The 128,505-nt window shown below is 40.2% G+C and overlaps 1 protein-coding gene across 3 annotated transcripts; it reads left to right on the forward strand.

Annotated features, from left to right (window-relative positions):
* The first annotated feature begins 25,247 nt into the window (after nucleotides 1–25,247).
* ARHGAP29 (Rho GTPase activating protein 29) lies at nucleotides 25,248–121,442 on the forward strand. Of its 3 annotated transcripts, none has more exons than XM_075182346.1 (24): nucleotides 25,248–25,488; nucleotides 37,462–37,795; nucleotides 74,887–75,030; nucleotides 91,561–91,657; nucleotides 92,564–92,636; nucleotides 94,513–94,576; nucleotides 95,925–96,062; nucleotides 96,243–96,307; nucleotides 96,529–96,639; nucleotides 98,090–98,170; nucleotides 98,810–98,998; nucleotides 101,772–101,909; nucleotides 104,507–104,697; nucleotides 107,455–107,606; nucleotides 107,696–107,818; nucleotides 107,917–108,015; nucleotides 108,537–108,700; nucleotides 108,915–109,103; nucleotides 111,328–111,465; nucleotides 112,004–112,233; nucleotides 114,186–114,480; nucleotides 114,747–114,855; nucleotides 115,150–115,251; nucleotides 119,472–121,442. In XM_075182346.1, the coding sequence occupies exons 2-24, from the start codon at nucleotides 37,534–37,536 to the stop codon at nucleotides 120,362–120,364; spliced, it is 4,047 nt and encodes a 1,348-aa protein (XP_075038447.1). In that variant the 5' UTR covers nucleotides 25,248–25,488; nucleotides 37,462–37,533; the 3' UTR covers nucleotides 120,365–121,442. The 3 variants fall into 3 exon arrangements, with proteins under 3 accessions (XP_075038447.1, XP_075038446.1, XP_075038449.1); XM_075182345.1 differs by having other exon boundaries at nucleotides 25,250–25,488; nucleotides 107,693–107,818; XM_075182348.1 differs by lacking the exons at nucleotides 25,248–25,488; nucleotides 37,462–37,795; nucleotides 74,887–75,030 and adding an exon at nucleotides 79,259–79,350 and having other exon boundaries at nucleotides 107,693–107,818.
* The last annotated feature ends 7,063 nt before the right edge of the window (nucleotides 121,443–128,505 follow it).

The raw sequence follows: 128,505 nt of genomic DNA on the forward strand, positions 1-128,505 counted from the left end.
TGGGAAATATATATAGCAAATTCATGGAAACCATTTTGCATAGCAAGGTGTTTTGCTCTTTGTAAATGACATGCAAATCTTTTTTTTAACTAATGCCATTAATATGCTTAATAGGTAGACAGTAGTAATTTACAATAGTAGTAAAAAAAATAATATATTTTTAAATCTCAAAACATACTAGTAGGTTAATTGGCTGCTATGAAATTGACTGTGGTCTGTGTGTGTATAGGAAATTTAGACTGTAAGCTCCAATGAGACAGAGACTGATGTGAGTGAGATCTCTGTACAGCGCTGCGGAATTAGTGTGCTATATAAATAAATGATGATGATGAGGATGATGACGATGAAAGGCATTTTCCAGCTTACATTTTCAATCCCACATTAAATACTGACCGAGTGTCCCAAACCTTACTCATGTGATATCCTGTTACCCATAACTGAGGACTTGTGCTGGCTATGCATAAAGATATCTTCTTACAAGAGGAGCAAGGGATCCCATGCACCAGCTAAAATTGACGGCCAGCCCCTAATAGGATGGTCACATGCACTGCCAATCAGGAGCCAGCTGTAACTTGTAAATAATGCATCCAAACAATCCTTTGATGCTGGTGGATTTTTACATAATCTGACCAGTTCTGTACCAGACAAACAGTAAGTGCCAGGACCATTCTAATTTTAACAAAGGGTAGGGACCACCAACATATTAGGATAGGTGTGAGAGGGGTGGGGCTGGGGAAATTTTCCTTACTTTGACTTCTCTGTTCACAAATTACACATTCTAAAGCTATGGGCAGGCAATATTTTCTGCTTTCTGAAAATAAGCACATACTTAAGTTAACTTAACCCCTTGTGTGTTGGAGATCTCAGCTGACATATACTTATAAACATATAGGTGGATATTCAATTGTTAGCAAGTTTTTTATTCCCCGCAACGTAAAAAAAAAAAATTCCAGCGGGTTTTTGACGGCAATAACGACCATTTTGAGTTAGGAAAACTCACGCAATTCAATTGAAAAAGAGGGAACGCCGCCCCCGCTCATTAAAAATTGTGTTTGCGAGATTTTAGGGGAGTGAAGGGGAGTTTTAATGCGGTCATGTATAACACACAAAAAAAAGGTTTTGCATACATTTCCATACATTAGTTTGAATTACACATTGATAACATCTACATGACAGTACTTTCTTTAGCATTATTTTTTACCATACAATCATCTATACCATGTCAAAACACATTACTACATTATTTTAAATACTTTTCAGAGGTATCTTTTTTTTAACACACCCCAAAGAGGTGCGAGATAAAACAGCATATTTTCCTGTTTAACCCAACGCATTAAAAAACAATTGAATAGCTTTTAACGTGGATGCCACTCACAAATCCTATACCTTCAATAGACCTTCAATGGAATTGAATTGCAGGTAAAGTTAACTCGCTCTAAAATGATAAAAAAAAAAACAGCGTTCAAATGACTTAACGCAGTCAAAAAAAAACGACTAGCTGATAATTGAATACCCCCATAGTATCGTGAGCCCTCAAAACCATCTTCCCTTTTAATTTCAGCTGCACTACAGCCAACACTACTGCTAGTTATTTATTACTTTCTGCAACAATATTACGGCTATCTGGAAAACAGATAACAGTTTTGCTGGTGAAAAGCTGATAAATATAAATATTGGTCTTTCACCCATTCAACAGTAGGAAAAAAATGTTTTCAAATCATCCTACTTGGGAATCTACATTTAAATCTGGGTGGACATCTCCTTTGACAAGGAATTTTCTTTACCCTTATGAAATATAACACAGTACTGCCAATCTTGGAAGCTCCTTGTCAGCAAAAGCTTAGATTATAGAACTGACGAGTAGTATGAAATGCTTACTCATCAAGGTGGTATTTTAAAATGTGTTTTAAATGTTTGAGCTTAGTTGAGATTTACGAGCCCATAATACAGACGTATTTACATGTATACTAAAAATATTAATTCATGCAGGGGCAGACTGGGAACTTAGTCAGTAAGGTCTATGGCTAATACACCCCTCAATTCAGGTGACAACTCCACTTTAAAGAACAAGAAGTACCTGTGTCACGAACACGCTTCCAACTGAAGTGACTTTGGGGCGTTTGCTGTATGAGGTCACACACGATTCCAGCCTGCAGTCTCTCTCTACCTATCACACAGGTTATAGACCTACTGAATCGCCCCCACACAGCGCTCACACCCCACACACTTCCAGTTTGTCACCACCTATTGAATACGGGCAATAGGACCCCAATATACTGTCCCACGCTGGCACACAAGGCTTCTAGCTGCTCACAGACTACCAAGACCCACACCAGCGAACAAAGGGTTAACTCTTCACCCCTCCAGACTGTTACACAAATGTAAATGCAAGCACACACTAATGGGGGTATTCAATTGTTGCTTTTAACGCGCTAAAACAAAAAAAAACGAGCGCTCGAAAAATATTACGGTTTAAACGCTAATATGCGCGTAAATACCGTTAATACGGTAGTTTACTCGCTGAATTTCAGCTGCGAGATGAAATTTAGCGAGTAATTACCGTATTAACGCTAATATTTTTAGAGCGCTCGTTTTTTTTTGTTTTAGCGCGTTAAAAGCAACAATTGAAAACCCACTAAGCTTGTTAATCAAATGTATCAATAAATCACACACTGGCATTCAAAGGGTTAACTTGGTTGAGCTATTTCCTCTTAACAGGCTAATGGATTCGTTAGAGTATCAAGGGCACAACATATTAAATTATAGATTTAATATACAAAAGTAAAGGGTATTCAGATGTAAAAATAATTAATAAACAATTAATAGATTGACGTAACATAAACAAGCAAAACAATTTAAAATAAAAAGGATTAGATTCAGAGTATAACTTTCATCGAAGTGGTATATTCTGGCCAAGGGAAATTGGCTTGGAAGATGGACAGCTTATCAATGTGAATTGATTTCCCCAAAGTCTGACAATTTACTGTACCTGGTCTCAGCCTTTTAAAGACACTTCCACACCTCTTCCTACCCCTAGGGGGTTGTGGCCTGTGACACTTTTTTCAATCACCATTTGCATGTTGCCTGATTTACTAACCAATGCCACTATGTGACCTAACTTTTCTGTGGAGCGTCACACAGATCCAATTTTATCATTAATAAATCCCCTATGAACTTGTCCATCTTTTGATATCAAACACGCCCAGATACAGTGTAATCGCAGAGCTTATACTAATTTCCTTAACTTCTCTGTGGGGCAGAATTCTGAATTTGACATATGAGTTGCCCTTCATCATGCTATAGAGGAATGTGGTTGATCACTACTTTTAGTGATTTTAAGTGGCATCTTTTAAAACTGAATTATATTTGTCTATATAAAGTATAGCCAAGTTAGCAGATGGGCTCTGTGATCCAGACACCATGCTGAGCGGTTCCTAAAGGTCTATTCAGGTGTCAAACTTCATCCCAGGCCAGGCTATATCTCACAGCAGGGGCTCTTTGAAGCTGCCACAGGTGACACTTCTATCTTCTCACACTGGAGTGTGCAAACCATCAAATCAGACTTTCTGTCTTCACATTTTACACTTAAATAGCTCAATTTATCAATGGATTCATTTGATATAACATATTTACACTGCAGTTACGATTTTTCTCTTATTCCCTACAATTATGTGATGGATTAACCCTTATAAATAACTGTATGTTCTCTCTGTTCACGACAACCTGTATGAAACTCTTCACTTTATCCCATGCAGTAATTTGTAGCCTATGATGAAATAATACCCATGAGTCTACCAGAGTTTATAAAAGGAAGTTCTGGATCAGTTATCCAGAAGTAGCAAGGTATAAATCTAGTATTTTTTGATGCTGCTTCTATTTTTAGACTCAGAATTGAGTTTTTTAAACTATAAATTACTAAAAATGACTGTACCCATTTATAAATCACAGTATAATTAGATGAGAACATTAAATAAATGCATAATAATAATGGTTTATACACTTGACGAGTATGAACAACCTTATCAAAGGCATATTGAAAGAAAAAATAGTAACTGGAGAATGATCATTTAGACCATTAAAATTGTAAATATTTGCCAGGACATGTGATTTGAATGTGAAAAGGGAGATATTGCTTGTAAACAGCAACCAATCAGATTCTAGTTATCATTTATTTAGTACATTCTAAAAAATAACAGCTAGAATCTGATTGGTTGCTATAAGTACCATCTATCAAACCTGCAGTTTAGTAAATATACCCCTGAGTATTTAAATGAACAATAAATACATATATGATAGTATTAACCCTATGACTTTACTTAATTTGAAAAATAAAACAAAAAACAATAACATGGAATCTGCAGAAATTGTCCTACTTATATAATAACATTCAAAAAAGAAGTAGAAGTGGTGTAAGCTAGATATAAGAGTTTACCAATCTCAAGAATACAGCAAATTCAATGGTAGTTACAGCGCAAAAGTGCATAGTATGCAAAAAGAGAAAATAAGCATATAGTGCCTGATTCATTAAGGAATGTAAACGAAAATGCCGATACGTGCCGTATTTTGCGTAAAATTGTTCTGCGCAAGCTCAGAACTATATGCCAGCAAATACAAGAACATTCAATTCATATTCGAGCACAATTATTAATTATTAATTAATTTTTATTTATAGGGCGCCACTAGGTGTCCGTAGCGCCGTACAGGGACAAACGAGATTACAATACGAGCTCGGTGAGACAGCACAGTACAGTAAACAATAATCACAGTAACTCAGTGAGCTCAAAGCTACAACCTACGATTTTGTATCACTTGCACAGGTCGGGTGTAAGTGCAGACTGATAGTGATGACGGTCGCGGATGTATGCTTGAACATGTGTTTGCAACCAGGAACAACAGTAAAAATGCATTTTATGTAAAGTATTCATTGTTAACATCATGATAGGACAAAATGTCTATCATTGAAAAATATATATATTCTTTTTTTTTTTACATTTTATCATTAATGACTATTTTAAGTGATGATAATTTATGTATTTATTTTTTCCTGTACATTCTGTTGGGACTTTATATTCTACACATGTATTTAACGTATTCTGCAGTGTATTGTGTCTGTCAGAGCAGAGCGCACCTAGACCTGTTATCAACAAGAGACATTTCTTCAGATCCGCTTGTAGTTGACTACAGACATGCGTATACCCGAATTACGTGCATTTAAAAAATACGCAATTTACATTAGTTTAGTGTGCTTTAATGAATCCGGCCGCTTACTGTGTTACTCCATAAAAAATAGGTGTTAAATAATTGGAACTCTCATCTCCTCACTGGGGTGAGAAGGACACCAAGGTTTAGGGGTGGCATAATGTCACTCATCATCATCATCATTTATTTATATAGCGCCACTGATTCCGCAGCGCTGTACAGAGAACTCATTCACATCAGTCCCTGCCCCATTGGAGCTTACAGTCTATATTCCCTAATATAGACACACACTCACACACACAGACAGACAGAGAGGGAGAGACCAGGGTCAATTTTGATAGCAGCCAATTAACCTACTAGTATGTTTTTGGAGTGTGGGAGGAAAGCGGAGCACCCGGAGGAAACCCACGCAAACACAATACAGTGTCTTTAATTTGTAACCTCAGCTCCCCCTCGCTATGCATTAGCCACTGACATGGAGTAGTAGCAGACGGCAGCATATGGATGGGCACCTATGTGTGCCCAATTTCTGGGCAGAACAATTTCACACAAGATTCACAAACTGGCGTAGTACTCACTCTGCATCAGTCCCTTAGTTTCTTCTTTTGCAATTGTGTAAAGAGACAATACATTGACAGTGCTATTTGCAAGAATAATGTAACTTATTTATTTATTTTTGTTATTTGACACTAGTAGTGACACAAGAATATTCTAGTAGATAGCTTTGTTCTAACATGTTTATTTAGAAATGTGAAAAGTAATATTAGCCCACATTACTCAAAATCAGTGGAACTGTGATTGTTGTCAGAGTGTCTCCTACAGCATTACATCATGTGATTTATTACAATGGCCAGTAGTAGATAGCATTGTGATACCTGAGGCTACTAATCTATCACAGAGGAAATGTATCTATAGACTTCAAAAAAGATGAAAAAAAAATTACACAAACATATCATTGTGTAATTATCTTGCCATACGTAAACAACAAAGAAATAGATATCTTCGTATTTCTGTCTGTTGTAGAAGTACTAAGTGACTTTCAACTTTGTATGGGTTAAAGATACAGGATATGATTAATTATCTAACATACCTAATGTACTATGTAAACTTCTATACTTCCCCGTTCTAAATACAGGTGTCAAGAACTGAACCTGCTGGATCTTGACCCTTGGTTTCTGTGTTGCTAGTCCGTTGTTTTACTTGTGTGCCTCTGAGACAGATATTCATTTTACTTAGGTTCTTGGAAGACTATTCCCAGTAATTTCTAATCGTTCAGTGAGCTTAGCCGTGACTTAGGGGAGGTTTCCCAGAACCCTCCACTCCAATCATGTGATCTGTACAGCATTCTACCAATAAGAATTATGTACAATGCTCTGATGGTCCGTGTCTAGATAGTGATTTCAGCCACAGCTGGCAGTGGCCAATTAGCTCAATTCAGACAAACATCTCTGTCATACGTTTTCCCCCTGCATGTGAGTGGAGTCACAGTGTGGCTGACATGCTGCTTCTGTGTGGCTACTATTTGCCAAGTGAGTAGGCAATAATATTAATTACCATTCACCTGTGTTGCTTCTCATTTAGGGTGAACTAGGGAGGGAGCTGTTAGAGCTCTAAACTTTGTTGCGCGATTCCCTCCAGTCAACTTGGAGTCACTGCTGGCCTAGTGTACTGCTGCCACTGTAGAAAAAAAAAACTGAAAATTTAAAATACTGCAATATTCTATTTATTAGTATATATAATCATAAGAATGGGACATTACTTTGAGCAGTACTTTGGAGAAAGTATGATAAGTACCAAGACAAATTTAATATAGCATTATAACTGTGTACTGAACCATCTTGTCCTAGGATGATCACTCGTGTACTAACTACAGATAGTTTAACTATGCTCCTGTCAGGATAACAGGGCAGATAGAGATAGCTCTTTTGCTGCTCAGATTAGCTGGTTTGCTCACAGGGATACTTATGTTTTAACTGAGGACAATTAATCCATTATAAGTTTGGAATCCCTTAGGCAAACAGATGGAGGGACCCAACAGGGACATTATTGTATAATTTACACACACATGATAAGCACAAATACCACTAAATAAATGGCAGGGGGTTCACTGCACACACAGCCTACAGAACAACCCTACCCAAAAGGGCTATAATCACTCATTCTCATGGGCAATGTCCAAGTCACTTGGATCTGTTTACTCCTCTGTCAGCCAGACGGGGACCAAGTGTGATGATCTCCTGCATTTGGCAGATGTACAAAGTAACAAGGCTCACAGAGAAGTGGCGGTATGTCATACCACTGTATACCATCCCACATTGACCACTGGATTGCATATTACATAGGAATTATGCAACAGAAGAGAATAAGACCACTGGAACTTGTCACAGCGTATTGGAATTGGACAAGAAATACAGATGTTCACTATTCAGTTGACAAAATCTTTGGACATCAATGCAGTTTTCCACACTGCAAATTAGCATAAAATGTCTTGAACCAATGTTCTCTTCAGAAAATTTTGCCAACCGGGTGGAGACCTTCGCAATAATTAAATGTTGAAATCCTGAGCTTATCTTGATTTAACCTCAAGGGTAACATTTTATATATTAATTATTCTCTTCTTCTTAGAGGCAGAGTCGTCTGCAGCCTATTCATAATCAAAGTTTGTAGGATCTGGTCCCTCTAATGAAATCCGCATCAGATTATTTAGTGCGCTCTGCTTCATGCGATTCCTTTAACAGATTTTAATTTGTTTTAAGTAGAAAATCCTCTTTCACATTCAGCTGTGCTTACAGGTATGGTCAGTCCAATAGCAGCTAGATTTCGTAAATTTGGAAAAGATTCTTTGAGCTCAGTTGTTGTTGAAAATTTATGCATTATTTGTTTTGAATCTAGATTTTTGTCGGACTCTACTGCAAACAATTTTGACGCAACTGCCCATTCTAGATGACTATTTTCATAGTTTAAGATTACAGTAATTCCATTTTTATAATGAATGCTCAAAAAGAATCTCACAAGCGTAATTTTAATCATGGCTGTCTGAATTGAAAATTCCTGAAAAACAGGATATGATTGGCATATCTGTAAATCTTGCTTATAGGTGGTTAATAACTGTGTCTATGTATTTACCATAGATATTTTTCTTAAAAGCAGTAGCATTAGCAACAGAACAATTTATGTGAAGGTCTGACCATTCACCAGCAAGATGGAGATGGATATTTTTTTTTTAAAAAAAGAAACAGGTGTGTGTTTCAGTTCCATAATACACGGCGCTCATTTGGCTTCCACAACCGAAGACCGATACGCTCACCTGTTCCCCATTGATGCATACTTCAGCTGCTGGCGTCCTAGCTTTGGTTCTGCGCATGCGCATACCTTAAGCCTTTGTGTCTTCTGCATGTTTTCCATTGGCTATCATTTTGGCTCTAAACTTGAAAAGGCACTTCCCCTTTCTTCTCAGTGCCTGCTAAGTCCAAATCACCTTGCAGTGGTCACTGGTGAATACCATCCATCCGATAGACAGACTCCGCATCCTGCTGGGAGTAGCGTCAACTTGGGCAGACTCAAGAATCCAGCGTACCAAACCGTGACAATAGTTTTGTAGAATCTAAGATTCTAATTCTGTTAAAGCATCATAAGTGAAGCTGTGAAATTGTATGTTCTCATATATTTGCTTAAACCTTCAGCTGTGATGTCATTTCGTTCTGTGTCTGTTACGGACTTACCTTATCCCCGCCGCTCCGTCCAGCCGCACTTCCGCATTCAGGACCATGTGACCGCACCCGGAGGCGGTCACATGACCACAACCTAGAGGCGGGGATTTTGAATCCCCTTCTGTATAAAAACCTCACTCTGACACTCGCTGAGTGTCAGAGCAACACTTACCTGTTCCTGGCTCCTGCTCTTCGTGGATTGCAGTGTCTTCCTGTTTCCTGTGTCTCCTGTGTGCTGATCTCTGCCTGTTTGACTTCCCTGGCTCTCTATTCCCTGTGTACCGACCCGGCTTGCTGACCATTCTCCTATTCTTGTGACCCGTGTACCGAACCTGGCTTGTTGACTCCGAGTTGCCTTCTGATTCTGCCTGACTCCATTCCTGTGTACCGAACCGGCTCGTTGACTCCGCTACCACCGCTTCACTCCGCTGTACTACATCTTGAGGCGAACCTGGGGACCGCGACCTGCGACTCCTGGCAGCGAAGCCCACCCCGCCTTGCGGCGGTTCTTGGTGAACACCGGGGAGATCGTTAGACTCCGCACCTCAGGTAAGCCAGCGCTAATCAAGATTAGTAATATAGTATCCAGAATCTGTTACAGTTTGCTCTGACCATGGATACCACAGCTAAAGATCTGTTGGAGCATTTAGTAGGAAGGATGGATAAACAAGAAGCTAACCAAGAGCAACTTTTAAAATTCCTCAATAGTCTATCCACTCGCTTGGATGTTGTCCAGAACACCCTAGTGGCTGGTGGATCACCTGGGCCGGCAGTGGCCCCTGTACCTCAGGCCGCAGCAGCAGCTTCTTCCTCGCAGCTACGGTTGCCTAACCCACCTAAGTTCGATGGAGACCCTAAAAATTGCAGAGGTTTTTTAAATCAATGCTCCATACAATTCGAGCTTCTACCTGGGAACTTCCCCTCCGGAAAAACGAAAGTGGCCTATGTGATTTCGTTATTGTCCGGTCAAGCTTTAGCATGGGCTTCCCCCTTGTGGGAGAGGGACGACCCCATTCTACATAACTTCAACCTCTTCTTGTCCACCTTCAAGAAAATATTTGATGAGCCAGGAAGGGTGTCCAATGCCGTTTCCGGCTTACTACGTCTCCGCCAGGGAAACCAGTCTGTGGGGCAGTATGCGGTCCTCTTCAGAACCATGGCCTCTGAACTTCGCTGGAACGATGAGGCTCTAGTAGCTACATTCTGGCAGGGCCTTTCAGACCGAATCAAAGACGAGTTGGTATCCCAGGAACTCCCTACGTCTTTGGACGACATTATCTCCCTCTGTGTCAAAGTTGATTTGCGTTTCAAGGAACGTAATTCTGAGAAGGAACAGTCGCGGCGTAGCATGATTCGCTTGGCCCCCAACTTCCAAACCCCTGTTCTTCCCCCTGAAGAGCCCATGCAACTTGGGAGGACCCGCTTATCAGCCGAAGAGAGGGAGAGGAGATTTCGGAACAAGCTGTGTTTATATTGTGGAGAGAGTGGCCATCTTCTGAGTTCTTGTCCCAAACGCTCGGGAAACGACAGGGCCTAACGAATTCTGGAGCTGTGTCGTTGGGCCTCTTTTCTCAGTGTCAGTCAGTTCCCAATAGTAATGATTGCCTGTCTATTCCCATTTCCCTTCAGTTAGGACAAAAGACCTTCCCGCAGTCGGCTCTTCTAGATTCCGGAGCCGCAGGAAATTTCATTTCCGCCACAGTAGTTAAACAATTCGCTATTCCCACACAAGCCTTGGAACAACCCATCTCTCTGATGGCCATTGATGGGGGAAGAATCCCTGAGGGGTCCATCCTGGTACGCACTATTCCTCTTCTACTTCAGATAGGAGCACTTCATCGGGAGGAGATTTCTTTTTTAGTAATACAAAGATCTACCAACCCAGTCATCCTAGGACTTCCTTGGTTTCGTGCCCACTCTCCCACCTTGGACTGGAAATCTGGTCACATATTGTCCTGGGGACAGTCCTGCTTCTCTCGCTGCCTACAGAGAGTGGTTCCCCCGAATAGTCCCAGACGTACCCAAGAATTTCCTGTGACTCTCCTGCCTGAGCCATACCAAACCTTCTCTGATGTTTTCTGTCAACAAGAGGCCACTAGACTTCCCCCTCACAGAATCTGGGACTGTGGCATTGATCTGATACCTGGTAAACCCATTCCCAGGGGCCGTGTTTACCCCCTTTCCCTCCCGGAATCTAAGGCTATGGAGGAGTACATCCAAGAAAATCTAAACAGGGGCTTCATCCGCAAGTCTGCCTCCCCAGCTGGGGCTGGCTTCTTCTTCGTAAAAAAGAAAGATGGGGGCCTCCGCCCTTGCATTGATTACAGAGGCCTGAATGCCATTACCGTTAAAAATCGGTATCCACTGCCACTGATTTCTGAACTATTCGACCGGATCAAGGGTGCCACCATCTTTTCTAAACTTGACCTCAGAGGAGCGTATAACCTTATACGCATTAAGGAGGGGGATGAATGGAAGACGGCGTTTAACACCCGAGACGGCCACTTTGAATATCTGGTCATGCCTTTCGGGCTATGCAATGCCCCAGCCATATTTCAGAGCTTTATGAATGAGCTGTTTCAAGACCTCTTGTACCAATCTGTAGTCATCTACTTGGACGACATTCTCATCTTTTCTCAAGATCTAGCATCTCATCGTACTCATGTATTGGAGGTCCTCTCTCGTATCCGAAGAAATCAGTTATTTTGCAAATTGGAGAAATGCACCTTCGAGCAGAGACAAATTCCCTTCCTGGGATATATTATTTCGGGCACCGGTCTACAGATGGATCCCACAAAATTGAAAGCCATACTTGACTGGCCCCAACCTTCAGGCCTTAAAGCCACTCAACGCTTCCTAGGATTCTCCAACTATTATCGTCAATTTATCAAGGGGTACTCCTCTCTCGTGGCTCCCATCACAGCATTGACCCGCAAATCTGCTGATGCTGGTATTTGGTCCTCTGAGGCTATCCAAGCCTTTATATTATTAAAGTCTCTCTTTTCATCCGCACCCATTCTTCAACAGCCAGATTGTTCTCGTCCCTTTGTCCTGGAGGTAGATGCCTCTTCTGTTGGCACAGGAGCCGTACTATCACAGCGAGGTCCTTCTGGAAAACTTCATCCCTGCGGATTCTTTTCCCGTCGCTTTTTACCTGCTGAGAGGAATTATGGGATTGGCGACAAAGAGCTCCTGGCCATCAAATTGGCTCTCTCCGAATGGAGACATTTACTAGAAGGAGCGCAATTCCCTATCACCATATATACCGACCATAAGAATTTGCTTTACTTACGCACTGCCCGATGTCTAAATCCTCGTCAAGCAAGGTGGTCCTTATTCTTCTCACGCTTTGATTTCAACATCACTTTTCACTCAGGATCTAAGAACACGAAGGCAGACGCCTTATCTCGCTCTTTTGATCCAGCTGACATGGAATCCTCGGAAGATAAGAAATTCATTGTAAATCCATGCCAAGTATTGGCAGCTACACACCTGAAAAAGGGTTGTCCTCCAGGCAAAACATTCATCTTGCCACATCTACGCACCCGGCTCCTTCACTGGGCTCATCACTCACTCTTCTCTGGGCATGCTGGCATTCGCAAGACCTGGGACTTATTGTCCCGAAGCTACTGGTGGCCTTCCTTGCTGGAGAATGTGAAGAGATTTGTTGCTGCTTGTTCCAAATGTGCTCAACACAAGACCTCTAGGAAGAAGCCTTATGGATGCTTGCTCCCATTACCCATTCCTGATTACCCTTGGTCACAGATCTCCATGGATTTTATCACGGACCTTCCCCCTTCCAAATCCTGTACTGTAGTGCTTGTGGTCACGGATCGCTTCTCTAAAACAGCCCACTTTATTGCTCTCAAAGGCCTTCCTTCTTCCTCCTCCTTAGCCGATATTTTTATTAAAGAAATATTTCGCCTCCATGGCTGTCCTCAACATATTGTCTCCGATAGGGGATCACAATTCATATCAAAATTTTGGCGGTCTTTTTGCAATAAATCCGGGATCAAGCTTGACTTCTCTTCCGCATATCATCCCCAGTCCAATGGGGCTACTGAGAGAACCAACCAAGAATTAGAGAAGTTTCTCAGAATATTTATCTCTAGTAACCAAGACAACTGGGTGGACCTTCTCCCTTGGGCCGAGTTCGCCCATAACAACCATTTTCATGAGGCCATCTCTAACTCCCCCTTTTTTGTTCTGTATGGCTGCCATCCTAGACTACCCACCTTCTCTCAAGTCTCATCTTCTGAAGTTCCAGCAGTGGACTCTCTGGTTCGTAACTTCTCTGATATTTGGGAACAAACTAAGACAAACTTAAAACAAGCAACTACTCGTTCCAAAAAATTCTACGATAAAAGGAGAAGAATGACTCCAAGTTTTGCAGTTGGTGACAGGGTATGGCTATCCACCCAGAACATTCGTTTAAAGGTTCCCAGTAAAAAATTTGCTCCCAAGTTTATTGGCCCATTTGCTATATCTGAGATTATTAATCCCGTAGCCTTTAGATTGAGTCTGCCTCCCTCCTTACGCATACCCAATGTCTTCCATGTCTCCTTGTTAAAACCGATGGTAACCAACAGATTCTCCACCTCATCCAGAACTCCTCCTCCTGCTGTGGATCGGGATCAAGTGGAATACGAGATTAAAACTATCCTAGATTCTCGTAAAGTTCAAGGTGCCATACAGTTCTTGGTGGATTGGAAGGGTTACGGCCCTGAGGAGCGCTCATGGGTAAGAGCCATTGACCTACATGCTCCCCGTCTACTTAAATCCTTCCATAAAAAATTTCCTTTGAAACCCTATTAGGTGTTCGGAGTCCACCTTTATGGCAGGGGGTACTGTTACGGACTTACCTTATCCCCGCCGCTCCGTCCAGCCGCACTTCCGCATTCAGGACCATGTGACCGCACCCGGAGGCGGTCACATGACCACAACCTAGAGGCGGGGATTTTGAATCCCCTTCTGTATAAAAACCTCACTCTGACACTCGCTGAGTGTCAGAGCAACACTTACCTGTTCCTGGCTCCTGCTCTTCGTGGATTGCAGTGTCTTCCTGTTTCCTGTGTCTCCTGTGTGCTGATCTCTGCCTGTTTGACTTCCCTGGCTCTCTATTCCCTGTGTACCGACCCGGCTTGCTGACCATTCTCCTATTCTTGTGACCCGTGTACCGAACCTGGCTTGTTGACTCCGAGTTGCCTTCTGATTCTGCCTGACTCCATTCCTGTGTACCGAACCGGCTCGTTGACTCCGCTACCACCGCTTCACTCCGCTGTACTACATCTTGAGGCGAACCTGGGGACCGCGACCTGCGACTCCTGGCAGCGAAGCCCACCCCGCCTTGCGGCGGTTCTTGGTGAACACCGGGGAGATCGTTAGACTCCGCACCTCAGGTAAGCCAGCGCTAATCAAGATTAGTAATATAGTATCCAGAATCTGTTACAGTGTCTTCTATTTCCAGAGTAGCAATGACACTAACCAAGGATTCTCTTAAAGACTCTACAGCAAATTCAACATACAGCCACCTAGAGTCACTAGCTATTTTAAGTTTAATCTGAGGACTTTTCAGTACATTCTGGACATCAGTTAAACCAACCATTCTGTGGAATTTAGAAAAAAGAACAGTTGTCTTAGGATATCATTAAATTTTACTAAATAAGGCACCTCAGCAGCTGCTTGGGCACTAGCAAGAGCCAGGCGGTGGTTTATACAATGACAGATGACCATTACTCTGCCTGTTTCATCTTCTAATAGGTTTGCTACTTCTTTGTGCTTCCCAATAATGACAGCTGCTCCATCAGAGCTTAGACCCACCAAGTTAGATTTTTTTCTACCCTATTTTGGCAATATTTTAAATTATTTTATTAATTATAGTTTCAGCTTTGCCATCAATGATACTACATGTTGATATAAAACTAAAAGTAATCTCTTTTTTATAGTTGACAAACGTATTTAATGTATACAATAAGCTGCTTCAAAACTGAGATGTCTGTCGTTTTCATGAAACAGACACTTAAGTAATCTGCCAAATGTAAATGTTTAAGCAATTCACATCTTATTTGTGAAACTGAGATGCCAAGGCATACTTGTATCATTTGTGAAACTGAGATGCCAAGGCATACTTGTATCATTCTTTCCAAAGTGTAAGTTGCATTCTTTCCAAAATCAAGATGCTTTAACTATGTACAACCTATAGCCTTGCACTGCTCAAGCAAATTTCCATATAATGTTGTATGTGGTAGTTTGTTTTTGGCCAACCAATACATAGTTCTTAAAGCTCACAAAAAAACATCTCTCTGCAAGTTACTCAAAACTGAAATTGATCGTTTAATTTCCCCTAACACAGTTTGTTAAAAAACATGTTTTTAGAGTATATTTGAACATGAATCAGTGTTTAATTTACTTTGCTTATGGTCAATTAAACTTTCTTTTCAAAGTCTTTTCCATGGAATAATCACCCAAGTCACGTCCTTGTTTGTTTCCGGTCTCTTTCCATATTTTATACACAAGGAACACATCATTCCATAATATTTTACCAACAACCACTGAAATGTCTTAAACCAGTCACTATTTACTCTCAATATGCAATGTTTAGAGAAACATTGTTCATGCGAAATAGACTGTGATTCCTAAGATGGACTTGCCTTGTCTGCAATTTCCTTGTTGGAAACTCCTGGCTCTGTTGTTGTGTACTTTTATTTTTTTTTAAAGAAACTTAAGATTGTTGTTTTCTGATTTAATTTCTTACTCATTATTAGAGATGCTCAGGCTCGGTTTCCCGAGAACCGAACACACCCGAACTTAGCAGATCTGAGTACCGAGCCGAGCCGGCTGGGTACTTTCACACGCCCTCGGAATTGAAACGAGGCAAAACGTCATTGTTACGTCGTTGGATCTCGGACAGTTGCCGGTGTAGCGGTAAAGAGAGTCAGACGATCCGGGTCAGAAGCCAATCGGGGATGCGAGGTACAAATAGGTAGATCCAAGCGGGTAGTCAAACAGGCCAAGGTCACGGAACAATACGGGCAGGCAGCAGGATAATGGTCGTCAAGCCGGGTCACAACAGGAGAGCACGAAACAGAAGAATGGTCAGGAGCGCCGGGTCAGAATCCAAAATATCACTGGGAAATAATGCTGGAGTCAGGAACCTGTTACTCTGGCACCCTAATGGCGCCAGAGCCAGGTTTAAACAGAAGAATTGGGCCAGGGATTAGAGGAGGCTGGGGAGAGGCATGCTGCGTGCTGCAACGGGACAGACCAGGGCGCATGCGCCCGACAGCGGAGGCCGCGGCGTGCCTGTTGCTAGGCAACAGGATGCCTCGGCCGGGAATCACCAGGCGTCCGTCCCCACATAGCAGAGGAACAGCGGGGACGGTACCTGACAGTACCAAGGCATCCAACAGTGTCTGTGCAATGGGGCAGTCCCAAAAAATACGCTGTGCTGTTTCCCTTCCTGTGATGCAGCAGGGGCAGTGGACATATTGGCACAGGTTCTGGTAATGCATGAATGTCCTGAGAGGCAGACACCCCTGGATAGCCATCCATGCAATGTCTTTGTGTCTATTAGTCAGCCTCTTAGAGGCCACATTCTGCCACACGTGTTTTGTTGTTGCAGCAAGGAGCCCTGGAACAGACTCCATAATGTCTTTAGCTCTGATGAGCTTGTGGACAGTTTTTGGCTTTCACAAGTCTGGTTTAAGTCCCTCCAGATGGTGCTACCTTACAAATTGTCCAACATCCAGGTAAAACCAAGGAGTAGTACAGTTGTAAGGGAAGGAGCTGTCCCACTTGTCCCAACCAAGGGTCCTCCAAAGAAGCAGGAGGAAAAAGAGAGATAAGGACTTCCCAGCAGAGCAAATGTTCTTTTCAATAAAAGTTATGCGGATGCAGTAACAGACAAAGAAGGCTTGCAGCATGGTGGGGATATCCGGGATCTCTTTCCCACCTTTGAGGGTCTCCTTGTACATGACCGCCCGCTTCACTCTGCCCATGTATTACCACAGTTATCCGAGAAACGGGTGGAGCGATCAAATAAACCATAACTGTTTTCATGATCCAAGGACAATTTTATCTTGCACCACTTTTCTTTTCTGCCACTGCTGTGTGCCAATGTTTCCTAGATGTGCTATGAACTGGTGTGTGTTTGAGTCATTGCTCTATCGCTTAGCATCCAGCCAGGTCGCTGCAGTATTTGTCCGAAAGTGTATAAAAATAATATTGGGACCTGTGAGGTGGTCAAAATTGTCTGCAAATGACTTAAAATTAGTGTTACTGAGGTTAATAATCATGTAGGAACAAAAAAAAGAGCACAATTTTGTGATTTTAGCATATTTTAGTAATTTTTCTAAAAAATACAGATCCAAAACCAAAACACACGAGGACGGTTTTGCCAAAACCAAAACCCAAAGTTAATCCAGATCCAAAACCAGAACACGGAGGTCAGTGAACATCTCTACTCATTATGGGTAACAGCTGGCTGTACACAGATAGAGTTTTTAACAGCAACCAGACAATGACCAAATGCTGTTTGAACGCCAATTATTTTTTAAACAGTGCCAGATATTGCACAAATTTTGTTTAAACAGTGCCCAGACACTGCACAAATGCTGATTGGACACAAATTATTTTTTTAAACAGTGCCCAGATACACTAATGTTGTTTAAACAGTGCCCAGATACTGCAGAAATGTTGTTCAAACAGTGCCCAGATACTGCACAAATGTTGTTTGGACACCATTATTTTTTAAATAGTGCTCAGATACTGCACACATGTTGTTTGGACACCATTATTTTTTAAATAGTGCTCAGATACTGCACACATGTTGTTTGGACACCATTATTTTTTAAACATATATTGCACAAATTCTGTTTGGACACCAATTATTAAAATGCTTAACGGTTGATAACATAACCATAGACCTTTAGCCTTAACCTTAATATTTATCTGTGTAATAAAAGACACAACACTGACTTATTGGCAATCAACTTTTCTTTATTGAAATAACCGGATATGGTGGCAGGAGAACACTGTACTCAGCCTTGTCTATTACCTGAGCGCACCCTTTGTAGTTTATCCTTAAATATGACATCAATCCCCCAGATATTCTAGAACCTGAACCCCAAAGGGGCTGTACTTGCACCAAACTTAAGCCGACTCTTCGAGGGGAATGAATTCCAAGCGCTTCACTACCATCAATGTGCGTTTCACCAACCTTGCTTATCCTGTAGTGTGCTCATGCCACTATAAAGGCTGCACCAACTGCAGGACTTAAGTCCAGCATCAAGCCTGTGCACCAGGTGGCCCAACATACCTCCGGGACTGAACCAGCAAACCCATACCACACCACGGCCTGCGCATCAGGTGGCCCAACATACCTCCGGGCCTGTACCAGTACCATACCAACAGCCTGCACACCAGGTGGCCCAACATACCTCCAAAGCGATACCTGTACTCCCGTACTCTACCACGAGCCCAGGCACCTAGTGGCTCATCATACCTCAGGGCCTGTACCAGTACCCGCACTTAGAGAACCAGTCCACGTACCAAGTGGCCCATCCAAAGACTCTTACCACAGGGCACATCAGCAAGAAGGTTCCACACTGCTATCAGCTGACGAATACAGGATCCAGGAGTCGGGAATGGGAGGGAGGGATGCCTTCCTGGAACCAAAAGAGCTGGTTGACTCCTCTCTGCTTTTTCATTACCTGCTCCCTTGCTCTTGCCCCCCCAATGACACTAACATTGCAACACCACACCTCCCTGCTCTGTTAACCCTTAATGAGCCAAATAGTTATGGCCACAAACCTCAGCTTTTCATTTCCCTCTGGTTTTTTCCATCCCTCGGTTCTAATTTTTAAAGTGCTCAGATACTGCACAAATGCTGGCTATACACAGAAGGCCCCCCAAGTAACAAATGCTGTCTTCACAGTTCACCAGCAAGTGAACCGCTAGCATACACACCCTGCCTTTAATACAGGGGCCCTTCCCCTCTCCTCTGAAGTTTGACACTCCCCCCCCTGTGATGCTACCAAAAGGCAGTGAGCCCTGTGACGCGGCTGAAAGGCAGTGAACCCTGCTGCCCCACACTGTGACACGGCACTGACATCAGCGCGACTTTCAGGCGTGTCACAGTGAGCGCTGGGCGGCAGGTGCCACTGCCTTTATGCCACGTCACAGTGAGCACTGGGTGGCAGGTGCCACTGCCTTTATGCCACGTCACAGTGAGCGCTGGGCGGCAGGTGCCACTGCCTTTATGCCACGTCACAGTGAGCGCTGGGCGGCAGGTGCCACTGCCTTTATACCACGTCACAGTAAGCTGTGGGCGGCAGGTGCCACTGCCTTTATGCCACGTCACAGTAAGCTGTGGGTGGAAGGGGATTTTTGCTGGGCGGAGCGTCCAACAAATAAAGACACTCATATCATGGTGCAGCCACACAGAACACATACGTTCCAACCATCACAATTTTGGCAGGACATCCCAATTTGCAGGCCGTAAAAGAGGCGGGTTTAACATGAAACTGAGTGGAGTCTTGCTGGAATATGCTCATTTGGGGGCGGAGTTTGGGCTGAACTTTTATTCCGCTTTCGGGATTCTAAATGTTGGGAGGTATAAGAATGTGTATGATGATGAATGCTATTATCATCACAATCATTCTTTATTTGTAAGACGATCCAAAACTGCAGTGCTTAACAATTGAATTAACAAATCATATATAAAAACAAGTAAATAGGAGGATGAGTAGGTGTGACAGAGGGTAGATGGGCTGATGTGTTATATGATGAATCTTTCTGCAGGATAATCATGGTTGTACCTATTTCCTCTTGTACTTTTTGTGTCAAAATCTGCTGTATGACTACAGGGCCAGTTAGTAATATATACAGAGGTGTGACCTTTGGTATTTCCTAGCAGGGGCTGGGGCTATTTTGATGCAATGGTGTCACCACGCCTCCTCCTACCTCCTGTCACATGACCTCTCCTCCCAGATCTCCCGAAGGTTTGAAAAGTGGGCAAGTATCATCATCATCATTTATTTATATAGCGCCACTAATTCCGCAGCGCTGTACAGAGAGCCCATTCACATCAGTCCCTGCTCCATTGGAGCTTACAGTCTAAATTCCCTAATATAGACACACACAGACAGACACTAGGGTCAATTTTTGATAGCAGCCAATTAACCTACCAGTATGTTTTTGGAGTGTGGGAGGAAACCGGAGCACCCGAAGGAAATCCACGCAAACACAGGGAGAACCTACAAACTCCACACAGGTAAGGCTATGGTTGGGAATTGAACTCATGACCCCAGCGCTGTGAGGCAGAAGTGCTAACCACTAGGCTACTGTGCTGCCCTGCTCTTAGATAGCCAATGGCAGTAAGGACAAGCACAGAAAAAGGCTGTGTTTTGCATCTGTTAGTATGTTGCAATAAGGGTAGAACGTGTAAGAAAAAAGGAAATGATTATTTAGGCAGGAAATGCTGCAGCACTGGTTACACAGCTTTGTGGCAAGTGCTGTTGCACTAAAGTATACAGTAGTTGGGCTGCTATTAGTTATATTAGTAGCCTAACTACTGTTTAACCCTAGTAAAATCAAGGCATAATGTGACTTTTTTCATGTTTTCTGTTCCACTCCTTTGTCTTTCATGCTTGTTATTGAAAATAAAAATGTACATTTTTGTCAAATTAGGACAGTTCGGCTAATTGCTTCGCACACTGTGAATCTTTGAAAATATGACTCATTTCAGAATTGGTCACATCAAAGTAGACGGCTGAACAGAGGACTGATGTAACATAAAAGTTGGGAAATTGAAACTCAGAACTCTTGAAAATAACATTTGACCTATAATACTGTTTACATATAACTTCATTTAGCAGTTTATCTGCCTTTCCACAGTAAAAGCTAATTTTTGAATAATAAACCCATTTGTGGTTTGTTTTTTTCCTTCCAGTTAGAGAGCAAAGAAAGCAGCATTAACAATAATATCATACCAGGCAACATTGCTGTTGGGAAAACCGGGACAAAACATTGCACCAAAGAATGCAACGTTTTGTCTAGGGATATCAAATATTTGCGACGTAACCCCAACTGTGGCCTGTAAAAATGTGCTCTGCTGCACTACACATACAGATCAAAATGCGGCGCAATTCAGAGTTTTCAGTAACTTGCACTTGCGGCCAGATATGCCTGCAGAGGTTGGATTGGGTGTTCTAGTTCAGTACACTGGGGTGTAGAAACGCAGTGATAGCACGCTCCCTGGAGGTGCAATACGTATTAGATTTGGCCACAGATCCACATACGCCTCTTAGACACTTTATGATGTATGCTGTCTTCAGTGGCAGATCCAAGGGGGATCCCCCTTCCCCCAACACTAACATATCCTTTAAACGGCAAGATGCTGATCAAAGTGGTGGGGCCAATCAGGACCAGAGTGCAGGGCCAATCAGGACAAGCCAATCAGAATAAATGGGGCGTGACTATGCAAAATTGCCCCACCCCCACAAAATATAGTCTAGGTCCACCCCTGGCGGTCTTATAATGTATGATCTAAGTACATTTCAATGTAGGAGATGTGAAGCACTCCCATCTATCGTAGTAGGACCTCAGATGGTGCACGCTACTCACTGTTGAATATAGGGGATGGAACACACAATTTAATTTCATGGGACAGCGTTTTAAATTCCTTATTATGCTCAGTACTTATATCCAAAGGAAATAAAAAGAGCTATCCCTACTTGGGGCACTCAGTGGGCAAATACTTTATTTGTTTAATCTTTTTTAGTATATATTAAAAAAATATATATCAAAATAATTACTAAAATCATCAAAAACATAAAAATATATATTTTGTGATGTAGTGAAAGTAACATTAATTAGGGTGTCTAGTTTAACACTAATGGCCAAAAACTATATAGTGTGCTAATAAATTTGACAAGTTTTATTAATATTGCAATCAGAAATCACTGATTTTACAACATTTACCCTGTCATTCATTAGAAGAGTAGGTGAATAAACTGTCCATCTCCATTCTATGTCCTTGACATGTCTTTTCCTACATTCTGTATGTGTTTCTGTTTTTTTCTCAGACATTTATGCTACTTAGATGTAACTAATCTCCAATGGGTAATAAAAGTTGTACCGTAATGTTTCTTGTAGTGGTCGATGTAGTTTGTCCGATACCATCACCTCTGTTCCATCTTCTGCTGAGAGTTAGAAGATATGAGTTGTCCGGAATAATGTTTAAAATAAGGGATATTGCCCGGATTCTGTAATAATAATAATCCTACATCGACCACTACAAGAAATATTATTACGGTACAACTTTTATTACCCATTGGAGATTGGTGCATGTGACAACATCCTCCGTTGAGGAAAAAAATGCACATTCCATCTATCATTGACAGTTGAATTGGAGTTTTATTCAATCCACGCTTTCAAATGCATGTACTTTTCATCCTATACTGAAATGATTAGCGTGGTATAAGTAATTGTATTAACTGCAGCTTACATATTAGTCTCCAGGTGTTTGTACGAGAGTTAAATTGCAATTGTACCTTATGGTACATACAAGTTTGTTTTTGTTGTTAATTGTTAATTAATATCATACATAGGAGAGCTGCTATATGATATGGGTTTGATATATATATCTGTCAAGTGATTTACTCAATAGGAACGAACATTTACTGAAAACTATACACTAACAGGATCCTGTTGTAATTGTGCAATATAAAAAAAATTTAATTCACGTTTCCAAATTCTTCTTCTCTTCACAATTTTTCACTATATTTTAATATTTCGCTTAAGGGATTTGTAGGAATAAAGTGGGAATTAAAATGTTTCTAAATAATGAAATAAAATATTGAGTGAACTTTAACAATCAGTAAATGAATCTTAGAGTGTTCCCATTACAAGAGACCTTTTTTTGTCCTTTATTGCGATTTATTCTCCTGGGAAACACCTCCCGCTATATATATATATATATATATATATATATATATATATATATATGATAAAATAGGGAATTATATTTACGAGGTATTGATGGATTGATGGAGTGGACTTTTCACAAAAGAATTAGAACACATAAGGAGTCCTGTGTGCCTGTTCATGCATACTTACTGTGAATGCAGCATAAATGCAGAATGCATTAAGGACCTATACATAACATGATCACAGAACACATGAGCATTACTACTAGATGGACATAAAATGCATCATGAACAATTTTCTTGATGCAGCTATGAATTCTTGTATACTTTTGGGTCCATTCTGCATTTTATACATAGGAACGAATGATCATTTTGAAAGTGCAGGGTACTACCGTTCTCTATGAAATGTACTCAGCTTGTGGGGAATGCAATGTGTTCCCAGGTTTACATTCAAAGGACTATTATTTTCTTCCATTTATGAGGCAGCGCCATACATGAAATGAATAATAGTGTACATTACACAGACAGCAACAATCTATAAAACATGACATAATACATTATTAAACTAAACACAATTATACAAAGAACAGACATTTACTAACAAACAGATTACACACAGATAACTTGGTAATGCAGATCCAGTTATTTAAGGGGCAGAGTAAGAGTGATGGTAATGGCCAATGTGAAGTAGGCCGGGGCTCAAGAAAACACGACAAGGAAATCAAGCCTAGAGGTACAGAGGGTGATGCAATAGTAAGAGGAGAACACAAGGAAAGAGGGAGCTGCTTGTCAGAGCTTACCGTACATCCTAAAAGGATGGAAAGGAAGTTAGTTTTGATTGACATTCAGGTATATTTATCCAAGTGTCTGACACCGGATAGGATTGGCGTAATTACATGCAAAAAATGTTGAACTTCTACTTCCTTTTGTCTGCGGTGACAAAGCAGAACTAACCATAGAGCTCTGTTTGAGTGTGGAGTACTATAGACCAAAATTATATTTTAACTTTTCTTACCACATATAAAGAGGAACTTGTGTGTTTATTCTATGTGAAACGCCTAGCCGAAAATGTGATTGTCCAGTGACTGCAAATGTTGTGTGAAAGCCTCTATCTGCAGTAATGGGACCCAAAGGGATTTGTCTATCCAGGGAAAATCTGTGGCTAAATCAACATAAAATTGGTAGATAGGTGACTCTATGTAACCAGTGAGGCCAGCTAAAGACTATTCATTCTTGCATAGTATCAAAATGGCTCTGCATCGCGTGCAGGGTTCTCTCTACCTATTGTCCCACATCTGCCTCCTGTCCGTCCCGTCACACTCTGTGTGAGTCCCCATAGCATTACTCACACTCATCTGTGCTGCTGACATGTATTACCTCATCTATTTGTTACTTGCTTCTGTATCCAGCGCTACGGAATCTGTGGTTCCTTATAAATAAATAATAATAATAATCTATTACCTGACATAATATAAGCTATGATAGTCTCACCTATATACCAGAGTGGCCCTGTGCCACTTTATTTTTCTATTTTACAAAATATATATAATATGAAGCGCAGCATTGAGCTCTGGTTGTGTCCCTGTGAAAGTCAGTAACCAAAGATCCCATCTCACTGGCCTGTTTGTCTAAGGAGTGCCAGATATTGGCATCATTTTAAAGTGACATCAAAGCTGGTGTTTATAGTTATGTAGTAAAATCTGCTATCAATAACTAACATTATAAAAAAATACTTTTCATAGATGGAAATCTCTAATATTCCTGATAACTCAGGATGTAAACTCAGAACTTCTGCCATCCCTCCCAAGGAAATAAATTCCTAATGTAACTCCAAGGACGCATCATTGAAACAGCGCGATTTCTCTCCGCTCCTTTTCAAGCTGTGTCTAATAAGAGCAAAACAATATGGCTGCAGTCACTTCCCTGCAGGAATGTCTTCCCCTCTTGACCTCAATAACATTACTCCCCACCACAATGCAGACACCATGAGAAGAGGCCACCTGTTCCTTTGCCTAACACTAGCGCTGGCCAGGGGTGGGCGTGGCGTCGCAGAAGGGGCGGGTCTAACTTCTCTGGTTTGGAAGGCACTTGTGGAATGAAGGCGGGGCGCTAAGATTTCAGCACGGGGCGGATACTGACTGCCTTCGAGCGTGGCCAGAGACATAACTGTGATGGGCGTGACTTGGCAGTTCTGTCTGTAGGCTGAGATGGAGGGAGGCGTGGCTGTGGAGTAGTGTGGGCGTGTCTCGGTCCGCTGTGTGGGCGTGTCTGGGTCCGCTGTGTGGAGTGGAGAACGGTTGCAGCAGCAGTCAGTCACAGGAGGCCCTGCACGGCGGGTGGAGGAAGGCGTGGCTGAGGCGGAGTGTGGGCGTGTCTCGGTCCGCTGTGTGGAGCGGAGAACGGTTGCAGCAGCAGTCAGTCACAGGAGGCGCAGCGCGGCGGGTGGAGGGAGGCGTGGCTGTGGCGGAGTGTGGGCGTGTCTGGGTCCGCTGTGTGGAGCGGAGAACGGTTGCAGCAGTCAGTCATAGGAGGCGCTGTACGGCGGGTGGAGGGTTTGTACTGTGTGTAGCTTTATATATTGAAACCGTTACGGGATCTCCGTGGGACTGAGAGTGACGGCGTTACTGGGATGCTGCAATTACTCTCTCCAGGTAATGCCGTGATTGCTGCGGGCAGCTTTCATTCTGTGTCTGGCTTTAGGTTATGTGGCCCTGTGTGATCAGATGAGTGAGGGACTTGGCTTCTTATTTTACTATTTAGTTGTCAGTAATGGACTCAGGAGTATGGTAGCGGCTGGTACCGCAGTGTAGAGTTAAGGCAGAATATTGTAGGTAGTCATGAATAGGGGGATATAAAGTTGCAGGTGCTCATGGGGCTGACAGTTAATGGGGTGTCAGAAGTATGAGAGTCTGTAAGGGGCAGGATTGTGTTGGTGGCACTGGCATGATGTAAGGGGCAGGACTGTGTTGGTGGCACTGGCATGATGTAAGGGGCAGGACTGTGTTGGTGGCACTGGCATGATGTAAGGAGCAGGATTGTGTTGGTGGCACTGGCATGATGTAAGGGGCAGGATTATGTTGGTGGCACTGGCATGATGTAAGGGGCAGGACTGTGTTGGTGGCACTGGCATGATGTAAGGGGCAGGATTGTGTTGGTGGCACTGGCATGATGTAAGGGGCAGGATTGTGTTGGTGGCACTGGCATGATGTAAGGGGCAGGATTGTGTTGGTGGCACTGGCATGATGTAAGGGGCAGGATTGTGTTGGTGGCACTGACATGATGTAAGGGGCAGGATTGTGTTGGTGGCACTGGCATGATGTAAGGGGCAGGATTGTGTTTGTGGCACTGGCATGATGTAAGGGACAGGATTGTGTTGGTGGCACTGGCATGATGTAAGGGACAGGATTGTGTTGGTGGCACTGGCATGATGTAAGGGGCAGGATTGTGTTGGTGGCACTGGCATGATGGAAGGGGCAGGCGTGTGTTGGTGGCACTGGCATGATGGAAGGGGCAGGATTGAGTTTTTTGCCACTGACGTGGTGGGGGGTATATACAGGTGGAGGCAGGATTGAGTTTGTGGCACTGATGTGCGGTGTACAGGGTCAGGAGTTTGAATCTGACAGCTAGTGTTGGCTATGTGTAGCCAGAAGTATGTGGTTCTGTGAGGGGAATGCAGAGTGAGTTAATTCGGCAGGGTCAGTTCTGTCATAGTAGGGCACTTTATGTTTAAGGTAGACTTTATAGCATATTGGAATCTGGTCTACCTCTGGTGACCTAGGATCTACAGGCCCGCTAAACATTTTGGACTCTTTAACTAGTTGAGTTCCAAGTATTGGGAAGATCAGTGTATGATACTGTACTGAAGAATGTCTGTTAGTGGTTAGTATTTCATTAGTGATGTACAGCAATCTCTGTTACTAATAAGTAATAATTTATTTAAATTTAATGCATGTTCTTGGATGAACATATCAAAACAAGTTAAATAGAAACTGGTCTGTAATGGTTTTCACATAAGACTGGCCTCTAAGTGACACCCTTGGACAATTGTTACTCACGATCCACAAAGTGTGTGTGTGTGTATATATGTGTATATATATATATATATATATATATATATTATTGCAGGGCTGCTCAACTTATTTTCATTGAGATAGAAACATTTACTAACAAGTACATTTTTACATTGTGTATATCTGGTAATTCATAATGTGTAAACTTACAGCAAGCCATTTTAATGTTTTCGAAATCCTTAATCCATGTTCTGATTCATTTTTGTATCTTTTATGCTTTACTAATCCATTCTTTACTAATATATTGTATGCTATATTTAGTATTTTTTTAATAGACTGAGCTATGCATGGGCTAACTATATCATAGCATTATGAGAACTTGGGTTCAATTAGGGAGGGAGTTATGTTTCAAACTTTATAGCATGTATTCTTACAGATTGATGTGATTTAAAATGTTTTGATTCTTTAATGTACCTGCTTTTGGACTCTCAGCAATGTGTGTTATAATGGTGATGATTACTTGCATAAAATTAAAGTTTAAACATTGTTATACTGGTGGCAAAGTGCTTTTTTTTAAATGGCAGTACCCTTTTATGTATTTTCTATTGGTTGATGTATAAGGGTTTTGAAATACTTTTAAAATTGTTTGATGTATCTGACTTGCTGTATTTTATTATTAGGATATTACTCACCATATATCATTCTTAATTTCTTCAAAGTTGCTAATGTACAGTAACTATATAATAATTAACCCTCTAAATCTAGCAATCATGTGTAAGCACTAACTTGGGGGAATTGAAACTTTGACAGGAAAACAAAATGAATATACCTTCTCAGCCCCTATAACGATTTTATTTTCTCTGCTTTTGGAAAATTCCCACACTCTTGCTATTTAGTTTTTGTTTTTGTCAGATGGAAACCCCAGCGATAGAAACAGAGGGTTGTGGGTATAAGACTACAATAGCATCATAATCCTTTCAGTCTATAGAATTTGTGATGATAGTATTATGTATGTAGTGAATGGAAATTCACATTGAACCAAAGTGGTTGTATAGCTTTCTAATTCAGATTTAATTTAATGCCTTGGCAAATAGTGACTCATGTTTTCATTGAACAAGATAGCAATACAATTTTAGCCTTAACACATTAACAGAATACTTTTTCAAATTTTTGTCTTCCTGGGATATTCTGAATTACCTTGTTGACTAAAAAGCAAAGTAAATACATTTTGAAGCTTTGATCTTTCGAGCTTTTAATTTGTGAATTTTAAAGAGCAACTTCTCAAATAGAATTCTCTTGAATTTGATACATTCCTTTGCAAGAGGGATAACCAAAATTGTGAAACAGTGTAGTTGACTTTCCTTCCATTTTTAGTGAAAATATTGCAAACTACTCCAAATTGAAGTTGTCTCTGATCACCAAACTGATCTGTATAGAAAAGTATGTACTGGTAGTGTTAATGTACACGCTTGTTTTTCAATCCCCCTCCCTAATTGCATTTTTGCAGAGCTGCTACACTAACACTACTTGTATGGTTAGTCTTATACATAGGAAAGAGACAAGTTAATTGAGGTGCAGTGAATAATGTCTTAACTCAAAATCCCAGACAATGTGCAATTTATCTTTGTTGATGTATGTCCCCTCTGGGCATTTGAAGGTGTAGTCTAATCTTGGCTAGAACTGCTACTGGCATGTCTGCTTTTCAGCAGGTCAAGATGTTTTTTTGTGGCTTTAATTTGGTAATTTATTTTTAACTTTGAATTTATTAAGTTCAGTGATGTATAGAGATGCCTGAGATTTATGATACATAGACAATAAGGTCTATAAGATAATATACTAGAATAATTGCATTTGTAACTGGGGACAGAAATAGCACAGAATATTCAGATATACATGAACAGATGAATTACAATATATTGTAAGGTTATGTGGCTTTGCATAGACAACTGTTATACAATCTGTTTTTCTGATTCTTAATATGAAAATGAATATATCATTTCCACACAGATGTGCATTTTGAAAGAGTCATACTTGTGTCAATTGTACAGCATCCCAGGATTATAATTCACACCAGTATGACATAATAACTGCTTTAAAGTGATCTTTAAAAAGTGTCCTTTTAAATAGTGTCTATTGTGGTATTGCAGCTAATTAATACATTTTTATCTGTCCCTGCTAGGGGGCATTCTAGGTCTTGCAGAACAGGTGTTACACAAATAAAGATGAGGTCATTTTTGCCTAGTTTCCACTATTTAAGTTTCAGTCTGGGGCTTAGGTTTTTTTCCGCGTGGTACTATTTACAAGTGTTCTGATTTGATTGGGAAAAAATGTGAACTTAGGGCTAGATTTACTAAGCTGCGGGTTTGAAAAAGTGGGGATGTTGCCTATAGCAACCAATCAGATTCTAGCTGTCATTTTGTTGAAGGTACTAAACAAATGAAAGCTAGAATCTGATTGGTTGCTATAGGCAACATCCCCACTTTTTCAAACCCGCAGCTTAGTAAATCTAGCCCTTAGAGTTTTGCAAAATCTAACCAAACGTTCTGCCCTTCTTTGAGTTCAGTTGTCTTGCAAAAATTTTAATTCTTCCTGTACTTCTACTAAGCAAATTTTAATACCTTTTTTTGTTTTTTTTCTATCCACATTTGCACACAATCAGAGTGGGGTATACCCGTGTTATCATTTTTGCAATTTCTCTTGTCCCTGCCAGAGCTCCTTTTGCTGAATGGAGGATGGTTATCAGCCTGTGCTCTCGTCCGTCTGCATTTGTGTTTTTCCTGTTAGTGCGTGCTATCGATTGTATTTAAATACTCCAGAGAGCGTGCGATTTGGCAGCTGAACATATTCAGGCTTTTCACTGTGGGCCCCCAGCTTCAAAGTCCGAGGAATCTAAACCATTCTAGGAAAGAGGCTGCACAGGGAGAGATATTGGCTTGTTCAATCGCAGAAAAGTCTGGGGTTTTTTTTTGGTTTTTTTTTTTCCTGCTACCACATGTTTTTGGGATTATGCTTATGGATAGGGTGATACAGAAATCAATGTTTTATATATTGAAGACTGGTAACTTTTTGTCACTTTATATTTCAAACAATAAACAAATTCAATCTTTTTCAGCTATAAACCTGACCACAATATGCAAAATGTTCTAAATAGAATGTTTAACTATTTCTTAAGTTATGACAATGAGGGTTAAAGCCAAGAGCCAGTCACTCAAAGTTAGAAGCCAGAAGGGCCTGTAAAATATTCTTTATTGGTTTGTGCCCATTGAGGTGTATAAGAACTACCCTTAAACGTTACTGTTCACAGTACACTCTTAGAGGCCTTTGAGTTTATTTTCGTCTGTGCTACTATATATACTTTAAAATAAGCTCTTTATCTATGTCTGTTTTTATATTTGCAAATTAAGAATATCACAGAAAACAGTAGCTGTTTGGATGACATTTGTAACCATATGAGATTGGTCATCAGCCAGGGCTCAATCAGGACTGCTGCCATATTTGTGTATTGGAATATGATTTGTAATAGAAGACTATATAATTTGCATATTGAGTGCATAACACCAGATAACACACACATCCTAATTAGTAGAGTAGTGTGTGTATTGAAATCCCCACTTTCCAATCTCTTCCTGTCTTCTGTACAAACATAGTCTCATGGGATTTAGCAAAAGGCAAAAAAAAGGGTGAACAAATTAATTGTTTACTTTATGGTTAATTTTATTATTTTGGCCACATTTAAGTGCCTTTGGTATGTTTCTCAGCAATAATCTCATATGTGACCTCTTTGTGTGATGCTCTTTCAATGTAAAATAAAAATTAATCGTTATTTAATGTCCGTTACCAATAGCGAATAAAAAATATAATATAAGATAAATGGCGCATTTTGTGTTTCTACAGAACTTTTATAGGTGGGAGTGAGAGCTGGTTGCAATAGAGGACAATAGCAGATACCATTGCTAGCATAAGATAGTAGAGGAGTGATAGATTTGGAAGGGGGAGGGGGGGTTGTAAGCGTCAAGGTGGTACTGGAAGCTGAATCCGTGAATTGGTTCACCAAGAAAAGAGGTGTAAATTGAAAAAAGCAGGTGGCAGAGAACCGAGCTTAGTGAGATCCAACAGACTGAAAGAGATGATGTACTAGATCAGCGTTTCCCAAACCCAGTCCTCAGGGACCCCTAACAGTGCAGGTTTTCCAGATCTCTTTGCTGGAGCACAGGTGTAGTCATTACTGACTGACACATTGTAACAGATCCACAGGCGGTACTAATTATTTCCCTTGCCACCTGGAAAACCTGCACTGTTAGGACCCCGAAGGACCGGGTTTGAGAAACCCTGTAGTAGAGGTAGAAACAGCAATTGGATAGGTAGGAAGTGAACCAGGAAAGAAGAGTCATGGAGGCCAGTGGAGTAGAGGGTGTGCAGAGAGCGTAATCAGCTGAATTGAAGCAGATTAGAAGTACAGGAGGATGAGTACAGTGAAGGGACTCTTGGGGGTATATTTACTAAACTGCTGGTTTGAAAAAGTGAAGATAGCAACCAATCAGATTCTAGCTGTCATTTTGTAGAAAGTATTAAATAAATGATAGTTAGAATCTGGTTGCTATAGGCAACCTCTCCACTTTTTCAAACTTGCAGTTTAGTAACTATACCCCTTAGACTGTGCATTGAGGCTTAGTGGAATGTTGAGAACTTTAGTAGATTTAGTTAGTGCTAGGTCAGGAGCATCATTGATGTATGTAGTTCGGCACTTAATGCTTTGACAAATTCTGCTGATTCTTAAACCAGTTTTAAGGCTTGATTTATCATGGCCATTGATAATTACCATAATAGTATTAGAGGCATTGAAACATAATTGTAAAGTACCTTTTAAAGACACACAGGGCAGAAATCCATCAGCTCTACTCCCAGACGTTCTGCTGAGTGAGCAAATACTTGCAGTATCTTGATATTCTCCATGTAATTTTTATGGCTGTCATTTAAGGGATGTTGCTACCAAAATAAACAGAAATGTGATTTTTCCATATCCACTACTGTTTAGCCGAATTATAGGTGCTGCTCATATGTTGTGTAGACTTTTTTATGTTATATTTTGCTAGTAGCATATAAAGGCTTGAAATCCCAGTTTCATGAAATGGAGTACCTTGCTTCTAATGAATGGCGGTATACTTGTATTCTGCTTGACAAATAGCTCTCTGACTGTTTAAAGAGTAGTAACGTTTCCCGTCCCCTCCTTTTATTATGATGCTAAATGACGTTAGCCAGGCTGTGTGTAATGTATGAAGATGGTCTATTCAACTTTGTGCCTTGTTCTCCTGAGAACTAGTTTTAGAAGTCGCTAGGTCTACATCAGATGTGACACTGCATCTTGACAGTACGCCTCCACCCAAACACACCTATCAGTGGAAATTATCATGTAATCATTGGTGGCTCCAACACCTATTGAGTCATTTTCACAGGGCTAGTTATTGTTGGAGACACAGTGCTTTATTTCAGGTTTACCAAATATCCGCATGATGTACAGCAGAGTTTGTTTTCCTATAGACTACATAAACTGACCTCGGTGAGCACCGTAAATAAGAGATTACTTATTGAGCATGTGCACATGTATGTTACATGTCTATATATGAATTCAGTGGTATGAAAATACTGCAGATTTGTAACTGGGTTGGAATTAACTTATACATGAATAGAATTGCAAAACTTAAACAAATATTGACTAAAAGACATCAACTCGTCTTGTTAGGGTGTTATAAGATGTCATTGTTATAATTGAATTTTAGTTGCAACATTCTGTTTGCTGCTGTATTCTCTTGTTAGCTTGACATTTGTTTTTTTTTTTTTTTTTTGTTTGTTTTTTTTGCTCATTTTGTCTGCCTATTACTAGTGAAGCAGATGTAACTTAGTGGAATCATTTCCCTATTTTACTTTATTTTCTTAACCTTCAGTGTTGGTGTAAAATGATACAATTAGAAGTATTTCAGGGGACTCATTGTCCTAATGATACTGTTTACAGCCATGGTACACAGTAATTCAGTAGACCATTCAACAGTATATTGACTTGTACAAGAATAACAATTGTTTGAATGGATGTAAAGAGATTAAAAGATCTAGGAAACAATTCATCAATACTAAAGCCTACATTATTCTCGGTGTCCTATTGGGCTACATTCAAAATTGCATTTCCTTTCTACACTTGAAAGCACTGAGCTTCAGGTTTTCTGTCCTGATTCTGGTAGCTGCACTACCATCATAAGTGGGTAGACAGATTTCAGTGGCTAAAGCTGGGTACACACTACACGGTTTTCGACCAATAATCGGCTCAATCAGCCGACATACGACCGCTCGTTCAAAAGTCGGGTCAGTGAGTGCAGTGACACGATGGTCGAAAGTCTGCCCAAATGGACGATTGTCGCCTCATTTGGTTGGTCGTACCGTTTAATATTTTCGTTCCAACCTAGTTTCCATTGTGTAGTATGTATAAACTTCCGACCGATCCACAACAGTGAGTACGAAATTACAGTCATTTCTCGCGACAACATGGCTGTAAAAAGTCGCTAAAGGGACGTCCGCTCTTCCCTTTATCGTCCTAAACAAGGCTAGTGTGTATGCAGTCCATGGACCGAGCGATCGGAACATTGATCGCATGTAAAATCGCTCGGCATAAAATGTTGGTGGAAAATTCTGTAGTGTGTACCCAGCTTAAGTTAGATCAATTTAATTTTACTTTATGTATGGTACCGAGATAAACATTTCAATACACCTGTTAGCATGCCCACTAGTAGGCTTGATTTATTATGCTGTTGGTGTAGAGAACAACCTTGCTAATATCCTACGTCTTCAGCTGGGTAGGTAAAGGGAAAAAAAATGTAGATTTGTAGGCTAAACATGTGACTATTTGTTTTGATTATATTAGCTCCATTGTTCTTTTATTGGCTCTAGGTTCTTACAATGTTCTTCACATATAATTGCGTAATGACCCCAGTGATGTCTTTATCAACTTGAGTATCATAGCAAAAAACAAAGGCTAAAGAAGTAAACTTCTTTCCAACATACAAGTTACTCCGTTGAGGAAGATGACTTTGTCACCTATGCATATCCATACAAAAATTACATTGACATGTACTTTTCAAGATTTTCTGTGTTTTAACTGGCGTGTGTCATTTCCGCTGTTACACGCTAGTGCACCGCATGTGAAACGCAATCATATTTGAAATGGAGTGGTAGTGAGCGCTTACGGTCAGGAGGAGGGACAATGGACGACACTCCATTGACCCCAATGCATTCACTTGTGGTGAATGTAAGTAAATGGAGCATGGGTAAGAGTCCTAGCTTCCTGTTCCAAAGAGCAGCTTCCTGCTGTGCCTTAATAGTTTTCTATTATAGGCCAGCAGGAGTCTTTTTCAAGAACTTGCAGCGTTATAAAACCTTTTGATTTCACTTATGTGATTAAAGTAATGTCCCATACTTATTTTGAGTGAGACCTATAAGGAAGTTATGACTTTGTAAATGTTACATAATATTTGCTCTAGTTAAAAATGTGCATCTGTTCTTTTTATAGCTTTTATTTAATGTCAAATGTAATGGTGCCTTTAAGCTATAGAAGAAGAATGCTTAAAAACGATGCACGCTGTCAGCCTTGATAAATGCCCTGGTTAGCTAAATGTTTGTTTGTTTTCCACTGAGATTTATTGGGTTTTCCAAATAATACAAGTAAATAAAAAAACAAAACAAACTTAAGCTGGGTACACACTACACTGTTTTCGTCCAATAATCGGCTCCATCAGCCGACATACGACCGTTCGTTCAAAAGTCAGGTCAGTGTGTGCAGTGACACGATGGTCGAAAGTCTGCCCAAATGGACGATTATCACCTCATTTGGTTGGTCGTAAGGTTTAATATTTTCGTTCCAATCTCGTTTCCGCTGTGTAGTGTGTATAAACTTCCGACCGATCCACAACAGTGAGTACGAAATTACAGTCATTGCTCACGACAACATGGCTGTAAAAAGTCGCTAAAGGGACGTCCGCTCTTCCCTTTATCGTCCTAAACAAGGCTAGTGTGTATGCAGTCCATGGACCGAGCGATCGGACCATCGATCGCATGTAAAATCGCTTGGCATAAAAAGTTGGTCGAAATTTCTGTAGTGTGTACCCAGCTTAAGTAAAAGATTGTTATGGTCTTCATTGGAATGATCGATAGTTCTAAAGATCTGCTATTTATTACCGGCACCCTGAAATAGTGTCTAAACACAAAAAAAACACAAATAATAAAATATTCTAACACCATATTGGGAATAATCTGGTACACTGCACATAACATCTTGGCATGGTAAATTATAGCCAATCTTATACAGTCTATCAAGGTCCTCTTGGCCTTCACTATTCCACAACATCTTCCTGACTTGTTTATCTCTCATCATAATGTTAGTAAGTCTGGCCGTGAGTAATTTATGATGTGCATCATTGATTCACATATCTAGTTGATGATCTAGTGCACTTACAATGGGGCGCTTTCAAACATATAGCTGCCATCAAGATATGAACCACTAGTTTATGATGTGAGTTAAGTATGGTCTTAACTGGCAAGCCTAATACATGAGTCATGTTTTATGTACACTATCTCCCAAATCTTTTACCAAACTTTTGTAGGTGGCTTTCTCTTCCTAAGGCAATCAATTTTGAACATACATTTTACTACTTGAGAAAAGATATGTTATGGTGTGTGATAAGACTATTACATTTCTCAGTAGCCTTCTGTTCAGATTAGCTTGATAGACCTAATCTGCAAACACTACAGTGATCGAGTAAGAGTCAATGCATATTGTCGAATCTGCAAGTAAGCAAATTTTGCATAGTCCAGCAATCCAACCATTTCCTTCATCCCAGAAAGACATTAGTGTTATGGTTATTACGTTTAGGAATTGACAATGTGCTCTTAGCTGCATGTGTGCCTTTTTTTCTATTGGTGTCAGTCTCTATGGAGTATCTGTGAAGCTGCATATGACCATTAGACAGACGTGAGTGCATAGCACATGTAATCTTGATTTTGACGTGTTTGCAGGCTTTGCCAGTGTGGATTCCAGGCCTGGTACTTAATCTGGCTCCCGTGACCCCGTCTGCAATACCTCTGTGCTGTTCATTTATTTAAATTCTCATTTTTTGAACTGGCCTGTTCCTGACCTTGTATGTCTGCAGCCTGCCCTGACCTCTGCATTACATACTTGTCTGTTGTCTAGATACTACACTTCTTTGGTAATCACCACTGTCTCCTGCAAAAGTCCTGATGGCAACTGAGTAGCGGTAACCACATTGAACTTTAAGGGATCGGGGGTAGCGAAAGGTGAAGTGCGGGCTAACTGTTCACTGACGCTTATAAAAAAGGTTGTGTATCTAGATGTGGCATCAGTGTTCTTAAATTAAAACTCTTTTAGGCTCCTCTATGATTGGATAGGTCTGGATTTTTTACTGTTAGGGATAAACAGAATTGGCCCAAAAAAAAACATGTAAACATAAATTCTGCTTCTATTACACAAGAGCTGTGTGTCTGGTGACCTGATGTCAAATTGTAAATCATATTTATTAAAGGGATTTGTTGACCAAAGAAATTAATTTAGATGTATGAGAGCCTCCCAAAACTTTCTACAACTGTCTACCTGTCGGCACTAAAAAAATGCCTATTATTGTTTGTTTTGTTTTTCTATAGTTTTCATCGGAACCCTATCCGGTAGAGACTTATAGAATACTTTGATTGGAGACTATTTTTTTTTCTTTTTTTTTTTTTTTTTTTTAAAATTTAGAAGTGACATGACTGACCAAGCAACAATAGATGCCTGTTTTTTAACCGTTGCCTAATTTCTTTATCTAGCCATGGAATGTTATGGGGGTGGAGTACTATAGTGTGGTGTGCACCTCTAAATAAGTCATTTAGTAATAGTCCACTTAGTAGCCACATTGTTAACAAAAACGGAGAATACCTTCTTTTCTTTACAAAGCGGTAACTTTAACAAAGTACCTATTAGACACAGCAGTTGTCTTGTTTTACGCAACAAGAATATCTTTGCAGAACATTTTATAATGAGCAAAATGTTCCTTTAAATCATCACTTAAAATCACCTAAAATTTAATTTGCTTTGCATAAAAGGTTTACTAAGAGCAGTGATTATACATTTTGGGCACTTACGGGTATATTTACTAAACTGCGGGTTAGAAAAAGTGAAGATGTTGCCTATGACAACCAATCGGATTCTAGCTGTCATTTTGTAGCATGTACTAAAAGATAACTAGTATCTGGTTGCTATAGGCAACAGTTCCACTTTTTCAAACCCGCAGTTTAGTAAATATACCCCCTAGAAGTAAAGACTTGAGATAAGGGTTTCTTCATGTGAAAGACATTTTTCCTAAACACACTAGACATTTTGATATAAGAATTGCATCATCTTCTAAGTTGTTTCCTTATAAAAATCTGCAGCTTATTCAGAATTGCACATACAATGTTTGCTGTAGCAAGAGTGTCTTTGACTTTTACACACCCGTCATTGTAGTTAATTAGCAGGTGACATAATATGCTTTATTTACATATCCACCGTTACCCAACAAATATGTTTTTTCCTCTTTGAAGGTCTGAATCTGTGGCCGATGGGTAAAGAGTGGCACTGAATGCTTGCTGAGGGGCTCTCGGAAGCACGCTGGGATGTTGCGTCAGAACGGAGGAGGTAACAGGCGTGGTTTAGGATTTGCACGGTTTTCTACCTCAAATTTCTTCACCATCTCAAATTCTGCCACCTGGGGAATGGGGAGAAGCACCAAAAGTAATTCGCTGAGCAGCATCAGCACCAATTCGGATTGCTATGACAGCTCTGTTGTGGATCCTGAGTACATCATGCAGCTGGTGAACGATGTCCGGAGGTTTGCTGATGTACTGCTGTATCTGAAAGAGGCCTTTGTATCTCAAGGTGAGTCCAGTAGCCCTCGGTTATTTACTATATTATTAGCCATGATCATGACCGCTTTTGTAACACTACATAGAGCAAAAGTCTTTGCCATAAAGAGCGCAATCTGGGGCTGCTGAACTACATATTAATAACACTTTGTAGTATAGTGTATCAGAGTGTATGGTGAGCTCCGTTCTTCAATTCTGTATACTGGAGAGGTTTAAATGGTTCAGACCATTATAAGGCCAGTATGGCTTATGTCTGTCTTGTTAGCGGTGTCTTTTTTTTTTTTTTTTTTTCCTAGAGGCAGCTGTTTTGTGGGCAGTGCCAGTGTTCATGGAAATGCAACCTCTCTGTTCACTGCTAGCCAGTGACATCACTGTGCCTCTCTAGCTCTAAGTGAAGTGCTAGGCTTCACTAAATCATCATCATCACCATTTATTTATATAGCGCCACTAATTCCGCAGCGCTGTACAGAGAACTCGCGCACATCAGTCCCTGCCCCATTGGGGCTTACAGTCTAAATTCCCTAACATACACACACACACAGACACAGAGACTAAAGTCAATTCATTGGTAGGCAATTAACCTACCAGTATGTTTTTGGCGTGTGGGAGGAAACCGGAGCACCCGGAGGAAAACACGGGGAGAACATACAAACTCCTTACAGATAAGGCCATGGTCGGGAATTGAACTTATGACCCCAGTTCTGTAAGGCAGAAGTGCTAACCACTTAGCCACCGTGGCTTCCTTCGCTTTATGTAAGCGGAGGGTGCGCTTTCTTAGTAAAACTTGTAGGAAAGGGTTGTTCTTTTGGTTGTATTAAAATGTAATCATTTGTCAAAGTAAATTTTAACTGTGTTTTAGTTTTTTAATTGCTGTGGTTAATGCAATAGATATAGAAGTAAATGTTCTTGTCCGATTGGCTTCACAAACAAACACAGTACACATTTGTAATCATCCTTTTCTTGCATTTTAAAGTGTGACAATCATTACACGCTGGAATATCTGCCAGAGATGGATTAATAAAACCACTCTTATAAAATGTATCTGACGTTGGTAAAAAAAATGTTTTTGTGTGTGTGCTGAAGCAATATTAATGAGAATGCTGTTTGGACATTCACCAAACATCAGTGAGGCATGAGGTACTTTGTGTCTCCATGAGGTCACAAGTTCATAATTAATAGTCTGAATAAAGTTTCAGCCCACAGTGGCAGCCTCCAAGGCACGTAGGAGATGGGTTCACCTCAAAATGTCAGCAATGTGTAAGATACATTAATTTGGATGTTTACGATTATGTTGCTGTAGATTGGACTGCTAAGTCAAACGCAGCATTTATCAGCTATTGATAGAGACTCTGTTGTGTTCCAAGCCTGGTATATGAAATACAGCAGCATACATAGAGCAATGAGCCTCCTGATAGTGTTTATTTAGTGGTTATCAAAGTGCTTGAGACTCTACTGGCAGTGCCAGACTACTGTTATCTGTGGTGTTATATTTACTAAACTGCGGGTTTAAAAAAGGGGAGACGTTGCTATAGTCAACCAATCAGATTCTAGTTATCACTTATTTAGTACATTCTGCAAAATGACAGCTATAATCTGATTGGTTGCTATAGGCAACATCTCCACTTTTTCAAACCCTGCAGTTTAATAAATATACCCATTGGACTTGGTTTGAAACGATTAATGCCTCAGACCTATTCACCCATCACTCTTTGTAATGGAAATGGCTAGACAAGGCGAAACTGCATGTCTATTGGAAATGGCTAGACAAGGCGAAACTGCATGTCTATGCTCTGTTTAGGTTGAGACATGGTCAAAGAGGGGTCTTTTATGTTCAAAGTTGCTTTTACCATAACCTCACCCCCCCCACCAACACCACTTGATTTTTAAATTGAGTCTTAACAGGAAGTTATTGCATGTAAAAACCTAAAGCACGCTGTCTTGTCTGTTACCTTTATAGAAACTGCATTTTACAGGTACTTGACAGGCCTCCAGTATAGATATACAGACATAAGTTTTGTAGAGTATATTAAAATGACATCATTTGTTTAGTCATTGTTTACATTTTCACAAACACAAATGACGTAAGTGTGGTTATGCGAGCAGATAAAACTTTTCCTTGTGTTATATTTAAATGATAGGAATATGTCTTGTGATTCCTGTCTCATGGAAATTTACAATAGCAGGTTTCTCCTAGTAAAGTCCAATCTTTTGTAATATGCCGTTATAACCATTGTATGGCAAGATGACTGTATAATCCTAATGAACAATACAGAGTCCATACATAATGTATCCTTTCCTTGTGTGGTCTGCGTATAGGAGACTAAACTAAAGCTCTGTTAAAGTGTTATCTCACCAATAGTGTGATGTTTATTTACAGACATTTTCTTATGGTACTCTCATTAAAATATAAAGTTTAATTGCAACTCTTTAAAATGTAAAAAGTTGTCCAATTAATCACATACCTGCCTACTCTCCTTAGCTCCCGAATTTCGGGGAGTCCTCATGGACTCCCGGAGGAGTAGGCAAAACTCCCGAAATTCACGGCAGTGAATAGAGGAGGCGGGGCTTAATCGGGTCATTAAGCGTCGCCCCCTCCATTCCATGCCGTGAATTTTGCCGGCTTTTTATAGTGGGGGCGGGGCTATGGTGATGCAATATGTCACCACACCCTCCTCCTACCCCAGTGTCACCTGACTTCTATTACCAGACCAGTTGTTGGATCTCTTCTTCCCTAGCCTTAGATGGGTGTGCTTTGCAGTCCATTCATGTATTATATTAGTGAACAACTTAAGTCTGAGTGATGTGCCACAAGTGGGCAGGGCTGACAACTGAGTGAATAGGGTAGACTGCAGTATTGACTGTGCAAAAGTTAATTCTAGAGTTTGACATTATACCTAAAAATACATGTTGCTGTCAGTATTTATGTGCTAGCAGTAATACTTGTGGCACAATCGGCTACCTTCTGAGATTTGTCTAGATGTATAGATGGTCTGCAGTTCACCTCCTACTTGGTAAACCAGGTGTTATATGAAGTCATGTGAAACGCAGCAGCTAAGCTGTTTGCAGTGCTTTGTCCGCTCCTTCTTACTGCACATTATAGGTGTTTTTCTAGACTTAAGACATCGTTCAAGGAAACTCTTTTTAACTTTCTGTTTTTGAAACAGATAATTAGTAATGTAATTAAATAAAAAAATACATTAAGAAAGATGGGTAGACAACCAGTTAAATTCCTGCTTTTGTAACTTTTTTTTGTTTTTCCTTGTGTATTTGTCTAATGTAAATGTTAATAGAGAAGTGTATAAACATATTGTTATAGTAATTGACATCATTTCTATAACCTTTCTCCATTTAGCAGTCATCTCTTGCACACAACCCTTTATCTTCCCAAAAAGCCATCCCCTCAGAATACAATAGGTTTGGGGTGAAGACTAGTGGCAGTGGATATGAATGACCTCATTCGGAGAGGTGTATGACGCCATTGGGGGAATGGAGAGAACTGACAATGTGGCAGCGATCAAATGGGGGCAGACAAAACTCCTTTAAGTTTGCTTCCAGTCTGCACAGATGGATAGCTAAGACGGTCTAGCATATACGTTCCCCTGTTAAGCAAATACATTTTTGTGAGGTTACAGTTTCTTTAAAAGTATTTTTACAATACTGCTTTCCATATTAAATAGATGAATATCTACTTTCATTAAAGAAAACTGAATGTAAAATGCAAGTTTCTTGTGCTGCAAACATTCTGTTTATATGGTCAGCTTAAAACAGGCAAAAACTGGTATTATAGCGAGGGTGTTATAAAGTGGAATGAATAAAATACACCTGGTATTAAGTGAGGGTGTAGTTGGTTATACAGGTTACAGGTGTGTGTGCTAGAGAGGTAGCACGGTATTCATAATGTTTTTAGGAATTTTGTCTATAAATCCAGAGAAGCATGCAATAGTCAACACATTTGATCCTAAGAAAAATTATCCTAAAAATGCAATGTAAAATATCTCAAGTTCTTCCATGGTATAGATTATTTTACATATGTTTACATGATGCATTTTTTTTTAGAATAAATATTATGGCTCAAGTTGTATGTTTTAGTTTACTGACCTTTTGGATAAAGTTGTCTGTTTTTGTAATAATGTCTTATTTAAGAGCTGGAGGCCTTGTGCACACAGTTAAAACACCCAAGTTTTCTGGTGCTATTTTTAGTGCATGTTATCATTGCTAACAGGGTGGTGGACTACTTCAATATTGTGAAAGGAAACGAGCTATGATAAATAATGCAAGGTGATTATATGTATGGTCACCAACTGACCCTCCCCAAAGGTTATCTGAATGCTTGTTCGTTTGTGTAAATCTACCAGGGTGTGCATAACGAGAGGACAGGACTGGTTCAACCTGTTCATATACCCTTGAAATGACTGGTAACCTAGACACGTATCATTTCTGCTTTTAGCACACATACAATTCTTAAAGACTTAAGCTATAAAATTGTATCCTCCCTCTTTGCCTGGTGCTTCCTGCAATAATGCAGCATGGTGGCTAAGTGGTTAGCACTTCTGCCTCACAGCGCTGGGGTCATGAGTTAATTTCCCATCCATGGCCTTATCTGTGTGGAGTTTGTATGTTCTCCCCGTGTTTGCGTGGGTTTCCTCCGGGTGCTCCAGTTTCCTCCCACACTCCAAAAACATACTGGTAGGTTAATTGGCTGCTAACAAATTGACCCTAGTCGCTCTGTGTGTGTGTGTGTGTGTTAGGGAATTTAGACTGTAAGCTCCAATGGGGCAGGGACTGATGTGAGCGAGTTCTCTGTACAGCGCTGTGGAATCAGTGGCGCTATATAAATGATGATAATGATGCCTTCATTATTTAAATTAACTGTTTGTGTCTGAGGATCCTATGACACTAATCTCATGTGAGCAGTCTGAGCCAATCAGAAGTTTCTCTTTAAAGCTGGATGGCCTAAAATAAAAAAAAAAATTATTGACAATCGGTGGGTCTCAATTGTTCTTCCCCCACATGTAACTGCAACGTTATGGTCAGAGCAAGAGACTCACTCTCCTGCTCATGTGGTCCTTGTTTGGGTTGTCAGAACCTTGCATGTAAACTTCCTATTTACATGAATGAGAAATTAACTGGGGAATGGCTTTGAAATCCAGATTTTTTTCCTGAAAGGGCACTATGAGTCGAGGTAAATCTTTATAGATTCGCTAGCAGTGAAGAAATGGAGATATACTGCAACCTACCGAAATATAGGCTTGTAGACTCCTTCCTGATTTATTTTATTAGTAAACAAACTTCAAAAACTTGAAAGCAAAAAAATAAATAAAATAAACCACAGCTGTCCTTTGAAACCTGTAGAGTTGTACTTCATAATATTACAAAGCCAATAGCCAGAGCAATGGTACAAACTATTGTGTGTGTTTACCACAGCATGAGGATGTTGATAGAATGCACTCTGAATTCTTTCCATTTAAATCTTTCATTTTCTGTGGATTGAGAGGCTTTAGTGTCCAAACTTAGGGATTTAGAAGGAATTCATGGTAAATAGGTTATGAAATGAACCAAAGTAAAATATGGCACATGAAAGAGCTGTGTTTTAGCAGAGCAGAATAAACAGTTTGTAGGTATATGCGAATCACGTACATCAAATGATTGACTCTATCAGATGAGGAATAGCAACATTACTATAGAACTCTGGAACATATTATAGATCCTAGAGTGTGACCAATCTGCACTACGTCCAAGGATTCCCAGCATCCTAAAGCTGGGTACACACTACAGAATTTTCCACTAACTTTTTATGCCGATCGATTTTACATGCGATCGATGTTCCGATCACTCGGTCCATGGACTGCATACACACTAGCCTTGTTTAGGACGATAAAGGGAAGACAGGACGTCCCTTTAGCGACTTTTTACAGCCATGTTGTCGTGAGCAATGATTGTAATTTCGTACTCCCTGTTGTGGATCGGTCGGAAATTTATACACACTGCACAGCGGCAACGAGATTGGAATGAAAATATTAAACGGTATGACCAACCAAATGAGGCGACAATCGTCCATTTGGACAGACTTTAGACCATCGTGTCACTGCAAACACTGACCCGACTTTTGAATGAGCGGTCGTATGTCGGCTGATTGAGACGATTATTGGACGAAACCGTGTAGTGTGTACCCAGCTTTACTGGTTATTAAAGGGCCACTAAAAAATCTCTCCAGACAAATGTAACTGGAGCTTACCTTTGTTAAAGTCAGGAGTGAGCTAATTGTATAGTAAAATTAATTGAAGAATTTAGACAGTCTGCATATCAACTTAACTATCTTGCGGTTTTGTTTTCTCCACCCTTCTCAGCATAGACCAACACAATTTTATTCATATTCTTATTAGATGGGAGCACTGTGTTTAATGTGCATTTAAAGGACAAGGATGATGTGAGTACAATGACCAGAGCCAAAATATAATGACAATGGAGGGGGAGAGAGAAACTCCTGCTTTTAATTATTTTCCCTAGACCTGGAGATGCATAAAGGAGATCTTTAAGCCAGTCTTTACTGGCAGTATTCAAATGAACCACTTTAGGTAATATGGCAGCCCTTTATGTAAATGCTTTTCACAATAGGTTTCTACAGCAAGGTATGAGCTTGTGCTGACATAAACTCCATCTACAGGCAGCCTGTTATGTCCTTGTTAGGACTCCTCAATTCAGAATAGGATTTTCTGCTACGTGTGTGAATTGCATTAGAGACAATCTGACTGAAACCAGGATGCAAGAGGTATCTTTAATCTTCACCCTAGGGACATATGCAAATAAGCAACTTTTTATTCAAGTGTAAAACTGGCTGTTTTTTGTATGTAGATATTGTGTCAATATTAAAGTCTAGCTGGCAAGTACTCTGAAACTAAACTTTTATTGTAGTCGCTGCTATCATTGCAATCTGCTGCATTGCTTTGTTTTTTTGCTACCGATAAGACACTCTCGTAAAAATAATAATAATAAAAAAAAATGCACTTCATGTTTATCGGTGACTAAACTTAAACCAAGGGACAGATTTTTCTATGCAAAATTATTTCCACATTGTTCTTTTCAGAGATTGGAATCGCAGTCTTTATTCACAGTGACAAAATACCCAAGTGACATGGTTTATTGTAGTAACTGAAATAAATGGATTAAACCAAAGACTGTCTACATTCAGCATGCCAAGCCTTACATTTTCCATGATGCAAGTAGAAATTCTGAAACTAGCAACTATTGAGTGCCAGGGATTACCAATCCCTACAATATAGCCCTCTAATTGGGTTTATTTTGTGGAGGTTACTTTACGTACACTCCTAAACTTCTTCTTTATAAGCTGAAATAACAAGATCGTTTAATTTCCTGTAGTCATGTTTTCCCTTCCCAGAAAACTACTTCTGCAGATAGTCTTTTGAAATGGAATTTTCTTTTATCACTTTACTTATTACGCACAGGATAATTTTGAGATAGTTCTAAAAGATGAAAGCCCACCAAAGGAATTTGTGGGTTAGTAGAGTGGCCTGTCGTTCTCAGCTGTACCCCCCCTCCCCCCCCCACTCGCATACCCTGCATTCCTCCTGAACAAACCTCTTCTTGTTGCTATAGTGTCTAAGATCAACAGTCATTAGGTGTGTCTGACTGTTTCACTATCGGGAGCATTATCAAATTAAATTATACAACATTTCAGAAGAAGCTTATACTATCAAATCATGGTTTGATGTGTTTTAATCTGTATATGGCAATATTTTAAAAAAATAAAGACTATGGCTAAAATGTAATGGTAGCTTACTTGGAATGTGAAAATAATCGAACACATCCTAAATTTATGTAGAATTTTTGCAAATTCATAAATTAATACCACTGTCCTCAGCGGTTTATTGGGATGGCGGTAACTGCTCACGTTTTACGCCGTTATTTTGTCTCTCCACCTCTTGTGGAATAGATCTCTAAATATTTTATCTACTGATGAACAATTTGTTTTGTCTGCGTTATGTGTGCACAGTCCTGCACCCATGATTTTCAACTGTGTTTAACTGAACATTAACCCCTCCTAGACTAGAACATGGAGCCCATATACATAGGCTTCATGGTGAACTCTGCATGGTACATGAACAGTAAGTAGAAAACATGTACTGTCCTATGTTCTCCAAAGTCCAATTGTATGGACAGCTCTCTCAATTGAAAAATTGGGTCCTGAATATATGGGTATTTTTCTGTTTATACTGTTTTTTTGCCAATATTTTAACAAGGGGATAAAGTAGCTGATTGAAATCTAAAAGATCTAATCCAGACGTCACTGGTATCCTTGTTTTCTTATCAATATTTGAAGATAAAATAACCTACATCGTGGGTACATTCACATAAGAATACAATTTAGCCTGACAGCACTTGTTTTTTGGGGGGGTTTCCACCTCCTTTTTCTGTCCTTTAAAACATGAGGTCTATTCTAATCCATTAATCGGCTTTAAAATGAGCACCGTAAACATTCACTTTTGAGTTAACTGTTGCCAGCTTTTGTTGGAATGCTTTATGAAAAAATGATTTTGTGATTCAGGAAACAATAGTTGTTTGCTTTTATTGATTTGAAGCGAATATATCTGATTTGTTCTTTCCCCACACACTCTGGTGCCATGTTGGTTATTTGACATTTGTGAGCACCTGCTTCAGACTGCTGAAATACATCTCAATAGGAATGAAAGCTGGTAATCTGCGAGATGATGGTCATGTCTTGCCAAAGTGCATGGGTATTGGAATAGGCTCTTAAGTCTTAATCTCCAGGCCCATGAAGCCTGGTACTACCTTAAAGTCTGGACAAGTGACAGTGTCCCTTTTGTATACGTAGCCATTGGCACTGTAATTGAATGGCTTTAATTAGCTGGGTATTATGAATGTTGATACCTATGATGATTGGACTATTGAGAAGGGGGGGTTCAATTCCTCGCGATGAGCCACCGGACATCACCTCGATGTCACTGCCCTCATTTCCGGTTACTACAGTACCCCAACATTACAGATCTCCCTGTACACCTCTATGGGGTGTGAGGAATCTGATGTTGCATTGCCCTGACGTTCTTTCTTGAGGCACTCCGGCACATTGTGGGGAATTGAATTCCCTTCCCAACACTCTCACATACTAATACATTGTGGCTTTCCCTTCTTTAATATACACATCCCATTTTGTGGCAAGAGCCATTTTTCATTCAGCTGCTTAACGTTTTGAATGCTGAGGGTGAATGGAATATCCTAATTAAATCATTCCTCAAAAGGTTACTTACCTGGGGTCTGGTGCTTACGCCATCTGAGAGCCAAGTCCAGCCCTGTATGACGCAGTCTCCTCACTCCTGCAATCCTGGATTTTTCCTAGTGAGGCATTGTGTTGTGTTGTCCACTGATGTCATGTAGCCAACAGATTCATGTAGGAGTGAGAGAAAAGTGTGGCGAACCTGTATAAGAGTAGACCCACCATCTAACCTGAAAGATGGGAACCAACTAAGTATCCCTTTAGATGTGAGTTGTGGAGTTATCCTTTTAATATCTTTCTGGTACAACTGGTTGACGTTCCACAACTCCACCATAGTTGTAGAACTATGAAGGCTCCATACATGAGACCATTGTGAGTAAGTAGATATTTACTGGCATCTCCAATTCCATAATCATGTTCTAATAAACCTATGAAGTGAAGCTTATTTGGACAAGCAGCAGGTTTGAGTTTCTCATGAACAATCAGAGGCTAGGGCATGGAATCCAGCATTTCTCTTTGAGCCGGGGATCTACATACTGCAAGTAATATACAGTGTTCTCCCCAGAAAATTCTGCCAGCTGGGTGGCATTAAGAAGCAGCCGGGTGGAGGCAGATGTAATACTTTGCAATAATAATGAAAAATGTTGGCGATTATTGTCCACACCTGTCAGACTGGCGGTCAAGGGTCTAACACACTGCTGGCTGTAGTGCTCACATAGTGCCTATTCTAATAGGAGAAACAATGTTTTATTCTATGATAACAGGACTCTGTTGGACTCAGAGAGCCAGGTGTCAAGTAAAAACAGCTGGGTGGAGCACCCAGAAATAAGTGCTGGGAAGAACACTGATATTAGTTATTACAGAGCACTGTTCATTCCTGTGTACAACTGCAGTGATATCTTTAAGACCGAAATGGAGACCCAGGAGATAAATACTTATTTTAACGTCTTCAAAGGCTACAGTGGTAGACCATTTTTGCATTGCTATCATTAGTATAGTTTGGAGGTAACTCTAACCTCATTTGGAAACCTGTCACTGGTGTTCAGTGAATGGCAGCATAAGAGAGGAGGTAAATATAAGAATGTATATGTATTCTGCACAGATAAATTATACTTTCATGGAAGAATTCAGCATTTCTGAACTGTTAACATTTTGAGTCGCCCAGTTGTTGCATAAATTGCTAATAATTGCTTGTGTCTGTAATTTCCAGCTCCCACTCCTGTCAAAGGTTAAAGGTCACCAGCTTGCCCTCAGGCCTCTTAAGTTTTTTTTTTCACTGTTATCCACACAGAAATGCCTTTCTTCAAATATTTAACATTTACTGCGTTATACAGTTACTCTTATTTACAAAAACACAAGCTCTGCTGTTTAAAATGTGAATAAATGTAATTGTTAGTGTAATACTGTCTAGAATAATAGGAAGTGGTTTTATTTCCCCCCCCCCAACTTGTAAAATAATTTTCACACTCGTAAGAGTTGTATTTTACAGTTTATATAACATCCAGATGTTAATATAGCATACGCTGCTGTATATTATGTGGTTGGATGCATACAGAGGTCCGCCAAGCTGAGGGAGAATTTGCTCCTCCAGTAAATCGCCTTGTATGTACGTGAATCAGCTTTTGGGATCTGTGGTTCAATTTTTGTATTTATTGTAATTTTGCAATTGCCCCCTTCAGCTTTAGTAAAAAATTAATAGGAATTTTGGAACTTGTATAGGATTGTAGAATTAAAATATTATTTATTTATTAGTTGGTAGGGCAACAGTTTGCAAAAAGAGGGTCATGAAAACCTCCTATATGTCAATGTCACCAGTGTTTTGGGTCCCAACCCTTCGTTTAAGAAGCTGTGCTATATTTTCTATTTCTTATTTCCTCTATTGAGCATTTTCATACCATTTCATCCTGTGTTCCTAGCTACATTGACTACAAAAAACCCCAAAAAAAACTAAAAAAGAAATATACCCAACTGGCATGCCGGTGAATGCAGCTTGCACAAACAGATTGTGATGAAAACTAAATAAAGCTACGAAGGCTCTTACTGTTAACTAGCACAAAGGTAAATGTCAAACTAAAGTTATGAGATATGAAAATAGTAATCTAAATCCTTAAGGAAGTCCAAACAAGTTTTTCAAATGAAATATAGTTTAAAGTCTGCCAGTGAGTACATTTCAGCTGTGTATACACGCACCCACTCTCCCTTTGTAGATGTGCTCAAGAAAAGTAAGGTGATAGTGGGCACTGCAACCAAAAGATTTCTACAAAAGATTTAACAAATGAAAAATTGGTTTCTGCTCAGACAAATGTTATCCTCTCTCCCTCCATTGAAGTACAGAAGAATCAGAGACTTAAAAAGAATATATAGCCTAATACTGTGTAAACATTTCCCAAAGATTAGAGGTGTGCAAAATTCCCTCTGTATAAACCAAGGACTTGCAACCACTTTCCCAGTGTGAAAATACTCACAAGAAATATGAAGGTAATGAGCACAGTAAGTGAAGTTAATTATTCCAGTTTTTAGGCAGGTATAGGTTCCTTTTTTTTTTTTATTTTTTTTTTGTTATATCCCTCTCTCTCTCTCGTAACTCCATTTTATTATACAAGACGTACGTGTGTATAAATTGCACTTGCGTAAAAAAAAGCGATAAACCATAAAGGTACCAATCTGACCAGTAGAGCTCTTCCCAGATGACAATTAGATCTGTGCACGTATTTGTGGAAAACATAGTAATAATCACCTGAGATATATATATATATATATATATATATATATATATATATATATATATTCGACCGCAATAATGCAAGTAGCTGAATTGTCAGTGGTCTAGAACGTCTGTTGGAGTGTCTCCCCTATCAACCTTCCAACGCGTTTTGACTATGCAGTATTTCTCAAGGTGGTGATGAAGGATCACCTTGAAAAAGACTGCTTAGTTGAAATGCGTTGGTGGATTGATAGAGAAGCAGCTCTGGTAAGGTGTACTAAATTGAGCAGGGCGCTTACATTTTGTTTATGATGCAATGGTGTCTTTGTAGGCTATGGCATGGGGAATTGTTTGAAAGGCTACTTTTATTTAATTGCCATAATGTTAAAGCCGCCTTCTGTTTCCCTCACTGCCTCATGGACCTTAGTACCAAGAATAATTGACAGAGCCATGCCTGGTGCCTAGACTACTGTTCATAGCTTTGTGGCCATGATAATTATACCTCTACTGGTTGTTGTTCATGCTCTCCTATCTACTTATTACTGTGTGGCATTGATACAACATATATCTGTATCTGGGGATATTGGACCACTTTTTCTTAGAACTGAAGCAGGCCTAATCACTCAAACTGTGTTAGGGACTCTTCTATATTACTGAATGATGTCTAATATTTTGTTTCCACATTACTTTTAATAAGTCCATAGTGACAAGATAACATACACAAACAGGAGCATCTTACACAGTGCCTTGAATAAACGTGTTCTATACATGCACAGTGGCCGTTGGTCATGCTTACCCCTAACTGAGTTGTCCTGATTTTCCAGTATTGTAGCTGGGTTCAATAAATGCCACGTTTTAATATACTGTATGTTTTTTCATACCTTTTTGTTAAAAGTTTTACTTGTTACTTTTACCTGGAGTCTCCAGTGTCCACTGCTTGTTTTTTGTGTTCTACGGCATTAGACGCTACAAGTATACCGATCTGTACATCTATACCGTGCTTTTGACATAATAGACTACTTGTACCTCTGAAACTTTCCAGGATTTTCCATGCTTTGTGCCTGGGGCTAGTTGTGGGGATTTGCTGTTTTTCACTGTTCATCATCTATTGATATAGCGCCACTAATTGCACAGTGCTGTACAAAGAACTCGCTCACATCAGTCCCTACCTCATTGGAGCTTACAGTCTAAATTCCCTAACACATAAACGGAAATTTTAATAAGAGCCAATTAACCTACCAGTATGTTTTTGGAGTGTGGGAGGAAACCGGAGCACCTGGAGGAAACCCACGCAAACATGGGGAAAACATACAAACTCCTCACAGATAAGGCCATGGTCAGGAACCGAACTCAGTGCTGTGAGGCAGAAGTGCTGACCACTAAGCCCCCATGCTGTTTAAAGTTTCCTGCATATGTACACTAATTGAACTATCTTTATGATGTTTCCACTGGTTTGATTCCTCCGAAGCCGCACTTGAGATCATCTAAACCTCCTCCAGGTAGCTGATAATGGACTAGTCTGGTTAAGGAACGTTTGTGGTGTCTGCACTGTAGTCCTAGACATCCTTACAGTAGGATATGTATAGTATTGCATTGCTCGAATTATAAGCAATGCACTAGATAAATCAATTGAAGATGACCTGTATGTGGGTTTTGTCCTGACATTCGTACTTTTAAAAATAATCTATTTTCCGAAGGGATCTCAAACAGTGTAAAATAAAGTATTAAACAGTTGCCCTAGGTCATTATGCTGTCATCAAGTTCCCACAAGACGGGTGTTCTAATTACTGCAAGTCACTCACACAGCCACTTGTGGATTAGATATGTCTGTTTCTTTGTGCTACATGTGAAGGGTCAGTGATGGCAGCACCAGAGGCAGGCATTAGGGCCCTCCCTTACTTAATGGAAACCTAATATGCAAACAGCTCCAGGCCTGGACTTTATTCAGTAAACCAAAACCTTTGAGCTGGTGGTTGTTGAATTTGTTTCTCCTTTTCCATCATATGACAAGAAAAATTTCTCTGTTGCAGTTAATGTTTGCTTGGAATAAAATGAATGGCAAAATCATCTAGTGTATTTTAGGTCTGGTTAATAGACTTTTGAACTTTGTTTAGTTAGTTCTAGTTGATGGATCTCTGCTGACTGTAGATTCCTTGGTTTTGGAGCAGTGTTTGTCTATTTTATGGAAATACACCATTTCATGTCATTTACTTTGCGTAGCATCTCCCAATTTTATCTCTGGTAGGACTAAGAAGGCATAAAAGCCTGGGGGTAATTAAATTCTGGTATAGTCCATTGCTTTCAGTACAACTAAAGATATTTAAACCCTTTTTTTTTTTTTTTTTTTAAAGGATGTCTGGGGGTCTGTTTTGGCTCTTTGGCTGATCTCTCACAAGTTTTCCATCTGCTAGTAGACCTGATTGAACATAGATCCTGTTATTCAGGTCATGTGTGGCTGGCAAATTTGTACACACAGGGATGTACGCGATTCTGCAAGGTGTCCTTATAGGTTCATTAAAGGCACGGCTTCTTTCCCCCAACCCCCTTTTTTACCTATCCCACTAAATGTATTTTCATGGACTTCTAAATAAATGTATAGAAGTATTCATACAGGAAGGCTGCACATGTTTCTGCTGGGGGTATTTATTGATCTATACAAGTACCTGTCCTCTCATGCCAGACTCTGATAGTATGGCTTTTAATTGATGGAAAATAAATAATTAATTTTAATACTAATGGCAGTAGATGGAAATTATTATAGTTCACTAGGGGAGAGAGCATTATTGCAGAGCTGTGTGGAAAAAGCTGGGAGAGAGCATAGCGCAGTTGTAAAACTTGTCTTGGGGAAACAAGTTGAGTAGTGAGACCCAGACGGCTTCCTCTGTGTGTGCGAGAGCTGGAGGAGGTGGAGAGCGTTATGTGCAATAAAGTCCTGTCTTTAAAGAGAATGATGTTAAAGTGCTAATCTAGATGATGTTTTGAAACTCATGTATATTATCTCCCATTACAGCAACTGATGTTTGAAGCTCATTGATTGTCATAGGTGGCCTCCCACAACCTTCTCTGATAAGGGTCCCCATTTGTACCACAACGAAGTTTGTGGGGACAGCCTGATGTAGAAAGTTGGGCTGTAGATTCATACCTCCACTTTTGTACAATGGACTGCTCTGCTCTCCAGTGGATGCCTAGTACAATGCTCTTGTCTCTTTTCCAAGCTTTGTGCCTCTCTATAATCTCTGACATACTTGGAATGCTCGTTCATAGTCTCTGAATTATATATATATATATATATATATATATATATATATATATATATATATATATATATATATATATATATATATAATATATTTTTCTTAAATACACATGCTGTAGGACCTCACAGAAAGGTATTTTATATATACAAAAGCGTTAATTTCTTACACAAGTGAATTCATTGAACAAATTGTGTGACTATTGAAGCCATGCGTTGCACCTCTGCAGGTTTTCAAATATCTGTATGAAGGGGTATGAATACTTTACATATTGAATCATTTCTATATTTCATTTTTAATTTGTTGAAAGGTTTTGAGATATCTGTAAGGATTAGATTTTAGTACCATGTCAAATCCAAATAGAGTCCTGAATTTTATAAATCTAATTTCATGGGACAAATAACCCAAAGTAATTTACAGCCTCGCTGCTTCCATATCATCATTATCAACATCATTTATTTATATAGCGCCAGCAAATTCCGTAGCACTTTACAATTGGGAACAAACCTTAATTAGACAATACTGGGTAATACATACAGACAGAGAGGTAAGAGGGTCCTGCTCGCAAGCTTACAATCTATGGGACAATGGGAGTTTGAAACACAAGGGCACGTGCTACATCATATTGCACACTGGATCAGCTAGAATGCAAAGGTAAAAGTATTGAGTGGGCTGTGTGTGGCAGTGTTGGTCAGAGGGTTGTTGTCTTATGTTAGCTGTGTAGAGGGTGGTAATAGGGTGATCCAGGGAGATTAAGATGGTAGTTGAGGAATATCATAACCTCGCCTGAAGAGGTGGGTTTTCAGAGAACGCTTGAAGGTTTGAAGACTAGAGGAAAGTCTTACTGTGCGAGGGAGGAAATTCCACGAAGTGGATGCAGCCCGGAAAAAGTCCTGTAACCGAGACTCCTCCTGGGAGGATGTGATGAGCGGAAGAGAGACGTAGATCTTGTGCAGAATGGAGGTGTCGAGTTGGGAGATATTTTGAGACTAGTGAGGAAATGTATATCAATACAGAATGTAATTTGGCCTGGTGATACTAATCGAGTAAACTCAATCATAAGGAAGTTCTATAAAAGCAGATTCGTTGGGAATCCCCAGCCTGGCGCATTCAGGTTTGTGTTATATTAAGTAGTAAAGACAACTTCATTGATCTCAGAGAAGCGATTATTGCTGCTCATTTGTCTGGAAAGTGTTGGAAGGCCATTTCCAAATCATAAGAAGTCCATCATTCTACAGTAAGAGATGTTTTGGGGTTTGTTTTTGTTTTTGTTTTTTTACAAATGGAGACCATTGAAGACCGCTCCCAAGCTTCTCAGGAGTCATTGTCCCTAAAAAGTCACCCTAAGATCAATAGGATGAACTGAAAAATGCAAAGTACTGAAAAGCTACATCCAGGGATATAAAGGCCTCAGACAACTCTACATTTTAGAGTTTTTGACCATTAGAAAAAGATTGGACAAATATGGTTTTCCTTGAAGAGTAGCCAAAAAAACTTTCAGTATGGCTTAGGATTGCAAAGGTTGCAACTGAACGAAACACAAGACTTCTAGAGCAATGTGCTATGTATAAGAGACCAAAGCAGAGTGCCCAAATGCCATGTTTATTGGAAAACAAACACTGCTTGTCACCACAAGAGCGCCTCATGCCAACAGTTGGGCATGGTGGTGGATGGGTGATGATTTGGGGTTGTTCTGCAGCCAGGGGACCTGGTTTCTTTGCAATCATTGAGTTCACCATGAACTCCTCTTTATTCCAAAGTATTCTAAAGGGAAATGTAAGACCATATTTCTGACAAATGAAGTTTGGCCGAAATTGGATCATACAACAGGACAACAATCTGCACACCAGCATATCTGAAACTAAATCGCTTCAAAAGAAAATAATTCCAGGTTTTGAATTGGCCCATTGAGATGCTGTGGTAGGACTTTAAGGGCACTGTGCTTAAATGTCCCCAAGGGGCAGTGACCTAATGCAATAATGTATTGAGGAGTGGGCCACAATTGCACAAACATTGTTAGAGACTGATAAACACATACATAGAAGGTGTTCAACGAGCTACTGGTCATGGGTGTTCATACGTTTTCACAGATGACGATCTTGCTGTGTGATGGAGAAGATTACTTGTAGTATAAGAAGATTAAAATATAACTGCATACAGTCTCTTCTGGCCATCACCTGATGCTGACCGTGCCACCAGTTGTGCAGGAGATTGCTCCTGGGTTGATAAATGGCTTTAGAGCTGCTAGTTGCAGCATCCTGGTCGGCTGATCCAAAGCCACCTTGATGTGTGATGCTGATCACAAGATTGTGCCTCTGAAAATGCAGTCAGGTGGGATAGACCAGTGTGAAATTACTTCTAAGCTGTGGATAATTTAAATAATGCATACGTAAATCATTGCTGATATAGATTGGTCTTTTGCACATTGGTTGATAACAATTTACTGCCTTTGTCTTGTCTGGATTTTTTTTTGACAAAGTAAGAGTTGTTTGGTAGTATTTTCCTGTAAAATGTGTGTGGTTTTTTTTTTTTTTTGTTTTGTTATTTTGTTTTTCTTGATAGGTCTTCAATTACTTGTTTATTAGAAGTGCTTGCATTTTTGTTTATTGCAGTTAATGAACAGTTGAAAAAATTTTTTTTTCATGCTTCTCTATTACGTTTTATTTTTAAGCTTTACTTCATTACTTTATTGCCCCGCTACATTGAGCAAATTTGTTTCCTGCCACTTCTCCATGCCAAAATCTCATTGTAAGGCCAGAGGCAGACAAGCAGCAGCTCTCCATAGCCACGGCTGCAGAACCATGGCTAGCCTAGAGCCACAGTTCTCACCCTCGCAATTAATAGGCAGAAGTAAAACCTACACATCCGCTTCTTTTTGACTCCAGTGACTTTCAATGGCATTGCTAACTTGTTAATCTATGTGGCACTTGTCCAAGAATTTCCATTTTTCTCTAATCATCTCACACAGAAAAAGAAAGAAAGAAAAGTACACTTGGATGTTCTCAGCATAATGACAGCGGTTTACATGATGACCAATATTTATACTATTTAAATTCCAGGTTTTTCTTTTCTTTTTTTTTTTTTTAATGCCATTTAAATACATGTGTTCTAGACGCCTTTGGTACGTTGGAGAAGACTGTCTCCATAGAATATAGTCTAAAGTTAAACCACATGCTGTGTCTGTGATTCTAAAGGTGCAATTACAAGGAAATTAGGGGTTAGAGTTCTTTGGGTAGGATCAGAGGTGCATAAACCTGTCAATACTACAGTCTGCTGAGGAGCCCTCAGTCACTAGATACAAAGGCCTTCCATTATAATTTATGGCTCACTTATATATTTTGGAAATGGCTTGATCCTCCATTCCTTGATAAACGTTTAGTCCTCTTTTTATATTCAATAGAAAGAGAAGGACCTTAAAAAGATCCCTTATAATTCTACCACATATAAGTAAATCTCTTACAGTGGCTGCATTCACCCCCTTTAGCATTTTTCACTAAAGTTAGTAATGGTTCTAGTTGAAGGAGCTTTATAGAAGAGCTTCTCTTCTTTTTAACCGGTCTAGAAGATGGTCTTCCTTCTCATAGAGGTGTCGGAGTGACTTTAGATGAATAGTCAAGTGTTGGGTACAGAAATTTTTCTGGGGGTTATAAAGAAGGGTGAAGATGTTTTTCTTACTTGATCATTATGTTTAAGTGCTGTCCTTGTATGCTGTCTGGATGGTGTCTCTCCTATATGTAGCTCTCCTTAACTATCGTTCTTATTTTATAGCTGTATTCCCAACAGAAATAGTTCAGCGCTGCTTGTCCAAACATGAGTTTCTCTGTTCCAGATTGTTGTGTGTGCGTTTCCCTGGCCTGGGATTTTATCATCTGGAGCATAATTTTGGCTGTGTTTTTTATTCATTTTATTATTATTATTATTATTATTATTATTATTATTATTAATAATAATTTATTATTATATATATATTTTTTTTTGTTGGTGTTGTGGATTATATTGTTTATTTGTTTTTGTTTTGTTTTTGTTCATTAAAGTGTTGGCACCTTCAAAGGCAATTTTGTTTTCAAAAGCAGTATGTGGTACATCTCACTATGGTGCATATTTATCGGTGATCACATATATTTTCTATCACCACTTATGGCAGCACCAGATAATCAATTATGACTCCAGCTGCGCGGAGATACTGTTTGGCTGCAGCTGTTAATTAAGCTACACCACAAAGGCTAAACACCTGTTTTCGTCTGAGATTGGCATAGTAAGTAATGTGGTACCTTCCACTGATTTTAATGAGTATTATTCATCTACTGGAAGGCGATATTTTGAGGCATCTGTGGACATGGTATTTCAGTCTATGAAATTCAACCAGATTCATCACTGAGAAAGTTCTGCATAGACATTACTGGTTCCTAGGGAATTGAGAAGCTGTATTCAAATATTGGATCACCCCACAAAATGTGATTAATACTGGAAAGAAGTCTTGTGTAATATGCAGCAGTGTTTTTTTATTTGTTTTACTTTTTATGTCTCTACCCAAAATGGCCCATTTATTTCCAAATGTGATCTCCCCCCGCTGCACTATGGAGGGTTGAGATGAATGATGTAGTGAGGACAATGTGAAACTAAAAGGACACATTACTTCTACGTTGGAGTATACGGTTGTTCATTGTGCCCTGATCGTGAAATCCAGATCGCAGGTTCCACCTACATTACATTAATAGAAATATGCAGAGCAATGCAGTTCATTGTGCCAATGGCGTGTTAATCATTTGCAGTAAAGCCTTTAAATAAAGTTGTCTACAGAGAGTAACATCCCCCCCCCCCCTTCCTTCAAATGGTATCTCCAGCAGAGAGATGAGCAGGGCACTGGGGAATAGATGGTTCAATAATGGACTCACGGTTAAGTTTCTGCTGTGAGACTAGCGATACGCTTTCTTTTCTTCACGCTATCTGATCGTAGAGCGCACAGATTATACAGCCTTGATCTATCTGAGAAAGCTTCACTTGTAATTGTACAGAGTTAGGGCCATTCAGATCAACAGAAGTTTGATTATTTTTTTTGTCCTTTTTTGTTTTTTTATTAGCATACTTCTTTTGATTGCAGGGTATATTGTTCATAAACACTGAAAGTAGGAGGGGCTGTAATTGTGTTGTGCACCACTGGCTGGTCCATTACCAGCTTAAATGGGTCCTACAAAAACTGTTCATTGCAAGAAAGAGGAATATGGGTCAAAACCGTTCCTATTGAGTAAAGCTAAACTGTATTCAGCATAATATTGATCTATATCTTGTCATCTCCCATGATCTCATAGCAGGTTTACTACTGGTCAGAAATGCTCCAGGTGTATATATAGAGATTATATAGTTGGCACACTGGAGCCACTGGAGTGGTAAAATCACAGCATATAGATTTCTGTACTCTGTTTAGAGAGGTTTCTGTAAGGATCAGGCAGACAATCCCAGTATTACAAAGCAATTTACAATAAAGTGCTTATTTCTAAAATTGCATTCCAATTAAACAATCTATAATAATAATCTGTGTATTGTTCTCTTGGTAAAAGTTTCAATTCATCCAATTGACACCGGCTCAGATCAGAGTTCAATGTTCTAATTATGACTTGTTGGCATGCTGATGCGGTCACTGAAAGTCCCTGATGTTGGGTGATGAACATGATTTGGTCCTGAGTATAAAGTCCACACTTGGTTGGCACAGCCGTATTTTTGATTATGCGGTATCTGAAGATGTGGAGTAATAGTTCACAATAGTTGCTTCAGTATTGTAATCGTAAAATATCTTTAAGTAACTAAGTATGCTTATGAATTACATACAGTATGAGCTGTTGTATAGTTTACACAATTTATAGAAGTATCATCCATGCAGGCTAAAAGATGTCAACAGTGATTATCATCATTTTATTTCATACTTGTTGGAGAATGAAGCTGAACACATCATGTTTTTCAGGAAAAATGGTGGTTCCACCTGTCACCTATGTACATTGGAGGCAGCCATATTGAATAGTCTGGACAATACTATTCACTGGGATTTAGTTTTGTCACTGAAATCACCCACAAAATGTCTGCTTCTTCTGTGTGTGTCAGGTACATATTAAGAAATCTGTCTTATTCATACTTACCCACTTTTGAAGGCAGCTGTCCGAGAGGGGGTCTGTCGTAGGGGCGTGGCCACGCGTGGTGCACCGTTAGGCTCCATCCCCTGTCAATCTTATGTAATTTCGGCCAATCGCAGCAGGGGGCGGGACCACAATGCCACGTTTAGCCCCGCCCCCACCCATCTATAACAATGGAGACAGCTGGATCCAGGATTTTTGCCTGCTCTCTCGGAGTCCGGGAGAACTCACAAAAATTCAGGAGTCTCCTGGACATTCCGGGAGAGTAGGCAACTATGGTCTTATTATGAAAACTTTTTTGTTCGTCAGGAAAGGGAAACTAAATGATGCTGCTGTATGATCATGTCATACACTCAGATGTGAGTACTGAGCTCCTGCACTTAGTCACTGTGAGGAGCACAGTTAAACAATTTAGTCTGGAAAAGTCCAGGCAGTGTGGAGACCCAATTGGTCATAATTAAATGTAATATGAAAACCCCAAGTTCAAGAGTTGTGGCTAATAGACCCAGTGCTTGTGCTGCCAAAACGAAAATGAAATCTTATAAACCTACAGTGAATGTTTTCATCTGCAATTCATTTTCTTAACTTATGACCAGCGGTTTCCCTCATTGCTTTGCTTAATGGCAGCTGAATAGCGAACATAACCCGCAAGGGATACATTTCATTCTTCTCCATACTGTATGCGGTATTGTTTTCAACGAAAAATGATATAAGATTCTAAGTTGTGATAATTTATTCCGGAGATTAAAATGCATGAGCGAGCACATCTAGGTTGGATGGGATCGGAATCTGAGGGCTAATACATACAAAAGATGGAGGAATGCGGCATACAACATATTGAAATGGAATGATGAAAAGCTGCATTGTGATGGTCTCCTTCATAGTGGGGGAGGGAGCTGATCTATGAATTTTAATGTAGGGCTGATGCGGGAGCAGCAATTAAACGGATAATATCATGTAACTAATCTTAGTTTAGTCAAATATTTGCTGCGTTTACCTTTTAATTAAAGGGAATAAAAGTTCAGTTTTATAATTATTATCATCTGGATTGTGGGACTTTGGAGCAGAGTATGAGTCAATATGCGTTTGAGTAATAGAATTAACTCTTTACGTACATACAATTATAAATCTCTTTGGCTTAGTCTATAAAGTACCATACCTTTGACTTTTATGTAACTTTCCTTAATGAACATGTAGAATTTCTGTGCAGCTTATGAGGGGAAAAAAATTATACCTATTTTTTATTTCTCAAATTGTACGTTTCCATATAAAAATTGTTTTGGTGTTAAAATACTAAGTTGAGTATTGCCATCCTCCAAACCATTAAGGAATTACTATAAAGGGTGATTTATTCGTTCTTTTTTTTTTTTTTCTTAATAGGGCTTACTTTCACTTTGATCTGTAAATGCTTAAGTAACCTAAGCCTATATGATTTATTATCATATTGTCTCCAATAAAATTAAAGGCCATCTGTTGACCACGCAATGTTGGCAGCCATTTTGTAGGCTGAGCTGATATTTGAGAATGCAGGCTAACCACTTACTATAACAAAAAGAAAGTGATATTACTAAACCTCTGACCAATGACTTGTTCATTTTCTCAGGTGACTTGGTGAATTTATATGCTCCATCCTTACTAATATTGGTTGGTTGATTCCACAAAATGGCTGTCGCTGGTGTGTAGGTAATGGTGCTCTAAAAAAAAAAAGCTACAGCAGAGTATCTAGCTTATCATGCACAAAGGTAAAAAGGTTGTTTGCTGGATATATAATGTGTGTGTTGCAGCATTCTTGAGGCTAAACATTTCCTGTCACAGACCACAAGTTTAGCTGCCCACATGCTGCAACATTAACAGGTTTTATCAAAAAACCTGCTTCATAAACAAGCATGTCATTGAATGACTTGTGCACTATTCACCAAGACACTCATGTGAAAGAATGTTTAAAATTTTGAGTGTACCGAAACTCAATTATAGTTCAGTCGGCCTACACAGTGGTCTCCCCCACCCCTCACCCCGTTTTTAAATAGATTTTTTTTTTTTTTTATTATTGCACTTAGCTTATGGAAACAATTATCTGCACAAGAAAATTAACATTCAAGTGCCACTTAAATTTACCCATAAGAACCATTAAGGTAAAACATATTGTTCTATGTTAACTTGACGCTACTTCCTAATCCTACACCATTACAGTTAGCTGAAGCTCCTCCCACACTTTTAGGATAGTGGCATAATGGGATCAGATAAAAGTCATGAGAATACAGTCATGAGCAGCACAGTGGCTTAGTGGTTAGCACTTCTGCCGTACAGCACTGGGGTCATGAGTTCAATTGCCGACCATGACCGTATCAAATTGACCTTAGTCTGTGTGTGTGTCTGTCTGTGTGCATGTTAGGGAGTTTAGACTGTAAGCCTGAATGGGGCAGGAACTGAGGTGAGCAAGTTCTCTGTACAGCGCTGCGGGATTAGTGGCGCTATATAAATAAATGGTGATGATGATGTGTTACTGTGACATAACTGACCCCTATGTATATGTTCAAAGCATGACTGCCAAGGCATCAGTCACTCTGTGTCTGCCGTGTTAAAGAATCACTTTCCTCCTAACATATCAACTTGCTGCAGAGTACTGACCACCTTTATACAATTCACATTGTCTTTACCAGCTATATACTGACTGGATAAATGCTAAGACTTGGCAATATGACATTTTAGATTGTGTGACACACAGTGATGATTCTATGGCTCACAAGAAATAAATTGTTTGCACATGTGGATAATTTTCATATTATATGTTCACTCAGTATTAAGTGATAATGCAAAAATGAGTTTAATATACTGTGACTTGTGGCTCTTGTGCTGCTATGGAATGAAATGTTCTATAGCAGTATGACTTGCCCACCAGAGGCTGTAAAAAAGGTTATTTAACTTTGATATAGAGCACAAGCGGTGAAGAGGAATTTTGGTGGTACCTTGGAAATTTACTCCAATCAGTCATTTCTGCAAAGGAACACACATTGGGGCATATTCAATTGTTGGCGTTTTCCGCCGCGGAAAAAGTATTACCGTTATTACGGTAATACTAAGCCGGATTTCCGCTCGCAGCTCCCTGAGCCGCGAGCTGATATCCAGCGTGAAATGTACCGTAATAACGGTATTTACGCGCACTTTTACCGTAATGACGGTAATAGTGCGCGCAATGCGTTACTTTAGGCAGTAACACCAACAATTGAATATGCCTCATTGTGTTTATACCTGTTTAGAACACATAAAATCAACTCAGCTGTGTCTAATATGTGCCCTCGGAGAGATCTTTCTGCAGTTTAATATGGCCATGTCCTGAGATGCCCCCAAGTGATGCTTTAATGGCTGGTGGATGTCCTGGTCCGAATGACAATTGTTTTTTTTGTTTGTTTTTCATGCTGAACTGGAAATTTCTCTAGTCAATCTACCATTCACAGTTGGGCTTTATAAATACTACCCCCACCCCATAGCCTAAATTAACTTATTTTAGCCGTAAAAATCCACTTAAGTTTTTTTAATGTTTAATCATTGACCTAGATCGCTCCAATACTTATCCTGAACATCTATGAGTCAGACCTTAGTAGATGTGCTGGCTTTTGTCTGCGCAGTGAACCTATTTTTTTCTTTAATCCCAATGTTGTAGATCGGCAGTGTAATCATACCTCCCCACTGTCCCGATTTAGGAGAGACAGTCCTGATGTCACTGGACCGTCCTCTGCGTCAGGGCTTGTCCAGATTCTGTATAACCCACTGAGCAACACTCTTCAATGTTGCACGTACCAGCAGCTGGTGCATGTGGCACTAAAGGGGTATTTATAGAGGAGGGGTAGGCAGCCAGGGCGTCTCTAGCCTCTGAAGCGCTGGGGGGGGGGGATGTAGCATGCCCACAATATAATGTGACTTTGCCCCATTCTTGTGCATGTGTGTATATAAATTGGTATGGGTTTGTTATGTTTTATTTTTAACATCATAAATAAAGCAATAAAAGAGGGATTTGGTACAGAGTGATTCTCCATGTGTATCAGGTTAATAATGTTACTATCCATCTAAATTTAATTTCTATTGAATCTCAAACTTTTGTTACAGGCCACGTGACGCTCAACATTAAAAAAAAAAAAAAATTAAAAATAATTCTTTGAGGGAGAGTTCTGAGAAAAGTATGTCGTCTTGTTCTGCCTACATAGCTAGAGGCAGGCCTGTCATGTATGTATGCTGACAAACTGAGCTCGTCACTGTAACTATTGTGTCTTTTGTAATGTTCGGCTTCCTGTGTTGGTATTTTTGCTTGAGCAAGTGATGTCACTACAACCTAGAGCGATGTGGGTTTAACTGATACCAAGAACAGAGGAGACTGTGAGAATCGCTGAGCAAAACCATATATCAGATTAAAGACCTCAAGCTAGGATTGGTGTTGGGTTTGCATTTCTACTGAATTTCTTCTTTCTTGTTAAGCGAGTTAAAGGACAAGAAAACAACAATAACTTTATTTTGTCTCCCTGAGAAAAGTCAGCTAGACCAACTTTCAGCTACAGACTGGCTAGCTCGCCGAAAGTGGAAATGGCTGTAGTGGGGCCCTTGATCTGGTACCTTGCCCACCTTTCCCAGTTTGGCATGTTCGCTCAGTGTTCGCTCAGTCTCTCTGCTGTCAAATACCCTGATAATGTATTCAATAGCCCTTTCCAGGGGAGCGGAAAGGGTTAATGAATGCATCTTTGGACATTGCTTAAACCAATATTTTTTATTTTTTTTTATGTCCTACAAAGTATAAGCAGGACTGGATTAACCGCAGGGCTTTCTGGGCTATAGCCCAAGGGCCTCGGGCAGTAGTGGGGGGGGGGGGGGAGATGTCAAAGATTAAATGTGGCAGCCTTGTTATTATTTTCATAATAAATGCCGGCAATCGGGGGCACCCCACCCCCAACTGTCACAATTTGCAGCCATTCCCTCCCGTTAGGCAGCTAACAGCAAATCTAATGCTGTTAGCTGTCAGGCTGCTGTCAGTGGGTGCGCAGTCTGCTGAGTGAGGAGGTCATGTAAGACTATGATCTCTGGTCTCACGTGACCTGACCACACTAAGCAGTGCACAGAGACGGCGCCCGTACTGACAGCAGACAAGAAGACAGAGGTGCCACCCAGAACCTGCATAGAAGAGCGGGAGAGGAAGAAAACAGGAAAAAAAAAAGAACTTGCCTATTTGCTGTCTGTCGGGGTGAAGAGGAGGAGCGGAGCCTGCAGAGGTGATACAATGGGGCTGAGGTGCGGGGTAGGACGTGCGTCTCATTATGAGGAATCGCTTGACAAATGGGGGGGCCTCACAGCCCTAGCCCAGGGCCTTACAATGTCTTAATCAGGCCCTTAGTATAAGTGAGTATAAGCTGTACTATAACTGCCCAAAGTGGTACAAGTCACAGCGTCTGCATTTTTATGTCTTTTTTTTGCTTATTCTATAACTATAAATATGTTGTGGTTCTTTTTGTTTGTAAATGACATTCCCAAGAAAACGCAAATAACCTTAATATTTTCCCTCTAGCGACAATGTTGTAAAGCGTGGGAGAAATGTGGTAACTTTAGGTCGGTGCCCTTGGGGAAAACGGATACAGTTATCTCTGGGGAAAGTATGAACCCGGCTCCATGTGAGGGAACCTTTAGAAACATCTTTGTCCTTCTGATCTGAAATGTTTTATTTTTTTTATTTTGTTGTCTGTCCCTAAATGTATCTTAACTTGCTGATTTGTTCATTCGGTAGACGTTTGACTAATTTCAACCTGTGACATTTTTACGTTTTTGGGGCAAAATATCTTGAATAGGGTATTGCCTGATTGCAAAGTGGAAGGGGTTAGCTCTTGTTCAGCAGATAAATGGTTCTCTATTTTTCATCCTGTTTAACTAAGTTTGAACTGAGGTGACTTTTTGAACCAGTTTATCTGGCCTGTTTTAAGGGATTATCAATTGCTCTTTCAACCTACAGGTGCAAATCTTTTTATCTGACCAATTGTGAAGAGCTATGCACTCAATGTGGAACTCTTCCCCTTTCATGTATTAAAGCAGCATTTCCACACAGGCTTTTTTTTTTCTTGAAAAATCAAGTTAAGAACCAGCATGCATCGGTCATCTTTTTCTTAGCTGTCCTTCTACTAATCATTATCTCCTCTTCAAAATCTATCTGGAAGTTGTAAAATATGCAGTTACACTTACACAGGCTCTAATCAGGTCAGAGGGGATTTTACAGTGCAGACAGATCTCAGACTGGTGTTTCAAAGCCTCTCTGCTCGCAACATCATGTGACACTGGTTGCCATGATAGTTCATGACTCTGCAGAATTACAAATCATTACTAGCAGCCGGAAGTAACAAACCAAGGAGAAATGGTAAACACAACATTCTTCTTTTCACCTGCTACAATTTTTTTTTAAAAAAACAAAAACACTGCTCAATTTTGCATGGGGTTACTGCTTTAAACTGATTGAAGTCTTTGAGGCCTTAGATTTGAGTCAGACCAGGATGATCTCTGTATGTGCTTCCCGTGTGGGATTCCTCACATGGTCATAGCTAAAAAGAATTAAAAAAAATAAAAATTAATAAATGTTTGTCTACCTGTGCAAGTGACATTACATTGTAAGCGCCACTTGGACTGGGACTGGTGTGAAAGAATAAACATTCTTTGTACAACACATAATATGTTGAATACTTGCTCTCTACTGTTTAGCACAAGCGTAAATATTTGCAGTATAGGTTAATGAGCGCATGCGGGCATCATGGTTCGTATGTAGCTCTGGCTCTACAGAAACCTTTCACTAAATGTGTAAAATTGTTGTGATAAATTTATATATTATAGTTATCCAAATGGCCATTATATTGACCAACTTCTTAAGTTATATTATAATTGTCTTTTATAGTGATCAAGGTAAATTTGGAGTTAGGACATTTTGTATGAGACTTTTTTTGGCTGAATGCTGGTAAATTATCGCTACTTCCTTGTTATGGGTATGTGACTTTTATCTAGCCGCTATAGCATTTTAATGCAGTTCCACTTGTCTATTGGGGAGTTCAAGAGGTTTGGGGTTATTTTTACTGCCGGTTTCCGTCTGTCTACACATTGCTGCCCTGGTGCTGGTTTTTGTATATGTTCCCATAGTGACTCCACGCCCTTCTTCCAGCATTACATATCAAGGCCTTCAAGTTGTTTTCTGATGCATCTTGTCCTATAAGACCATGCTGAAGATTAATGGCCCGTTTCTTTCTCCCAACTGTTGCTAGTATTGTCCTGGCTTTAAAAACCTTTTAGTGGTGTTTACAAAAAGGCAGCTGGTATAACATTAACCTTTCTCTACCAGTGCCACTGTCACAAAGCTTCTTCACAAACCTTCAAGGACATCTTGTGTGATCCACCAGGCTCTCTGGTGCTAGTCTCAGGCTTGCTCACATGTCCTGTGTATATATTTAAAATAAATTCTTCGAAGATTGTCTCTTGCTATAGAGTTGTTGGAAAATGTATCCGTATAGGAGTAAAATCCGTAAGTGGGATTTTTTTTAAACTGTTTTTAGACTCTGACTTAATAATCTGTATCGAAATGTTCTTATACCGCACAAAAAGTTACAATGTTTGACTTTTGTATCTTATCTGGGGAATCTGATTTGTATAGTAAACAAGCCAAACAGTCATCAAACACATATTTAATATATTCACTTGATTTTTGGGCACCTTTTAAGGGTGCTAGTAGACAATATTATCTTTCCCCAATATAGTACTAACAGGCATAATAGTTTAAGGGGCATATTCAATTGGCCGCGTTACTGGCAAAAGTAACGCGGCTTGCGCCCTATTACCGTTATTATGGTACCATTAACACCGGCTTTCTGCTGAAATCCAGGTTAGAACTACCGTAATAACGGTATTACTTTTAACGCCGCGTTACTTTTGCGAGTAATATGGCTAATTGAATATACCCCTAAGAGTTTTCAATTGAGCTACTTTTAAACAGCAGCCACTGTTTGTTTTTAGACCTGGACTACCGTAGCACTGAATTTTCCTTGCTGGTTTTAAACCACTTAAAGCACCATAAAATGTTGTAGATTTTGACGTGTTTAATAAAGACAGCATAGTGGCTTAGTGGTTAGCGCTTCTGCCTCACAGCACTGTGGTCATGAGTTCAATTCCCGACCATGGCCTTATCTGTGTGGAGTTTGTATGTTCTCCCTTTATTTGCATGGATTTCCTCCAGGTGCTCCGGTTTCCTCCCACACTCCAAAAACATACTAGTAGGTTAATTGACTGCTATCAAATTGACCGTTTTGTGTGTCTGTGTCTCTATCTGTGTGTGTGTGTGTATGTTAGGGAATTTAGATTATAAGCCCCAATGGGGCAGGGACTGATGTGAGTGAGTTCTCTATATAGCGCTGTGGAATTAGTAGCTCTATATAAATAACTGATGATGAAAAACCTGTTTGTATATAGATATGGTAACTGTCAGTTTATTGGGAATAATATCCATTTCCCAGTCTCTACAATGTAAGCTGCTTAACAAGCATACCTAAATTTCCCCTTTTCCAATTTTTTTTTTGTTTAGCATGGCACACACGACTGGTCCCCTCCTGGCTGGTCTCAGGATCAGGTTCTGCTTAGAGGTGGCTATCGATCCTGGCACAAACCAGACTTCCTCTGAGATCCTATAAAGCTGTCTACCCCAGTGGAGGGAGCCAGATTGTGTGTATCACTGAATAACTAGACTGGGGGTTTAGGTTATAGAAAGTTTAGCCTTTATCACTTTGAAACAAACATGATGCTTTGTGCATTGTTTCTTTGTTATCTGTGCTGTATATGGGTTCTCTACAAATGGAAGGGAACACAAGAGACATCCTGTACCAGCCAGATCAAATGTGCTGAGTTCAGTGCTACTGTCTATTGGAATTGGCTTATTTTCTCTTTAGCAGTGCTAACACCACAAAACTTTTGTTGCCTGTTTTTGTTTTTTATTTTTTAATTCCTTTTATTTGATAACAAATGACATTTCTTTAGATTTCCTTTTGTGAAGGGTAAATAAGCTTGGATTGGATCATATCTAGAATGTGGCCAAACTAGTTGTGCATTATCTTTTTCCTTTGGCACTAGGCACTTCAATACCTGATCCAGCTCTTGGCTCTAGTTAATCATAAATTCCTTGTCTTGCATTTGTTTGGTTTAATGTGTTCTTTATGTTTGCATTATTCATTTTAACCCCTCAATCCCTAAGCATTTGTCTACACGACTTGCTGGAACTTTTTTTTTTCTAGCTATAGCTGTTTAATAACTATGAAGGAACATTTTTATTTATTTTTTTGTCATAATTGTATGTGACATTGGAAGCCCAAGCTGTAAACCTACACGTAGACTTGTGTGGTTATAATGGCTAACAACTATGTCAAGCTAGTTACAACCACTCCACAATAGGTAGTGCTAGACTGAGAAAACATATTAAATGCATTAACTTGGTTTCATGTGAAGGTGCATTTAATACCAGAGTCTTCCGTGACTGTTCTGCAGGAGTCTGGCATCACTATTGTTAGATGCATGGATGGGCTACATGTTGGCCTAGCCCCTCCCACTTCTAACATGTCTACATGTGCAGAGGCGGAACTAACGAGCTGTGGGCCTCAGTGTGAGGAGGAGGGAACTGGGGCTCCCAACCTTCTGCAGCTGCCATGCAGCGGGCCCCATTATCGCCATGGGCCCCGGTGCACAGCACCGGCTGCACCAATGGTAATTCCACCACTGTACATAAGGACGAATAGCGGCACAGAGCTGAAATACTCAGCACTGGCTTTACTATCTGCATGCTCTGATTGGCTACAGGTTGTTCTCCCCACTTCATCTCCTGCTCGTATGTGTCCACTGTTTGGAAGAATGAATGCAATAGGTGCTCTAACCTACCAATGGAAAAAGTTTAAACCCCAGGAACAAATAAGTAATTCAGTATTGATGGTTTTCAGCATATTGGGCATATGCCTTATATGGAACATTAGCAATATAGAGTGCTGACACTATGGTGGTCTTCTATGAATGCAGTCATCTGCTCATACAGAAGCTCAGGACAAATACTAATTCTTCAACATTTGAGTTTTCCACATGTGCTTTGGTTACTTTTGTCAAGATTGTGGGGACCACAGAGGAGCACAATGTTTCTGGTAGGAGACGAGTTCCCTTCTTAATGTTGAGCTATCTGCAGTAATGCAGCTAAATGCAAAAATTAGATTTAATTTTCACTCCAAAAACATACTCATAGGTTAATTGGCTGCTATCAAAATTGACCCTAGTCTCTCTGTGTGTGTGTGTGTGTGTGTGTGTGTGTGTTAGGGAATTTAGACTGTAAGCTCCAATGGGGCAGGGACTGATGTGAGTGAGTTCTCTGTACAGCGCTGTGGAATCAAGTGCGCTATATAAGTAAATGGTGGTGATGATGATTTAGGCAGGACGAAATATAATCCTGACCTTCATGGGCTGTAGTCTGAGGATTTCTGGAGGTTTAGCAGGTGTCCGAATATTTTCCCTGCTCAAAATGGTCAGGTTTGCATGTCCTATTGGGTCTGCATTTATTGCAAATAGAAGCATATTTTATAAGGAAAAGCACATTGATATGCACGCACAAATATAATTAAAACATTAAAATGTAAATTAATAGGAGGCAGATGGTTGGAAAGTGACAATAGTCAGTGCTCTGAAACAACACGTATCTTTTTGCTTATTACAAACTCTGACCGCTATCACACTTATGGCTGCACAAAGTCTTTGCACAGGTGCACTTCAAAAAGTGTGAACATATGGAGGCATCTGCCCCCCCCCCAAAATACACTGCTTCTCTGCATATCATTTTGTTTCTGGATTGTGTGAAAGTACCCCATACCCTTTTCTGTTCTCAGTTAAAACTCCTATTGCTCGGTTGAAATATGAGAATATCTATTTATATATTCCTCAACAGTACTGGCGAAGAAATGTCCCAGGGCTGTGAATAGCACTTTAAGCAATGCACCTGAAACACGAGCAACATCACATAATTCCTAGAAGGTAGAAACGATCCTGTGTTTTTGTTACATTGTTGCTTTAAGTTTTTATGGTATGAGTGAGAAGTATGCATGTATAAAAGCAGTATTTGATCAGTCTCTTCCTGTGTTTGTGCGGTCTCTGAAATAGTGAGAAAGGTCTACTGATAGCTGTCTCGCTTGCTACACACCTCACACTTCATTGTGGCTCATATGTGAAAGCCGTCCTCACAAGGTGCTAAATAATCGGTATGGCTGGCTGGCATGATTTATTTTGTGTTTTTGGAACATTGCCAGAATGGTGTCTGGAAAGTGTACCTGTCTTACTTCTAAAGATATGGCCTATTGTGCAGCGGCACATTGCGTAGAACAAGTAATACCTTTTATGTCTGTATACATGTGCCGACATGGTTACGGGTCACTGGCCTATGTAATGACACAGCCCATTGTCAGGTGCTCATAACCTGGCTTGGAAACTTGGAATTCGGTGCACTTGGGCATTTTCAAGTGAATTATGTTTTCATAGCGTAGAGTTTATTCGGGTATCTGAGCAGTTTTTTTTTTTCTTTTAAAGCAATTTATTTTTCTCAATAATAGTAATAATGTTTTGATGTTTCCAGGATATTGAGTTATCTGTTGCCACACAAAAATTCATGTAACCACTTCTTCACTCATTTTCTGATTCTTTTCTATTCCTCTGACTGAATTCTTTTACAGTAATGCTCAACTTAGTCATTGGACGGAATTTCCATTTTGCCAGTCAAGCAAATATGTTTATTACTTCTATTGATTGTGCAGTCAGAAACTGGATTATGAATGTTTGTTTCTCAATAGTCATTCTTATCCAGAATGCTGCATGATGTTATATTGTATATACATAATATGTTTGGGCTTCTTTGTATCATGCAAACATTGCATTTGATGTTCTTGCTGCATGATGTGGTTTTGATATTAACCATCTGTGCAAACCGAAGGAGTAAGCTGCAGGCCCTTGAAATAACCACCTGTTTGCTGGGCCTTGAAGAAAGTGAAGACTGCACTGCACATTAGGCTGCTTGCAATTCTCTAGTCCTTAGCTAGTTCTTGGCCCATGTCCTCGTTCCTCGTTTCTCCCAGCACATGTTTTCTCTTCCTGTCCATATTCCATACCTGTTGCAATCACAGCATAAACGTTTGTCTGGATAAGAAGGAAGCGGTGATGTAGGTAGCACATCCTTCCCTTCCCCCTTCGTAATGTGGCTGCTACTTGAAGACGTGTAGTTTTTAACTACAGGCTTACAGGCAGGAAGGTCCTGTGGTTGTAACTGCAGAAGCTAAATTTTGACTCGCTTCCTAAATGTCTGTAAGTGTGAAGCTGTGTTTACTTTACAAGCAAACTGGACATAAGGCTGGGTACACACTCCAAAATGTTTTCCAACCAATCTTATCTACAATGTTTGTACCTACGACTCAAGGTCCGATTGGTCGGGTGATTCACAGTGCTTGAAGAAATTATCCTTACTACTCCTGTTAGTAACACACTGACAGTAGATGATGCTATGTGGGTGTGTTGTTTCATTGGCATATCTGGGTCCAGGTCTATGACCAGACTGCTACTAGTTATGTGATTATATTGCTATTCAGTGCTTATTCAACAGTGAAAAGCAGCTTTCTTTGTTGAATATCCACTGTTTCTTGCACATGGCTCCCCCTTCATAAGCACAGCAGCATGAAAGAAGTCATATCTCCTGCCTGTCCCTGTAATCAAGACACAGTCCTCCAAAATTGGAAATGTCCCACCAGAAACTGGGTAGATATCAGTGTTGCAGTCTCTACTTGTTCTTGCAGCTTGGACTGACTGCTGCTGGTGTCTTAAGCTCAGTTGCTGTTTGTCTGGATGCTGGAATATTGGGGCCCTGTTTTAATAACAGAGACGTACTATTTACCCTCTGTAAAGTCGAGCAGTGCGTGAACACTCTAGGCGTCCCTTTCACCAACCAGTCCTGACATTAAATTAATAGCACCCTTATTTATTAGGCTCCATCCCCACCAGTGAGCCTGATATTAAATGAATAGTGTTTATATTTAATAAACAGGCATTCTTCGCTCCCACCTAGCCCTGATATTAAATAGTTTTCATATTTAAAAAATTCCACCCCTCAACCAGCCCCAACATTAAATCAATCACATTCACGTTTAATAAATATGCATAATTCACCTCAACCAATCTCAACATAAAATTATTAGCATTCAAATTTGATTCAGACCCCACAATATGTTAATAGTCCCTAATATTAGTAGCCCACATTACATTAATATCCAAAACATAACCGTAACCCCCCACACACACACCAGTCATAACACTGATGATCCAGCAGGGAAGGCTCCACAGGTGGGTAGGGAGTGAATAGAGAATGCAGACCATTTAATGGGCTGGTCCTGAGGGAGGAGCCAGCCACCAGGAAGTGCTGCAATGTCCAAGCTGCCAATCCCGGCCTCCTGATTTATTTAAAGAAAAAAAGGGGGGGAGGGGCGAGAAGTCCCCCATGATTTCAAGGGCCGCCCATGCTTTAGTTCCATCCTACTAAGGACATCCCAGGGGGCATCCTAGAAATAGTCAAAATAAATAACTAAATAAAAGCTATCCACTTATAGCACATCTTAGCCTTGAGACATACAAATTAGCAGATGAGCAATAGAAATAAAATCAAATTTATTATATGCATGTGTGAAAATCCATGCAGTGTAAATTGTGAATGGCAGGTAAAGGGAGCACATAAACGTTGTATTGAGGCAGAAAGCAGCAATTGGGGGAGGGAAAAAAAGTGGTTGGAAGGCAAATATCAGAGACAAGTGGGTCTTGGAAGCTTTATTGTCCCCAAATCTGTCACTGCTAGTTAAATAAAAAGATGCTTAAAAGAAGTGCAATGAGAATTGACATAGTAGTGAAAGATTAAAGGGTGCAGAACACATCAATCCAATTCCTTTTTGGAAGCAGTTTACTGAGCGAATGAAAAATGTTGTTTTTTTTTTTTTCTTAAAATTTAAGCCCCGCTTGTATTACTCCAGTGTTGGGAGTATGTAATTAAAAAGTTATTAACTTCTGTAAATCCTCTTTCCTGAGATCTCAATTTGACTGTTTAACTCCTGGCCACAGTGCAAATTGTTTGCAAACTTTTTGCAGTTAAGAGCTTGATTTTGTAGCTCACAGATCGTGTGTCAAATGTCACAAGATTGTTTCAAAATATTTACCCACAAGGAATGTGTCCTGTAATAGACTCATGCCATGTTTAACCTATTTTTCTGTGTGGGTGTAATTGCTGGATACATTTCACTACAAACATAGTACAAACATAGTATCGCTTTTTAAACCTTTACAAAGCATCAGTTCAAAAGATATTGTAAAGCGTGCATTGTTTTTCTTTCTTGTTTTTGTATTTTATGCATTCTGTCTGTTGCATCTAATTGCATTCTCTGCTGGATAAACACATGTCATACCTCTGTGTAATGCAGGTGGTCAGTGGATCATTGAGCCTTTTGGCCATGTAGTGTTTTAATCACCTGATCAGATAGGGTTTTTCCTATAAATGTGCTGCTTTTCTGTTCTGTTACTCTTCTTGCTAGCCACAAAGTCTGATGCTGCTGCTGCTTTGCTTATTTATGACTTATTTATTTGATATGGAGCCACCATAATATACAGCGCTGTACAAAGGCTATTGAATCATTCACCTCAATCCCTGCCCATTGGAATGTAGGTTAAATCCACTACCACACAAACACTATTTGTGTACTTTGGGAGGACGTCGGAGAAGCCCACTTGTTCCTTTTTGGGGAAAACATTCAAATGGCACTGGTCAGAATCAAACCCATGGCAGCAGAGCTAACCACAGTGCTCCTGTGCCCACCCCTAAATGAACGCTAAACCATACTTGCCAACTTTGAGGTCATGATGTCCGGGAGGGGGCTCCGCCATGGGGGCGTGGCCACGCAGATGGCATCGTTAGGCCCTGTCGCCTGTCAATCGTTGCCAATATTGATCTATCACAGCATTGGGGGGGGGGGGGAGCCAGAATGCAGCATTTAAACCCATCCCCACCAACTTCACCAACAAAGAGGGCGGGTTGTGGGAGGTTGCCCTGCTCTCCTGGCAGTCCGGGAGAACTCCACAAAATTTAAGAGTATCCAGGAGACTACGCAACTATGCGCTAAACAGTATCACTCCCACACATGGGAGTCCATGCTTTTCACACTGTTTTTATTAGTCTCGTATAAGCTTTTGCCAACGCAAAATATCCACCTACAGATTTTTCTCTTTTGCGTCTCTTCAGGATTCCTCAGCACAGGATATGATTTTCTGGCTTTGGCTTATAGAACTGCAATGTAAGAAGTTTATTCTCCTGAATACATATTTATTTTAAGTATGAAGCTGTGGTTCTGTTCGAAAAAGCTGTTTACAGCAAAACACCTTACAATAATTCCATCTACCAAACAGATAACCCACACAATTATGTAGCACCTTGAAAGTTAAAGTGTTACCCGTAGTAACCAATCAGATTCTAGCTATCATTTTTTTTAGAATGTACTAGATAAATGATAAATAGAATTTGATTGATTGCTCTGGTTATCTTCTCCACTTTTTTTCTTTTTAGAAACTATAGTAAATCTACCCTCCAATGTCCTAAATAACTGTTCATTCAATACATCTCTTGTGGTTATAGATTGAACTGAATGTTATTCATATGGGTCTTGTATTATTTTACAGAGAATCAAGATAGCTTACACCATGTTGTCCATGAGCGTCTGGGAGAATTGCTGCGTGTCCTGAAAGGCGTCATAAGCAAACACCAAACTCTTAATTCTGTGGATATCCTTGGAGCAGCTGGAACAGTGATCGCTAAGGTCAAAGGTGAGTGGTGAGATATTGTTGTCTGGAACAGGTATTTCTGATATAACCAATGCATACATATCAGGTTTGTATTATACAGGCTATAGGTATTTACCAGCTGATCTCCTTTCATGTTCTTTGGACTCAGAATTCATAAAAGTTACTAAATTAGCAATGCATACACCATTTTTAATTGGAAGTTCAGGATCTTTGTATTCATTGCCAAGAATAACCAAAATAGTCTTGTTTTTGAAAATTTATAGAGAAGGGACCAACATGATTAAAGAGTATGTAGAAGTAAGAATATGAATGTCCATGTGGAATTAGGATTGAGCTGGCTAAGAGTTGCAAAGCATCTTAGTGCTGTTTGATTCAGACAACTGACATCATGGTAGCTGTATAACTCTAGCCATAGCATTCTATGTTGCTGACATTTGCTGCTGATCAGGTTACCAGATGTCCTCATACTGGAGGAGTCCATGGGGCATGGAGCCAGGTTTCCTATGTAAGGTGTAGCTTAATGTGCACATAAGCAATTGAATTGGTAAAAAGTATAACTTTACCAATAAAAGGCAGTGCCACTAATGCAGTAATGTTCCAGTATTGGGCAGATAGAGATTTTAGGGTAATAAATGCTATGATGAGTCTTGCCAGCAACTGCTGATCAATATAGTCGTTTCAGTTTCCAAATCCTCTGGAGTGAGCGTTAACACTTTATAGGACCCTATCTTTCATCTGTTCGTGGTTATGCACATCCTACTACATTGAAGAGTAAGCTTGCTATGAAAACGGTCTCTTCTTTTTGCTATGTAAGGGTCATGGTCACACACACATTTGGCCACTAACTGGGGATGACTGCGCCTGCTTTCAACTCTGCTGATATATAGACCATGCTTCACTATGAGAGCTTATCCCTGTATTATATGGCTTCCATCTTTGCCGGGATGGATGGGGAGGAGGGGGGGGGGGGGTAGTAATCCTCTTTACAATATGACTGGAATCGGGGTTTATCTCTCTGCAATATAGAATCGGCAGTGGTGAACATCTTTGTGTAGCTAATGGCAATTTGTCATGTTGGTTTTTTTGAGAGCAGATTTTCAAATTTAGCTGCGTGTCCCAACAAGTTGTAGTTACACCACTAGCTCTAAACCTCTACGTCTGTGCAAGTTCTATATAAATATATGGTTATGACCCTTGAGAGAAGTAACAACTCTAGACAAGTGGCATCAGTTTGGTTTAGCTGCCTTTCATCTTACAACTTACATAAACTACCTGTTAGTTAGACATTGCTCTTTTACTTAGCTGTGTCTTCTAAGTCCTTTCTGGTCACTGTCAAAGATACTACTCCTTGGTTTTAGTGTCCGTATCGGCCATCAGACTGGCTTCTGGTCATTGGCCTCATTAGTGAATTAGTAAACGGGCCTGTACATTGCACTATATGTTGATGGTGTCTTGGTCCTCTGGCCAGGGAGAGCCTGGTCGTCGTATTGTAAACTGCAGGTGTTTGCTTGTAATGTTCTGCACTACGGTAAAGATTTCTTGACCTATTAACTAGGGGTGGAAGTTACCACCCATTCATTTTGCCGAGTGCCCTGTAAACATGTGAATACCTCACTGATATGAAGAACAGCTTCAGTAAGTTACCATTCTAATTTTAATCACACTAGTTGAATACCATGAATTGTGCAATCCATTAACTAAATAACTAACTAAATCAGTCTACAAAAACTGTTGCCAGAGTACTATTTTCTTCTTCTTCCTTTTTCATTTCCTGAGCCTGTTTCAACATGAGGGACTAGATCCCCAGAACAGAATAACATCTACTAACCTTTCCATTCCATGGCACATTAGGAAACCATTGTGGTTTGTGTCTCAATAGCCTGTAGCCGCTGCCCTCTTAGGTCATGTTGCTTGCTTATTATCGACAAGCAAGCACTTGCAGCCAGGTCATCAGCTAAAAACAAAAACCCTCAATACTATAATTTTGTGATTGTTTTACAGAAAGGGTGTACTTTACACGGTTCTGAAGTGGACAACATAAGCACAGCGTTTTCAGCTTGTCACGTACCCAGAGACTGAGGGTGCATAGCTCACATTCCATTGTTCTGTGATCTCCTATCCAGTTATCAGGCATATAAGTTTAGGTGTTTTGTACTTCTTGACTTGACACCCTTGTATTATTGTAGCACAAATTGTTTGTATTGTGTTGTTGAAATAAAGATAAAGAGCTGTCTTTACATGTCATATTCTCATCGGACATGAGTGCGTTGGATTTGCTGTGCACTGTTTGCTTGCTATACCCAGTACTGTACCGCTGTACTCCCGATTCTGACAATATTAATGAATTCAGCATTTTTAAGTGACCACTAGTCCTCCAATCAAAGCTGTTATACAGTTTGCTGTTATATAAATAATAAGTATTCTGTTTGTGCTATTGATGCCATGACTATAGGAGACAACAGGAATGTTGTGCACACTCTTGGTGACTTGGTACTGAATCCATATTAACTTGGGAAGTTGAACACTATATTCTGCTTTTCTTTGTAATAAATTTGTACTTGTGTCTCCAGTACCCATCAGTCAGAGGTGACCTCACCAGTTGTGTATGACACCCCCAGTATGAACGCTTGACTTCCATATTTGGTAACACAGCATATTATTATTAAAACAAAAAGACAGTTGTTGTCAGCGCTTATCCTTAACACTGCATATATGTGTGTATCTAGCAAAATGAAAACATGAGGTATTAGTTCATGTTTTGATCAAAACATTTAAGCCTGCATCCCAGCGTCAAGGGCATTTCTTTATATGCAGATCCTACACTGACCTATATGCTTTAAACACTTAAAATGCAGTTAAAATCAGCTGCACTCACCTTCCAGGTACAGGGCTTAGGGCTTTACATCTAGTAAGGGTTGGCTTGTATGCCACACCCAGTTGAGCCATAAATAGGCCTCATAGATTGTTGCTTAGACAACATAAGGCAATATTTGAATCAAAACCAGAGAAGAAATTTCCTGGAGCTCAGTATATCCCATATTCTATATGGTACCAGCTGCATGGCAATATTAATGTCCTTATATGTATACAAAACATAGACAGTTATTGTCAGTGCTTATCTTTAATACTGCATATCTGTGTGTACCTAGCTAGATGCAAACCCCTGTACCTGGTAGGTGAGTGCATCTGATTGTAACTGCATTTTAATAATGTTTAAAGCATATAGGTCAGTGTAGGACCTGCACTCAATGAGGTGCCCTTGATGCTGGGATGCAGGCTTTGGTGTTCATAATAAATACTGTGTATAGGTTATCTGGTGCCAGAGGAGGTCGGTGTGAAGCCCCCTTTCAAATTAAGAGGTGAAACTAAGTTTGTTTCTTTCAAGATGCACTTATCTGTCCTACATTATGTAAAATTATAGAGCATGTTTGATCTCTTTGGCAATGACTATGTAATGTAAATGAAAAATTGGCATTGTGGATTATTCTTGTTTTTTCCCTTTTTATAGCAGTGTTCCACCATGTTTGGTATTCTATTTTGTTCCACATGGTTGAATTGAACTTGAATGACAGGTCTTTGTGTAGTTACGAAAACAGTGATCTTGCACAAGACATACACTTCTCAGTCTATACCCAAGCCCTGAACTGTGTCAAAAAAATTTTTTTAATTCAAAAACCTCATCTTCACAAAACAAATGCAGTACTGTTAGTAGGAAATGAAAGATACACAGACAACAAGAAACCTTTTCATATTGTGCATTGTGGCCCTAGCCATTGTTGTGTACAGTCAGGATGTCCTGGGGAAAGACTGCTCATAGCTGCTGTAGGAGCAGGCAGAAGGGGCAGTATTAGGCACATCTTAAAGGAAGGCGAGTGTCTTGTAATTGGGCTTTAACGCATGCATATTTTTACTTTGGATGCCTCCATTAGCTCTCCTTCCAACTGCAAATGTTTTCCCCAGCACTCAACAGTTCAAAGGCCCTAACACAACAGTGACGACACAGCCTTCCTGACACAGGAAAAGAATTCACTGCAAATACATTCTTGGTTTCAGAGGATTACACTGTAACAATCTCTATTCTTTCCAGCTTTCTTCAGGGAAGCTGTTGATGTTAATACACCGATTGAATTATTCGACTTTTACGTTAACCTTTCTGGGAGGTTTTTTTTTATTTTATTTCACCATCTTGAACTTTTGATTTTGGTGTAAAAACATTTTTTATTTTTTTTATATATCATTTTTTGGGGTAATGCTGGACCAAGGTTTTCTTTTTATTTAATCTGGAAAGAAACAGAGGTGTGTCAGACAACTGAAAAGGCTTTTCATTTGGATGATCTATAGGTAAGTTCCTCTAGTTTCATTTTAACACTATTATTGTTGTTTTCATGTTTAACTCTTGACACGTCTGTTTGACAGCTTTCATTTCTAGTATCCAGGTTTGGGAATGCCCTCTATTTGTACACTGGTTAGTAAGAGACTAGAGGAATGTGTGTCGGCACTGAATATATTTTTGAACCTGCAGTGATTTCTAGGCTTAGATCATACTTTAGAGATTGCGGGCAAAATCCAATCCACATTCTTCACTTGTGACTACATCCTTTTACAAAAGGCTCCGTGGGAACATGGGAGGACATTCTTTTTTTGTAATCTGAATGGACAGCTCTGTTGCAATGCTGTGTATAAACTTGAAAATAGTGTCTTGATGGGCCATGTCTGGAATTAAATGGCTGCTGTAGACATTCTGGTTATGTGCAATGAATACATTTTTGTATGTTGCGATTGAAGATGGAAAAGTATACACCAAACACACCCAGTCCAGACGCACCCTTCTGGCACATGGCATTTTCTAAGGGTCACCGTAGTAAATATAAAACGTGAGCGCTTCTATCCATACATCAGAATTTGGGGTTACATTTGTAAATTCATGTTGATGTTGAAAATATGATCATTGTGATTTGCATTTGTCCTGACGTTGGTGTTATTAACATGATGCCAGACTTGCGTTTGAATAGTTCTTCTTTACATTATAATTAGGAAAAGTTTTCTAGCTGTGGAATTGCAACAAACATCATATTGGTTTCATATCAATGAATGATACTGCAGGACACTACTATAAAAGATATCTACTTGTATTCTCATCTGTTAAGGTGTATTAATGGATGAGGTGGGGTGGGATATCTGGTGTCAGCATGTAAGTCGTTAGTGCTGCTGCAACCCCCCCACAAACACAACATTTCTGGTCTTAGACCTGTCTGACAATTCTCTTTTACAGTTGGATCAGAACACTGGTGTCCACCAAATGAAGATATTGTACTTTGAGTCATGACTTCCCTTGAGTATTCTATATTGTCAGGATTTTACAGTGTCTGGTATGTTAAATATAATTACTAATGCTGGTGGATAATATCCTATGGATTGGGGGATGCTTTACAACAGAGGAGGTACTAGGGTTGGTGGTGAAGGGGAGTCCAGGAAGCTTGTGAGACGTATGCTGGGACATTAGACCGTTCATTATCATGCTACCATTCTGAAGACTACATATGGGCTTAATGAGCAGGCAGACATTGATGTGCATTAATATGGATACATGATTGATTGGAAGGAACAAAAGGAGAACCCTGTACCAAAAACTATTTCTAAATCTGTAACTCCCTTTTAATACAATAGCTTGTTTAGTTTTGAAACTTCCTGCATTTTTGCTCTTCTATAGTTTAAACAAATTGCTGTCATCATTCGGTGTATTACCTGTGCTGATGAGACTATAGGAATAAGTTGTTTTGTGACACCTCTATGAACTCTTGTTTTTCCACATGTCCCAACTTGCTCAAGTTAATTGAAGCTGTGTCATTCTTGATTTTATATGCTTTGAAGCAGTCATTTCTGATTGGTTGCGGCATATTGTCAACACCGCACAAATACAACGTGTCCAGTTGGTTTTCAATGTCTTGTTTTTGTTTTCATTGTTCTCGCTAGACATTGGTGGTAGATGTGACTTCACTTATGCTAAGTAATTACTAAGCTGCGATACCCTGGATCACTCCTGTTTTGTAGTGGAAACATATTTGTTCTTCATACTAACATGTGGGGACAGTGTGACAGTAAGTGCTGAGTTATCTATCGCTCGCTGTTAACACTCCTCTCACTAAAGCTGGGTACACACCACAGAATTTTCCAGCAACTTTTTATGCCGATCGCTCGGTCCATGGACTGCATACACACTAGCCTTGTTTTAGAAGATAAAGGGAAGAGCGGACGTCCCTCTAGCGACTTTTAAAAGCCATGTTGTCCTGAGCAATGATTGCAATTTCGTACACATCGGTCGGAAGTTTATACACACTACACAACGGAAACGAGATTGGAACGAAAATATTTAACGGTACGACCAACCAAATGAGGCGACAATCGTCCATTTGGGCAGACTTTCGACCATCGTGTCACTACACACACTGACCCGACTTTTGAATGAGTGGTCGTATGTCGGCTGGTTGAGCCGATTATTGGACAAAAACCCTGTAGTGTGTACCTAGCTTAAGCTCCAAAGTGTCTATTGCTGAATGAAAGCTAAAAGGCGTCAAGCTTCACTAATGGCTATGATTCTAACATTGTAAGAAATTCATGAGGTGTTGGCCTGGAGATAAGTTTCTCTAAACTATTTTAAAATCATTAAAAATAGCCCACACCCTAGTGCAGGGTCACCTGGGATTGGTAGCATGGCAGCTCTCCTGGGGGCATGCTGTTGTGAAATGGCCCTCATCCTTTTGAGGCTCCTCCCGTCTGACCTGTAAGTGGTGTTGGAAGAGGAGAATGAATGGTCCATTGTCTACCCATCACCCCATAGAGATGGAGGCACTAACGGTCACAAGCCAGGTGCTCCAAATGTAATCTGAAATTAAATCCCCCCACTGGGCACCACAAAGTGCAAACACCTGAGGGGGCCATAGTATTCCACCTCAAGGGTCCACCCCATTACCTATGCCATTAAATAAGTAGTTTACTCATTATTTGAGTAGTCCTGGATATGTTGAGAAAAATACACATCCCCTAATGGCATGAACTGTCAAGTTGGGATAGGCAGAGTTCCTTACATTTCATCTCCCTCTTCCTTCAGGGATGGGGAGAAGCCTCACTCCCAAAAGGAATGATGAGGGGAGGGGGGGTGATCTTAATACATTGCCCCATAGCTCACCATCTTGGAGCTGCCAGCAATTGGCTGAGGGCTGTTTTAAAACACCATTGTATGAGGCTGGGGACTGATGTTTGTTGTTCTGCTGAAGCTGGACAATGGTAACATTGCAGCTTAGTAAGATACTGAGCTTCACTTGCCAGACATTGCTGAGCAGATACCCCTGTGATATCAGAAGAGCAGCGATATCATTAGTTATTGATTCTTAGTAAGAGGATATCTTCGTTTATAAATGTCCCTGGAATATACTTTTGCCTTAATGTAAGAGAAACTTATGAACCATAGAAGTGCCAACCTGAATGTTCCTTTGTGACCTCACACAACTGTATTTGAGGAAGTTTGTCTTGTTTTCTGGGAATGTGAGTAGATACGTGAGAAAAGAAGGTGGGCTTTCCTTGGGTGCAAAAGTTTGGGAGGTTGATGGGGTAAGTTGGGTGGATAAGGGGCATAGCTTGTGCTGCTTTACGGACATGATTGTGTCTTCTATTACACGGACGTGCAAGAACAAGACATTATTTTCAGGCCCAGAATTAATTAAATGACATAATGAAGTGACGAAGGCAAAGTCACTACAGCCTTCCCTACTTTGTGGAAGGACTTACATTGTTTTCTGCCCAGCACAGTGCTTTGAATTCCTAGTAATTCTCATCTCTATACTTGTAATGGAAAGCACCTTCCACTTGCAATTCCACAAGGTACACCTCAACTAATGTAATAACTTCAAACATACAAGTGACACATAATAAATACAGATGCTCCCTCACTCATCATTCATTTAGGCCATAAATGGGACCAAGCCAAGAGGTGGTCATAAAGAAGCAGGGGTTTGACCTTTGGGTTATTTTGACTGTAGTATTTATATTGAGTTTAAAATAAATTGAGATTTTACTGAATTTCGTTGCATATTTGAAGGGTTTGCTTAATTCACAAACTGCTATTCACAATTTAGGTAGCTGTTTCTTTTGTTTAGTTTATCTTGTATTACATGTTAGTAATTGTGCATCCTTTTGTTCAGCTTTATGAAAGTTTGTGTGTAATTCTACCATTATTACATGGCAGTGGTCATCACAACCATAGATGTTCAGATACCTTTATCTTGTACTATGATTTTGGACTGTCCCATGCCGATATAATACCATAAAACACAGAATTCATCATTTACCTCTCTCCCCTTTCGGTAATACAGAACTTTCAAATAAATTCTGTTTGAAACCTGTGCCCTCCATGGTGTTTGGGTAAATGTAGCATGTCGGTGGTAGTACAGCATTAAGCTCATCCGCCAAGCCTTGGTCTAAACATTTCTTTAAAAAAAAAAAAAAAATCACCAAACTTCAAGAAAAAAAAAAAAAAGTTTTTTGTCCTTCCCTTTATTTACTGTGTCTTCATAAATACTTCTGAGTAGAAGCATCCTAAAATAACTATTGTATGATACTTGTCTGCAGTGACTCCGTTTCCTGCTGAAAGCCACATTATAGCAGTAAGAAATATGCACAGTGGTAACGGCTTTGTGGGAATGAATGAAAAGCTGTTTTAGCACTGCCACTGTTGTCATTTCTGTTGTATGCTGAAATAAAAGAAAAAAGAATGGCGCTCAGGGATTACTGACTTTATTTTATTTTTCTCGTTTGCATGCCGTTACAGAAATAGAACGGAATGATGTGCCTGTTTCTTAAAATCCCCATTAACCCATTCAATGTTAGAATGGTTTGATGTAGTATTGCATTGCTGGCCATGACTCAGATATGACTGTACAATGTAATGTTCATGTAACTCCATGACCTACTGTACAGAGAGTAAAGTAGGGCAATGTGGGGGCAGCACATTTCTAATGATCAGTCTGCAGCGGTTCTGTGTGGTCACGGTACATAGCTCTAATGGTGTACAAGGGACAACTATAAACGTATCATAACAGGGGCAAACGCAGGATTTTTAAGGGGGGGGTTTCCAAATAGTTGAATTAAAAGTACCATTGATAACGCACATTAATATATATAATAATTCAGCTGTATTATGTACATACAGAGCAATAGGTCAACACATCTCTGTATACAAATGTTAGTCGATACATTTAGACTGTAAACATAGAGCTCATAATAGTCAATTAACTATATAAAACAATTATCCTCTCCATTGCTTTGTGAATTGTTATATGCAGGATTGTATTCGGTCAATGCTTTGCTCCTAATCTAGGAGCAATAATCAATACAATGTTACAATGGAAAATCATCTTATTACCTGTCAGATACTGCATGCAGAGCTTAGTATGAACATTTCCTGCATTAACTGAATTTTGACTGTGGCTGTGCCTGGGTGGAGGAGCTGCGGATGCGCATGCAGCAGCTTTATTTAATTAATGCTAGATTAGTCCGCAGCCGCGACGCTGTTGGAGAAGCATCCGCGCAGAGCTGAAGAAAGTGCCCCTGTTTAGCATGTTCATACATGTATTTGCTGCCTGTTCGTGGAGGGGAGGGGTTTTCAGAGAACTGGACCCCCCCTACCACCCAGCGTGTGCGCCTGCATAACACAGTGCCAATAAGAACAGAGTTTATTTTGGATCTAAACTTTGTATCAAATTCAGACTGGACAGCTATTGGCTGTTGATGCAGCCATGGTTTTATTATACACGTCTATGTAACATAGTTGATGAGGTTGAAAAAAGACACCAGTCCATCAAGTTCAACCTATTTTGGATCTCCTGCGATCCTGCACTTATATTTGAAATTGATCCAGAGTAAGCAACCGCCAATCTGTTTCAATTGTTAAAATACCCCCAGACTCAATATTGCAGTCCTATTTTTACCCTATATCCACTACTATCCTTCATTTTAATTAACGGTCGTATCCCTGGATACACTTTTCCGCTGAAAATTTGTCAAACCCTTTCTTAAACATATCTATTGAATCTGCCATCACAACCTTCCCTGGCAATAAATTCCATATCTTGACTGCCCTTACTGTAAAGAACCCCTTCCTTTGCTGGTTGTGACATTTCCTCTCCTCTAACCTTAGGGGGTGACCACGTGTCCTGTGTATAGTCCTTGGGGTAAAAAGTTCCCCTGAAAGCTCTCTGTATTGACCCTTAATGTATTTGTACATGGTAATCATATCTCCCCTTAGACGCCTCTTTTCTAAAGTAAACATGCCTAAACTGGCTAACCTTTCCTCATAACTTAATGACTCCATACCCTTTATCAATTTTGTCGCCCTTCTCTGAACCCTTTCTAGTTCCAAATTATCTTTTTTATAGAGTGGTGCCCAGAACTGTACTGCATATTCAAGATGAGGTCTTGCCAACGATTTATACAGTGGCAAAATTACACTGTCTTCCCTTGCATCTATGCCCCTTTTTATGCATGTCAATACTTTATTTGCCCTTGCAGCTGCTGCTTGACATTGAGCACTATTGCTTAGTCTACTGTCTACGAGCACTCCCAAATCCTTTTCCATTATAGATTCTCCTAAATTAATTCCATTTAATTTATAGATTGCGTTTTTGTTTTTGATCCCTAAATGCATAACCTTACTTTTATCTGTGTGAAACCTCATATTCCATTTGGCGCCCAATCCTCCAGTTTATTTAAGTCCCTTTGTAGAGAAGCTACATCTTGCTCTGATTTTATTACCTTAGAGAGTTTAGTGTCCTCTGCAAAACCATCACCGAGGTCATTAATAAATATATTAAAAAGAAGTGGCCCCAGCACAGAACCTTGAGGTACTCCACTTAAGACTTTTGACCAATTATAAAATGTTCCATTTATCACAACTCTCTGTTCCTATTCTCTAACCAGTTTTCGATCCAAGTACAAATGTTGATTCCTAGACCCAGTTCCCTTATTTTGTAAACCAACCTCTTGTGTGGCACTGTATCAAATGCCTTTGCAAAATCTAAGTAGACCACATCTACTGTGCTGCCCTGGTCTAAGTTCCCACTAACTTCTTAGTAGAAACTAATTAGATTAGTTTGACATGACCTATCCCTCACAAATCCATGTTGATTCACCACTAATAATTTTATTGCACACCAAGTAATCCTGAATACTATCCCTTTAAAATACCTTCAGTAGTTTCCCCACTATTGATGTGAGGCTTACAGGTCTATAATTCCCTGGTTGGGATCTCGTCTCCTTTTTAAACAACGGCACAACATCTGCTATTCGCCAATCCCTTGGTACTGAGCCTGATGAGATTGAGTCTCTGAAAATTAAGAATAACGGTCTAGCTATTTCCGAGTTTAACTCCATAACCCTTAGGTGTATGCCATCTGGATCTGGAGCTTTATTTATCTTAAAATTGCAAACATCTCCCCTAGAAAAGCTAAGTTTTTACAAAGTTAGCTTCTATCTCCACACACAGCTTTGCTCTTGTTCATGTCTCATTGAGCAGTATACTCTCTGCTGAAGACCAGCTGAGCTCATTCACTCAAAACTCATGATCTGTTCTGAAAGAGTATTATCATCATCATCATCATCATCATCATCGTTTGTTTATAAGACAACCCAGTTTTCACTGCGCTATAGTTGAAAAATTATCTTGTATTCAGCGTTCTACTTTAACAGCTGTAGTGTTGAGCTAAATGGATCGGTGTCCTACCTCCCGCTCCGGATTGTGTCGTTTTGCACTATTTCATCAGACCATTTTCCTCAATTTTTCTTTAAAAGGGAAAGGGATCAAAATATATAGAACATTTTCCCTGATTTTTGGTGCAAAATACTTCACTATTTAAGTTTTTGTTGAATTGTTTGGGGAAATAATGAAAATAGTTCACATGTTTATAGTAGTACTCGTTTCTGCTTGAATAGAAACTATACAAAATCCCTTTGTGGCAAGAAGGAATTGGGTTACTAAATCCAGTAAAATCACAGAAAATAGCGTGTGTGTGTGTATATTGATGGAGATCCATAGTACCAATGTGGACTTATGTAGGGATGATAGGTTTTCGTTGCGTACCTTCATCTGTGCCGCATGTAATAATGGAACTAGTTGTCAGTTAAGGATTAAGGGCTAGATTGACTAAGCTGCGGGTTTGAAAAAGTGGGGATGTGGCCTATAGCAACCAATCAGATTCTAGCTTTCATTTATTTAGTACTCTCTACAAAATGACAGCAAGAATGTAATTGGTTGCTATAGGCAACATCCCCACTTTTCAAACCCGCAGCTTAGTAAATCTAGCCCTAAGTCTCTTGTAACATTTCTACAGAAAGTCCAGATTTACAGCTTCAAAATAAACCAAAAGTCAATTTTTTTTTGCATAACTAAGTTGCTACTAGATTATAAGTTTGGCAGCGAGGCGACTACAATGTGTTATGTTTTGCAAAGAGAAAAAATGTTAAACTTGATAAACATCCCTTTCTTTCATTACCACTCCCGCCATTCTCTAAGAGTATATTTAGGTGCATCTGTCCTGTTTGTTCTGCGAAGGTCTGAGCACCACCCTGGTAAATGAAGCAAATGAATACAATGGGCACACTAAAACAGATGTGAGCACAGGAAAGGGGAGGCCTGTTTTCATGTCACTAAGTCAGTGTGTTTTGTGTAGGAAGATTCAATCAGTCTTGTGGGGACTTAACCGGTTTTCTTCAATCCCTTGGTCAATAGTGGTATAATAGGTTTTGTGATCATGCTCTTTCTGCTCCATCTTTCTCTCATTCACCACAGCAAAGCCTTTCACTCATCATGTAATAAGAAAACCCCAACTACAATCATTTGTAATTGTTTTATCAAATTTGGGGGGTGGGGTCGATTTTTGTATCGCTCTGTTGCAGGAATAGACCTTTGTTGCTTTATGACAATATACAAAGTAACGTGTGATTAGCGCAAATAAATGATTGTAATTATGCAAAGTTTCCATAAATAACACTGGTAAAATGTGTCTGCTGCTTCTAACCCTTTTACACAGGGGCATGGACCCGGGAATAACCCAGGTTGTGTGGTGGTGTGAATGGGGTGACCCTGGTCGCGACCAGGGTTTTTCCTGGGTTGGAGCCGGTTATGCTGCAGTCTGAAAGGTGTTCCTGGGTTATTTGACCCGGGTTCAGTTAAAAGTAAATCATTGGAGGAGCTCAACTTGAAAAGGCAGAACAGACATGGATTCAGTGTAAAAGGCAGCGACCCGGGATATGCCCAAGACCACAGTGCGGTGTGAAGGGTTGCAACACGTTTTGAAACATAATCCAGTGTCTGACCCAGGATTTTGGAAAGAAATGGGTATTAGGGCAGCATGGTGGCGTAGTGGTTAGCACTTCTGCCTCACAGCACTGTGGTCATGAGTTCAATTCCCGACCATGGCCTTATCTGTGTGGAGTTTGTATGTTCTCCCTGTGTTTGTGTGGGTTTTCTCCGGGTGCTCCGGTTTCCTCCCACACTCCAAAAACATACTGGTAGGTTAATTGGATGCCAACAAATTGACCCTAGTCTGTTTGTGTGTGTGTGTGTGTATGTTAGGGAATTTAGACTGTAAGCCCCAATGGGGCAGGGACTGATGTAAGTGAGTTCTCTGTACAGCACTGCAGAATTAGTGGCGCTATATAAATAAATGGTGATGATGATATTATTAAATTGCTTGATAAGGTCTGTATATATACTAAACACTGAACTTACCTGGAGGAGGTTTATTTTAAAGGGCATAATATGAGGATTGTCTGTAGGCTAAACAATGCTTTATCAGACCAGTAGGCTAGGTGCACATTACAGAAAATTTCCCCCGATGCAATATAGTTACCAATAACTGTTTTTTTTTTTTAAAGAATAAAGTTCAGATCAGCATGCCGATCCATGTCTCTTTGTAGGCTCCATAGAGATCTATGGACACTGCGGGTCCTTAGTGCATATACACTGCAGGATTGGAAAGACATCGTTCCATCGTTGAACAAGGTTTTTAGTCCGAATTAAAATCAAACGATACGATGTGCTTTGGAACGATAATCGTTCATCGTTGCAGCGTACACACTAAAGTGGTATCTGGCCAAAAGGTGGTTTATGGTGTGAGTGGTCCAGGAGTCTGCTGAAAACCCTGTAGTGCAGGGTTTCCCAAACTCAGGGCTCCCCAACCGTGCAGGTTTTCCATATCTCCTTGCTGGAGCACAGGTGTATTCATTACTGACTGACACATTGTAACAGATCCACAGGTGGTCCTAATTATGTCACGTGTGATCCGGAAAACCTGCACTGTTGGGGAGCCCTGAGGACTGGGTTTGGGGAAACCCTGCTGTAGTGTGTTCCCAGCCTTAGAGTGAGCCACAGCTTACAACAGGCTCCATTGAGAAGGGTTAATTTTGTCATTATTTGTGTAAATGTCTATTGATTTTGCCCTGTTATGTACAATGCTAGGGGAGATGTTGGTACTCTATAACAATAGCTGTAATAAGTAGATATATGCAGTCTTATGGGGTAATTTACTTGAGTGTTTCTGTACTCGTGTTACATTGAAAAAAAATGTAATATAACAGAGGTTATATTGTTCAGTGATCCTAACCAACAGAATAATATTGAGGCTGCATTTAATGTATTTTCTTTTCTGAAAGTGTTAAAGTTGTGTACACTTTGCTGGAGTACTTAGTAAACATTAGTAAACATTTTGTTCTAAAAAACAAAACAAAAAAAACAATGCAATTTTAATGTAAATCTAAAACAAGTTGATCCAATAAGCAAAGGCATATTTTATAAATGTATACGTAAAAGTTGCTATGCAAAGACAAAAGGTCTAATATGTGGTGGTGTTTACAGCGTTGTTACATCACTGCAAGCCATTGTCCCAAATCATGGTACATGGAGAATAGTTAGCGGTGTACTCCTGTGGTGTATCAGACAGCCTAGTGTGCCCGGGAATGTTTAAGAAGAAGTTTTTCCGTCTCGGTCCTACCTGAGAAAACTTTTGAATATTATAATTGCCTCATTGGGTGAGTTAGGTATAATAAGTTTCTGGTTAAAGTCTCATGAAGCGTTTGTTTTAATACCACTTACCCTTGTCCAGAATCACCCTTCATTAGTCCTGGGCAGGACATGTAACCATCAAACAGGACTAATGTTGTAGGCCTGAGTGGGTGGGGATGTCCACTCCTTTTCTCTAGGCTTCCTAAGGACACTCTGTGACCTGCGATCACTCACACAATGCTGCGTCCTCTGCCACTTTAAAGAGGAGTCTTTAGAGAATATGGTGGGGACTCTAACAACCTATTGTAACACTGCATGAGTCACTTTTACAGGATTAAAAGACACATTGAAAGGCCGTCCTTCAAGTGATACAAAGACTTTATTTTTCTTCTCTAACTTGATTAACAGGCTATTAACTCGCGTTGCCAAGGGAATGTATCATATTGCCGTGCACTACTGACAGAGGAGCAATTACGTTTAATTTTACTTTTAAGAGCACTTTTGATGTATGGGTATATTGTGTGCATGCACCATGTGTCAACTATTCAGAACAGTGTTGAGCTAAGGTCAGGTTATTTAGAACATATCTTTTTATACCCGACTACATTGAACGTTACAAAGATTTTGCATTGAGCATGTATATTTTATATAACTATATGTAAGCACTCCCAAAAAGAGCAATGTTTGCAGCTGATAGAAGCACAATATGGTTTTTTTAATTTCTCCCCTTGGCAGAAGTAAAACATCCGTTAACTAATGGGAAGTGGATGTGAAAAACTCTTTAAATACAGTTCCAATTTAATATGATTGAAGTCCCTTTTGATGGATGGACACTCTTCAGCAATCCAGCTGCAGAGAATGAAATCTCCCATGATGCTCAGTGAGCCAGTGGGATATGAGATCCTGCAGAGAGAGTACCCAAGGGCGCCTGTCCCTCAGATTCTGTTTCATTGTGTTGTTCTGAATATTAGTGGGTGAAATTAAGAGATTCAGTGTCAGGGGTCTCACTGGAGAAGAATTGAGAAATTGTCACTTGTTAATTTCTTGAGCTTGAAAAGTTGGATATTAATTTCGACCTTCAGTAAATGCTCAGAGGAACTTGTATGATAAGAACATATTTCACACCATTTACAATGAGAACTTGTTATTTAGCTACACTGTTTCTATCAGTAGTATGCTGCAACTATTATGTTCTGTTTTCTACAATACTGTTGTGTTTGGAATCTTCTTAGTTTTTGCTTTTCATGTGAAGTTATTTGACCGTTTTGTAAAATTCAACAATTTAGCACATTCTTATCCAGAAGCAAAGCATGTATCTTTACAACTAGCCGGCCCAGGAACACTGAATGTGAGCCATGAGTGTTCTAAGAAAGCCAATGTTTTTTGTTTTGTGCCATAGGTAATGCATGAAGTTTGATGCTTTCTGTGGTTTTGTGGTTTGTTTTGTTTTTTTCTTTTCATGTTAAAGTCTGATCTTCATTACCTGATATCTTTTTTAGCTGTGAACTTCAAAAACATTAATGAAGACAACAGGAGGGAGCATTTTGGTGAAATCTTTGCATCCATTGACACTTTAGCCTTCACCTTCGGTAACGTGTAAGTAAGTGTGAGAGGACTCTCACACATCAATGAAAGGTGCACAATTAAATTGTTTATTAATTTGTTGTCCTCTGGTGGCTTTTTCTATAAACTGGATGAGGCACTAAGAATATTACAAAATTGTAGACAGGTTAACAAGCTTCCGTGGATACAATATTAAGAAACAACCACGTTGTTATATTTACTATGGTTGTGTCTTCTTGCATATAAGATGAACAGTCTGTTTGCCAGTGGATCTGTCAAACAGCTACACATGGAACCAATGCCTGGTTAAAACCATGTTATGTCCATTGTGGGCTATAACTGTATAGTTTCATCTGAAACAATTATATCTGTATGAAGTTGACATCTATATGTACTAATGGGAACATGCACATTGCTCCTGAGACATTTATTGTGACATCATTAAACGGCCAGCTTTCAGCACATTGGCTCTGAATGATCACATGAGACTGTCACAGGACCCTAAGCATGCGCAAACAAGACACTATTGCAGGAAATACAAGCTACTATAGGAGATGGGCTGTTTTATCAAGGATGCCATATCTTAATGAGAGTATAATCAGAATTATAGCGTACAATGTCATACTAATGGTGTTAGATTAAAGTATAAATGTCATATAGTTTTGTAAAATATGTGTGCACTTCTCAAACATTTAAGGACCTGTAGTCTATTAAGTAGGTCAGACAATATATTTGAGTGCACTGGTGCTCATGATGTCCAAGCACCATAATAACATTAAATGAATGTGTTTAACTATATTACAATCGCTAGGCAGTGATAACTTGTGGGTACATAGCTTTATGTCCTGAGGGTGGCTTATAATTGTTGCTCACCACTACACTACATAATGATCACTAAGCCCTCAGTGTAATTAATAACCCCTCTCATTTATCCTGCAGGGTTTCAGATTTCCTTATGGGAGATGTAGATAATGGCTCATCATTTGGACTTCATACATCGCGTAGAAGTCAGGTAGGTGTTTTGTTTTTGTTTTGTTTTTTGGTTGTTATTTAAATTCTTATTGTAAAGGAGAACTCAAGTCATGGTAAAGTTTTGATTAAATCGCCTTCCCCAAAAACGAATACCACAGGGCTTCTCTTCTGGGACCACCATCAATCAGGAGTTACTTCCCTATCCAGGGCCAGGTTGGGCTGGGGGGAATCTGCCCCCTGTGCCAGTCTCATAGTGGGCTACCTTGGGCTGGGTCACTGGCCCACCTGCATTTTTTTTCCCTTTAAAATGTTCCTAATAGGCTGCTAAGTTGTGTCTTGGCCCCCTGGGATAAAATTTGCCAGCCCCCCACTGTCCCTATCCCACCACCTCTCACTGTAATTTGCAGGTCTAATGGCCTGGGGAAATTGAGTGTAAGCAGAGCTGAAGACTACAGCCATCCAAATGGCTGTGATTTATGGCCAGACGGTGACTGGGGCTGATTGCAGCAATAGAGGTGCACAAGAGGATTCTGTACCCCCTGTGGGAGGAACTGTGCTGTTAGTTAGGAATGAGGTCTTTTAAAATTAACTGGACTACAGTTCTCATGTTAGTATAGTACAAAACCAAAGTCTATAGCCTTGTAGTTTTGTAGTATTTGTGTCACGGGGTAGTCTGCAGGGCCAGTTTTGAAGTCTGTGTGCATATTATCCTTTGCTCCAGAGATTATACTCCAGAGACCTACAGTACAGGGGACTTTTTATTTGGGCCGCATTGCTTTATTTCGTTTGCTTATTAAATCAATTGACTTCCTGCTTAAATAACTGACTGCACAAAATGGAATGTTCCGAATTGATTTTTACCTCACAAAATGGAATGTTCCAGATTGATTTTTAACCCACGCACTAAAGTCAGGGACATTGCATTTCAGTGAAAAGGGAACTGCACTGTGTTCCAACAACTGCAGGAAATCACATGGTAGGTTGGGAAAATATCCATTTATACACAATTTGTTCCACAGGGTAAATGTTCAATTGTTTGTGCTTTAATTTTCCTTTTTAAGATTATGTAAATAATCTATTATTTTAAGCTCTATACTTTTTATCATATACAAACTTCACTGGATGCTATATAAAGATTGAATATTATCGCTAACACACTGGATACAAAGACAATCCTGTTCATTTACCTTATAATCTAATGACCTATAGTTTAACATGGACTAGAGCTATGTTGCTCATAACTCTCATGCAATATAATGTTGCCCTGCGTTCTGAGTACATGAAGACAGCACAGCAGAGTTCTCTAAAGTGTATTCAAATAGGATTAAAAAGACGTAAAGCAAATCAGACTCAAATATATCATTTAAACTAAAAATCAAAGTAAATAAGAAATCTGTCTGTTTAGTAGTAGTAGAATGTAAACTCTGAAGGCAATAGCACAGATTTCACATGGTTTGCAGGAAAGGTGGAAGAACAATAGAGATGAGTACACCACAAAAGTGCTAAAAGGTGACCAATGGAAAATTTAAAAAAATAACACTTTCTGTTCAATTCATAGTTAAAAGTAAAAATAAAAAAAATCACTGCAAGATGAAACCAAGCAGGACTTGCTATCGGCAGCAACTGATCTGTTGGCTGTATTTTATATGAACGTTTTAGTTATATTTAGAAAAAAATGTATCCTCTAAAATTACATGTCTCAATAGAGCTACAGATTTCTAGTTTGTGCTGTAATAAGCTATTAGTAAGCTGTAGGAAAGATTGTACCTAGTTACCCACTCGTACCACTGTAGTTGGACAACTAGCTATAACCAAGACAAACCGTGAAGTTGTTACCTTACCTTACTGTATTGCAGGTGCTGCCCTGTATATGTTTAGAGGGAATAACCTATGTATTGTTTGCTTTTGTTTTATAGTCCTTTGAAAATCTCTCAGTGGAGGACTCGGCTGGATCAATTCATGAGAGGGATGAACTTCAAGGTTAAGACCTATATTTTGGCATAAAACGGGGCGCTCGTTTTCTTTATTTTCTATAATAATGAATTAGTTGCGTTAACTATCATAATATTTTGTGTTTAGAGTTGCATCATTTGTATTTTAAAGAGTACCTGTCACATAGACACTGTGGAGGCAGCCATTTTGTGGCCTGTACCACCATTCATGAGAATGAAACTTGGCTACTCTCTAGGAACAAGTGAAATCCCTACTGCATGAGGCACGTCCCATGAATATTGCTGCAAAGTATTGTATGCCTCCACAGAATGTAAGAGATGGGTACTCTCTAAGCAGCAATACCTTATAATCGGAGCCGGATTTAGACCTCATGGGGCCCTAGGCAAGATACTGGTTTGGGGCCCCCTCCCTGAAAAAATCCATAGCACTATAGTTTTTTAGCATAACATATACCCCTATTCAGGGGCTGGCTGGCAGACTTTAGCCTGGGGGGGGGCAAGCATATAGCACTGGTCCATAAGTAGTGTCCCATTTTTAAAGGGTGGCCTCACCGCCGGCCCTGAGAGGGCCCTCTGGGGACCACTGGGCCCTAGGCAATTGCCTAGGTTGGCTAGTGGTAAATCCGGCCCTGGTTATAATATATGTAAGTACGTAGTAAATAGTGGGTTGAAGCTGCTGGATTTAAAGTAATCTGTCTCTCTCACATGGGTGCAGAATTTATGTAGCGGTGCCTTACATTAGATTGCAAGGTGTTAAAAAGAACTGGGCAGAACCCAAAGAAAAGGATTAGATTTGCTCATCTCTCCTCCTTTAGCATAAAAACACAGTATTGTAGCACTCACCGTTATTCCGGAGAGTCCGTGTTGAGCAAGGATTACACAATTTTGTCTACATTTGTATTGAGAATAAATGATCTGTACATGCACGTGTGGGATAAATGCTGCTACATCTGCATGTTGTCTGCATAACGATATGGGCTCAATAACTATCATTATGCTATGTGTACAAATGTGATGTAACAACTATACAGGCGTTTGCTTTCATTTTCTAAACTGCATTGGAAAATGTTTTTGATTGGTTGCTATGGGTTACAGCACATATGTACACACAGCACCATGCATATTTGAAACTAAAATTACAATTCAAGCAATGGAAGAATAAGTATCTTTGATGTATGGGCGCACTAGTATTACAGTAGTCATATGGCAGGTAACAAGCTCATCTTAGTTGCTTGTGCCTCTGGCCCTTTCTTTCTAAAATCCTTGTCAATCCTATTTAGTGTCAAGCAGCATTAAAGAACTACCCAAGATTCACTGGAGCACTGCCTGTGAGCCGCTAGAAAGCTCTCATTTTCCCCCTCACATGTTGTTTTCAGGGCATCTACGGGCAGAAGAAGTGGACAACATGCTCCTGCGGAACGACAGTGGCGTTGAATCAGCCCTATCGTACGCTAAAGCGTGGTCAAAATACACCAAGGATATACTTGCCTGGGTGGAGAAAAGGCTTAATGTGGGTGAGTGCATTCTCTAGCTGTCTAATGAGCTTTGAAATTACATCTGTTGCCAGACTTGTGCTTCAGACTGTCAGTAATGTGATGTCGTAATTACTGGCCGTTTCACTATTCTTTATTCGTTTTTTCTTTAATGTTTTATCAGTATCCATATTGCAGCATGTCTTTTCTTTTCCACTTTAGAAGCAGACGCTGCTAGAAATCTTGCAAAGATGGCTGAAACCGCAAAATCCATAGTCTTCCCTCAGGTGAGGTTTCATTTACATGTCACGGGGAAAAACTGTTTCTTTTCTGATTGAGATCCGTGCATTGTGAGCTGCAAGTAATAGAACGGTCAGATTTTCTCCATGTTTAAAATGACATATGGTAATGGGAAGAGAAGGTAGGGTGGTTGCCGGTTACTCCTGCAGCAGAATCCTTATTTCTACATGTACAATATTTAATGTGTACGTCTGTGTTCTCATTTCAGGAGTTTATGCCTTTCCAGCCAATTTTCACAGCCGCTTTTCAGAATGACATTGACTGCAGCCAGCTATGTCTGCAAACAATGGCTGCACTTCAGAGCAACAAGTTCATTCAGGTGAGCCATGCTCAAAGCTCGCTGTCATTGTGTAAACATGTGACACTTGGCAACTTGTTTATCCCTGTGCATGTTTGTAGTGTAATTGTATGCAGCTTTGTTTTGCACGTTACGTAATAAGAGTGTTCTTTTCATAAAATGGGACTGTTTTATATATTTCCTATGGATGAGGTTGAGCCTTGTACTTACCTCTGTGTCTTTACGGCAATGTGATGACCAAAGTTTTCAAAAATTACTTGGTTCATCTTTGGTCCATTGGTCATTAATTTTGATTACAAATAGAAATGCAGCTTGGCAAATGGTATCAGAGAATCTGTTGGACAGCCTGAAATGACAGCTAGCTAGCTCTGCTTCTGAGTTTAATGAGCACTTCTGTTATCACCCTTTGTGGCTAATAGATCAGGTAGATCCCTCACCCAGTTTTAGCAGAGAGTTGGGTCTGGAGGGCGATTGCATCTGCCATGCCTACTTTGACCATCCATGTGCTTTATGGAGTGGAAAATCAAGTTATTTCCTTCTTGGGCACAGAGCTTCCAGCTTATCGCACATAGGTTAGCGGAGCAAAAACGTGTTTCCAGAGGGGCAGGTTGGCACAGGGCCTTGGGGGAGGGGTTGGGCATAGTGAGAGTGTTGCTTGTATACTGTGTGCTAGTTGGGTGGGTCTTGTGACCATTTTTACTCCGCAAAAGGCCAATATTTCGCACCAGCTTAGGTCTGATGGTCTTTGGGCAGCATATTTATTGGGGACCCATTTTTTTTGCTTCAGTGTAGTATTTCAGAGGACCAGAGCTTTGTAATAAACACTTTACACGCACAAAAATTAAGTTTAATAAACAGTCCTGCGGTCGCCCCACTTGCATTATTGTTCGCACCGTGCACTCTGGAGAGTTTTCACCTAGACTCTTTTTTAGCTTGAGGTGACGTCTGCCCAAAGCATAGAGTAAACCTGCAGAGCATACAACCACATCCGTACAAAGCAAATGTATTTTATTTGGTGCACCAAGTAAGGCAGTCCCTGCTATGTTTCTGTAGGAGCGATGCAAGCAGTGATGTCTCACTTGGACGTAGCTCTTGCGGAGAATGACTGAATCTGGCTCCTTAGCTGTAAACTATATCCACTAACTTGAGATAATATAACTCATTGAATGAGTTAGTGATTATATCTGTCTGCAGTTGGCAGTTTATTCAGACAATAAAACAGTAAAAATATAGCTGGGGTTTTGTTTTTTATATCTTACTACTCAAAATATAAAAGCTTCGTGTAAGCCTGAATATAAAATACATGCAGAGCTATCCAATGGTTTTGTTTAGCAGTGTTCTATTTTTTTCTTTTCTACCAAGTTACTGGCGGTTTACCCTGTGCTAGCACTGCTATGCTAATGGTGTGCAGCCCAAATAGTTTTTCCCATTTCACATGCAAGCAGCATAACACTCTTACTTTTGGCTTCAGCCTCTTCAAGCTCGACGATCGGAGCTAGATAGACAAAGGAGGGAAATGAAAGACCTTTGGCAGCGAGAACAGAAGAAAATGGTTGGTGCACATAATTTCTTCTTTAAGTGTTTCGCTTTCTCCTTTAGTGCCTTTTATACCTGCTTCTTCCTCTTTTTATTGCAGATACGTTTTACAATTGGTGGTTTTTGTTGTGTGTGGTTTTTTTTTTTTTTCAATCGTTTGTTGTGTGATGGTTTGTTTTGTATTTATAGTTGCATTGCAATTAGTGATTGATTTGTTTACATACAAGAACAAAATACATCTTCTGAAAACATATATTTTAAAACAATCTTCATTGTCCAAGCACAGATATCCTTAAGCAATATATATATATTATAAGTCTTAAATTAAAAATCTTAAACAGAGAATGTGTTTGTGTCGGTTACAAAATTGGCTTTGCGAACACTCAAGCTAGTTTGCAGGGCTAATGTTAGTTTTGCTGTGTAGTCGTATATGATTGTACGCTGACTAGTTATTTGCCTTCCATTTCGTCTTAAGTTGTCTAGTGTAGAACTTTGTAACGTATCATCATCCGGAGCCAAACAGAGCTGTACACATTAAACTGGCTAATACAGGAAGTGACTGGTAATATATTGCTTTTCGATGCAATTGTGTTTTCCTCCTCACTTGGGAATTTGGTCTAATAAATTGCTAAATTTTTTTGCTTGTTTCATGCAGCAAGAGTTGGAAACTGCCTTACGGAAAGCTAAATTATTAAATGTTCAGCGGCAAGATGAGCACGAGAGAGCGAAATCCAGCACTATCCGCGCGGAGGAGGAGCAGCTTAGTATGTCAGGAGGACTCATGAAAGATGGGAACAAACAATTGGAAAAGAGGAGGCGTTTGGAGGAGGAAGCTTTACAAAAGGTCTGAACGCCACACAGCTGGTTTACGACCGTAAATGTTTGTAGTATGTACCCATTCCCGCACTCAACCATATTGTACCTTAGAGCCACAAAATGGTTGTATACTTTACAGGGTGTAAAATTAAGGGCTTCCACTTCTCATTGGCAGGCCAATTACTTTATTCTGCAGGGCAAGCCTTGTTAGTGGCTCTCGGGAATGTTCAATAAACAATCCCTGCTCCCCTTTCCTGCACAGAAGCTGCCATTGCTATCTCCTTAATTCATTCCCCAACCCCACCTGCCTGCTGCTTGTATGTGAGGTATGCTGTATGAGGAGGGATGGTCCTGGTATCACACACATACTGCTGCTTGTATGTGAGGTATGCTGTATGAGGAGGGATGGCCCTGGTATCACACACATACTGCTGCTTGTATGTAAGGTATACTGTATGAGGAGGGATGGCCCTGGTATCACACACACCATACTGCTGCCTGTATGTGAGGTATGCTGTATGAGGAGGGATGGCCCTGGTATCACACACCATACTGCTGCTTGTATGTGAGGTATACTGTATGAGGAGGGATGGCCCTGGTATCACACACCGTACTGCTGCTTGTATGTGAGGTATGCTGTATGAGGAGGGATGGTCCTGGTATCACACACACCATACTGCTGCTTGTATGTGAGGTATACTGTATGAGGAGGGATGGCCCTGGTATCACACACACCATACTGCTGCTTGTATGTGAGGTATACTGTATGAGGAGGGATGGTCCTGGTATCACACACCCCATACTGCTGCCTGTATGTGAGGTATGCTGCATGAGGAGGGATGGCCCTGGTATCACACACACACCATACTGCTGCTTGTATGTGAGGTATGCTGTATGAGGAGGGATGGCCCTGGTATCACACATCATACTGCTGCTTGTATGTGAGGTATGCTGTATGTGGAGGGATGTCCCTGGTATCACAGACCCCATACTGCTGCTTGTATGTGAGGTATGCTGTATGAGGAGGGATGGCCCTGGTATCACACACCCCATACTGCTGCTTGTATGTGAGGTATGCTGTATGAGGAGGGATGGCCCTGGTATCACACACATACTGCTGCTTGTATGTGAGGTATGCTGTATGAGGAGGGATGGCCCTGGTATCACACATCATACTGCTGCTTGTATGTGAGGTATGCTGTATGTGGAGGGATGTCCCTGGTATCACAGACCCCATACTGCTGCTTGTATGTGAGGTATGCTGTATGAGGAGGGATGGCCCTGGTATCACACACCCCATACTGCTGCTTGTATGTGAGGTATGCTGTATGAGGAGGGATGGCCCTGGTATCACAGACCCCATACTGCTGCTTGTATGTGAGGTATGCTGTATGAGGAGGGATGGCCCTGGTATCACACACACCATACTGCTGCTTGTATGTGAGGTATGCTGCATGAGGAGGGATGGCCCTGGTATCACACACACCATACTGCTGCTTGTATGTGAGGTATGCTGCATGAGGAGGGATGGCCCTGGTATCACACATCATACTGCTGCTTGTATGTGAGGTATGCTGCATGTGGAGGGATGGCCCTGGTATCACACACACCATACTGCTGCTTGTATGTGAGGTATGCTGTATGAGGAGGGATGGCCCTGGTATCACACACCATACTGCTGCTTGTATGTGAGGTATGCTGTATGAGGAGGGATGGCCCTGGTATCACACACCCCATACTGCTGCTTGTATGTGAGGTATGCTGTATGAGGAGGGATGGCCCTGGTATCACACACCCCATACTGCTGCTTGTATGTGAGGTATGCTGCATGAGGAGGGATGGCCCTGGTATCACACACACCATACTGCTGCTTGTATGTGAGGTATGCTGCATGTGGAGGGATGGCCCTGGTATCACACACACCATAATGCTGCTTGTATGTGAGGTATGCTGTATGAGGAGGGATGGCCCTGGTATCACACACACATCATACTGCTGCTTGTATGTCACTGATTTGTTCTGAGCAGTCCACATAACATGCACTGACATAACTGGGAGGCCACCCAAAAAAAATGCCATGACATATCCTCACATGATCTTGAAACATGTGAAAAACATGACAAATGTGTTCCTGGTTGTGATACAATATAAATATTTGTTCTGCATTTAAAGTGCAGAACATATGTTGACTTTAGGACATGTATGGTTGTATTGCTTCCATTATCACTACTAAGTAGCAATGTCCTCCTAGTGTTTATTCTTTTCAAACACCCAACAAAAGCTTGAACCAGTGTCTCAAGTTTCTACATTATGACCACTAACTTCTGGAGCAGGATGGCAAAGTTCTGTGCTTGTCTGCAGACCACTGGACTATGGCCTGATGCTGTGCTAGGCTCTAGCAGGAAGCCAGATAGGAGTCCTATCATTGCTTGCACAGCAGAATGTTAATGTTTCTAAGCAGTGCTACTTTATCATGGCTATGCAATGCTTCTTTATGGGATCTACTTAACAACTTTAGTATGCTTTACCTCTTGTCAGAATTGTTATACTTTGATATCAAAAGGTAGCTTGAAAGTATAGTACCTTTCATGAGAACACCCAACATTGAACCTCATCCTTTCCTATGATAGGGCATGCTGGGTCATGTAGTTCTTTAACAGCTGGAGAGCCACACCTGTGCCCTATATGAGTCCTCTTTCCTTTTATCTTTGGTAATGTTGCAATGCGTATCAATTAGTACATATTTTTTTTTAATGGTTTCTGATGTGCATATTGAGTAGTTTTCATTTCTTGCTTGGTAGGCAGAAGAAGCTAAAGAACAGTACAAGGCGTGTGTGGCAGAGGTGGGAGCCAAGAGGAGCCACATGGAGAGTGTGAAAAGTGAAATCTTAACGCAGATTCGAGAGCTTGTTTACCAGTGTGATCTCACCCTGAAAGCTGTAAGTTTCTACTCATAGGCTGTATACCTACTGTTAATTAGAGTTATCATGGACATTATGAAGAAGTACTGTGTGCTTCTGTTTAACTTATTAATGCAAAGCTGTTATGAGATTGCAAAAGGAGAGTTCAAATGGACTTGATAAAGAACTGCTCAGTGCTTTCTGCAAGTGAATTTGGGTGTTATTACTTCCCATGTAAATATTAATAGATTTATTTATTGATAATCAATGAATGTGTTTAGCACAGTTTGTCCCAGGTAAGAATACCCCCAATTTCATCATCCTCTGATGTTTGTCTCTAGATGTTGACTACAGCGTCACACACATGGTTCTTATCCTTAATTTATGTAGCACTCACACTTCCACAGTGCTGTACAATAAGAGCATTATTTAGCCACATCCGTTCCTGTCCAGTGGAGCTATCACAGCAATACAAAGACACCAATGCTTAATTAGAGAGAAGACAAGTAACCCGTGTCTGTAGACATAATTAGGGTGCCCAGAAGAAACCCACATGAACACACACAATGGTTGTTAGCAAATTAATGGCGCACAGACCGCAAAGCCCACATCACAAACTGATAAAATGGCAAATACATTTAATACCTTGCTTACCGGTGTATACTACATGTCTTATTTAGGCATATTTAACAAGACTGCTATAAGTTTACTACATTGTAAATCTACTTCTGGAGCGCACAGCTGCACAGACTGTTGATTTTCAATACACTCCTCTAAAAATGTTTCAGGATTAAAGATCCCTAGTTCTCATGGATGCTTGTCAGTGACATGTAACATATATCATCCGTTTACTGAATGGCTGAATAGGTATTTTCCCGTATACAAATAGATACAGCCTTTGCTTATTCCAGTGCTCTGTGATAAACGAAGTACCCTTTGATTTTGAATAGCTGTAAAGTAATGACATTTACAGCTAATATTAAACCTACATAAACGTATTAACCAAGATCTAAGCTGGTGGCTGGTTGCTTTTCTTTGAGTCTTGTAATTGAATTGACTTCTCTGCAGCTTTGCAGCAGAGCTAGCGCTTTCAGCATTGAAGGAGTTAGGTGGAGCGATGTCTTAAGCTTCTCCTGGGGATGTATCTGAAGTGGCCTTTTGCCAAGACATTCTCATTCTCCGTTAATAACTTTAAGACCAGCACAATCTTATAGCTGGCTGCATTCACGATTCTTTGAAAACCGACTGCTGTTCCGATCCAGCCTATTTAATCTCCTTTAGTGGGAAGATGAAAACATGTTTTGGAATAAAGATGACTCCCCATCATCCTGAGTTGGAATAAAAAGTAGCTATTTCCTTTTGAAACTTGTCCAGCAACTTAAACCCCCTTCACTTCTGGTATCTTGCTGCATTGTCCGCTGCTCTCCTACCATACTGAAGGGCTTGTACAACAAATATCGCCTGTGTGCTCCTGAGCTGTGACTGTTGAACCAGTGTTCTCTCTTGTAATAAGTTAATTATTTCGCTGAATGAGTCTATTATTACTTGGTTGACAATCTGTTAATCCTCGAGTGCCTTTCCTTAAAATGTAAGTGCTTCAAAGTCTAGTTCTTCTGGGCAGAACCCAGGTTACGTTTAAATTAATGCACTCCCCCTAATAACTCTGCGAACCGTCCGTAGAGCTGGAGGGTAATTTGCCAGGTTGGACAGGGGTTTACTGAACATTTTATAGAACAAATTTAAAATAAACAGTAATAAAGTGTATTTCTCTTGCTTGAATGAATGCTGGTACTTGTTTAGTTTCAGGAGATTTACGGTAGGGGTTGGTGTATGGGGCTGAGTATTACAAAATTGGTTACATGTCATTAATACACAATAATATGCAATATTCAAATATTTTTAAATTATTATTGATAATTGTTTTGAAATTAATTTGTTTGTATTCCTTCATTTTCTTCTATTAAGAGACAAAGGGCCTGATTCATTAAGGATCTTAACTCAAGAAACTTCATATTTTAGTCTCCTGGACCATGTTACAATGCAAGGGGTGCAAATTAGTATTCTGTTTTGCACATAAGTTAAATACTGACTGTTTTTTCATGTAGCACACAAATACTTGATAGCTTATTTGTACACTGAAATGTAAAGTTAATATTTGTGTGCTACATGAAAAAACAGTCAGTATTTAACTTATGTGCAAAACAGAATACTAATTTGCACCCCTTGCATTGTAACATGGTCCAGGAGACTGAAATAAGAAGTTTCTTGAGTTAAGATCCTTAATCAATCAGGCCCAAAATGAGTGTTTGTCTTAAATACAGATTTAAATAAATGACCCATATCAGCCTAACTATCACCTCCTTGCACTGAGTTATGCTATTCTATGAGATGCCCCTGAAATTATGTTTTATAAACTACATGGTAATCACATTTTGACAATTTTAATTTTAATGCATTCAACCAATGGATGACAACACACAAGGAATACATCATTAGGTTTTGTATTGTATATAAATGATCAGAAATATCATATTATCCTGCTTTTATGGGTGTTGGGATTGTTTTGTGCATTAGATTACTTTATTTATACAAATAAAACATTTTTAATAAATACAGTTCATCATCTCTATAAACAGGCGACAGTAAACCTGTTCCAGATGCAGCATGCCCAGGTGGTATCCATGCCTGTGAGCTGCCAGTCTCTTTGTGAGAATGCCAAGCTTTATGAGCCGGGGCAGCAGTTTTCAGAGTTTGTGAAGAGCCTGCCCAAGGACGACTGTGGCATTGAAGCAGGATCTTGTGAAGCGCCAAATACACAGATTGGACGGTGAGTTCATTACCTTCACTCTCTATCATTTCTTACTGCTGCTGTTGTGTGTTTTTATGGGATTGGTTGTGGCATACTTTCATTGTTGGCAGCTTTCTTTTTTTGGTTGGCAATGTAATTGATTCCTTCAGTAGTTTAATTCATTTACAGCTGTCCTTTTTTTTTCATACTAATATATTTTTGCTTTGTTTTGTTATTGAACGGTTAACAGTGTGCAGAAGTGTCCGTATGCTTAGCACCATGCTACTGAATACTATTTCCCACCCAATGGCATTAGACTGCACCCTTGAGACCAACGCAATGGCTCTATAGGCATGCTAACCTCTGCAAATAGACTAAACATTTACTGGGTAATCATGCAGCATCAATTCCAATAGCTTTTAAAGTTAACATTTTACAGGTAGTTACAAGTGTAACCTGAGAACGTGCACTTACTATATTCATAGTGCATTCTTTTGTTTTTCATTTTTCTGGGCTTCTTTTGCCATAATGTGGCATTTCTTTATAAACATGGCCCCCTTCTGTGATGTGCAACATGCAGCTTTTCCAGGTGAATAGCTGTCCTGGGCCCGGGTTTGATGACTGTTAAGTTGACCGGTGTGACAGCTGCATTTTTATTGATGCAAGGGTTAGCACAGCCTACTGTTGCTTGATTTCATGCCAGTAAAATATTGTAGCCTTCCCTGGCTACTGAGGTAGAGGACTAATGGGCATGCTCTATTTTATGTATAACTGATACATTATTATAGCCACTTAATATTGATCAAAGATGTCAACACAAACCAGAGGCACTGAGCAGGGAGAGTAGAAAAATATTAATGTTTGGTCCCTGTGACCCTTAATATACTGATGTGTTATGTGCATGACTTTACACTTGTGTGTGTGTGTGTGTGTGTGTGTGTGTGTGTGTGTTTCTCTGCTGTACTATTATATAGAATTTGTCTTGTTTTTTCTCATATGACATTTCATCAGTACAAGCAATCAAGCTGTTGTAGGGTAGACACGCCATCTAAATGTTTATATCTTTTGATCTTAAACTTGAAGACCCATTGCCTCAGGGATAGATCAGATTACAGAAAATCTAAGTATGTAGACAAATTCTTACAACCATGTGCAGCCAAAATGTTATCTTATCTTAGAGATGCCCCACAAATACTTAACATACTAAAAAAAACACACATGGAAGGACAGCTACATATGGTACACAGTCCATCTCGTCTCCTTATATACTAGTATTTTACACAAATCAGGCATTCTTTCACTGTGATGGTTCTAGAAGGGGACCCCGACGTTGACAGCAATCAAATTGGCTTTTTACGGGGCAGTATAGGAATGAAACTAATACATTGCTGTTCCCTATTTGACGACAAATGCTATTTACACACATTACTGTTGGAGCGAATTTACCACCAGTTTTGCAAAACTATTATCCTCTCTTCCCCCTTATAACCTCCTCCCACGCGCGTATCCAAGACTTCGCCCGCGCTGCCCCCCTCCACTGGAACAAGCTCCCTCCCTCCATCAGAACTTCCCCTAATCTGTCCAGTTTCAAACGGGCCCTCAAAACCCACCTTTTTCTTAAAGCCTTTCTGTCTCCCACTTAACTTCCTACCTTATCTTCTGCCTCCGTCCCCCTACTCTCCCTCTCTCCCCTGCGTCTCTCTGTCTGTCCACCCCTCCCCTTAGATTGTACGCTCCTCTGAGCAGGGCCATCTCTCCTCCTGTTTCCACCACTTCTAACTCTGCTCTCCAGCTACTTAGCCCTCCTCCTCGAGGCTCCACTCCACGTCCACTCTCGCTTCCTCCTCCCCCCTGGGGGTCTCCCTGTCTTCCGCGCCCTCCTTCTTGGGCCCCGTCATTTGCGGATCCTACATCCCCCTTCCCCGTCCTCTCTAGCTGTGCATTGAGCTTACTGAGTTGCTGTGCTTACTGTTTACTGTACTGTGCTGTCTCCCATTGTATTGTAATTTGTTTGTCTCTGTACGGCGCTGCGGACGCCTTGTGGCACCTTATAAATAAAAATTAATAATAATAATAATAATATATGAGCACTTGGGAATATGATACGATGTATAGTGACTACAGTCTCATCCTATGGAAAAGATGACATGCCTGTCTGAATTTGAGACTTAACCTAATTTTGTCTTGTATTCCTGTCAGAGGAATCCAACACTGTTATTTTTTTGGTACCTAATTTTGTAAATCAAGCTTTATTATCAATTCTAAAACACTGAAACATACCATAAACCAGTTAATAATAACTATGCATTAAAATTGAGCTTCCACAAACCATCCTGGCTTGAAAGTATCCCAAATAACCAATTAAAAATATAAAAAATAAATTGCACAGGAACATACAACATGAACACATGATCTATAGAGTCCTGAAACGAGGATATGACCATTATAGAATGAAAAGTGGCTACAAAAGTTAAACTTGTTGATAGAAAGTGAAATCAAAAGTAAGGGGGGTGAGGAGGGAGAGGAACTTACATTTGTGGCACAATACAGCACACAGGGCTCCAGTATCATAAGAATTGACTACTCCATAGGTGGACTTACTTGTAGCAGTTCAAATACTATAAAACATTTTTTTAAATTTAGGGCACAGGTGAAAAAGTATACAGTCTCCTGCAATGGCTTTCTTACTAACTGCTTGTGTTTAGTGATTGGGCTTCACTAATTTAAGTCTGTATTGTGTTTTTACATGTTTGGCTATAATAAATAAATCTTTGCTTGCATGTTTCTTGTGTTAAGGCCAGAGAACAGTGCACATGCATCACATGGGAACTTGTCTCAAGGCTCAGCTGAATACCCCGCTCAGTCTCCTGAAGACATTGGCAGTCCCGGCTATAGCCGCTCTCAGAAGATTGGGCAGAAGAGGTCTAGCAGCAGCACTGATATTCAGGGTATGCCCTAATTTAGGAGTATAGAAATGTATTTCAGTTGGGTGCGCACAGTGTATGATCATTCTGCTGGTTTCATCTTTTTAAAGCAGCAAGAGGCCCACCGTTTAGATCGTGGTCTGTGGGCAACCAGAGTGGCGGTATGTGCAGCGACTCGGAGAGTGCAGGCGGCAGCAGCGAGTCTCGTTCCATGGATTCTCCATCAGCTAGTCCAGGTACATTTCACTGTTCTATGTAATACACTGTAATACATGGCTGTCAAAAGAAGAAAAAGCTGTAGTTATTCAGAAATAATTGTAACTTTGTGTTACAGGAGACTTTAAAAGACGTCTTCCTAGGACTCCATCCACAGGGACTATGTCTTCAGCTGATGATTTGGATGAGAGGGAGCCTCCATCCCCTTCAGACAATGGTAATTGTGCCTTTCATAGTCCTAGGGGTATATTTACTAAGCTGCGGGTTTGCAAAAGTGGAGATGTTACCCATAGCAACCAATCAGATTCTAGCTGTCATTTTGTAGAATGCATTATGTAAATGGAAGCTAGAATCTGATTGGTCACTATAGGCAACATCTTCACTTTTGCAAACCTGCAGTTTAGTAAATATATCCCCTAGTGTCCAACATGTCAGTGTGTATCTGATCCATTGCAAACAAATATGTAAAGGAATCTGGCTATAAAGAGAGAAAGTCTGATGTGAATCGGAAAAGCATGTCCCACACACACTCTTCTATTATCACAAACAGAATGATACTAATAGCTGTTCTTTTCTATATAATATAGTTTTATGCTATTGTTTTGTAAATATAATTTCATGGGAACAGATCCTATTTATTACATTATTACTATACGTGTAAATATGAATGAACGGTCTACTAACCATTTCCTACAAGTGTTACACTTCTCAATGAAGTCTTTATTTTTTTTTTTTTAGGTTTGAATGACCTAGTTTCCGAGATTGCAAATTCCCCTGGACCCTTCCGGAATACCATCATGTCCAAGGCTGCCCAGACACACAAACTGCGAAAACTAAGAGCCCCCTCCAAGTGCCGGGAGTGTGACAGTTTAGTGGTGTTTCACGGGGCCGAGTGCGAGGAGGTGAGGCAGACCAGTAATTCAGAGCTTGGCACCAGACAGAACACACAAGGATATGGGACACTGCTTCTCTTGTGCATGCTTTGTATGGCTTTACTGCATTTCCCGTCCCACCCATGACTTATTTTCACTGCAACTTTAAGTCAATGATTACACAATTGTTATTAGACATAGCATAAAGGGACAACAGCCCATTTAGTGCGTTTCTTTATTACAGTGTTCTCTTGCTTGCCATAAGAAGTGCCTGGAAACATTGGCCATTCAGTGTGGACACAAAAAGCTTCATGGAAGACTTCATCTCTTTGGAGTGGAATTTACTCAGGCTGCTAAGAACACCCCCGATGGCATTCCTTTTATTATCAAGAAGTGCACCTCCGAAATAGAGAGCCGAGCACTCTCCATAAAGGTGTGTCCGAAATTGTCCCCAGATTCGTTGCTATTGCTTGTAGTGATTAATTCTAGAGTGGGGAGCCCCGACACATAAAAAGCCTCATAGACTAAGGGCTAGATTTACTAAGCTGCGGGTTTCAAAAAGTGGGGATGTTGCCTATAGCAACCAATCAGATTCTAGCTGTCACTTTGTAGTAAGTACTAAATAAATGAAAGCTAGAATCTGATTGGTTGCTATAGGCAACATCCCCACTTTTTCAAACCCACAGCTTACTAAATCTAGCCCTAAGTGTTGTTAGATCTTTATTAGAGGAAGTAAAGGTTAACCCATTCACTGCTACACACTTTACAATAATCAGTGCAACGTCTATTTCAATGATGGCTAACCTGTGACACTCCAGGTGTTGTGAAACAACAAGTCCCAGCATGCTCTGCCAGCTATCAACTAGTTGTCTACTGGCAAAGCATGCTGGGGCTTGTAGTTGCACAACATATGGAGAGCCACAGATTTGCCATCACTGGTCTATAAGGAGCAGCTTATCTCTATCAGCAATTTGAACAGATTCCCCAGGTGTCTTCCCCTTCCCTGCTCACAGGACTCTGATCTACCTGTAAACTGAGTATATACTACTTATTTGTGTCACATGGGCAGTAAAACATCCAATTAGTGTGTGTGTGTGTTTGTATCTGTCCACATGGGAGGGGGGTTTCTGTGTACATATACACAGTATTCGTATTCAATTTAAACACATTACACTTATGTGACATTACTTTATTCAGTTTATGTTTCACTGGGGAAAATGTCATGTGGGTGAGGCTTTATACATGGACAGATTGCTCATTCCAGCACAAATTGCTTTTCTGACTGAACAAATATACACATTTTAAAATTGTGGGAATTTTTTTTTGTTGTTAAATCCATCAAATAAAGTGGAGACTTAAATAAGTACTGGCTTATAAATGACCTCCAAATGTCTGTCCCAATTCTTTAGAACAAGCACTATGGGTTAGGTAAGCTGCTGGAGTGTTGCGATTGCCAGAGTATGCAGGTAGCCTGCTTAGATCTTTTCTGGTTTAGCCTTTTGTTTTCATACTTGGTTCTCAGGTGTGTGGTCGCATTTTAACAATTCCAGCAGTGAAGGTTTTTGTGCTTTGTACATGATTTTAAAAGCCATCTAATTAGAAAATGCCTCTGGCTTATTTTTGCCTGGCTTATCTCTTTGTATGGTGACCACTGCACATTTCCAAACACTAGACAAATTACAAGAATATTTACTGATTAAGATCCATAAGTTGTTTATGCGGATTTCGGTAATAAGTTACTGCCTTAAGGGCAGCTTGAATTAAGAGCAAGCTGCCGCCGGACATCACTGCAAAGTCTGGCTGTGCACGGTGCTGCCTATTACGATAAGGAATCTCTGCTCATTTTTCTGTGCACCTCTATTGGGGAGCGAGGACAATGAACAAGGAGTCCTTGCTGAACGTTGCCTTGAAGTATCGCCACAAACTCTTCTGGAGACGCATCACGCTGAATTGAATTTACCTCTTCACAGCAGGATTCAGTGAGTGTGCCGCTGGTTATCACCTCAATGTCAGGCTGTGCACCTTGCCAGCTAATACAGTACAGAAATCGCCACTTGTTTTTTTCGCATCTCTATGGTACGTGAGGGAAAACAAGTTGATGTGTCTGTAAAAACTCCAAAACGATGTGTTTCCACGGACTGTTCCAGAGACGCATCTCGTCGCCCCGGGCCAAATTAAATCTGTCCCTTCGTTTGGAAAAAAAAAGTTAATTAAATAATGAACATTGATGTACAACAAACCTGTGCTTTGCAACAATGAATGACCGAAAATAAAGTGTGTTCTACATAACCAAGTCTATCCAGTATGCTGTGTGCCCCACTCCTTTGTTGAAAGTTGACATACGTGGAAGAGTTGAGCTTCTCGCCCTCTCATCACTCTATGGGAACAGACAGGAGGGATATGATGTTCATATGTCTGAGTGATTAGCTTGTACTAGTTAACAGAGAATAACTTGTTCTACTTCTCTTATGTGAGCTTTCTGACCCATCTTTGCAAGCATTATAAAAGGTGCAAATAATCTTCAAGTGCAAAAAAAACAAACAGAAAACAAGATCTCCCTGTGCTCAGCCGGTTTACTAATAACTTTTAGTTATTTCCACCAAAGTCAAATAATAACTCTGCTTGTTGTGACAAAGTTTGTGTTTGTGTTTTTTCAGGGCATCTATCGAGTCAATGGAGCAAAGTCTAGAGTTGAGAAACTGTGCCAAGCATTTGAAAATGGGAAGGACTTGGTGGAACTGTCTGACCTGTCCGCACATGACATCAGCAATGTTCTCAAGCTCTACCTCCGTCAGGTAGTTTATCTCAAAAGTTGCAGTTTCCAGGGACACTGCTTTCTGTTCACATGGAGAGCAAACAGCCTCCTCCATGGAAAGATTGTGGGATCACTGTTATGGACAGTTAGGATGGTGATGTGCAGCTTCTCTCTATCTCTGGGCCTTCCATAATGTAGAGAGCTACATACATCAGATGGTGGTTTGTTGTAAGATAGGGATAGCTGTACAAAAATATTTAATAATGTCCTCTTTATATTTTATAACTTAGAAGATAGGGGAAACAAACTTTTTGGATGGAACACCGTTGTTTATTACCACAGAACAAGTGTTGTAAAGCTCATTATAACCAGCTAATCCAGCAATTGCTGTTTAAGATAGAATACCAGTTGAATGGTACATTTTAGCATTTTTTTTTTCTTGTATGTAGCATTACAAAGAAAATCTAATATATGGTGGTAATCCCAGTTTAAAACAAATACATTTTTAAGAAGATGATTGTGGAAAGAGGTCTGTACCTTATTATGTAATAGTGCTTTTTCATTCTGTTTTCCTTTAGCTTCCAGAACCTTTGGTTTTGTTTCGCCTTTACAACGAATTGATTGGATTGGCCAAAGAAAGCCAACGTGTCAGTGATGACGTTGACTTTAAAACAAGCAACCCACCGTTAATGAGACAGCCATCCGGAGTTGAGCTGAACAGGGTTATTATTAAAATAAAAGACCTGCTGAAACAACTGACACTGCCTAACTACAACACATTACAGTTCTTAGTGGGGCATCTTCATAGGTAAGCGTTAAACACTGGTGTATTGTGTTTGTTTTGCAGTTAGTTTAACGTAGCCTCCAAAATGGAGAAGTCCAATAGAAAATTTCCTGTTCCATTGCACGGTCATTTCCAAATATCGCAAAGTTTGTGAACCTGTTACATATTTATATCCCTAGAATGATCTGTGTGTTGTCTCAAGATCACTAGGGGCTCTCTGTGTTGTCTGGCGGCCCCTAGGGGGCTCTCTGTGCTGTTTGGCGGCCCCTAGGGAGCTCTCTGTGTTGTTTGGCGGCCCCTAGGGAGCTCTCTGTGTTATTTGGCGGCCCCTAGGGAGCTCTCTGTGTTGTTTGGCGGCCCCTAGGGAGCTCTCTGTGTTGTTTGGCGGCCCCTAGGAAGCTCTCTGTGTTGTCTGGCGGCCCCTAGGGGGCTCTCTGTTGTCTGGTGGCCCCTAGCTGGCTCTCTGTGCTGTCTGGCGGGCCCCTAGCTGGCTCTCTGTGCTGTCTGGCGGGCCCCTAGCTGGCTCTCTGTGCTGTCTGGCGGGCCCCTAGCTGGCTCTCTGTGCTGTCTGGCGGGCCCCTAGCTGGCTCTCTGTGCTGTCTGGCGGGCCCCTAGCTGGCTCTCTGTGCTGTCTGGCGGGCCCCTAGCTGGCTCTCTGTGCTGTCTGGCGGGCCCCTAGCTGGCTCTCTGTGCTGTCTGGCGGGCCCCTAGCTGGCTCTCTGTGCTGTCTGGCGGGCCCCTAGCTGGCTCTCTGTGCTGTCTGGCGGGCCCCTAGCTGGCTCTCTGTGCTGTCTGGCGGGCCCCTAGCTGGCTCTCTGTGCTGTCTGGCGGGCCCCTAAGGGGGCTCTCTGTGCTGTCTGGCAGGCCCCTAAGGGGGCTCTCTGTGCTGTCTGGCGGGCCCCTAAGGGGGCTCTCTGTGCTGTCTGGCGGGCCCCTAAGGGGGCTCTCTGTGCTGTCTGGTGGGCCCCTAAGGGGGCTCTCTGTGCTGTCTGGCGGGCCCCTAAGGGGGCTCTCAGTGCTGTCTGGCGGGCCACTAAGGGGGCTTTCGGTGTTGAATACTAGTCAAGTGGGGCTGGTAGTTGTGTTTGATTATAGATCATTGACGCATACATTTTTCAATTGGTGCACACTGGTAGAATAGCCTGAGGCACGTGCTTCGGTTTGCCCCCTCAGAACAAAATTTGCCAACCAATCTCTGTGTATGTATATATGGTTTTTATATGTATTTCTAGATATATTTTTCTTTCTTGGAATATAGAACTTGCGTAACCCAACTGCTAATGCACGGCCCATGCTACTGAGATCTGTTGAAAGTGGAGATACTGAAGAAAAATATTTTCTGTTCTCAGTGCACAGATATGATTTCAGCTGCCCGTTCCTGAGATATTGACTTTTAGTTGCTGGGCATTGTGCCTGGTTGGGATAGTAGTAAAATTTGTCCAGTTTGTTCCCATAATCTTACTGTACTCTCAGGGATTCAGACCCCATCTTATAATGTAAATGCTAGGCAATCCTAATGGAACATTAAGTCATTTGTCAGCAAACATTTCATATACATTATCTCACCCATTTTTAAAAGAGTGATTTAAATTAAGCTTCATTCTGTTCATGTCTGTATGTATTTAAATAATTCTGCACATCTTGAAAAAGGGGAAAAAAATTAAAGGTGTTAAACATGATTTTCAAGGCCACTTGAAGTCTGTCATTGAAATAGGAACCATGACACTTTAGTATCTTTGAAACCTTAAATAGTTGTTGCTGCTGTTGTGTGATAAACGTTTATAGTCGCAATTCTTTACTCCTCATGGAAGTCACTGTTATATTGGGTCATCTTTCTACTGCTGTGCGTCTGAATTTATCTCCTCCCTCTCATTTACATACAAAGCCACAAAGAGGACACAGGACACTGATTATAAAAAGCTACTTCTCAATTTGAGTACGTTCATTGTTACATTATCTAAATCTTAAATATTTAGGGTGACCGAAGAAGTGGAAGAAAATAAAATGACTGCTAGCAACCTCGGGATAATATTTGGACCCACCCTGCTTAGGCCACGTCAGACCGATGCAACTATATCACTGTCCTCTCTTGTGGATTATCCATATCAGGCCCGTATGGTGGAGCTTCTTATAACGTACTATGATAAGATATTTGATGTCTCCCGGGAGATGATTAACCCTGCAGATAACCACTCTGAGAAGACAACTCCAGCAGAGGATAGAGAACCGCATCACATAAGGAAGTCACAGTCACTGCCAGTTGGTAATGAGGTAAGACTCTCTTAATGGTGTATTTACTAAAACTTCTAAAAAGCGGAGGAGTTGCTCATAGCAACCTCTAGCTATCTTTTTGTAGAATATGCTAGATAAATGATAGATAGAATTTGATTGGTTGCTATTGGCAACAGCTTCACTATTTTTTCCCCTCTACGTTTTTCATTATATGTATCCGATAGTTTCACTTCTTTCACTTTATCTTGTCGTGTTTGATCAAATAAGACAACGCTTACGCAATATTTCTATCTTGGCTTTAATAGAGCATTATGCTGTCCAAACGCGCCAGCTCCCTGGACGAAACATTCGTCTTTAAAGGTGTGGAGGGGAGGGAGTGCCGAAGTCAGAGTATGGATATAGTAGAAGAGAATGGTAAGTATGCAGCAATATCACTTCCTGGTGCATAGCACTGCTCCACAGAAGGGAACTCGGTGCAATTTGGTAATCCATCCTCTACACCATAAATACTGATTTAAATATGAAGATAAATTGTGACGCTGTCATTTGTACAAGTACAAGCTGTGTCTCGGGATATTCTCAGTTACAGGTTACTGGAACTGTCATTATTGGTCGGTTTATTTCAGCTATGTGTGACACACTGGCACCATATATTACTGTCTATTGTTTCCTCTTAATGGAAGCTAATTTGTAACCTGTATGTTACAGAAAATAACTCCAGTGAACATGAAGCAGCGTTAAGGAGAGATTCCTCCTCCTCCTCCGAGGCAGTCAGTCCTGTGTTCACGTTGCATGAATCAGAGGAACAAGGTGAGCTCGCTGCTTTCTATGTCTTACCAGACTGGCCCCAAAGCTAGGAGATGAGAAGTGAAAAGCTTCTTCCTTTGGTATCTGATGCAGATAGTGTACTGCTTTATAGATATTTTGTAATACAATTAAATAGTTTGACACAAGCCATTGGTAATGAAAGCACAACTCTCTGTGAGCTTCATACTTATTTGTTTCTTATCTTTATACTAAGGCTGCCCTCCCTCATTAAAGGGATTTTTCACCTTTGGGTGACTTTATTTGCATGTACGTGACTTTCTACAACTTTTATTAGTTATGTCCTCATATAATTCCTTGTTGTCATGAGCGATCTCACAAGGCTCGTCTTAGGCTGCCTCCATTGTAAAGATTAGACTGCAAGAATGGACAACTCTGCCTTGTTGTTGTTGTTATTATTATTACCATTTATTTATATAGCGCCACTAATTCCGCAGCGCTGTACAGAAAACTCACTCGCATCAGTCCCTGCCCCATTGGGGCTTACAGTCTAAATTCCCTAACACACACAGAGAGAGAGAGACTAGGGTCAATTTTGATAGCAGCCAATTAACCTACCAGTATGTTTTTGGAGTGTGGGAGGAAACCCGAGCACCCGGAGGAAACCCACGCAAACACGGGAAGAACATACAAACTCCTCACAGATAAGGCCATGGTTGGGAATTGAACTCATGACCCCAGTGCTCTAAGGCAGAAGTCCTAACCACTTAGCCACCGTGCTATAAAGCCAGGGTGGAGCAGCGAGCAAAAAAATCTGACTGTGATGGGCATCCCAATATACTCCAGGGGCCATACGGCTGACTCTCTAACCTTCTCTAGCGTTGCACATTACCCTTCATCTCAGTACTAAGTTTAAACTATATATTTAAGAAAATAGACACCTGTATGTAATAACAGCTCAGCAGGTATTTTAATCAAGTGTAACAAACTATAACAAACAAATCTGATGGAGCTGGGGCCTGCTGGTGAGAGCTCAGAGGGCCACATGCTGCCCATCAATGCTCTATGATGAAAGCATAAATTTAAATACAGCTGGAAGTACACCATCTGTATAAACCAATACATTGCAGCTGCCACAATGTGGAAAAGCCCTTTAAAACTCAATATTAACACGTGATTTGTGGTGTTCTCATCAGTTCATTTGTTGTTGTATAACTCACTCAAACAAGGTGTATAAGTGTTTTTCAGGGAAATAGATAGATGCTCACTTTAGAAGCCCTTCTCCCCAGGTAAAGAGTAAGCACCCAGGATACATTGTATAAGATTTTGATTGAGTAATAACTCAGGATTACGAACCTCTGACAATAATTAGCAAGTTCACCATGGTTTCTTTAAACACTTGTTAATATTTACCTGGTATAAGGTTCCCTAAAAAGTTTCCTTGCCTAGATACTGGTACACAAACGGCTAAAAAATTTTTTGAAATGATTTGAGAATTATTTTGTTTACATAAACAAGTTAATATTTAATATTATGAGCGATCTTCTTTCACAATGTTAAATGTTATGACAAAGCAGTAACTATTAGACAAATGAGCACCAGTAAACCACCGTATTGAGATCGTCCAGTGGCCGTTGGAAATCACAGGAATTCCCCATGGAGGTTTAAAGCATCAGAGGCACATTGCTAAGTAACACTACATCTGCAAACCTTCCATTTGTGAGTTGTCCAAAGAAGAACGGTTACCATGGGCTAAGAGTATGGACTGTGCACTGTTAGTATGAACCTGTTTATATGGTGGACTTTTCTATACTCTCTCTGCTCAGGTGAACAGTTTGGAATAACCACATACACTGTATGCAAATGTGAGGATGGTGATGGAGAGACAGACACATTCTGCACTACAGTCACTCCTGGGCCTCTGGGAGAAACACTGATTTGTTTTTAGTTTTTTCTGCTTAATAATGCAATAGGCAGCATGTTATCATCTAATTATACCAAACATGACTTGTGCTCTTTGCAGTCAAGTATGGCATAGTGTCAGTTGGTGATATTCTTTATTAAATAGCTCACTGGTGCAAAGCTGCTCTAAAATCATAGCAACCAATCAGGCATTTGTTTTAATTGTCTGACCTGCGCTGGACGAAAGCCAATTTCTGATTGGATGCTTTTGGTTTGTGTGCAGATTTACACACTGTGAGCAAACCTACAGCGTGGCTCATTCGCTAACTTTGCATCAAGGTGCAAAATGTGCAATAAAACAAAGCATTGTCTAACTTTCATTAGGCAGAAAAGATATAAATGCTTTGGTTGTGTGCTTCTGTGCCAATTTTGCACCAAAATGAAATGTTGGGAATATTTTTTACCAGTTTTAATTACAGTTGTGGCCAACGGTGTGCATTTTCTTCTGTTAATGGACTATAGTTGAAATTAAAAAAATATTTTGGTATCGACATTTGTAGTTCTTTGGTTTGCAGCCGAATAAAACACAAAAAGTAGAAAATTAATCATAGCTTATTCCACACAAAGCCTTAAATGGAGAACAAAATGATTGGCATCTCTTAGAATTAGTTAGAAATAATTACATTTTAAGTGGGTAATTCTCCTTCACTTTGGAACTGAACTGACCTGTGGTGAGTAGCAGGTGTCTGCAATATAAAAATCACTTATTTAACAAGCTTGACTAGAGAAAAGGACTCCTCCTGTTTTGTCGCCATGTTCTGCAATGAGCATGGAGAAGAGAAAGCAAGCCAGAGAATTGTCTGAGGATAAGTGTGTAGATTGTAGCCAGGCATGGACAATCTCAAGGCTACAAATCTCATGACCTTGTTATAGCCACTAGGCAAAACGTAATCAAAGATTGTATCACAAGATTGTTTTGAATATTTGAGAAATCCCCTCGATGCGTTACCAAACAGATTCAAGCTGACCTTTACACACAAAGTACAACAGTTTCAACTTGCACCATCCGTCATCAATGAATGGTGTGGACCAATGACACCAAATTAGAGATTATCCCTATGTTTACAGAAAGCAAAATGAAGAACATCTTTCCTACAAACATGGAGGGCGGTACAGTGATTTTGTGGTCGCTGTGTTGCATCTGACACTGGGTGCCTTGAACGTGTGCATGTGATCCTTTAAATATGGAGATTACCAGACCATTTTGGAGAGCAATGTTGAACCCAGGATCAGAAAGCTGGGTCTCTATTGAAGGTCATGGGTCTTGGACTGTTCTGAAGTGTCCAGCAATGAGTCCAGATCTAATACTCTATAGAACACATGTGGAGAGATGTAAAAACAGCAGTTAGGAGAAGGCACCTTCAGGTAGTAGGTTTAGCAATGATTGTGGAGCATGGAACTTTTGACTGCAACTGCTCGACCCCAGTTTTGTTGTTCAGTTTGAGCAATGCAAGCTCCTCTTCACACTGGAGTAATACAAATGTGTGCGTGTCTGAGAAGGAGCTCTGTGATGCTGCAGCAGCAATTATTTCCATTCTGTATGTCACGGTCTGTCTTCGATTCATTTGATATGTTCTCTTCTTGGCTAAATAGACATGTTCATGAATTTCCATCATAGTAATGCAGAAGCTTATTTCACACCTAGACTTTCTCTGGTCCTCACAAAATGTAATTGTTAACGGTCATACCCCCCAAATATCTGAACTGTGGCGGTCCCATGTAAGGTGTGTCCGCAATTTGTGATAACACTTCGCCACCAGTACCGTAGCTCTTCTTGTTTCCGCATTGGCAACCAGCAGAACAGGAGGAGGTTCTAACAGTATCGTCTCAGTTTCTAATACAGGTGCTTTTATTGTCCAATAAGCACCTGTGATAGAAAATGACACAGTACAGTTAGTTTCAAGGGTTCCTAGTTGTCAACGCTTGTATGGGTGAATTCTCTTACTTGGGACTGCTGCAATTCAGATAGTTGGTGGGATGTTAGCCTAATATAATGTTTTATAAACAGGCTACCAGTGCATAAATCTGCAATACCTTACAGTAGCAACATACATTATTCAGCTGCCAGACCTCATACTCATTTCACTAGTCCATAGATTGGTTGTCTTTGGTCCAAATACATTTTCCCATTTATTTAATCAGATTTGTTCATATTAAAAATACTTTATTTGTTGTTGAAACCAAACTTGTTGACGACCGTTTTAGAGTATAAATTAGAGAGTCGATGAGCCCTGTGTATAAAAGGCATGGATTTAAAATACCATAAAATACATATTTAATGTCCTCTCTTTTTTTCCACCTAGAATGTTCAATGGATACCATTTCAGAGGGTGATGTTGCCCTGGGAAGGAGCAGCACAGAAGACCTTTCAAAGACAAACATCTCTGTACCTGTAAAATCTTATAGGCAAATAACCAAAGTTCAGCTGAGGGCTCCCCGGGCCAAGCCAGTGGTTCGCCCTGTAAGTTTACCTGTGGATCGACTTCTTCCTCCCTCTGTGTTGAACGAGAAGAATTCCAGGAATGTGGGTGTCGCCAGTTCAGACAAACTTGGCAAGAGTCCTATTATTGAAGAGATCTCGGAGACCAAACCTTTTCCTACTATCAATTCTTGTCACAGACTTTCTTGTTATGACTCCCAAACTTATCGTAAAACATGGGATAAACAGTACAAACAATATGATATTACTCCGAGGACGGCAATGATTATGACCAATGTACCACAGGAGATAAGAGCCCATGATGGAGGACCTACCAACTTGCCCTCTACCACCACTTGTATAAATGCAACTCTGCCAAAATTACCATCTACAACTCAACTGAAGCCAGTTGTCCCCGCCACAGAGAGCAGCTCTTCAGAATCTAACCTGCTTGCCTCATACAGGGCACCAAGGACTTTGCAGCCCCCGCCTGGAACTTTTTACAAGCCACCTCCCTACAAAATAAAGCCAAGTGAAGAGACTGCTCAGAGTGACGTTACATCCGCAAGTACTGGGAAAACACAATGTCAGGTCAACAACAATAATGTGAATCTAGTTGTCGACTCAGATCTGGTATCTGAAACTCAAGGACAAAGTAAAACTTCACAAAAACCCATACCTGAGGAACTCCCACCAACAGAGGCAAAGCCAACGTTTCCCCGACTACGGCCAAAACGCGTACAGGAGCTGGAACACAGAGAGGCACACTTTGTGTAACCGGAGAACTGCATTGTCCTCCCCTATTGTGGAGGGCCCCAACGTGCCATTATTCTGAAATATTTTTATAAAATCTTTTAAACTGGAAAAAAAAACCCATATAATTTAAGATTCTGTTGTGCTTTTCCTATACAAAATGTATCTATTTGTATGCATTCCTCAAAATAAGAGCAGTTTATAAGGTGCACTTAGTGAAATATGATATTCTAAAAAGTAAAAGGCTTATTTATACCAAGAAACAGTATTCATATATGGATCAAACTGTTTTTAATGTACATTTGTTCAGTAGTTTAAGAAAAAAATATTGCTTTTATGACCGCGGCAAAAAAAGGTTTTTATTTGCTGAAGGAAAGCATGTAATCTGTGCAATTAAAATTTGCTCCTGTATAGATGATGTAAAAAAAACAACCCAGTGAGGTGCATCTGTTCATTTTAACTGTATATTTTCCACCTGTGTTTTCATCCATTGCCATTTGTGTGTTCTCACTTTAATGTCATTTTTACCAAGATGATGCACTTAAAATGTATTTTTTACGAAAAACTATAAAACGGGTAGGAAACGGTCAGCACATAAATAGTTACTGAGAGAGAACGCCAATAATTCAACAGCTGACAAGGGATTCTGAGAGACGTAGTTCTGCAACTGATGGAACGCTGAAGGTTTTTTTGCACCCAGTATAAGCGGTTACATAAATGTGATACAATAATCTTGCTGCCATTAGCTCACTTGTATTTGTCTTACATTTTCCTTGCAGCAGTCTTTTTTTTGGATAACCCCACTTTTCAGAGTCAAATTCATACTAATATACGAGTTACCTTATATGGCAGAGCTGTGAGTAACATTCCCAAAAATAAATGCAAGTTTCTGTACTATGACAAAACTTAAGATATCTCCCATTGTACTTATGTTTGCTGAGCAGCAGAATGCAAACTATTCAGTCATCAAACATGTTCAATGTCTATGATTTCCAAAAGACTTAGACAGTCTGCTGTTCATGATTAAAACTTTATATCTTCTATCTTTGACTCTGTTAAGCTCCTGAAACTTTTACATATATAAAGCTATTACTAGCTTTGTCATTATTTAAAGTGTACTTGTGTAAACAGCCATTTTTTGGAGGTTAGTTCAACATGCATCCTGTCCGTCCACTAGGAGCGAGTGGCGTGACCAAGTGCCTTGGTGATGTCACTGGTTCCTAGTGATTTGATTGGCTGCTTTGTCATGAACATTGGGTCAGCTGACAATATTGCTGCCTCTACTGTGAATAGGCAACAGGTGCCCTTTAGCTTTGCCTCCTAGCGGCATGGTAAGTAGTTATTGTTGTAGATCAATAATCCGCTTTACATGTTCAACTCATTTTCATCTATTTATCTGCTGCCATATTCCTTGTACAGTGAAAGTCCTATATATTTATATTGAGGGGCATGTTTCCTAGTTCTAAGTAATCAGAGCTAAACATGACAAATAGAAACAAAACCTTATACAACCAAATGACTACCAAATATGTCTACTGTTTGTGCATTCAGTGTTCTTTTATATTAAATATATTTTTTTTTATATACAAGTAAACTGTTACATATGCTCAAATATATTAACTTTTTAACATATTTTCAAAGCTCATGGTTTATATAATCTTGGTTTCTTAACTTATTAAAATGTAGATTATAAAACTTTGACTTATTTTAATGCTTGCGCTATGAGATTTTCACATATTGTCAATTTAAAATGAAAAGCGTTTTGTGCACAAATGTATATTGCAATGGGGTTTTTTTCATATTAAACTATAAAGTATTTTATTACATTAGTACATGGAGCTTTTTTTTTTTATTTTAAGCAACAACCAAAAAATACATTTTATATAGTATTGTTGTGGCAACTATTTTTGAGTTTGTATATTGGGCTCAACCACAGAATAAAATTACAAAAAAGTTCACATTTTGTTTTTCTAAATTTACAAAGGCTACACTAAGAAATAAAATGCACATGTTAGTAAACACATGTAATCCAAAGACATTTTAAACCAGAGAAAGTATTGGTTGTATAAATAAATTTACAGTGATATTGTTATATTGTGGACAAACCTGGGGGCTTCTGAGAGGAGAAAGACATAATTGGCACTACATGTTGTTAACTAGCAAATGGTGTATACAAGTGCTTCCCCTACAGCCTGTAAAATAGTTTTTTGTTTATAGTCCAAGTGTAAATCTGATAATAATGGGGTATGTATACTTTGTCTACTTTATATTTTGTAAATTATGCAACTAAGATACTTTGCTTTCAAGGCCTCTGCCGATAGAATGGTGATAACTATAATTGATGCTCCTACCAGTTTTCTGGCATGAGTACTTTTAAATTGATTTGGGTGCAAAGCTGACAGACGCTACTCCAGTCCTTTTAAGAAGTAACACGTTCCAGGGGAAGCTCAGACTTATTAGGCAACACCAGATCTTCCAAAGAGGCCTCCTAAAATAGTGCTGTAATGAGTAAACAGCAAGTTCTATCCACTATTAACTAGCAAATAAGTAAAAGGACACTAGTAAATTAAAGCACAAGAAAACCGAAAATGGTATTTCATTGGTTATACAGTTTTTGAGGACACAAATTGTTCAGTTGCATTAGCCGCAACAAACACCACAATCCTAGACCATCGTATCTCAAGAATTTAAAAGTCGTCTAAGATTTGTAGTTGAAGTATACTTGGGTATATAAATGGTTTGGCATGGGTGTATCATTTTGCCCAGGACAAAATTCTGTCCATTTAATTCTGCTTGCAAAATTTTAAAATGATATGGACACTATTCACAAAGGGCCCGGTCTTTCGCCAACTCCTCTTGATCAACATTTGTCTCCATTAATAGCCTGTCCGGATCTGTAAGAGTATGGTATCAAGGTATGTGAGTAATTGCTAATGTCATACGTATGGTGGCGGTGTAAATATCTTCATAATATTGTCTACACCTAGTATTAACATCTATGGAGCAGAGGTTCTTAACCTTTTTTGTGGCCAACACCCTTTTGAGTCTCAAAATATGCGCTTGCACACTTTTGAAAAATAGTTTCAGATTTTTATATCTGGTAAATTCTTGCAAAATACTTTCACATGCCTGTTTATTAAAATTCAACTTAAAATATGAACATCAATTGTCAATTACGGTTTGTGGCTTATATATCCTTGGAGCAGGATATAATCAGAGATATATAGATAGATAGAGAGGCCACTGATGCCCTACCCACAAGCAGGGCCGCCATCATGGGGGTACGGGGGGTACTGTTCTACCGGGCCCGCGCTCACCAGGGGGCCCGGTACAACAGTGCAACACATACTTACCTGGGGCCCGCTGTCTTGCAGTCCGCTGGTCTCCGCTACTCTGTCTTCAGCCTGGCTGTCACCGTGAGAGCCAGGCACCAGAATGCGATCGCAGGGGTGGAGGAATGATTCCTCCTGCGATCATGTGCTCTGCCTGTGACAGATCACATGATCGCAGGGGGAATGATTCCTCCACAGCGGACTGCAAGACAGTGGGCCCCCAGGTAAGTATGTGTTGCGCTGTTGCTCATCGGGGGGGCTGCCCCATACTGGGCCCCATGATTTCTGAAGGCGGCCCTGGCCACATGAGCTCTACATGGCTCGCAGACACCAGGACAGGTATAGTATATTACAGTAGTATTTCTGTCCTAGTATCCCCGCATTGTACCCAGTCCACACACATGCATCTGCAGTGAGACCAGCCATACATCAGTGAGGTCATATAGTCAGTTTTCTCCCTGGGAGTGCTTTAACCACAGGGCAAATAGTTAATGTCTGGGGATATAGGTTAGAATTATGTGTGTGGAGGTTACAGAGAAGGGATGAAATGGTCTCAAGAGGTGAGGGAGGATAGATGTGTCAAAGTCGAATAATTGGATGAAAGAAAGTATATTGATACTGTTTTACCGTGCGATTGCGATCAGTACGCCACGTGTCATGGTGCAATCGCACGATAAATAACGCATGCATACACTCGCACTTACACATTCACTAGTTTATAGTTCATTTTTTATAATAGTTCCATTCCACAGGCGTTTATGAACAGTTGTTATATAGTTTGTAGTTAAATGTTATAAGGTGATATATACACGTTAGTGAGATCTAAGGTTCAGGTCACAGGAAACTTATGTCTGGTATCATTGTAATCCCCTATTTATTCGCAGACGTCCGGTTCTATCGCCGAAAGGATCGCTCCTTGCGTATGCTAGTTATGGATGATAGGGAATAAATCATTAGAATGATATTGTCTGTGTAATGCTAATAGACCAGTTTGAACTAGTTCTTGGCGAGAAAATTAAGTATGCATCTTCTGGAGAGCTGACCCCCACCCTTGGAAAGTTATCCCCCACCTCTGGAGGGTGTCGTTTGAACTGACCAATGGACTGCATTATACTGGACCTTCCTGAAGCCTGAATTTATGGAAACCTGCCAAGTCATCTGTATTGTATTTACTGTTACACCAAATGTGTGTAATAAATATATATATATTTATATTTTTTATTGCTCCCTGGAATCCGCTTGCAGTCACTCTGACCACAGTCTTCAGGACTGAAGGACTGTACAGCAGAGTGTAGCACCGCGCAGCGTATGTATCGGTTGTACTTATTTATTGAACTGTTGTTCTTTTTGCTTCTGCTAAATAAATTGCTTGTACTTTGGAACCACACAAATCGCATAGACAATGGTTATTGGAAAACAAATAACTTTAATAGATGTTACATTGGAGGGGCATTACATGCTACCGCTGTGACTAAGGCTCTTCTGATGGTGTTACACACATTTCTGTTCTCTTGGGGATTTTTTAACAAGATTGATATGGCATTACTGCAGAGAGGTTTCTCTTTTCCTGTGGTGTACTTAAAGTATTTTCCATTCTTACACAAGTTAACTTTTTTTTTAAGCCCCTTGAAATGAATATAATCTCCCAATAAGGCCGCCTTGGAAAAAAACTGTTTTACACAGAATTAAAGATTTAGACTGTAGGCTTCAATGGGGCAGGGACTGATGTGAGTGAGTTCTCAGTTCAGCACTGCGGAATTAGAGGCGCTATATATAGTGCCAGCAAACACCATAGCGCTTTAATGTCCCTGCTGTATCCCCATGGTCAAAGTAAGCGTGCTTTTTATGAAATGGCCATTTTGTGTCATTGCTTAGGGGGAGAATCAATTGCCTGCAATGTGGTGCGCGGACATTGTGCTGCACACATTGCCAGCAATTACGGTAGGAGTCACTGCGCAAAAATGAGCAGAGATTGAGCCAGAACATTATCACAAGCTGTCTCTGCGGTCGTTCTGGAAACACCTTCGCCTCAAACTGAATCTCCCCCTTAAAGTATTCCCTGTTTAGGTTGCTTGTGTTTTGAGGGTTATATACTTATTTTCTGCCCTAGTTAACTTAGTTTCCAGTTCTAGCCTCCTCTGCAGCTCCACAACGGAATGATGTCCATGAAATAAATGACCCTCTTATGTGTGTTAAACACATCTAACATTATACTACATAAAGTTTAACCACCGGTTTATGTGAAAACCTTTCCCATGATTTCTCCCAGTTTCTCATTAACATCTGTGTTCTGGAACCAGCTAGGGTTGAATTTTCATACTTTATCAGGGTGCTCAATTGGGATATTAAAAGAGACCTGCACAAGGTAAGTGGTCTACTCAGCTGACAGTGACACCAAACAACAATATACTTGGAGCATGTGTCTTAATATAGCAGAGTACTGGAGTCCACTTACATGTATCATTGAGGCCTCTTGCAGCCCAGGACATCACAGAGACAGTACCCTATGTCACATATACAATATATAAAATGGCTTACAATGCTGAATGTACAATTTGTATAAAACACTCTGATACTCTGTATTTAAACAATGCAGTGAATAGCACATTGGTGAATTTAAATAAAACAAATAATATTAAGGTCAACAATTTCCCCATTTCTCACTGTCCCTCCCACTATCCTGCTACCATACTCTACCTACAAGTAGCCTACACCCTGAACATAAATTCAGGAGATATGGAGCCTCACCAACCCTTCACCTGGACCAGAAGTATGGTCACAGCAGAATAACTAGTCTACTCCATTAGGAACTGTGGAAAGTAATCATAACTGATTGCTGGAAATACTTAAGCAGCATCTTCCTCATCTGTGAGCAACTTTTTGGTTAACCCAAGTTTCAGCCAGACAATCGCATCACCTGGTGCTGTAAAGAACCGTGTACTGTCCATAGATTAGAGTCTTGCAGGATATATGACCTACTTAGTAATAATTTTTGAGTCTTTTAATTGCTTCACAAATCTTTGTCTCTGCTTGTGTACAGATATATGGAGGTTTTGTGGTTTTCATATGAAAATGTTCCTTTATGTCTTGATCTTTATCATTCTCTTTTGCATATCACTTCCCCTCAGATAAATACTGATTGATTTCCATTAAACTTACACAATTTTTATTTTAATAATTAAATTCATGATTGAAAAGTTTATCTGCTCTTAGGGAATAGAATACAAAATCCTTAACAGTTTCTCTAAACCCAACAATCCTCTAGCGTTTGAATGGTCAGAGCCTAAAGTGAGTAGGACTAGTGCTATATCGCCTTCAGTGGGAGCTCTGATGAATGGATCACTCACCAGTGGCCAACACTCTCTTTGGTGATCTCTGCAGCCTCCTAGGTGGCAGCAGCTTCCGCCACAAATTTCAATTTCATGTCCCCAACTTCCACTATCTCTTCTGATTCCAACCATACCACATAATTAGAAATGACACAAAAATGCCGGTTGCCTATGGCTGCTTTATTATTGGTGTCTGAACACCAGTTACTGTTCAATTGTTGTTCTACCTTATCCATCTTTGCCTTCTATTTCATGTCATTTTACGTAATTTGTTTGGATAGTTATCCTCTCCTCTCAATGTACAGTGTGCTTTCCAAATAAAGAATAATATTATTTGAGTCACAAATTATACAGAACACTGATATTCAGTAACATGAACCTAGAGCACCATGAACATCACTGGCATAGCATCAAGTTTGACTAATCCAGATGTTACTATTGTTACGACAACCACTGCGGCATAAACTTATAGAACATGTAGATGAGGTCTTCACCTTTAGCAGCCAGCTTTCCCTTAGAGACTGGTTATGCTCACAGGTACTCAGATGCCTCCAGGTCTACTCTAAGTAGTATAAGTTTATACTCACACAGCTGCACACAGGTATATGAGGTAACACACAGAATGGAGGCAGGCCAGAGATCTTGCAGACTGGACGGAGCACTGGAGGAGATGTCAGGTAACAGCAGGGTCAGGGTCACAGGCAAAGGTTCAGAATCCAAGGACAGGCAATAGATCAAGGTCGCAGGCAAAGGTTCAGAATCCATGGAGAGGCTATAGGTCAAGGTCACAGGCAAAGGTTCAGACTCTAGGGACAGGTAATAGGTCTTACACAGGTAATCTGATCAAAGGTTCACACCAATAAAGGCTCAGGAGCAGGCTAGACACTGGAAGACAGAACTATAACCGGCAGGGAGGCTAAGCCCTCCCTGCCTTAAATACAGATGCAGGCCAATGAAATGGGGAATGTAATCAACCACAGGTGGCTGAATATCGCTGCCACCTGCTCTAATTTGCGCACGCGGCCGGCTGCACCTAATGCCTGGGCGCGGCGCTATCTGCAACAGCTTACCGACCCCCGGAAGTGACGTCCCGGTCGTCATAACGACGGCTGTGACGCAGGTGAGAGAGTCGCGGCGGCTGGGCACCGCCGCGGCTTGTAACAACTATCACATATAGAGACCATCCAAAAATCAGATATTCAGAAGTGGAATAAAATATCCTTTTCTGTTAGGATTGCAATGTTTGCAGAAATCCTTAATAGAACAATTGAACTGAATAATTATCTAAGATTTGAGTCATTGGATTGAAGTAGGGAAAGACAGGACAAAGGCCAGAGAGGAGAAGGTTATAGTAGACAATGCCAGAGATAACAACTTAGTGGATGAGAATAGTTGCATCCAGCATGAGAAAGAGCCTGATCCTTGAAATATTCTGAATGCAGAAGTGGCAGGATTGGGAAAGAGACAATGTGAGGAGTAAAGGAGAGGGCGGAGTTGAGGATGA

Source organism: Mixophyes fleayi, chromosome 8 (genome assembly GCF_038048845.1).
Source record: "Mixophyes fleayi isolate aMixFle1 chromosome 8, aMixFle1.hap1, whole genome shotgun sequence".
Taxonomy (NCBI): Eukaryota; Metazoa; Chordata; class Amphibia; order Anura; family Limnodynastidae; genus Mixophyes; species Mixophyes fleayi.

Excerpts from the sequence above, each read along its gene's own strand:
- ARHGAP29 (XM_075182345.1), top strand. The coding sequence starts at position 37,534 with ATGTTGCGTCAGAACGGAGGAGGTAACAGGCGTGGTTTAGGATTTGCA. Across the intron at positions 98,999-101,771 it reads AGGAGGAAGCTTTACAAAAG|GCAGAAGAAGCTAAAGAACA; the intron begins GTCTGAACGCCA and ends CTTGCTTGGTAG. Across the intron at positions 104,698-107,454 it reads CCAAATACACAGATTGGACG|GCCAGAGAACAGTGCACATG; the intron begins GTGAGTTCATTA and ends TCTTGTGTTAAG.